Below are 144,179 nucleotides of genomic sequence, written 5' to 3' on the forward strand. Positions count from 1 at the left end.
ATAAATTGTCCCAACAAGTACAGAAATAGAACAAAGAGTGTGCACATATAGCATCTTGAAAAATGACTTCATACTACTTGTTGTTCTGTGTCTAAAGCATTATACAAAATTGATTGAAGAGATAACTGGAATATCATCTACCACAGCTCAGCTCTTCATCTCCCTCATGACTTACTTTTAAAAGGCTGTTTTTAAGACATGAGGCTCAATTCATTTTTTTGGAAGGCACACTGATAGGTATTTATTTGCTCAGCTACTGTTGCAGAAACTTTTTTTCTTTGAAGGATTCTCAGTCACTGTGAACATGAAATCTTAAAAATACTTTATTAACCTCATTTATTCAAAATGAGCATTGATCATAAATTCCTAAAGTAATTCATTCAGCTGAATTACAGTTAAACGTTCAATGTACAGAGTGGGGCAAAAGTAGGTTTACAGTTGTTTGTATGGAAAAATAATACAATTACTACTAATAATACAAGAACTCTGATTTGCATACTCACAACTGTAAATCTACTTTTGCCCCACCCTGTATACATGTTTAGTTAAGTCAAAATTTAGCTTTAGAATCCATAATAACTGGAGAAAATAGTAACATCATGGAGGAAAGCAATAGAGCATGCTACCTGTGGGCTGACTTATTTAATACTTATTAAAATTTCAATATAATCCTATCCTTCTGAAATTCTGAAGATTCTTACAGGATGATTTTCAGGTCTGGACTTCTCTTAACATTGATAACGGAAAACTACTTATTCTCTATATAAGTTTTTAAACTCATTATGATGGAAAGTAAAATGTTTTAAATAAAAAAATTAGTTTTTTTTCTGGTTCTTGTGGATCATTTTCTATAGATATTAAACAATTTTTAAAGTATAGAATCAAGCAATAATCTTGATAAAAATTTCTCTATTTTTAAGTAATAACAAAATATCTCCAATATATGCTTAAACCCCCTTACTGTTTAGTTATTAGGTTAACTAGGCTACCGGGAAAACATGTTTTGGTGATTTTAAAAATATGCCTAAAATAACATTTAAAATTGAGCTACTTAACGAGTTATATAATAAAGAGGCAGCAACTGCTAGTAATGGTTACAAAACAAAAATTAATACAAAGGCAACGAATATAAGAAATATAAATAAAATAAAGTGGAGGGTTTAGAATATTAAGGTCCTGATGCCTTCAAATAGTTGGAAAGAACCAAAATAAGGTTACCAGTGTATTTCTTTAATAAGAAAAATCATATAAAAAGTGGTCTCTGAAGCCTGACAACTCTTTCCACCTCCCATTAACTACCACTGTACTCCCTGCTGTCTGCTGTGTTAATCTATGACATTACATGGCCAGAGGCCCACATAATTCATGGCCTAGCTATTCAGCTGTCCTTTAAATCCACTCCGCACTGTGGAATGGAATTGTTTTCTCCAGATGGCCTCCATTTCATCTTAACAAGCATCCAACAGTGTTTTGACTTGCTACAATAATGAAACATTTCTTCCCATTAAACTAAGCATTTCTGTTCCTATTTCCTTACAACCATGGTGACAACATTCTTCTAATTTCAAAGCTTTCTTATCTCCTGTCTTTGTAGGACACATGCTCTTACATCCCTGTGTTCTTCTATTTCAAATACAGCGTCTTCATTCTCAAGGAGCCAATGCCTAGAAACGTAATGGAAATAATAATAACCCAAAGCCTCACTAGCTAATGGCCATTGACATTTATCATAGACCAGGCACTCTTCTTAGAGCTTCAAGTGTAGTAACTCAATCTTCTCAATGAGGTGAATACTATTTTCATTACCTTTATACAGATAGAAAACTGAGGCACAGAGAAGTGATCTGTTTAACCTACGTCATAGAACTAGAAATTAAAAGAGCTGGGAGTCTGAACCATGAATCAAAAAAAAATCTGAATCAAGTGGACTCCTCGGATGTGGATGAACAAAGAAACAGGTATTTATAGACACAGGAATAGATAGAGCAATGTATTTTACATTTGGGCAGTGTGCCCCCACACTGTTTAATAAATGCATTTTGATACTTATTTGGATTTAAAAAACCAGAAACAAAAGGGATAAATAAGGCCCTGTGAAATGGAAATCTCTAGTTGTCTTTAGCAAACTTGAGAGGTTTTGAGCTTATCCTTTTTTAAAATTTAATTTAATTTTGTCCATCAGAGCTTATCTTCGTTTCCCATCTAAATGTCAGTAAGGTAGGACAGCTGGAAAAAGGCTCTAAAATAGACTTCCAAAGAATTTCAGAGGCAGTAGAGTGCAATCTAACATATCTCTGCTGTTATACTCCTTATAATACAGGTTACAGAATAGGCCTGGGGCATGTAGGTCATGCTGCTGCCCCACAAAGAGGTCAACCTTAACCTTACCCTCTTTATGGAAGGAAGCCCAATCAATAAAATACTGCCAGATATCCATTATATTCTCAAACAGCTACTTTCTAACACTATACCATCACATGATACTTATAAAATACTATTTGGTTATGTAATATGTTAATTTAAAACGTATATAGAACCCGTTGTTTTTATGAGTTTGGCCCACAAATAAAATTATTTGTCTACCCATCAAAAAAGAGTAAATATGGAAAATCAGTAATATTTTCTACTTACCAGCCATATACTGTTAATAATAAAAAATTATTTGGACACTAATTCTAATGGAACAATTGAGAATAAGTAAATTTATTAGATTATCTATAATCATCTCTATACCACGGTAGTTCAGTTTCTTAATTATCTGTGGACTTTTGAACGTTTCCTATAACCTGCATATATCACCTACCTAAAATATTTCCCAGGATATATTATACTTTCTTAAAAAAAGTGTAGCTGGTCAGTATGACCTGAATTATTCAGGCCTGTGACTGAAGCCCAGAGCCATCTATTAATATCAATGTAAACAAATCAAGGAGCCTTAAAGGGCACAATACTCTGTCCTATATCAGTGTTTCTAACTCATCCTCAAATAGTACAGCATTTACTGAATTGTCACAGTGTATTGGCTAAAGTACAGAGTGTAAAGGAGATACACCAATTTAATTTGGGCTTTATAAGTCCTGAATGGAACTTGTCCCACTCACAACTAATATAAAATGAAGCCAAATGTTACCAGGTTACTCTTTGCCTGAAAAAGGCACAATTCTAGGCCATTTATTGAAAGTCACCTAGCTTAAGACTAGATTGGATAGTTTAAGACTAGATTGGATAGCTTAAAGTAAGGAACTAGGACTCAGAAATCCTGACATTTGTAGTCAAGACGGGTTTAAATCACGTTTCTCCATCTTGTCCAAGTAAAGCAACAATATGCAGTAATGATGATGATAAACTGGGATGTTGGGACAACCCACTTCAGTGTCATGTAAGGATTCAATGATACGGTGTATGTGCAAAGAGCTTGTAAAACTTAAAATACTACAAAGATGTTAACATTGCGTGCACAATTTTCAGCTTCTCAGACCAGGGATTATGCTTTGTCCATTTTCTTAGCCCTATACCATACCTGTCATAACTGTAGGTCTTAAAAAAAGTGTGTTGCTTTGTAAAATGAGTCATGATAAACTCGGGCGCTTCCCTCTTTTCTTTCGGTCCTTGCGATAAAAAGATGTGAAATGTGTATTTTATAGAAGGCAGTGCCTGTGCTTTATATTTGACTTTTTTCTCAGTCCTGTTCCTGTACATAGACCCAGTATCTAAACATAGTAGGACTTGAACATCCTGAGAAATATGTAGGAAAAGTAAAATAGGTGGAAAGTCAGATATACTCAAGGAAAACTGAAAGCTAATTTTTTTTTTATGTTTCAAGGTCCATGATCCTTGTAATAAATGCTTAATTTAATGAACCTATGAAGAAATATTTCTAACAGGCTTGCTATGCACCCCCCTGCTGTGCTATACAGGATCTCCAGGGTGTTCAAGAGTATTCTGAAGGATTTTACAGTATAATTGTGGAGTGAAGACTTTGGTATTAGAAAAAGTTCAAGTACAGGGTGATTCCAAAAGAACTAAGTCCCTTTGGAAGTGCATTAATCAGTAACTGGGATTTATAGGAACATGTAGTAAAGATCATTTTGTAAATCAGGGTATGAACACTTACTCTGTAAAGGGTAAGATAGTAAATATTTCAGGTTTTGCAGGCCAGACAGTCTCTGTCACAATATTCAACTCTGTTGTAGTTCAAAAGCAGCCATAGATGATGAATAAGTGAATGGGTGTAGCTGTGTTCCAATAAAAATTTTATTTACAAAAATAGCAGGCATGATGAAACTGGAGCATGGGCCATAATTTGACAATTCCCACTATAAAAAACTTCTCCCAGCTCTCTCTATAACTTAATAAATGTTCCATATACATCTTTCACGTCACTAGGGCATACCCTTGCCTGTTTGTAACACATCACCGTTGACAATGGAAATGGCAGACATGACAAGAGTCTTCATTTCTTAAGGCTCAAAATGAAGGCGCAGTACAAATGTGTACAAATGTGAGGTTCTGGAGGTATTCTCTCTGGAAGAAGTTACAGAGTGAGACACCTGGGGATCTGGATGCCAAGGTGCAGTTCTTGAATCACCCTGTATAATGCAAATCAGTGATTAATTAAATGTGGAATTAGGAATGTTACAAAGGAGTTCCAAATTTAAGTGTAACTTGAACCTTACATGTAGAACACAACCATTTATCTGGCTTTCTGTAGAGCTCTGACTTCTTCAGATTTTCAAAAGCCAAATAGGACAGGACCAGAGAAGAAAATGAGTGAGTGATGTATGAGAGAAATGATTATCTGCACACATATACACATGCATATACATGTGGTGTGTGTGTATATGTATGAAAAAGAGATGGATTGATTTGGTTAGGGTGGAAGGAGGAGGAATAGTACATGTATATTGATTCAATAGTATATGTATATTGGTTCACTACCAGTGCTTTAAAACACCACACAGATGGCTGGCCAGAGTGGCACAGCAGTTAAGCATAGACCTATGATCCAGGAGATTGTGGTTCGATTCCTGGTCAGAGCACATGCCTGGGTTGCAGGCTCGATCCCCACTAGGGGACGTGCAGGAGGCAGCCAATCAATGACTCATCATTGATGTTTCTATCTCTCTCTCCCTTTCTCTCTTTGAAATCAATGAAGATATATTTAAAAAAATAAAATTAAAATAAAATGCCACACAGACAACACACTAACACCCTTATAGGGCTAATTTGAGGCTGGAATGGTTTCTATTCTTACCTTCCGAGTACCTACACCTTTTGTCAGTCAGCTCATGCTAATATATCTGGCCGAGGCTCAATACGGTTTGGGGGCACAGATGAAATAGCCTCATACGTGGCTCCTTGATTGCTAAGAAACACTGAACATTCATATTACATATTTTCTTATTCAATGAGAATATAAGCCAAAGAGGACCCTGGATGGTTGGTTGGCATTTCCATGAGAAACATCAGCCATTGTTAATTTGAAAGGTTGTTGATAGTAATTTGAAAATCTAGAATCAGTCTTAATAAAATATTAGCCAAAATTTTTTTTAGGTAATTAGATATCATAATTAAATAAAAATCATTCTTCCTAGCAAACTTCTATGCTGTCATTTTTTTAACTTTTAACAAAGAATGCTAAGATATACTAATCAACCTGTTTTAGATGAATTTATTCAGTATGTAATAAATGATCAAGAAATATTGATCGAGCACATATTATTTGTATGACCTATGCTAGGCCTAGGGCTACGTGATGAAGATGAAACTGTCCCTTCCCAAGCTTAGACTCAAGGGACAAATTCCAACAAGCAAGCAGGTCTGCCCATGGGAGTAGGTTAGGGATATGCAAGGAACAAGACATATAGAGGAACAGGTTAGATTTGTACTCAAGTAATATTACTGCAAGGTAATATTAGCTATGTGGTCCATAATAGCTAACAGATGCCATCAGAATTTAAAAGGGAGGATGCTCTTTTATAAGAGAAGGGTGTGATCAAGGATAACTTCATGGAAGAGACAGAATTTAGAAAAAAGAAGACTTAGGTGGGGGCCAGAGAAAGGTCAAGACATAGAATAGCATCAGTTAACATTCAGAAATGGGAAATGGTGACATGCAAATTGATGTCTCAGGTAAGATAAGTAATCCTGTTTTGACCAGATTGCTTAAACAAAGGAAGCTGACTGGCCACCAGTATACACGTTTCTGTGTCTGAACATTGCTGACCCGTCACGAGATAACTCATGTCCACACTCACATTAATTTAAGTAATTTTAAACACCTTGTTGACCACAGTAGCCAGCCACACGGGCAAGTTCTGGTTTGAAATAGCCAGTCAGCAATTAAGAGTAGATAAGTGAGAGATATGGCTAAAGAGGTATAGTTAGCACCATGTTGGGGAGGGTACTAGAAGCTAAGCTGAATCTATTTTGGGATTTTAAAAATTCCTGCCAAAAATCGTAATTCATTGTGAGATATATACATGTATATATATATATGTATACACACACACACACACACACACATATATAAATAAAATATATCTTTATTGATTTCAGAGAAAGGAAGGGAGAGGAAGAGAGAGAGAGAAACATCAATGATGAGTCATTGATCGGCTGCCTCCTGCACGCCTGCTGCTGGGGATCGAGCCCGAAACCCTGGGCATGTGCCCCGACTGGGAATCGAATCAAAATCTCCTGGATCCTAGGCCAATGCTCAGTGGCCAAGCCACACCTGACCAGGCCACTGTGATATATTTTAATGCAGTAGAAAGAAAACCTGTACTTAAAGGCATCACACAGCTGTAACTCGTCATCCGCTCCCGTAAACCAACCCCCACACCCCTCCCCAATATACTTCATCATTATAACATACCTATTTATACCATAATTTCCTGGAATCAAGATAAAGAGTAGATATTCAGACTTGAACTCTCAGCCTTACCTTTGGCGCCTTCTTTTCTCATGTTGCTGACATCTAGATGACTCTGTTGGGAAACACCAATGTCATGTGCAGATGATTGCTGCCGCCTGGGAGGCAATATTGCAAACTCTAATAGGAATATTTCTTGTCTCATCTCTTAAGTGATATTGTTATGATGGTATGAGTATTGCTACCTGGGAGGTAATATTGTAAACTGTAATAGGAGTATTTCTTGTCTCATCTCTTAAGTAATACTGTTATGATGGTAATTGGTTGTTTTGCCTGATCCCAGGGATCAGGAACCCTTCTAATTCCCAAATAGAAAGATATTTAGCCAATGTAAAAAATAGAATGTGTGATCACAATTCTTTTCCTCTCTTTAAATCATTGGTGGTTTTAATCAGACATGTGAGCTGTGCCTAGAGCTCTGGAATGTTAAAACTGGAAGGGGCCTTAGTCTGACCCCCATTTTAGTGGCACAAAAAGAGGTCCGGAAAGGTGAAGGAACCTGCCTCAGGAGACACAGCTAACTTTTTCTACACCCAGGACTAGGACACACATCTAGATTTCAGTGTTTTCCTCACTCACATCAAAAGTTACATCTTGTCAAATCTCATTAGCTTTAAATTAACTTAAAAAATAGAGCATCGGTAGCTTCTCATGGTATCATTATGCAGTAGGGTGTCTGAAGCACAGCACTATTGACATTGGACAAGACAATTCTTTGTTGTGGGGGCTGCCTGTGCATTGTAGCATGATTGCCGGCATCGCTGACCTCTACCCATTAGATGTCAGCATCACCACCCCCACTCCCTTGGTTGTGACAACCAAAAATGTCTCTAGACATTGTTGAATGAACCATGGGTGGGGAGGAGGGGGGAAGGAGAGGGGAGATGTTATCACTGGTTGTGACACCCTACACCCACCACCTTCCCCACCCCACATATACCTCTAGAATAATTCTTTCATAGCCTAAATCTGACCTAACCTAAGGGCCTCTTTCCAAGAATCTAATACCTGTAACCTGACAGCACAGGGCCTTCCCCAGGTGTTCTAGTTTCTTTGGCAGTAGGAATCTAGTTCACTCCCATCATTGGAATCTAGTTTTTCTGGGTTAGCCGTGGTCATAGGTCCTGTTCTCATCTACCCCATTCATTATTTCAGCATGCATCTGAGTGCCTACTACGTGCTAGATACTGGGCACTGGGCACACAGTCTCTGATCTTCAGTAGTCCAGTCTTTTGGGGGAGACAAATATGTAAATGAACACTTGTCAGCCTTATAATGAGTGTTAAGAGAGAGGTGTATGCAGGGTGCTGCACAATTGGGGAATATAATTCATTCACACTGAAGGTGGTCATAGGGTGGTGTGTCGGAGAAGGTGGCTGAAGGTGCCCGCTAAGCCATATCTTCAAGGACAAATCAGAATGAGCTAGGTAGAGAAAGGAAAAGGCTTGCAGATAGAGGGAGTAGTGCATCACAAAGCCAGGAGGGAGAAAACCCAGCTTCTGGCTATGGTATTAGCATAGGGTGAGAAATGAAGCTGGAGAGTAAGGCAGGGGCCAGGTCTTGAGGAGCCAATTATATCACATGCCAAGAAGTCTAGAATTGGTTTTTTAAAATTTATTTTTAAAATATATCTTTGTTGATCAAAGGGAGAGGGGGAGAGAGAGAGAGATAGAAGCATCAATGATGAGAGGGTCGTCATCAATTGGCTGCCTCCTGCACGACCCCAACTGGGGATCGAGCCCACAACCTGGGCATGTGCCCTGACCAGGAATTGAACCCAGATCTCCTGGATCCTAAGTCGATGCTCAACCGCTGAGCCAAGCCCGGCCACGCTAGAATTGGCCTTGAAGGTAACTAGAAGCCAGGGGAGAGTGCATCAAACTTGCAATTTAGAAAGATATGAAGTACAGAAAATGACAAATGTGGGAGATTCCAAGTAGGAGCACAGGACACCTCAAGAAAAACATCTGATGTACTGTCTAGTGAAAGAAAGAACAGTCGTGTGATTTCACTCTTGCAAATCCCAAAGTGGGAGGGATTCCTGTCCTAGAAGCATTGCCACAAACTGTACAGAGGGACAGCCCCCTCCTCCACCCAGGAATGTGGGCAGAGGAAACCTTTCACTGCCAAGGCAGGAAGAAAATCTTTCTCCTCTGGAACCTAAGACTTCACGGAGAGGCTGATTTCCCGATGGAAGTTCAAAATACTACATTTTTTCCCAGAAAGAAAAATGATAAATCTTGCTATTTTTAAAGATATCATTCAGCAAATTTATGGGTCAAAGGTGTCTTGCATGTGTGTGTATTTGCACACTGGCTGTTGAACATATCACTGTGTCTATGGGAATATGAATTTCAGATCGACTTTCAGAACACAATCCATGTGCAGCCGTGAACTGTGCATCCTATGCAGGGAATGTACAAGCACAAATGACAGCAGTAAAATGCACCAGACAAGTCGTGATTAGAACTCTTCCATCAAGAAGGGAATCTGGGGCAATTTAAGAGCCGTGCTGCTGATCACAGAAAATGCAAATTGCAGGGAGCTCTAGGTTGTTGTTTAGGCCCTGCCTGGGCTAAGGGAGTCTACATGCTGTCCTAGGGCCTGCCACCTAGCAGGAGCTCCACCAATGTTTGGAAAAGTCAAGTAGGTGCACTGCAGTGGATCTCCATACCCACATGCCTCCTGGTTAAATGAAACTTAGAAAAAAAAAAATGCTGGTTCATTGAGGCACTGAGATAGGGCGAGCAAGAAAGCAAGAAGAGACAGGCAGCATGGATTTGCCCTGGACAGTGAAGTGAGCTAGTGAGTTGCTGTATCTGTGCTCATGGGACAGAAACCCCTTCCTTTTGGGAGCAGAAGCTGATAGGCACATGAGGCGACTTTGATTAATTCACAATCATGTCAATAGAGGGGATCAATTTAAGTAAGTTAATGTGAGTTTCACGGACCTGTTACGTATTTGCTTTAAGAGCTGATTTGTAGCTAAAACATGGCGGCCTTCTTTACTCTGACTCACTCATTACCCAGAAGGCCCTAGCTTCCTAGAATTCTTCATAAAATCTCAATTGTTTTCATTAGCTGTCATCAAATCTAACTGAATCTTCTCTCAAAGGACCTCATTTTGTGTTTCACTATGGACCTGACCTATCTCTTTCTTGCCTCTCCCAGTTTCAACACACCTTGATAGCAGAGGGCAAATGTACCTTCTTAAAACAATGCTTTGGTTAAGCTCCTCCTCTTTTCAAAAACCCTCTCACTTCTCAGGTACCTGCAGAATAAAGTCCAAGCCTCTGGCCTGCCTTTAAGGCCCTGCAGAGTCCTCACCTATAAATTCCAACCGCCCCACACCACTTTTGTACACCAAGCAATATGATATCCTTAGTGTTTCCTGAATAGATTGTCTTCATTCCTCCACTGTGCTTGGCTCATTCCTCAGAAACCTGAAATCCTCAGTTCTTCCGTCTCTACCTTAAAAGCACATTTCTGAGTCTGGTCCCCACTCACTGAAGTAGAAGTCTGAGATCATTTCAACTCACACCCCCTCACTCCTCTCCATTCCTTGCATGGAATTATTCTATGCCCCTCTGTCCTCCATCAGCAATAGGGATGAATGGATGAATGACCCAAGGCCCTAGAAAGGTGCCTGGCACATCTTAGAAGCACAACAAATATCTGTTAATTTTGTTGAAGAAATTCAACAGACCGAATATTTGAAATTGTTAATTTAAGATTACCACCCACTTTCCCCCTTAGGCCAGGCACTTTCTTCCCCCTATGTGAGAAAAAGCATATAAATATTTTAAATTTGATAAAGTTAGGTTTGATATATAAAAAGCAGAACTTCCTCTTTAACCAAAGAAATAAGAACTCCCCCCCCCCCAACACTGAATTTCAGGTTACTTTAAAATAACCGACCTGGATTATTTCTTACTAAATAAAATGTTGCACCTTCTCTGCAGTTGCAAAGGTAGCCTTACCTCTAGCCAGCCAAGTCACCAACAGATTCTTCATGTGAGAAAAATGTTTTAAAAAATGGAGGTGTGAGCGTTAAACACCCACAGGCAGGAACAGAACAACAGGTGCTCTGTGCAAACACTAAACTCCCAAACCGACCTTCTGAGCGAGCCAAAAGCTTTTATCCAACATAATGTTCTTCAGCTGTTGTTTCAGGGGCTTTTCGATAACAAAATCCCCCCTCCCTTTGGCCTTTACGTTTTTCACCAACCACTTACTACCGAGTGCGTACCTGACTTATCTGGGCGCAATCTTTGTCGCACCCAGTCAGCTCGCTCAGCGACCAGCGCAACCACGTTTCCTTAAATCAGAGCCGGGTGGACTCTGCTCCTGAACTACATTACCCAGCGGAACCCGCGCCCTTCGCAGGAAGGACGTCTGCGCACAAGATACTCAGTTCCAAGTTTGGAGGTTTTAGCTGCCAGCCCTGGCCCATCATGTAGCTGCAGCACAGCCTTCCCTAACGTTGCAACTGGGGGAAAAATCACTTTCCAGTCTGTTTTGCAAGGTGTGCATTTCCATCTTGATTCCCTGAAAGTCCATCTGCTGCATCGGTCAAGAGAAACTCCACTTGCATGAAGATTGCACGCCTGCAGCTTGCATCTTTGTTGCAAAACTAGCTACAGAAGAGAAGCAAGGCAAAGTCTTTTGTGCTCCCCTCCCCCATCAAAGGAAAGGGGAAAATGTCTCAGTCGAAAGGTAAGAGGCTATTTGCATTAATTGCAAAAATGCAAAGGGTTGTGCATGCATTTATGAATGCATGGATGCAATTTTCGCCTAGCGATTGCATGTTTAAGTTTGAGGTTTTCCACAGCTCAGTTGCATTTCCTGTTTAGTATGTGTCTTTTTTTGCAGACACAGAGAGTTCCTGTAAGGCAGGGCTTGCAGTTCAGCTGTGCATTGACGTTATTTGCATTCTTCTGCTAGGATTACTGAGCTCTTTTTGCCTTTTGCACAGTCAGGAGAGATAGAGCAGGTTGGTAGCGTCTAAACGTGCAAGGCTTTATATAATTATAAAATTCTTTGGTATGCACGCATATTATAAGTAATTTTCTGTGCAACAGAAATACAAACTTTTAAAAAGTCTGTGGTTGAAGATGAAAGGTAAAACTTGAGTTAAACTAGTAGGAAATTAATGTAATCTTATATTCCTTTGGGAATGAGCCGTTGCTGTGCCAGTATTTAGCTAAATTTCCATTGATACGCTTTGAACATTAAGCAACTTTTGATTTTTAAAGGAAGTAAAGGTGAAGTGTGCATAATAGCATATTACAAAAAAAAAAAAAACAAAAACAGACAAGAAGTCTTTCTCTTCCGAGATTTTGCACTTTACACTAATTGCTTATTGGCTCACAGTATTTAGAAACAGCGATGATGTTTTATGCCTTCCCATTTGGGAGATGCGTTGCATCTCGGTGGGGAAAATACTGGGCGAAAGCTGTACTTTGAAGCATTACACCAGCGTGGAGGGACTGTCCTGTTTCATTAACAACCATAATGAAATCTTTTAAGTGTAATTGCATAAATTTAGTCAGCTATAATAAGTCAGACGTTCAGGGTTATGGGTTTTTTTAAATGTTTTTTTCTTTTTCTAATTTTTTTTTTTTTTTTTTACACAGTTGTATTTTGGAGGCTTAATGTCATGCTGGGGAGGGGATTAAAAAAATAAAATTCCTGACATCAGAGAGCTGAGGGGTTGCTGTCAGGTGCACTAGGACCCTAAGTCACTTGTTTCGGAAGAAATCCTTTACCATAGAGAAAGCATATGCCATGTGAGAATGTATGCATTGAAGAAGTGAGTTAAGCACCAGGTGAGTTAGGCTACTTGGGACACTATGTAAGTAAGTATGCAGTGTAAATAATGCAGGGTAAGATCTGGTGAAATTAAAGTGTCTCATAAGCTTTCTGCCACGTTTTTTGGGAGTAGTTGCACCACTTTTTAATTCTGCTGGATAGAAATCATACATGTTAGCCCAAGAAGAAAGTGATATGTATTCTCAAAAGTTTGAGGTAGGGCTCTGCTTTTCTTTGAGTATTAGGGGAGGGTGAAAATACAAAAAGCTGAGAGCTGAAGAACCTAAGAATTGGCATTATGAGGTGCAGAGGTTCCTTAATATAGGGGAAATTTACAATCTCTTAATCAAGCAGAGAAGTAACAGATTAGAGGGGGCATTCCATGCTTTGATGTACTAAAGAGATGGCATCTAGTTAGTTTGTATTTGATATATATTCACTCATTCAGTTCAGTTTAATATCTGTATAAATATATTATGACATATATGTGTATGTCTCTGTGTGAATAATTATAATTATTATAATATAATATAATATAATATAATATAATATAATAATATAATATAATATAATATAATAAATATAATATATAATATAAATCCCCTCAACTGAGCAGGATTTGGGTGCAAACAAAAACATTTAAAATGTAGTCATTTGCATCAAGGAACTTACCAGTGGTTCATAAAAGAAAGCAGGTATTGCTGAAAGAAAGCAAGTCATTATAATACAAGATAATTGCATAGATAGCAAAGAGAAAATGGACAAAGTTGGAGTTTAAAGATAAAAGTGATGTCTCTGGGAGATAGTCAAGAAGGTTTCAAACGAGGGAGGTGGTGTTAGTCACAATCTTATCTTAGGATCTTAGGGTCTAAACTAAATCAGGTTCCTATTTGCATTTTTTGGGCCCACTCCTAAGGTATAGTTCCCTCCTTAGTAGAGCAGGTTTTTGAGTTGGGAAGCTAAACGAGATATTAGCATGGTATGCTTCCATTATGGGTATGCCCATAATAAATCAGGTAGTTTTCTTAATTGGGTCCCCTTTGGAAGGTGCATCTGGTGTGAATATGGGGTTCCTGCCCAAAAGGATGAAATGATTGATAGAAAGGAATATCTGATCATTTCAGAAATGGCAAAGGAGCCTTGGCATGGACTTGAAACGTGAAACTGGCCTAATTCAGCTACAGTATTCTCAAATGGCCAAGACATTTATTTATTTTTTTTGCAGTACCAAACTTCTTTGTAATACTAGAACCAAATGAAATGGGAGGAAAAGTGAAAGGTGGATACAACCTCTTAGCCCTGAAGAATTTAACAACATGTTGAATTCAAGGACCTTTCCGAACCTTCTAGATCACTATAATTCGGTTTTACAGACCTCTAATTTAAGGCACAGCACAGGCAAAAGAATTACAGACTCCCTGGGTTGCTTCTCTTCAGCCTTACCAACAGTGAGATTCCGAGAAAGAATTTCTTAAAAAGAAATTTTGTTTTCCACTGTTGTAACTTTAGGTGGTATGCTTTTCAGCTTGTTTATATTAGCTGTCTGGGGTTGAGCTGGCATTTGTCAGATATTAAAGTGGTAGAATGCCTTTTGAGGAAATCTGAAATGTAAGTTAACAGGAAGGGCACCCAGAAAGTGCAGGAATTCCTGCACTTTACAGGAAGACAGGCTACAGGAAAAATGTGTCATCTACATTACCCGGGAGAGAAAAACTGTTGTTATCAGCTCTAATGATCAGAGGGAGGGTGGGAGGAGGGGAGGGTGGTGTGGTGGTCAGGCATCTCCTGGTTCACCTGAAAATAGACAAAAAGTTTGCCCCTGTTCAAATGCACTCTCCCTCACTCCTCCCTCCATCTGCCTTTTAAAATTATTAGTTTATCTTAGTTTATGATAGTAAATATTAGATATTCACCTTTTAAAATAATTTTAAAATAAATAAAGTTCACCTTTTAAAAAATATAGTAATAGGTCAGTCGTGACCTGAGAAACGCGTGTAAGGCATAATCCAGAAGCACGTGGGAGAGTAATAGGCGTGGATTTAACCCTAAGTGGGTTCTTTGCTTTTGTAATTCCTTTCGCCCTGGGAAATGAGATGTGTGAATTTCTCATTCCGTGTAAATGCCTTTGTTAGGTTGTACCCGCGGACTTGTCATGCTTCGCCTGTAATCTGAGCCGGTATGTTTTATAACCTCATCTATCTCAGGACACACAATCAGAATAGGTGCCTGGGGTTTCCTGAGCTTGTTTTGTATTGGTGTGGTGCTCAGCCCTTTCCAGCAAGCTGCAGGTCAGCTGCAGGAGCTCGCAGGGGGTCTCTGGTGCTCAGTGTAATGCTGGGGGAAATGGTTAAGATTCTCATCCTTTGTTTTTCTCAGATTAGTTTTATTGTTACCACTTTTCGGTGTTTTAAAATCTGGAAGATCTATAAGGAATATTTTTAAAACTTAAAAAATGCACAAATAATACTTGTTCATTATAGAAATATTCGAAAATATAGGAAAGGAAAATAAGAATCACCAGTTATGGCAGTGTACATTTTGGCCTATATCCTGGACTTTTTTTCTATATGTATATGAATGAATCCAAAGTATGTATAAAATTAATGTATATTTAGTTACCTTTGTTTTAGTTTACTTCTCAATATACTGTGAAGTATTTCCAAGTTAATCTGTTTCAACATTCATAATATCCAATTCTATTGTATTTATTTAAATAGAACTTTAGTGTTTATGAACTTATTAAAAATAGAGGTATAATTAACATACAGAATTATATTAGATTCAAGGTTTACAACATGATTCGATATTTATATATATTGTGAAATGACCACAAGTCTAGTTAACGTCTAGCGCCATATATTAGTTACAGATTTTTTTGTGTGTAATGAGAACTTTTAAGATTTACTTTCTTAGCAACTTTCTTATATGCAATACAGTATTATTAACTATAGTCACTATGCTGTACATTCCACCCCCATGACTTATTTATGTCATAACTGCAAGTGTGTATCTTTTGACCACTTTCACCCAATTTGCCCTCCCCGACCTATGGCAACCACCAATCTGTTCTGTGCATCTATGAGCTTGATTTTTTTTGCTTTTTAGATTTCACATGTGAGTGAGATCATATTTGTCTTTCTCTGTCTAACTTATTTCACTTAGCCTAGTACCCTCAAGTTCTATCCATGTTCTTGCAAATGGCAAGATTTTATTCTTTTTTATGGCTGAATAATATTCCATTGTGTATATATATCACATATTTTTATCCATTCATCTGTCGAAGGGCACTTTGATTGTTTGCATATCTTGGCTTTTGTAAATAATGCTGCAATGAACATGGAGATGCTATTAACTTTCAGCATTATGAGTATTACCGTGATGATGTTATTGTGCATAGTATGCCTTTAGGCTAAATTGCTGTGGTTATCCAATTCTTCCCCCTCTCCATTTTCTTCTCCATCTTAAATAGCTTTTGAAGTTATTGTAAAATGATATATTCTTGCTTAAAATAAATTCAAACCAAAGAGAAATTCATAATAAGACAATAAGAATCACTCAGTCACATCACCCAGAGCTAATTACTGTTAACATTTTGGTGACTGTCTCTTGCATTTGCACATACGTACAAATATACATACATACGTATGGAAGCTCTTTTACACACTATATATGACATTTTGCAACTTGCTTTATACTCTACCATGTATCCTGGACATCTTTACATATTTGTACACATATAGTTACCTCATTCTTTTTAACAGTTGCTTATTTTAACTTGTAAAAATGTAGTCATTGAATCAATCTCCATTTGGATTTTCACATAGTTTCAATTTTTTTTTTTTTTTTTTTACAGCTGTAAACAAAATTGCAAAGAGTGCCTTGAACAAGTATCTTTGCACATTTGCCCTATTATCTCTTTAAGATGCTTTCCTAGAAGTGGAAGTGGTAGGTCAAAGGGCGTGCATGGGTATATTGCCAAATTGCCCTCCAGGGAGCTAATAACACATTCTATTCCCACCAGTAATGTTTGGAAGCGTCCATTCTGTTCCTTTAAATCATGGTAAATATTGCCCAATAAATTGCTCTCTAGAAAGGTTATACCTACTTTTCTTTATCCTAGTAGAATAATTAAAAAAAACCTCTACCACCCTGGCCAGGTGGCTCAGTTGGAGCATTGTCCTTCACACCAAAAGGCTGTGGGTTCAATTCCTGGTCAGGGCACATACCTAGGTTTTGGGTTTGATCCCTGGTTGGGGCACATACCGAAGACAACCAATCATTGTTCTTTCTCACATTGATGTTTCTGTCTCCCTCCCTCTCTCTCTCTTTCTCTCTACCCTCCTCCCCCCTTCCTACCTCCTTTCCACTCTCTCTAAAAATCAATGGAAAAATATCCTCTGGTGAGGATTAACACACACACACAACCCAATTCATTTAAAGGTGTTAATACTTTACTTTCATTCACATTTCTTAGTATTTAAGAAGTTTAATTTCCCCCTTTTTTGACATAGTTTCATAGATTTGAAACTTTTTTCTCATGAAATGTGTCTTTAAAATTTTAAATTGGGGAATCAAATCATTTTCCAAGTTAAGCCAGAACATTCCAAAATTGCAAAGCTTAAGTAATCATGGGTTGAAAGATGGGTTCTATGCATTTAAACAATTTAATTCCCTGGCAAGTTCTAATTTTAATTTTAACCAACATGTCTTATGTCAACATCACGTATTTTATAAGCTCATTTTGTTATACTGTCTACAGCTATCGAGACCTGTAAGAAAAGAATAAGGGAAAATGTAATGATCTGATTAAAATCCCAGCCTGAGAAATAACTTACTTCTGAACATTTCTGCATTTTTTGTAAATAATTCTTACACAGCATGTGATTGTGTTATGTGCATTGTTGCAGAATAATTTATTTTATTTTTTTAGCTTCATGTGCAATGTCTCATCATAAAGGGTGGTTTCCTTTAGTATACTAGGTTTGTTAGAAGACTAGGATCAACTTTGATGACTTCACCAGTTAAAGAAGTCAGGCACACTTAACATGTTCTTAACCTAGCTTTCCTTAGTAGATGTGCCCACTTATGCATCATGCTGTAAGTGATAGAATCTAGAGCTATGAACGAAGTTATCTTAGTCCAACCATATCTTTTAACAAATGAGCAGACAGATGCCTTGGAAGTAAGTGCTTTGCCAGAGGTAGAACTTGTGTCTCTTGATCTTCTGTCCCAAAATTCCTTTCAGTAAACCACACACAAACACTAGTCATCCACATTTGCAAAACATTTTTTTCCCTTTATCTTCTTTCGTATACTTCACGTTTTTTGTTTTGTTTGCTTTTGTGGGGAGCAGATTGGCAAGGGGGTTGATGGTACAATCAGTGGGGGTTCTTTTTCTGTGCCCAAGAAATGGTGATATATGGATGAATCATAGGGGTGGGGTTTCTTACCAGTTCTCTGCCAAAGGATATTTTGCAAACGCTCTCATTGTAATTCTCATGCCTACACTATACAATTGCAAGTTTTAACCACTGAGATCCATGTTTGCCTCTTGGGGACAATCTCTGAAAGCCCCTGCCCGGTAGGTAGCTAACATTTATTCTAATACATCTTTGCCTCTCCATGTTTTAGTACTGTGCTTATAAATAGTAGGTGCTCAATAAGTGTCTGACAATGAAAGTATTTTTTCATTAGTGGGGACCGCTATCATTTCCCCCCACCTTTCATAAAAGGTTTAGGGTAACTAAATTACAATGTAATTTTCTTCCTGTGCTTGTTTGCCTTAATATTCCCACTATATCTTTGCTCCATTATTTGGAAACTGCAAGAATAGTGTAAAAGGCAACTTGCAATGGCTGAAGAAGTGTCATTTCTCCTACCGAGGCCCCCTCCTTTTTAAAAAACATGTCTTTATTTATTGATTTCAGAGAGAGAAAGGGAGAGTGATAGAGAAACATCACTGATGAGAGGGAGTCATTGATCAGCTGCTTCCTGCACGCCCCCTACTGGGGATCGAGCCCACAGCCTGGGCAAGGGCCCTGACCCGGAATCGAACTGAGATTCCCTTGATCATAGGTCCACACTCAGCCGCTGAGCTATGTTGACAATTGCTACCGATGCCCTTTAAACAGATTTAAAGGTTGCAGGATCCTTGGCTAACTAACATTCCCTTTTAAAAATATGTGGAACTCAGATGAATTGTCCAAAGAATCTATCTAATGGGATAGGGTTGAAGTGAATCCCTGCACCCTGTGCCAGTTGGTCTCCAGAGCTGGTTTGCAAGTTACCTTCGAACTTGAGCCTCTGAAGGGTTGTCAGATAATCTGAAAGTTTGTTACAGCTGGCTACACTGTGACAAAACAGGGAACTTTGCATGGATAACCCCCAAGTAAAACAAAGCCCCACTTCCTCCTCGACCACGCGTCTGTCACTGCTGCCCCCTCCTCCCTTGGTTTTGTTTCCTACTCTGTCTCCTTAGATGGTCTTCTTTCCTCCAGCTGCTCCATACAGTGTGGTATGCAGTCCCTGAAACCCCCTCTTTGTACAGTAACGGGATGTTCAGGTTGTAACCTATGCACAGCAAGTCTATCACATATCATTGAAATTTAGTCAGCTCTGTTCTGAATTGAAGCATCAAATAGGCGCTTGATGGAATTCTTGTAATCTATCTGTCTCATTTTCTATTCCATGCATCCCTCCTTAAGTTGGGTTAGGATCAGCCTTTTTTAAAAGACTGCTATCTGCGGATCTAGATGCTGATCACAAGCCCCGCCCCTACACCCAATGCTATCATCATCATCATCATCATCATCATCATCATCATCATCATCATCACTAGCATCACTTATTTTTCCATGTATTAAGCTTCTGAATTTCACATAAATCCTATGGGGACAGATACAGTTAACATTAATTTACAGATGAGGAAACTGAAGCTCAGGTGAGCCAACTCACTTGCCCATGGCTGGGTAGCCAGCAGCAGAGGCAGGGTGCAAAGCCAGGCCTGTCTGACCACAGGGCCCATGCTCATCACCAGGGCTCTGCAAACTACAGCCCTTGGGCCAAATCCAGCTCCACCTGTTAGGGGGGGAAAAAATCAAAAGAATAACATTTCATGACACATGGCAATTCTATAAAATTCAAAGTCGGTGTCTACATATAAAGTTTTATTGGAACATGGCTATGCTCATTCATTTATTTATATGTTGTTCATGGCTGCTTTTGACCCCACAGTGGTCGAGTTGAATAGTAGTGATGGAGACTGTTTGTCCCAAGAAGCCAAAATATTTACTGTCTGGCCCTTTTAAACACACACACACACACACACACACACACACACACACACACACACACACAAACGTTTGATGGCCTTGCCCTTTATGACTTGACTTGGCCACCCCCTGGAGTCTTTTCATGATGGGGGCACCCATAGTCCATTCCTCTTTGGCTTTAATTGGAAGTCGTTAACCTGAGTAACTACTCACTCGATACTCAGCCAGCGACCTCTGGGGCCCACCCACAGGAAATGTCTGAGAGATGTTTCTCCTGGTTAGGAGATTTGTAGGCCATTGCTCATTTCCGCTGAACGGAGCTCCGGTCTCCTTTAGCCCATCCTGGGGTCCTTGCCTCTCGGCGGCACTCTCCCTGTTTGCTTTGTATATATATTTTCTCCCCTCCCATTGAGAAGCTGCCTGGTAGTTCTTTTCTTTGTCCGTTCATTCTCCCTTCTCTATCCCACATTTTGGGATAAGCAAATAGACTTAAAACAACTCTCAAACTACCACTGCTGCCTGACTTTGTTGATTACTATTATGACCCAGACCAGGGGTCCCATCCTTTTTCTTGTGTGGCGTAAAGATGGAAACCTCCCTCCATGGTCAGCCAGCCTCCAGCCTAACCCAGAGAGGTTTCTGGTCATCGTCTCCTGCAAAGGCTAGAGCCATGTTCTCACATTAACACCCCTCCCCCTGACCCAGCCCTGGTGTGAACAGTGTTTTGGGGGGTATGAGTATTCTTTTGTTCACAGAATCACTTAATGTGTGGGTATTGTGTGCATTTAGGAGGGAAGGTCATGGTGAAGGTTCTGAAAATGAAGGGAGGAAGGGCTGGGAGCTACATGAAGACAGAGTAGCTTTGGTGGGGTGAGCCTAGTTTTGTTCACTGTATCCAGAATGAGCTACATTGAAGTCACACACAAGGAAGGGCTCATTCATACTATCCCAAGCGGTAACACTGCTACAGATTCTTCCTATATATTCCAGATCCTGTGCTTAGTGATGCACAGGAAGGACCTCCTCCCCTCACTGGGGCCTGGCGAGATGATGCCGCCTTTTGTAGATGAGCAACCTGAGGCCAGCAAGGTTAAGGAACTGGCCTTTGATGTCAAGGCTGATAGTGGCAGGGCAGGGGCTTTAATCAAGGTCTGCCTGCCCCACCCCAGAACCTGAGCTCCCGGCTGCTCCACTGGATTTGTCACTCCATAATAAACTGATGCAACCTATTCCCGAAAAGACAAGGTTGGAAATAGAACACATGGGTTTTCCATGGGAGTTTGGGCATGCCAGGGACAGAGGTGGTAAGTAAGAGGGGCTGACCTGCGGGTCTGTGTTCCCTTTTGACATGCTCCTTTAAGTCTCTGTTGATCGTGGAATACTGAGTCTGATTCACTCTGACTGTTAAGGTTGGTTTCTAAGTATAAATTTCGTACTGGATGAAGGAAGCTGGTTACAATTGGTTTACTGATAGATACTGGTCTGTACAGACTAGATGTTTATGTTAAATATTGGCAGTGAATACCGATTCCATTAGCTGTTTTACAGGCTGTAACTAAGGAGACCCAAACTTTGTGTTTCCCTGCACATCTAAATTAAATTGTTTCAAAGCAGTAGTAAGAATGTGGCCAGTTTGGCGCCATACCTAAATACTGCAGCCCTTTTCCTCTTAGAGATTTTTTCTTCCTGGTTATTTCTATGTAAATGTAACAAGTGCCGTTTCCTTGAAGTTGTGAATGAAACTATGTCTCCAGTGTTTTCCTCATGTACTGGATGGAGTGGAAGGAGCTAGAATGACCTCTTTTTGTCATAGAGGGGGTTTGGGAATGAATTTTCTTTTAAACTAATGGATTCTCAGTGTTCTCTCTAGCCAAATCAGAATAGTCATACCTATGCTTCAGTTGTTTCCCATGATCCACGCCGAAGCCATGGGAATAGACGGTCTGGATGTTAAATGACAAGTTATTTCTTCCCTTTCTCTCTTCTCCAGCCTCAAGTCCCACATGGGAAGGATGAGTTAGAGAGAAGCGTAAGGCTAGAATCTGAAGATCTGGTGGGAACGCAAAGGCAGGGAGTGTAGGAATTATTTTACAGCCAACATTCAGAGACAGCCTTTCTGTGGTATTTGAAAACTTTATCAACATATTTCCCCTGCTTTATTTACTCCTTCCTGCATCCTAAACGCCTTTGCTATTTGAAAAAAATAATAATCCCGAAGACTCTGAATATACCTAAAGTGAGAACTTGGATAAGGGATTTGTTCAGACCTATGCAACGAATAAATTTCAGGTATATTGTTAAGACATTTAAGGCATTGTGCAAGGTGGACCAGAACAGAAATGCATTCCACTCTGCTCTGCCACTTAACTCTCTGTGAGCCTTGAAACATCTACTTAACCTCCAGCTCCAGCTTCCTCGCCCAGTAAATGGAGAGACTGACCCTTATATACTGAATTGTTATGAAACGTAAGTGAGGTCATGTATGTAATGTGCTTGGCCAGTGCTTGGTATTCATTTACTCAGTAATTATTTATTGAGTGCACTCTTGGGTTTGAGGCATTGTGCTCTAGCAAACTCATCAAAAACATAGATTTTCTTCATTCTTCTTTTTCTCTAGTCCTTGGGGAGTTTATAGTCTAGTAGGAGGTAAGAAAAGCACAGAAATGTGCATAATACAAGCTAGAACTCCTAGATAGGCTTAGAAGAGGTACTGTGAGTTGGGAGGTCCCATGGAGGAGGGCGGGAGATCAGGAGAGTTTTTACAAGGAGCGTGGAAGTGTGAACGTGACTTTCAGAGTTGACGAGGAGATTGTGTCCTAGGTCCAAAGTAGGCGTTGGAGAAGGAATCTTGACTTCTAGTATCTAAGGGCACCAATAGAATGTTAATATAGGCAGAGCAGTTCTTTAGGAAATCAACAAGAGAAGATGCCCTAGCAAATGTCTGGAGCTTAAAAGACCTCACTTGTTTTCTGACAGCTTCCTTTTTCTTACCAAGCTCTATACTGTAGTTATTGCTTATAATCAAAATAGGTTCAATAAATGGAATGTAGCGTGTCGCGTGCTTTTAGGTGTTTTCGGACTGTGGAAACTCCAGGAAATCTAGCGGTTAATAGTTAAACAAGCATATCGTCATATCAGCCGGATTTATGGGTGCACTGTAATTATATAAGAAAGCTGTTGCTTCAGTAATCAATGTTGGGCTAGGTCAGGGAATATTTTCCAGAGCATAGCCACAGCTGTAATTTTCATTTCTCATAACCTGCCAACCTGCCTTTTCCATTTCTCAGTGCTTCTCCCTTTTCTAGAATCATCTGAAGTCCCTTAGGGAGGATTCTGGGTTCTCTTTTTACTGCTGGGGCTCCACATGGCTCTTGGCTTTACCAAACTTACTTTCTCAAGCTTGATACTGGATACCGGCAAGGGAGTTCATATACTTTTTTGTGTGTGTATTTTTAATTTCAGAAAAAATGTCCTTGCAAAGGTAAATATATTTAACGCAATGGATAGGTTGAATTAATTTTTCTTTCACTATCTTAGTTTCAGGTCCACAGTGACCTAAGCTCTCTGGAGCTTACAATAGGTTGTTTCTTGGTGTAACTATTGGCCACCTTCTTTCTCCTTGGTGACTTTATTCAACTCGGGGTCAGCAGAGTGGCTAAGGAAGATGGGCTAAACTCCCAGCCGGAGTCTGGCAAGTCACAAGGGCAGTTTCTGCCTCACCTTGCTGTCCAGTTAGAGAGAGCGTATGACGCAGCCAGGTGGAGAGGACCTGCCAGCTGTATCATTTCATTCAAGTCGCTTGCCAGGTCTTCCCACTTGGGACTTTGTTCCTGAATGAGCTTCTATTTTTATAGGTAAAGTGGGGGTGGGGTGGGAAATGCAGATTTAATACTGGAATTGATTTAAAAGTGAGATTGAGAAATTTTGATACATTAGGGTTAGAGTGACTTTTTCCAAATTTTAATTTTAATTCCCCCCCCCCCCCCCCCCCGATGTGACCTATCTGAGAACAAGAGATTCAGTGCTAGCCAGATGGAGTGGATGGGTGGGTAGGTGGGTAGAGGATGGGTGGGTGTTGCAGAGGGAAATATATTTCTTGGTTGAATTTAACAAACATTATTAACAAAACTAAATAAATAATCTGCAATGAACACTGCTAGGTGGATGCCGGATGAATAGAATTCTGTCTCCGCCCTCAAGAAGCTCACAGTCTGGTAGGAGGTATCCGTTTGCTAGGGCTGCCATTATAAGCTACTGCAAAGTGGGCGGCTTACACACAGAGATGTATTGTCTCACAGTTCTGGAGACCAGACATCTGAGATCCATATGGCGACAGGGCTGGTTCCTCCTGAGGGCTGGAGGGAAAATCTGTTCCATGGTTCTGGTGGTTTGCTGACAGTCTTCGGCATGCCTTACTGTGTAGAACCGCCGCCGAGAACTCTGCCTTCATGTTCACGTGGTGTTCTCCCCGTGTGTGTTCCTGTGTCAAATTTCCCCTTTCTTCGAGGACGCCAGTTGCATTGCATTAAAGGCTGACCCCCATCCAGTATGATCTCATCTTAACTAGTTATGTATGCAACAACCCTGTTTCCAAGTAAGGTCCCATTCAAAGGTGCTAGGGGTTAAGACCTCAACATAGGATCGGAGGGCGGGGGGACACTTTGCAAAGTATGTGATTGTCTAATGCTATACATTAAAAACTAATGCAAACTACAGTCAAGATTACTCTACCCAGCAAAGCTATCATTTAGAATTGAAGGTCAGATAAAGAGCTTCTCAGACAAGGAAAAGCTAAAGGAGTTCATCACCACCAGACCAGCACTACAGGAAAAGTTGAAGGGTCTTCTTTAACAAGAAGCTAATGAACAAAAGAATCTGATGAACTAAATAGATCCAGAGACATTGACGCATGTAACAGTCATATTTCAGAGGGAAGAGGGAAGGGGGGTGGAAGGTGGAAAGAGATTAACCAAAGAAGTTATATGCATATATGCATAACCCATGGACACAGTCAATGACAGGGTGAAGGCCTGGGGAGGGGGTGGGAGCGAAGTGGAGGGGGTCAATTGGGGGGGAAAAATGGGACACCTGTAATACTTTCAACAATAAAGATACATTAAAAAAAAACACACACAAAAAACTAATGCAAAATAGCCCCGGCTGGTGCGGCTTAGTGGTTAGGCCTGCGCACTGAAGGGTCGGGTTTGATTCCCAGTCAAGGGCACACAAGTTGGTTGCAGGATTGATCCCTGGCCCCAGTTGGGGCAGGTGCAGAAGGCAACCAATCTATCTCTCTCTCTCCCCCCCTCAACCTCTCCTCTCCACTCTCTCTAAAAATCAGTGAAAAAAATATCCTCGGTGAGGATTAACAAAAAAATAAAAATAAAACTAACGCAAAATAACATTGAATATAAGCTCTAATTGAAAAATAAAATTTAAATTAAAAATAAAACCTTCAGCATTGGAATTTGGCTTCAGGGGAGATACAGTTCACCCCATACCACGGGAAGGCAAACATGTCAGCAGACTAATGCTACTTGGTGTGATGTGCATGCAAGTTCTGGTACAAGACACAGGTGGGATGCCAAGGAAGGTGACGGGTATAACTTAACCTGGGAAGATCAGGAAAGCCTGTCGGCAGAGGGAGGACATTAACTTGGTAGAATGGAACTTCAGTGTGGTTTTTCTCATAAGAATAAATACTTAAGAGATTTGCCATCTGGTCCTTGAACAGACTACCTGCTCTGTCTCCTGATTTTCTGTGGTAATGACAGACTGGATGCTTCTCAGTGGGTGGGTGTTAAACTGGTGCGTGCACAAGCACACACACACATGCACGTGCTGTTGCTGCATTGATTCCCAAAACTTGTTAGTGTTTAGTGGTAATGAGACATGCAAATCACTCTGTTGTCACAAGCAGCTTTCACTTCTACAGGTGTGGCACCTGGAGTTTGGGGGAAGGGGACATCCTTCCCTTTGTAACAAATGGCTCTAGTCCCAATGGAACAAAGCTTAAGAGGGATCAGAACAGGCACCGAGGGTCTGCAGCCAGGGACAGCTTATTTTTAGAAAAGGCCCCTGCAAGGCTTAAAAAAAATAGTACTTGAGCGTTACCAAGCTTTGATCATATTATTAACAAAAGGTCTTTTCAACTATGTCTGCTTAATAGAGTTAATAGGCTGCTCTATGTTCTTAATGTGGTCTGAGCATGTGTAGCATAAAATTATGTATAAACAGACCAGGATCAGCTTCTGTAAGAGGGAACAGTCAGGGGTGAAATTATCAGGACATGTGTGGGGTGGTTGGGGGTAAGGTCAGTGAGAAGGAACTTTCCCAGCTTAGAACGGATGTCCATCACCTGTCAGATGGTCCTGCCAGGGTGTTGACGGTGGCATGCTTCAAGTGCAGGAGCACGGGGCCGGGGCCGGGGTGGGGGGGCGCACCCAGAGCAAACTGTAGGAAGGTAAGGAATCCTTCAGAGCTCAGCAGATGGTCCTGGGAGAGGTGATCCAAACAGCCAGAGAAACGGTGGGCAGCAGACATGAGGCAGAAAGTCAGCTCTTAGATGAGTCAACATGGAGGGGAGAGAAAGAAGCTGTAATCAATGAAGTCAGTGGGAAAGCAGGGACGAGAGAGTGAAAGGGTTCGAGATACAAGCATGCAGGATCCAGGAGTGAATATATGGTTTTTATTTTTTAATTCCGCCTGAGCCCCACGTATAAGAAAAGAGTACCCACCTCACCTGCGCCTTTAGGCTGCAGATGCAATCTTTGTTCCTCTGGCTACTGTGTGGTGATGCATCACAGGAAGCCTGGGGAGGTTGGGTGTAGAAGGATACCCAGAAAAGAAGCAACAGAAACTAGTTTGGGGCTTGTTTACAACAAGCCCAGACCTATCTCCAAAGCGAGAACCTGCACACAGCTCTCTGAGTGAGACCTACAGTGTTGGAGGAAAACAGGAAACTGCTCCAGCTGGAGTGTCAGCCACTCGCTGTAAGACTGAAACCAGCTACTTGGTTTTTCTCTCTCAGGTTAGGGGGTGAGAAGCAGCCCTGGCTCCTAGACATCCAATTCCAGGTCAAAGCTGGGAAGGGGAAATTGTTCTTTTCTTTTTTCCCCAAAATATGATTTTATTGATTTCAGAGAGGAAGGGGGAGGGAGCGAGAGAGATAGAGAGTCATTGATGGGCTGCCTCCTGCATGGCCCCTACTGGGGATGGAGCCCACAACCCGGGCATGTGCCCTGACTGGGAATCGAACTGTGATCTCCTGGATCCTAGGTCAATGCTCAACCACTGAGCCACGCTGGCCAGACAGGAGGAAGTTCTTCTTAAAGCATATCAGGGAATGTAGACTCAGTCTTTGCAATAGCAACTGGGCAGTATCAAGACCCTGTACGATTTTCCTTCCCTTCGATACAGCATTTCCATTCCTGAGAATCTATCCTATGATAGCGAGCGATTTTTTTGAGTGCCTACCATGTGCAAGGTTTTGCGAAAAGCACTTATTAGCTCTCACCTTCATAAAAACCTGCGAGGTAGGTAAAACCATGCCTGTTTTACAAAGGAGGAAGTTGGAACTCAGGTTAGTAACTTCCCAAGAACATACAGGTAGGGGTTGCAGAGCTGGGGTTTGAGTCTAGTTCACTTAAATTCCACAGTTCATGTTTTTTGCTATGTAACTGCCATGTCAAACTAGTGACAAGTAGAAACACCCAGTTGCATCATAATAAGGGAATTGCTTAAATGGCAGATACCTACCTCCCTGATGCAATTGGTTGTGTAAAGAGGGTGATAGCGTGCATGGAAAGGCGCCTACAGCCCAGGATGAATGGATGACTGTACACCTATGTAAAAATGTATGTGTACGTGTTTGTGTGTACTTTGTTCTACCTCAGTTCAGGGTCTTTATTAGAGAGAATTTCTTTGGATCCAGTTGCAGGTGAGTCTGCATTTTCTGACTCCCTTTTTTCTCCTCTCTCCCTTCACAGGGGCCCTCATTCTGTGTTTCTGAGTCTTTTCTACTTTCCCCTGCAGATCAGGCTTTTGCTAACTGATCAGTAGGCACATGGTTTAAAAGACGTACTAGTCCTGCATCTATATGACTTTGTAGATTTAGTACCCACCATTCTCTGACTAGTTCCTTTCTCTGGTCTGAGATGAGATTCTTTCTCTCACAAATTCTCTGAATGGCCAGGGTCAGGTGTTCAGCCCTGTGCCCACTGAGAGGTGCTGTAGAAACAGGTTATCTGAGTTGGAGGCACAATCGCAACAGACACATAGGATGGCATAATAAAGCAGGTGGGAAGGAAATATATGAAAATAAAGAAAACAAATGTGGCTGCTTAGACTTAAACTGGAATGAAGCTTTGACAGTCTCGTGTCCTGTGGTGTTTTGCATCATTTTTAAATTTGTATACTGTTAATAATAAAGAACCTCGCTATTACAGAAGGCAATGCATCTCTTCAGATTCACTCATCTCGACTCTGTTAGGGAGAAGAGGTCCAGACTCTATACGTTATTGTTTGTTCTGTTCTTCATTGCCTTTATAAGGAGGCCACTTGAGCAGTAGATGAAGCAGTAAGAGAAGAATGCGGAAAAGGCCCACCGGTGCTCTCTAATGGCTAAGTGATAAGTGCAAGATCAGTTTTTCGATGCTGTGACAGTCGCCCAAGTGTGTGTGGTACAAAGAGCCTGGGCTGTAGATACCTGGCAAGATGTAAAGAGTTTAGAACCATGAAATGTTACAGCTAGCAGGGACCTCTGGAATCATCTATGCTGAACACCTCATTTTATATATAAAGCAATTATAATCAAGAGAGATTAAGTGACAAAACCAAGGTGATGGGGAGCTAAGTATGGGAGGCAGATCTCTTGACACTCACACCTGGACTGTTGTTAACATCCCAGGGGCATCTTGCTTCCAAGTCAACCTTTGATTCTCTGGCGAGCCCTTATATGCTTCCTATCAAGACGGAAACTAACTCCTGAGGCATAAAGATAAAAAAAATAAACCAGGGCACCAGGCACAGTGGAAACCAGGACCTCTGTTTACTCCACCTGTCATCAGATGATCGAATGGGTCTGTTCAATCATGCAGGCAGCCATTCATCCATTTACTCACTCCAAGTACATTGATTAGATTTTTTTTTTCTGTGTGGTTCATGGGGCGGCACCAGGGAGTGTGCAGAGAGACAATTTCAACTTGCAAGAAACTCACATCTAATGGGGACAGATGTGTGTGTTAACATTTATGATTTAGTGCTAGCTTGAAGGAAAAATGATTAATTGCTTGGATCTTGGAAAATGAATGGGAAAGTCAGAGGTTGGAGGTAGGATATCAAAGCAGAGTCAGGCCTGGTCTGTGGAGCACTGTGAAATGGTGCGAGCATACAGAAAATCCCAAAACTGGTTGGAATGTCTGTCGGGGTCATCTAGTAGAGCAGTGAGAGATAAAGTAGGAAAAACAGGCCAAGGTATGGAAGGTCTTGCCCTTATGGAGGCATTTGTTGTCTGACTCAGATACACAGTATGAAGCGCTACTGAGAGAGGGTTTCTTCCAGCTGCTATAGTTAATATAATTTTGCATTTTATTTATTTATTTATTTTTTAAAATATATCTTTATTGATTTCAGAGAGAGGAAAGGAGAGGGAGAGAGAGAGAGAGAAACATCAATGATGAGAGAGTCATTGATCGAGCCCGCAACCCGGGCATGTGCCCTGACTGGGAATCGAACCCCGATCTCCTGGATCCTAGGTCGACGCTCAACCGCTGAGCCACGCCTGGCCGGGCAATTTTGCATTTTAGACTCAACCATGCATCGATGTCCCTTAGCGTCAGGTTTTGTTAATATTCTGAGCTTGGTATGAAACGGAGAGCCAAATTGGCATTAAAGAGCTTTCCTTTGGCAAGTCAATGACTACCTTTCTTTATCAGTTAGGGGGTGGGGGAAGCTATCAACCTTTATAGGGAAGAGAGTTTGCACTTGTTGATTAGTATTAGACGTGGTTTTCTTTAACTTACCTTTTGATGACTCAACTCATAATGACATTTCCTTGGCGGATCACCAGCTCACCTCACTTGCCTCTCTCTGTTCTATAGGGCACGCCTTGAGGTCTGATTATACGGTTTTCATTCATATGGGCCTGTCTCCCACCCTGCTTTTTTTTTTTTTTTAAGCTAACTTGACATTCCTGCCTGCCAAGACCCAGGGAGCTTGCCTGCTCACCCCGTTTGCTTCCTGCATGAGGTCACACTTGAGTGCCTGCCATTCTGGAGGTTTAACAGAACAGAAACTCTGGCCTGTATGTTGTAGGGCCAGGGATTCTCACTGTCTGGATCTCTAGACGAGGAGACGGCTCTGTGGTTCTAGAGTCTTACAGAAATGTGGGAGGGAGCACCTATGTGATAATGAAGTGCTGAACCAAACCTGTGGCTTCTTCCGAATTATAAAGCTGTTAATACTATTTCTCAACTTTCCTTTTTTTTTTAAATGAATAATTTCCAAATGTATATCCACAGCGTTGCATAGATATAGTTCCTACTAGCAAGCTTAGCAACAAATCAGAGGAAAAAGATGAACATGTTCTCTGTATTTTAAAATAGAGTCGTGACTCAGTTTCCTCTTCTTGTTACTGGATGGTCACTATATTCTCTGGTTTTAATTTGATTGGGAAGAGACATTAAGGCTAAAACATGTGGAGCATACAGAGATACAGGTGATGCAAATAAAGAAACAACATTAAGAAGGGTGAGTGCCAGCAGAGGCAGTATTTCAAACATTTCACCTTCCCTCAACTCCCTTTGGGCTCAAGAACATCTCCCATGCTTTCATTGTTTTTGGTAGATGTTTGGGAGAAATCAACTACTTCAACCGTATCCTGAATTTGCATTTAACTGGACTCTTGTTTATTTTCCAAAATGCACTTATCCATTTTCACTCTGCTAAGAATAAAACGACAGTAAGGGAGCTTGAGGAAGAACTGTGTTCTTTGTAGAAGAGTTGAAAATGCAAGGACACATGACTAAGAAGGGTCAACAAGAACCTTCTACAAGAACCTTCTACAAATCTACAAGAAAAGGGCAGAGATCAGCTTTATGGGTGGCTTTAGATCTGATGGCCCTAAAAGTTAAAAGAAAAAAATCTAAAATATATTTCAGTCATCCCTGGCCACTGTGGCATTCGTTGCCCCATGCACTGAAAGGATGCTGATTTGATTCCCAGCCAAGGCACATGCCCTGGTTGCAGGCTCCATCCTCTGTGGAGGACGTGTAGAAGGCAGCCCATTGATATTTCTCTCTCTCTCCCTCGCTAAAAATCAATAAGAAATCTTTTAAAAAATAATAATAAAATAAAATATATTCCAATCACCTGGAATCGACTTAAAAGGAAAAATGAAAATGCCCTGCCAGCCGTGCTAGATTGTTAGGCTGCAAACACCACTTTCGGAAGTGAACAGCTGTGACAGTTCTCTGACTTCTGGAGACAGGTGGCTTAGGCAAGATAACAGATTTGCTGAGCAACGGCAGGTCTCACCTAAAGTCCATCCTTTGCCCCTGGAGTGTTTGCCACCCCAGCTCCACTCCCTTCTGGGAGCACAGTCCTTTGGCTCTCTTGATCCAGACAGCATATGCTTCCCTTTCTCCCTGTTGGGTACGCCAGTCACCAGGCAGTCTTAACGTGAGAGTTCATGAAGAAATGCTGTTACTTGTTACTTGCTTTTACTTGTTTTAGAATAATGATTCTGCAGTAAATATTCTGCATGTATTTTTATAAAAATGGCTAGATGGGGCCTTTTGCTCTGGTTAATTCTAGATTGGAAAGAACTTTAAGAAATACTTTGCTATCTTGTTTACTCTTTCATCCATCCTCAGAGCCAGGCTCAGTGCCTGGCACGCGGCAGGTGCTCAGCAAGTACTGTTTGAAGAAATGATTTATTAATAGTACACAGGGCTAGCCTCATGCAGACTTACAACCTGGATGGAATAAGGTGGCCTTTGGCGAATTCGGTTTCCTTTCTTTAAGCCTTTCTCATTTCTCAGATGAGAACTTCTTATCACACCTGCAGAATCCTCATGCATCTTCTATATTTTCCATTGGGGTGAATACACGATTTAAATAATTTTAAAGCGTGCAATTCTGTGGTTTCTAGTACATTCACAAGGTTGTGCAACTATCACCACACTCTAGCTCCAGAACATTTTTATCACACCAGATGGAAAGCAGTCACTCCCCATCCCCCATCCTCCCAGCCCCTGGCGACCACGCATCTGCTTTCTGTCTATGGTTTTGCCTGTTCTAGATGTTCCCTATGAATGGAAGCGTGCAGCCTGTGGCCATTTGCGTCTGCCTTCTTTCACTGAGCATAACGTTTTCAAGGCTCATCCGTGTTGTAGCAGGTGTCAGTGCTTAGTTCCTATTTTATGGCTGAGTGGCATTCCGTCGTATGGATAGATCACATTTTTTCCCTCTTTGTCGTTTCTATCAAAATCTGGCCTCTTAAGAACAGATTTAAAAATAGGTAATAAATTACATATACATGTAGCTAATAGAACTTAAATTAAAAATTCAACCAGGGGAATTTGCACCGTTAAGTAGGAAATAGCTTAAAAATAAAGTAATATATTTCTCATGGTGAAATCTCAGGGACCGGGAAACATTTCCAAGGGAATAGGGGACTTTCTTAGTGCCACTGAATTAACATATTCACGAATATCTGACTTCTTGTAAAGCCAGGCCTCCCAATGGCTGTGGGACCGGAAAAGGTACTGAAGTGAGTCTGTGGGCACAAGGCTTAGTGTTTAGTTAACTGCGTCGCCTGCATTTTCCTGGGGCTGGTGTTTTGTCTGTTGTTTAGGTTTGATATTTGAACCACACCCTCTGCTGAGATCTCTTACATGCATTATCTCATTTAATCCTCACAAAATTCTATGGAATAGTTTTAATTTTTACCCACATTTTATAAATGAGGAGTCCATAAATGAGATGTTGAAAGACCCAATACTATGACTAAAGTTTGATACCAGTAAATTGTTGGGACAAAACTCAAAATCATGCTTCCCCATCCTTAGCCTGAGCTCATAACCACTGTGCGGCAGCAGTTGGCAAACTAGGGCCCAATGAGTGTTTTTGTACAGCCTGTGAGCTAAAATGGCTTATATATTTTTAAGTGTTTAAAAAAATCAAAAGAAGACTATTTCATGACACGTGAAAATTATATGAAGTTCAAGTTTGTGTGTCTGTGAATAAAGTTTTATTGGAATACAGCCACTCCCATTGTTTACATATTATCTCTGCTCTCATGCTACAATGGCAGTTATTGGGACAGAAACTATGGGCCACAAACCCTAAAATATTTCCTATCTGGCCCTTTATGGGACAAATTTGCCTCTTTCTTCATCTGTACAATGGAGGCAGGAAGAGAATTCAATTAAATGGTTCTTCAGGTCCCTTTCAGCTTTAATGTTCTGAGAATTGTAGAGAAAGTAGCTTAATCTTCTGCTTTGTGAGGTCTTCACTTTCTCTGCCTTTCAACAGCTGAGTTTGCCTCTTGGAGAAAAAAGATGGAATCTACCTAAAATCTACACCCCCATGCCCCAGCCCTACATCGGTGGCCTGACCTTTCCCTGCTCTCATTGATTGATCTATTCCGAGTAATAACAAAGTTACCATTTATTAGATGCCTGTGATACTTAAGCACCCAGTGGGATTGTGAGGAAAGTTCAGAGTTGATACATGTAAAGTCAGGCTTATTATTGCTATTTTAGGGATGTGAGAGCTGAAGCTTGGGGAGGTCAGATTACTTCTCCAGGACACGTGGGTTAAGAAGCCGAGATGCCAGAGCTTGAGCTCCAGTCTTTCGGATCCCAGGGCCATTCCCTCTCTTGAGTGATGTTATCTTAGCTTTCTGAGTACCTAACGTGATCTCCCCTCCCCTACTCCCCACTTCATTCCTCTACTATGCCCTCTTCACTTGCCCTCTTTTTGCTGATGTTTTTTTTCTCTTTTGTGTTAAGCTTGCACCCTGAGAGCAACATTCCCTTGGGTCAGTTCTTCTGACCATACTGCCAGCCCTACCACAGTCCCCACCCTGTATGAGATTCCTCTCCTTTTGGATGTATTTAGGGAAAAGAGTCATGAATTAAATCTGGTTCTCCCACTTGCAGCTGTGTGACCTTGAATAGTTAACGTCACTGAACCTGAATGCCCACATCTGTAAAATGGGACGATGCTGCTGATAGCAAACTCAGAGGCTTGATTTGAGAATTAAATGAGATCACTTACATCTCGTACCTAAACGTGCCTGCCACCTGACAGACGCTAAGAATTGTGGCTCTTGGTCGTCTGTTATTATAAAGCAGTATTTTCTATCCTGTTGTTCAGTCCCAAGCCCCAGAACTACTCTGCTCGGTTTTCTAGGATGTTTTGTTGTGTCTTTCCACCCAAACCACCCAATTTATATTCAGCTTATTTCTACCCCCTAACGTGCATTCTCTCCTCTAGTCAGCCCCTTATCTTTCTTTCCCTTGCACACGCCTTACGCCTCCCATGCTTGGTGCCTGTTCTTAAACTGACCATTCTCCCCCCTTCCCCTAAGTCCTGCTTATTTGTCAGGCCTCAGCTAGAGTGCTGGTGTCTCCTGTGACCGGTTCCTCCTGTCCTGATCTCTTCCTCTGTGAACTTCCTTTGAATTTGGAGTCTCAGAGCCATTGGCTGGCAATGAAGGGCACCACGTCCTTCCCACTTGGCCAGGTTAAGTGTCTCCAGTAAGATTATTCGGCTTGTTTGTCCGACACTGCTTTCTCTAGATCATGCAGATACTCTCCAAATCGTGTACACTTTTCTTGTGTTGTTTATCATTCAGTGGACAAGAGTCTGAGTGCTTATTCTACGATGGTAGGCTCTGAATTAAGAAATAGAGGTCGTAAGGACCAGTTGGATGCATTTATACTTGGGAGTGAGTGCCCCTTTAAGGACCTTCCTTGCTTCAACCTAATCCCAGTCCTGGTAAGGACCTTCACTTGTCCTGTGTGCTTACTGGGGGGTGGGGGTAGGGGGGGAGAAATGACTAACACTCTAAAAAAAGGGCAGGATAATGGCTGCAGTAGAGGTTCCAAGGACACAGAGGCAGTCATGATTAATGTACGGGCCTAAGGAAAACTTCACAGTGGAAATGACGTTTGAGCTGGGTATTGAAGGATGAATAAAAGTTCACCATCAAGGGGAACACATTTTAATAAATTCGAAGAGTGTAGGAACAGCAAAGGAGGCATGGACATACATGTCCGGTGTGGTATGTGACCTTTTGGAATGACCGAGATGTGTCTGGGGTGCGTTGTCCATAGGGCATTGGAGGAGAGGAGGTGTGATAGAGAAACCCAAATTCAACTTTTCTTTTTGACTAAAAGGTCCATGCTCCTCTTTTAGTACCTCAGTCTATTCCATATGAAAGATCTGAATAGACTTGGCTCTAAAACATTGTAAAATTATCTAACCTTAAACTAGATTATTTAAGTCTAATTTGTCTCTCTATGCCATTGAACTACAGTTTGGTTACTTTCAGGTTATTTTCCTTGTTTATCCCTGGACTTGCTGTGTGATGTATGTTGTGAGTGGAAAGGTTGAATGGGGTCATGAGGTTCAGTGACTCCTCATTTGGAAGTTTTTAGGTGGAGCAGGGTGCCCTGCTAGTCTTGGTTGTTTTCCTAGCCTTGAGGATGATTTCTAAGTCAATGAGAATTTGATGTCAAAAGGTGTAGAAATTGATTCATGCTGATCTTTTCAGGGAAGGAGTCCATTGAAAGAATTTTGGGGTAGCTCATCAAAGCTGCCAGATGGCCAGAGAACTAGAATCAGAGACAACAGAGCTGGAAAAAGCTCCAAAATACACCAAAAAAGGGGGACTCCAGCAGACGCAGCTGCTACCACCAGTGGGCACAGGTGGGCAGCCTGCAGCTTGTACCAGTGCTGTCGGACATGAGGTGTTGTGTCATAGGAACTGCCGCCAGTAAAGCTATTCCCAATTGGACTGCCACTGCCATTGTCAGGTGCTGAAATCGCTCCTGCACTGTCCCTGACTGTTTACATCACTAGGGACTGATCCCAAGTCTCCAGTGGTTGTCCTGGGCCCATTCCTCAAATGCAAAGGATGCTGGGAGAGTGTCTCTCCAGCTCTCTTAGCTTCTATAATAGGTGGCTGACACTGCCTCATGAGGTGGAGGATTCTCCAAACACAGAAAAGGGACTCGGAGGCCAAATGCATGACAGATGTCCACTGCCACCTCTAAGCTGGCCATCGCATGCATACCACCAACTCTCTTCAGCTGGAGACTTATGGGAAATCCGAAGTGCATTTGCATCAAGAAAAGATTTGACTGACTCTCTGAGAGAGGGGAAGGAAACTCGACTCGGGGAAGTTAAGCAGTGGAGAGAAAACTCTCGAGTCTTAGATTACTTACTGACCTCAAAAGCAAAAGGGCTGGCTCAGCCTTAGCTAGGTCTGTCATGAGCTAATTCTAGTTCACTTAACAAAAGTGAAATTTTAAATGGGGATGCACTGGCTGGGTTTGTGAGCACTTTCAGAAATCATAGGTCACATCATAGGTAAAAGTTTATTTTATCTAATTAAGAACTCGAGGTCGTGGAACAGTTATTTTTCATGTTTTGCAGAAGGGAAAATTGTTGCATGTTGAAATGAAGTAGCTTGTTTGGAGGTTCTATAACTACCTAGGCTAGGGCCTGGGTTTTCCATTTCTCTTTCAGTATCCTCACTCACACCATGGGTATTTCCCTATAAGAATCCCCTTTTCTTTGGGTAACAAATGAATTGCCTGTAAATTCCCGAATACCATAAGGAATATTAAAATTACTCTCGATTGGATACATGATTGCGTTGGTGGGTCATGCACAGCAGCTTTATTATTCATGGGTGCTTATTTGGATGGGGGATGTGTTGCATTTCTATACTCTGGCTTGAAAAATTAAACCTTGTGAATGAAGGCCTCGCTTCCTTGTTTCGAGATATTTATACTATCAAGTTCATTTTCAAATGTATCCATCTCAACTTTAGTTCAGATTTAGTCCAGTTCATTAAAATATGTATGTTACATTGCACAAGAAATCAAATAAGTACACACACCTCCAAGGAGTTAAGAGTTTAAGCAACAAAAAAATGTTTCTTGCAGCAGAGGTATTTTGGGTATACAGCATGTTGTCTTAGCAGCTGCTGCCTCCTTTAGTGTTATGCTAGCTTTCATTGCTGTAGTCTCTTCTGACGATTCATGGAAACTGGGCTGTTTCCATTAATATCAAGTTTATATAACGGAGCCAGCAATTGACAGTTTACTGTTCAGCGGCAGAACTCTGCCTTCTCCCAGCGAAGGAGGACTGAGAACAAGGGTCCAGGTTGACTTCCATTAGCGGACAAGCCTGTTGAGTGCCGCTCGCACGGGAAGCCTAAACTGTGCTAAATGCTTGGAGATTGAATTGCTGGATTAAGACTTGTGTTACGGGGGCTAAATCAGTAGAAGCAGGACAGGCTGAGCCAGGTTCCTGTCTGTACCTCAGTTTCTCCACCAGTGTTTAACCTGCTCTGTGCCAGGTCTCCATGTGTGTGTTGGCGCCTCGCTTCACCACTGACCTGCTAGGGAGGTGTTGTTTTCTGCCTTTTGCAGGTGAGGAAACCAAAGCCTGGGGAGGTTGAGTAATTTTCTCTGAGGTCATGGAACTTGTTAATAGCAGGGTGGGGAATGCAAACTTAGATCAGGGGCTCTCCAGAGCCACTCAGCCTAATTGCCTCTTACCCTCTGCCTTTAGGGCACTTTCGCTTCTCCCCAGGACTCAAACGCAAGTGTTTAATGCCTCCTCCACCACCGTTTTTCACAATGGCTGTTTTCAGTTTATTGGGGAATGGGTGCTTGACAACACAATGGCTAGACTTCATAATGATTTTTTAAAAAAAGATGTTGAATTAGGCAATTCTGTGAAGTAGTCATTGAATCCGAGGCTTTTAGCAGGTTCGAGGATGTGCGTGATTTATATAACTTCATCTTTTATTGTAATCTTTGTTTCCTACAGACAAAGGAGACTAGGTAAAGGTAGGTTTGGGAAATGGGATTTGGTGATTGCCAGAAGGCAGTTTAGCAAACAAGTGAGAAGGGCGAGGAGTTGAAGAGGGGAAGAATTAGGGCAGCGATTTCACTTGGGGATTTCACTTGGGGCTGTCGGGGGCATTCTGAAGGGTGGGCACCGGCCGACCAGAGAGTGGTCAGTTAAGAAAGGCATCATGGGTGAGCGGCAGGCAAGGGACACAGGTCCCTAGCCAGCAGTCAGGCTGGGAGGCTGGCTGAAGAAGAGCTGGGGCTGTGTGCAGGGGAGTGCAGACCTGCCAGACTATTGAGGTCAGTTGGCAGACAGGGCCCTTTCAACCCGAAATTGAGAGACTGCATCTGGAACAGGGCAGAGAGAGGACCACGTGACTCTCAGAGTGAGGACGAGGGAAGTCAGTCAGTCAGCCAGCCTAGGACGGAACAGGGAGACAGGCTCACCTAAGTGTTGTTGCCGTGCACCTCTAACGTGTCTTGCTGTTTCTAACTTATTTGCCCAGGACTGCTTACCCCACCACAGAATCAAGCAAAGGCTCAGTGTTACTTAGCTCTGTGGGGAAATATTCTCAGGGCATTTTTTTATTTTATTAAATCTTCACCTGAGGATATTTTTTCCGTTGCATTTCAGAGAGAGTGGAAGGGGGAGAGAGAGAGAGAGAAACATCAATGTGAGAGAGACACATCAATTGGCTGCCTCCCCCATGGGCCCTGACAGGGCTGGGGATCGAGCCTACGACTGAGGTACGTGCCCTTGGCCAGAATCGAACCCAGGACCTTTCAGTCCCCAGGCTGACACTCTAATCACTGACCCACACCAGTCAGGGCTCAGGCATTTATTTATTTATTTTTTAAACTAAAGTTTAGTCCTCTAAGCACTGAGGCCTAATTAAACCCTATTTTTCTTGAGACTCTCAAAGGCATACTTTTTTTCTTGTCACTTAAGGGTAATCTCTTTTATTTAAGAAACATGGCCACCTTAATGGTCTGCTGTGCACAGGGAGCTCATGAGAGGTTGCTGAGGTGTGGGGCCGTCCTGCTCCAGCCGGGCTGGGCACCTCTTGGGCCTCCCCTTGCTGTCCCTCTGCTTTGCAGCGCTCAGTGTCATTGTCCTGGCCCCACTCCCAGTTGCAGCCACCACCAGCCAAAGCTCTTCCCATTCTCCATTGCTTTTTTCTTTGGCTTTTCTCCCCAGCCACATCTCCACTCTTGGTCCCTGTGGCTATCTTTATCAGCCATCTCCAGGTAACCAGAGGCTCCTTCCTTCTGGTCAGTGACCCGACTGTTTGCAGGGCCGGATATCCTGTTGGTGCGCTGCCTCATCTTGGCTCTTTCCAGCGTTGCTCAGAGCGTTTGTTTTCATCGCTGGCTGTGGAGGTGCTTTCTCTTCCCTTTTTTTGCCTCTCGTTTCTTCTGTCCTGGGTGTTTGTGGCTTTTCCACATGGTGACTTTGCTAAAAGAAAGGCTCCCTTGGCAACTGAGGTTCATGTAGCTGTTGCAGGTGATCAGCCGTGCGTGCCAAGGCCCTGGGCAGAGGTCTGCACTCCCAGGTTGCAGGCTTTGACAGGGACATCACCAATCCTTTGATGACAGTGGCAAAAGTTACAGAGGAGCCGGTTTTTCTCCTTCTCTTAGTTTGATTAAGAGCATGGAGTTTGGAGCCAGGCTACCTGGGTTCAGATCCTGGCTCTTCCCCTAATTAGCCTTAGGTAAATTACTTAATGTCTTTGTTTCTTAATCTGTAAAATAGGGACAGTACTAGTATCCAGGACATAGGGCTGATGTGAAGACTCTGGAATATAATGTAGTTTATTTATATATATATATAAAACATGTCCCAACTGGCATGGTTCAGCGGTTGAGCATCGACCTAGGATCCAGAAGATCTCGGTTCGATTCCTGTCAAAGCATATGCCCAGGTTTTGGGCACGACCCCCAGTAGGGGATGTGCAGGAGGCTGCCAATCAATGACTCTCATCATTGATGTTTCTATCTCTCTCTCCCTCTCCCTTCCTCTCTGAAATCAATAAAGACATTAAAAAAAAGATTATATGTAAAACAACATTATATTATATGTATTTATATTATGTTGCATTATATTTATATTATTATATTATATATTATAATACATATCATATATGCAATTATATAAATAACATTATATATAAAATATAGTATATAAACTCTACATATTTAGTTAATATGTATAAAGTCTTTAGGGCAGAGCTGGTATATGGCAAGCAAATGATATATAAGGGTTTACTATTATTATTTTTTGGTTTCATGGAGGCATTTTTTTTTTTTTTTTAGACCGGGAGTACATTTTTGTTTTTGACTTATAATCAAGGCTGATTATTATTCCTCAGACCTCCCTGAGTGGTTGGTTGTCATTTCTGTCCTTATTTTAAAGCTATAGTGGTTTGCAAATAGTAGGCACTGAGTGAGTATGTGTGGCTTGATTTAAATCTGAAGTACGGTAAGCACCTTGACTGTGAGTCTGAGGCAGTAGAAGCATTTGGAAAGGTTGGTCTCCAGATTGCCTGGCCAGAAGGTAACCAGTCCGTCCACCTGCCCTTCTACTTGGGTCTGCAGAGGGTGCTCTTGCTTCCAGTGCTTTCCTGTTCTGGCTCTGTTTCAAGATTTGGGTTTGGGACAAAGATTTAGAGGCCAGGCTCTGGCCCAGGCTCCGTCCATGCTTTGCCTCTCTGCAACATTCTGGACTAGGGAAGCGGGGGATCAAACCCTGTGATCAAATTTAGGGTAGTAGAAATTTTTTTCCCCGTGAGACAGTTTTCATTTTAAGAGCCACATTTCATGGTAAAGTTGAGCTAGGAAGTACGTCCAGTTGTTGTTGTTTTTTTAAATTCAGAAAACATTTTGTGAGCATCTCCCATGTGTGTGTATGTGTGAAATAGAACAGGCAGGGGTGAATCTTGAAAATGTTTATGGAAGAGATTTTATTTGAGCTGAATCCAGAATGTCGAGTAGGTTTGCATGAGTCAGACAGGGAAAGGAAGCATATTCAAGACAGAAAACAACATGAATAAAGGGCACAGAACCTCTGAGCATCCTGGTGGTCAGAGAATTACAAGAATCTGCCCCGGCTGGCATGAAGCTCACGTGAAGGGAAACAGTGGGAATGAACAGTAGTGAAGGGTCAAGGGTTATCAGGGGCATGTTGGAACTGGCTTGTGTCTGGCTCAGGAGGGAGCCATTTATTAACTAGCCAGGAGTTTTGCAAGCTGGCTTTTTAACTGTTGGTTGCTTGAAATTGACACCATGGGATCAGCAAATGCTGCATATCTGGGCTTTTTTTTTCCCTTCCCAAGAGTTGCTTTACCAGCACTCTCCTGATTGTCATGCCCTCGTATGCCACTCCGATCATTCCTCTGTACGGCCCCTCCGCGTAGGCTGGGTGGAGCTCGTGCAGGCTGGCTGGCTGGCAGGGGAGCAGTATGATGAGATTTGTAATTTAGAAAGGCATCTCTGGGTCTTTGCTCCTGTCCCCAAGGAAACAGACCCAGAAAGGGAGACACTGGGGAGCGTTCTTGGGACTGGCATTCGAGGGGAAGCAAATGAAATAGGATTGGGCAGAAGGAAGAGCTGAATGATGAAGCCACTGTGAGGTTGGTCCCACAGGGATGCTTTGATGCTGAAATGGTCCATTAGAGTGGTTCCCCCAGCCCCAGAGGCACAGGGGATACACCTGTGGCCAGTGACTCAGTGACCCGGCCTAGTAGAGGCTTGGCCTTTGTGTAGTTGCACCATGAGGAACACGTGGCCTTCTCATTCTCAGTCTGTGTGACAAAGGAAAGAGGGAGATTGGAGAACAGCCCTTGAGCTCCTTGCTGCCTCAGGCTGCGAGTGACATATTTCACTGGCCTGAATGGATCTCATGGGTTAATCCAACTGCAAGGAGGGCTGGGAAATAGAGGGAACAAATGGAACATTTAGTGTTCCTATTCCTTCCACAATCCCACTGCTTCTTGATTCCCTTAACTCTTGCTTAGGAAAGAAAGCAGTACATTTTCCCAATTCAGCCTTGAGTGTGAAATGTTTGAGCAATCCCAGTGCCACAGGGTTAGGGTCTTTCATTTATAAGATGACAAAAAAGTTGTTGGTGAACAAAATGCTGTTGGGTCCCTTAAAAAAATGCCCCTGTTCACAAAACATTAGTATCCCTGTATCTATAGTTTCAAAATATTTCAACATTATCTTTATAAAAGTTTCTGGAATTTATCTTGTGAATTGCCCTCCGTCTCCCTACGTGAAACAACAACAGAAATTGCCTTTAGCTTGGTCAATTAGGTGCTCTTTAAGGGATATCATCAAATATGTATATACCCGTGATGATGCTTGAAGGTTATCCCCTCTGGACAGAGGCAGAACATCTGTCCTGATCATTTACTCTGGTCAGACTGGCTTCTGTGGATAATGACTTAATCACTGGCACCCGGAAACTGTAGCCCTTCTGGCTAGAAATACAGACATCAGCCGAGTCACAATAGCTCCCTGATATTTCTTTTATTGCCTCTATCAAACCACAACAAAGAGTTTCTACTGTGTCACTGGGAAATAAATTTGTCTGAATACAGCCTTTAAAATCCAAAGAATCTTATTTTCATAGTTATAACCTGTGGGCCATAAACAGCTACCTGCACAGGTTAAATTCTCCTCTTTATTTCAGCATCTAAAGCTAGCATTGAGGAGATGTGTGTGTGTGTGTGTGTGTGTGTGTATACATATATATACATATACATATATATATATGTATATTTTGTCCTTTAAATTCAAGGTAGTGGTTCTTAACCTTGGCTGCACATCAGAGTCTCCAGGGAGCTTTAAAATATAACGATGCCCAGTCCTATCCTTAGAGTTCTGATTAATTGCTCCAAATGCAGCCTGGGCATTGAGGCGTCTAAAATTTCCCCCAGGTAATTCTAATTGACACTCAGGGCTGAGAACCACTGACCCAAGGGCAATGGCAAATAGAAGAAAATGTAATTAAAGAGCTACACCCAAGAGAAAAGTCACCAATTTGCATTTACAAAGGTCTCTAAGAGAAAGACTAGAAAAGGTTCCTCCCACTATGTATTTAACACAAGTATTCTAGTTCTTTATCTTCTACCTTAACTTAAACTTTTGTGTTTTCCATTTTCTTTTACTACCTTTAACACTTTCACCCTGAAATACAAAGGATTCTTCTAAAAATGTTACAACTACCTTCCTTCCTTCCCTCCCTTTTTCAAAATGCACGTGCATAGGACCTGCCCTAGACCTGCTGAATCAGAATCCCAGGGGGTAGGGCCACAGCCTGTTAAAGGAATACCCCAGGACATTTATATGACCTTGAAATCTGAGAACCACATCCCAGGGCAAATCTTAACTCTACAGTTGTCTCTGATTTCCTCCAAAACTTTGGACTTAGGAGGCCTGTCCTCACAAGTGGTGTCAACTCTCTTGAGTTTTGTTGTTGTTAATAGCCCTGTCATTCTCCTGCTGCCCCCAGATTTCCACCTGGCTTCCACCCCGTTATTGGGATGCTTTTTGACCTTGCATTAAAAAACACACAGTGTCACTGAGATTCAGAAAAATAAAAGAAGTTTTTGTTTACATCTGTTGCCTTTCTAGAATGGTCCCTCTCCTGTGCGTGGTGTACATTACTCCTTTCAAGTTCCCGGTGTATTGCCGCTGTGTGCTGGTCCTGTGTTTTCTCGGTGCTCGCTCATCTCTTGGTGTCTGCAGTCTGGTTTCTCTCCCCATGCTGCCACCAAGTTTCTTTTTGCAGAAGTCACCGGAGACTTCTTTATTTTCATTTTCACCTACCTTTTAGAGAGCTTTAAAGCAAACCTCTTAGAGGCTGGCAGCCTTCTAAAAAATCATGTCTTAAATGGTTCTAACTCCTTTGCTGGTGTGCACAGTTGAGCATGACAGTCAGCCTCCAAGCCAGGGAGAAATTGGACCTTACCCTCCCTTCGCCTGCCAACCCCCAGGGTAGGAAAGTAGTCATCACTGAAGGTTTTTATACTTAAAAACATGTTTTACAAATTCAGGTTTACTGCAATTTTTTTTTTTTTTTTTTTTTTAGCATTAAGCTAGTTATTTAATTCCTAATTCATTTAATGACCTAATTTCTTCAGGTAAATAATTGCCCATATGATCCTTGTGATGTGTATTGTTTTGTGGTTGATTCTGACTAGACTCTCCCTTGCTTTATAGAGGGCACCCATATTCAGAGTAGCTAAGTAAGGTGGTATCTTCCCTTTGAGAGCCTGTAAATGAAATCTTTAAAATCCAGTGGAAGGGAAAATACTCAAACGGAAAGGAAATAGAATAAGAATGCATTGAATTCAGGGCATCCTTCTCCCAAAATCTCTTTCTCTCCCTCCTTCCCTCCCTCCCATCCATCTTTCATTCCTTCTGCCTTTCTCTCCCGTCCTTCTTTCTTTCTCTTTTTTACATACTCAGCAAACACATTCCAGACAGTACATTGGGCTGTGGGGATAGAGCAATGAAACAAACTTGTCCCCTTGCTTTTAAGATGCTGAGGGTTTAGCCTGGCACAGTATTGTCATCAAATAAAACAGTTTGCTGAACATGCAGGGAAGATGAGGGTCCAGTGGGCCTGGGGGGAGAGACAAAGATGGGGTGAGAGGAAGGCAGGTAGAGAGACTCAATCTTGAGAGGTGAGCAGGTGTCCTGTTGCTGCGGTATATTTCAGGCACTGCGGTGGCACGAGCACATCCAGGACCAAGAGGTGTGAGATTTCTTGGTGCAGCTGCGGTGTCCTGAGGAGGTATTGACTGAGGAGGCTGGGGGAGGAGGGGGACACCAGTCTGGATTTTAATGTGGAAAGTAGCATGACCTTGCTTTGGTGACAGCTCAGAGGACTGTGGCTTGGAGAAGTGTGCAGCCCTGAAAGATGGGAGGTCAGTAGGAAGCCCAGTGCAAAGTCTAGCTGAGACTTGATAGACTGCGGTTTGGTACTGAGAAGTTGCCTGGGGTCCTAGAGACCTGAATGACAGCACAGGGGAGAGGCACAGGGAGAGAAGAGGCTGAAGACAGAATCTTAGGTCAGGTGGACTTTTGATGGGGGAGGGTAAAGGAAGAGTTGCTTAGAGAAGTAGGAGGAAAAGCTGTGTGGTGCAGATTTAAAATGCTCACTACCCTTTCCAACCAGCTCTAAGAAAGTCCTTCTTAAGGGGAAACAACTCATGTCCCCTTGTTCCTTCACCTCCGGGAATGACTCAGAACAAATCTGCTTTCCTTTCAACACGACAGCTCTTGAAACGATTGAAAGAAAGCTCTCCGGTTTCCCTTGATCTTTTCCTCTCTTGGCCACACACTCCCTGTTGTCACGGGTGTGACATGCCCCCTGGTCTGTCTGGAACATGGTTTCTAACCCACTTACCTGCACTGCTGGCCTGGCCAGAAGTACGTGGTTGCTATGAAATGGAAAGAATGAGGGAAATGCCCTCCCGTCGTCTTCATTCCTCCCTCCTCCCGCAGACAGGTCTTTCTCCCAAGTTTTATAGCCTACTCTGCCTGAGCTGTCGGGTCAGTGAGCCCAAGGGTGGAAGAGACAGCTTGGGGACCGCTGAACAGCCTGGCTTTGTCCAGAGGCATGTTTTCCTGACTGTTGACGGTGCCGACAGGGTCGTTTTTGTTCTAGGGAGAGCTGGTTTGAGAAAGCAGGCTGCTGAGAAAGCTGTGGGCTCCGCTTCCCTCTGGGGCTACCTCCAAGGCCCTCCCAGAGAATGCCTCCTGGCCTCCCGGAGGCGCCCTTTGCCCAGTGGAGGTCATCTGAGGCCTTCGTGTCCTCGGCCCAAGTCTAACACTGATAGTGACTGGAAGAGAAACTGTCACCAACTTCACCAGCTTCAGAGTAGCCAGGAAGGAGCCCCGGACAGCATGATCCCATTTTAATCATCGATCACACGACCAAAAAATAAAAAATAAAAAAATCCCACAACAGCTGTGTACCACTTTTCCTCACTTTTCCTCACTTTTCCTCCACACTTGGCAGTCAGATTGCTTTCTTTTGCAGAAAACACGATGTCAGTTTTAGTCAGGATTTATGTGTAAAAACTTGAAAGGAGGCAGTTTGGAAAGGAAAGTGAAATTAGTGAGGTTTTCAGTTTGCATTTGGAATGAATCACACACACTTGGGATTGTAATGTGCAAACATAATGCTGGACTTTCCTTCTCGGGCCTTCCTGCCTTCTTTCCCACCCCTGGGCACTGGAATCCTTTTCCGGCAGGCTCCAGCTATAGCAAGGGGAACCCCTGCAAGAGAGAACATGAGAGCCTCCGTCCACCAGCCCCAGTCAGCAGGGAGCAGGTTAGCATCTCCTATAACCCGGGGATGGACTCTGGTCAGCTGATTGGTGTGGCAAGGACATTCCAGCAGAGGAAAAATGCTTGGCTGGTCTCTATGGCTTCCAGAACATGCCGTCCTCCCATAAAACGACCCGAGAACACACTGTGCTATTGAGGGCTGCTGGGTTTATATTGAGCCCTCTGCTTTTTGCCCCCAGGGTCAGGATGAAGGTGGCTCCTCCAGGTGAATTCCAGACCAGCAGCCTAAAGAACTTTAGATTCAGGTCCCAATTCTACCCATGATTAGTTTGAGGGCCTTGGGTAAAGCTTTGGCTATATAAAGTTCGTAACCACCCTGAACTAGAGCATCACCTTCTTTCTGTCTGTTGCCATGGATGTTTTTGCCCTGCCTTTGCTCATAGAAGCAGGTTATACTTGGTGCTTGGATTCAAAGTATTATTCACAGGACTTATCTGACCTGCAACAGTCTCAGTTTCCTCATCCGTAAAGGGCAAGATGAGTTCCACTTACTGAAGGGCTTGTTCCAACTTCGAAGATGTGTGATTCGCTTATGTTATCAGTCAAATGGGCATTTGGTGGGCAGGTATAGGAAGCTCCCTATTGGGATATGGTCTATCTATAAAAAATATATTCAGAGTTTTAAATAATCAAATGAACAAGTGAACGTTTGATACACCATTTGTCTGTGGAGGTTGATTTTGCCATGGAAGCTGTTAAAGGTAATACTAACAAAGCAGAAAAGTGCATCCCAGTATTTCCGAGGATCACCGTAAGACTCAGTGATGACTGGTCATCTGGCTAGATCCCATCCTGTCCTGGTCAGTGCTGTACTTGAAGCCGGGTGTCCCTCAGCCGGTTATTTCTTGCTACCTGAATGCCAGGCAGAGTTAAAGAGGCCTCGATAAGGCAAAGAGTATGGGATTAAGTAAAAGAAGAGTTACCATACATGATGAACATATAGAGGAAGAGAGTAGAAAAGGTTGGAATCTGTGTTTTAATACTTCTCAGGGAGAAATTCTGAGCTGGCGTTGTTTCTGATACTTAGGAATATCTGATTGGTCTGCTCTGCAGGTAACATAGCCATTTGGTGCTCAGGGGCTGATGTGTGTTAGAAAGTGGGCCATCTGCAGCTAGGAAGGTTCAGGGTGATCAAGGGGGAGAGGTGGGAGGAAGTGGGGTTTTACTGAGCTCTGAACTGCCATTGTGGTGAGTTTCCTTTCATTGTGTATTGATCGATTCTTCTAGAGGAAGGCTCTGGACTGAGTCCCTTTCCATTTTCATGATTGCTAGGTTGATCTGTTGAAAAGTGGTTTTAGACTTGGGTGATTTTTGATGAGACAACTGGGAACATCCTGGGAATACTGTACTATAAAAATGTTAATATGCACAAATTTGTAGATAACCACGGCTCTCAAATCTTGATTGCCTGTCTGTTTCTTTTACCTGGATAATCCCTCAGCTTCACTCCAGTCAACCCAGATTCATCCCTTCCCATCTCCCCTATCTGCTTCTCTTCTGTCTTTGTTCTCAGTTGGAACCTGCCATTCCTCCTAAGATATAACTCCATTTCCTTCTTTCCATCTTTTCTATTACTGATCAAGTCCAGGCGCCTCTCTTCTCTCATTTGAAACTCTGCAGTGCTCTCTCAGTCAGTTGTCCTGCCTCCAGCCTTGTTCCATCTCGGTCCATTCTCTCTGCCATCAGAATGACTAAAGAAGTAAATAATTCAGCAACCATTTATGGGTCAATCACTCTCTTTTCAGCAAACGAATCACTGTTTCTGCTCTCACTTATTTTCTAGTGCTGAAGACCAACAAGGCCAGGTACACAGGCAAGTGACTAACATGCTTATAAACAGCATCAAGAGGAAAGAAATGAGGATTTGAGATGTAGGGTAAAGGGTGGGCATCTTTGCATAGTGTAGATGAGCAAGGCTCTCCTCGAGGATGACCTTTAAGCTGAGATCCAAAAGATGAGAAGGACCTAGAATGGAAAGAGGTGGGAACATAAATGTTCCAGGCAGAAAACACAGTCTGTGCAGACTGAGATGCGTAAGAGCTTGGTGGTCTCAAAGAACGGGAAACTAGGAGAGAATCATTAATGTACAGAGCCGTGACAGAAATGGGCAGGATCATATCTCACCCAGGGCCTTGTAGGCTGTAGTGTGGAGTGTATGTTACTCCAAGTTCAATGGGAAGTAATTATAAGCACAGGAGCAGTTTCACCTAACTTACATTTCACTGTCACTCTTGCTTTGTGGAGTGTGGTGCAGAGGAGAATGAAAGAGAAACTGTGGAGACCAGGTAGGAGGTTGATGTGAAAGCCCAGGTAAGAGATGATGATGGATGGTGTAGACTGAGGTGTCAGCAGGAGAGAGAGAAAGTTGGGCAGATTTAGAATAAATTTTGGAGATAAAAATCAATGGGATCTCCTATGGGATTAGACATGGGGACAAAAGACCTGGAGGAAATTAAGGATGGCTGTTTGGAATAACTGGATGGAGGGAGTCATCTGTTGAGATAAAGAAGATTTTGACCCTCTTTCTTCCTCTTCCACTTTTAAGGACTCAGGTGCCTCAGTTGGGCCCACCCAAAGAACCCAAGCAATCTCCGCATTGCCAGGTCTTTAACCTTAAACACATCTGCCAAACTCCTTTTGCCGTATAAGGCAGTATAGTCACAGGTTCTGTAGATTAGGGCGTGGATGTCTTTGGAGGGTGGGCATTCTTCTGCCTACTACAGGGTCAGAGGAGAAAAGGTGGTTGGTGACCTTGACAGAGCTGTCTTGGGAGGGCTATCTCATGATGGGTTGGGCAATGAGGAGAAGTTAGAACATCGATACAACATCATGTGTAGACAGCTCTTTAAAGAAGTTGAATTATGGCTGGAGGGGCATGTGGAGTAAAGTGAAGTATGTTTTATGGCAGATAGAAGAGCATAGTAGTTTACTGATAGGAACAAATAACGCCAGAGTAGCATGATGGTGACACTGGGGAGTATCAGCAAGGAGGGGATACCTGAAGCCTTGGAATCCTGACTAGGACAAGAGTGGCTGGATCCAGAGCCCAGTGGAGGATTTGGCCTTTGATGGGAGGGACATGCCTGCCTTTGCATAGAAGGGAAAAAGGAGAAGAGGGATGCTTTGTGACCTGTGACGGGGGACGAGTGCAGTTTCTCTCTCATGTCTTCCCTCCATTTCTTCAATGACATATGAAGTAGGGTCATCGTCTAAAGCAGAACTGTGACTGTACCAGCTTGTTGCTTCAAGCTCTTCAGAGGCTCACCTGCTTACCTCTGTTTTCCTTTTCTGGCACCATCTGCCTAAGATTTTTGCACTGTAGTCTCGCATGTTCCTCTTAGCCCTCTGGACATACCACATCTCTCTGTTTTTGAGTTTGTGTTTGCCCATTTCCTTTACTGGAATGCCTTTCCTCTTCCAACTTTCTCTCTTACCCCCACCTGCAGTGTACACTTCTCCTGGAACCAGCCTTGAGACACAGCCTCACCCAGGTTGGTTAGCTGATCAAGTTCTCTCAGAACTCCCCGTTTGCCCTTTTGTTAGTTCTGATATAATTATTATTTTTTATATCTGAAATATCTCTACTAAAATGTGACTTCGTTGAGGGTAGAGGCATGTCTCTTTCATCTTTGTATCCACAGCCCCTAGCAGAGAGTCTGCACACAATAAAAGCTCAATAAGTGTTTGTTGAATTTGATAGAATCATAGCAGGTAAATTGATTGAACATATATATCAAGCAATATCAAAGTAAGATAGAAAAAAACCTATTTAGTGTACACGAACTGTGATTATACTATTCACTGACTTGTTACAGCTTCACTTTGCCCACTCTCCACAGCTGGATCTCAGTAGGCTCAAGCACCCAAGTGTTAGCTCTGAATCTGTGTCACCCTGTAGGCTGTGAAGTCCTTCAGAGAAAAGATTATGCCTTAGTCATCTTTGTGTCACCATTACTTAGCACAGTGCAAAGCCTGTAGAAAGCATAAAAATGTTTAAATTGTTTCATAGGAGCTCTAGAAGCTGTAGCACCTAGCACATCTTGCCTTCAGAGCATGCCCTTCTGTTCTCTGATCTGTCTTTGGTCTGGGACAACCCTGCTTTTAGCTCTTTATCCATTTCAGAGGTCTCGGGTTGTTCTCGGTGGATTGATTCCAAGTTCTGTAAAGCTGAGTGACTTGGCATATTGTTTTTCTACTTGTTCTTTTTAAGGAGGCAGACATTTCACGCATGCCATGAAAAAGCATGCTAGCTATGCAAGTGGTCACTTAACAATTACGAACAAATATGCATCTTCACAGCCAGTATTTGTAGTGCTGTGAATGGAACATTGTGCACCTGAAAAGGAAGTTTACAAAAGTATGATTGGTGCCTGCAGAATATATTCACGATAAAGGGCTAAGGGATAAAGCATTTTAAAAATTGTACATACAGGCCCTGGCCAGTGTGGCTAAGTTGGTTGGGCATCATCCTGTGCACCAAAAGGTGGCTGGTTTGATTCCCAGTGGGGCACATGTCCGGATTGTGAGCTCGATCCCTGGCCCGGGGCATGTAGAAGGCAGCTGATCCATGTTCCGCTCTCACACCTATGTTTCTCTCTCTCTTTCCCTCTCCCTTTCTCTCTCTCTAAAAATCAGTAAAAATATTTTTAAAAATCTAAAACAAAATTTGTACCTACAGAATGGTCTTAGTTTTATGAGAATTTTCTGTATCTATGTAAACATATATATTTATAGATGTATGTACAAAAATGAGGGCAAAGTAGTGCACAAAATATTAACAAATGGTGTTGCCCGGTGGTGGGAATTTGGGTAATTTCAATTTTCTTTTTTATGCCTTTTTCTGTTTTCTAAATTTTATAATAAATATTTCTACTCTTTTTTTTTTTTTTAATATATCTTTATTGATTTCAGAGAGAGGAAAGGAGAGGGAGAGAGAGACAGACAGAAACATCAATGATGAGAGAGTCATTGATCTAGCCCACAACCTGGGCATGTGCCCTGACCGGGAATCAAACCCCGATCACCTGGATCCTAGGTCGATGCTCAACCGCTGAGCCACGCCCGGCCGGGCTATTTCTACTCTTGAATTCAGGATATCTGTAGTATTTGTTTTGAAGAGTAATTTATTATTACTGGTAAAAATTATTATTAATATTGGCAAAAATGTAAGTGCCACACCCAAAGGCACATGCTTTTTAGCGCCCCTCCCCCTCTCACCCCAGCATACTGGCTGCAGTAGATACCTTTGCATTCCTAAAGCATCAGTGGTCAGATAGTCTTTAAATTTAATTTTAAGTTTTCATTTTGGCCAGTGATGAAGACAGCAAGAAACCAGGGGTCCTTGATTTGTAATGGGGCCTCTTGATTTTTAACCAAGAGGACTAGAGAATGGAGGTTAATGTACATAAATGATTTTTGACCTAGGAGAGGATTTGGAGAGGATTTGGAGAGGACTTAAAATGTGAAAATATCATCAGAGTTCAAGAGATTTTCAAGGTGCACCCTATCAGATCTGCTTGACTCCCCAGTCTCAGGCTGATGTTCTAGAGGTTTCTGAGGAAGGCTTCTAGAGTTTACCCTGGTACGTGAGATTGCAGCGGTATGAATGCAGCTTAATTCCGAAGACCAAAGTAGTCCAGTGAGTCACTTGGATATATTTTGAATCAAAGGTTTAAAAACCAAACCATGCAGAACGTCCTAATGCCTTAGCTCAGAGTAGACGTCAGCTCATTTTGATTTCAAGGCTACCGAAAGGGCTGTTGCTGCAGGCAGCCAGGGTAATGTTAGAGTAGAGAGAAATGGCTCCTTATGGGCCAGGAATACATGGTATAGTATTCTATGGTATTTTAATTATTTTTTTTCATGTTCTCTGTGATGCTTAACACAATGTAAGGCACATGCAAAGCGTTGGATGGATGACAGAGCCCAGAGCCAAGGAGAGGATTATGAAGTACTGACGGAGGAAGGTGCCAGCCATCTGGTTTGCTGGGACTGCCCCTCCTCACAGCCCTTGTCTTGGTTTTAATCACTCTCAGAAGTGCCCCATTTGGGATGATTGCTTTATGGAGTCATCCTGTGACCGACCTAGGTATCTCAGAACAATCTAGATTCCGTGATTTCATCTCCGTTTGCATAGCAGTTGTCTGCCTGGCAAAAATTTAAGAGCCACGCCCAAGGGCACATGCTTTTTAATGTCCTGTCCCCTCTCCCTCCCCGGCATAATGCCTGCAGTAGCTGCCTTTGTACTCAGCCTTTTCAGATAGATAAATAGCACTGCTGAAGGAGCCCCAGCAGATGAAAGCCCTGGACATGTTGATCTCTTTCTCTTACCACAGCTGTCATACTTCTGGGACTCTGAACCCTGCATTTGGGGCCAACAGGATAAAAATCCTGAGAACACATTGAAACTGACAGGCTGCCTTGACATTTGCTCTTTGGCTCCTAAGTCATGGGTTTTCTTCTTTTTATGACAGTTTGCACTTCTGTTTCCTTTATCCCTCGGGGACTCCCGCTCTGTCCCCTTTCCCCTTAGAAGAGTAGCTGTTGAAAGACAGCGTATCTAACTCGCAGAGGATTTAGTGCCCCTTAATCGCCCCAGCAGCCTGAAGAGTTGGTCTCTAGGAACAAGCTGAGGAGGGACTCAAACTGAGACAGATGTTTGTATCTTGACAAAGACCGTGCAGTTTTCCGACTCCTTCCCTGGGAGCAGACGTGTAATAAAGGAGACTGAGCAAATGCTTGCATTTTCTGAATCGGGGTTTAAGTTCCTAGAAACCTCTCTTGCTCTGTAAACTAAGATCAAGGACTATGCTAGTTTAAAATGAAGAAAATAGTTTCTAAGCTTTTCCTAGTCCCCGAGCCCTCTGAGAAATGATGAAGACGACTGCGAGTCCTCCTCCCAGAAAATTATGCATGTTGCCCACACAAAGAAAACCTTACGTGGAATTTCAGAGGGGTTATGCTCCCCAGTCTACCCTGTGGATGGTAGATTCACGAAGCAGACACAGCTGGTAGACTCCCTGATGTGTACACTCCGTGCTCCCCTTCCTTCCCTCTTAGAACCCCTATTTTCAGCCCTGGCCGGTTACCTCAGTTGGTTAGAGCATCGTCCGGATACGCCAAGGTTGTGGGTTTGATACCCAGTCAGGACACATACAAGAATCAACCAATGAATGCATGAATAAGTGGAGCGGCAAATCAGTGTTTCTCTCACTCTTCTTCTCTCAAATCAATAAATACAAATTGAAGTATATATGTTATTTTTTGAAAAAAGAGAAACCCTACTCCTTTCATGTGTCTCACTCTTCTCCATGTGACGGCGTACTTGAGGGGAGGCCCTGACCCCAGCCCGGGGATGGAGGTGGTGGGAGGATGACTGGTCTCAGCCAATTGTGATGGTCCCTTGCCAGAGATGGGTTCTGGCGTAGGTATGTGATACTTTGTTGGCCAATAAGACAGGAGTGCAGTTCTGCGGAGGGGAGCTTTGAGGCAAAATGTTACTCTCTCAAAATGAGAAACATGCAGTAGTATGGAGCAAGCAATCTTGTATTATAGGATTGAGCAAATGAGAGAAGACAAAAAGAACCCTGTGGGGATGGGTCGGCATTGGCCATATGTGGATGTGTGTATGTATGTTTATGTGCAGATGTGTACATATATGTGTTTTTATATATGAGTGTATGTATATTTATGTGTATGCACATTCATATATTTCCTACCTCTGATTGGTGAAAGGGCCAAGAAAAAGTGGTACCTCAGTCACAATGAGCACACCTAGTACTCAGATCTTGACACCATTGACCACTGAGAGGAAACAAGTTTTCTTGCAGAAAGGTCAGGAGTGGGGCATGAATCAAGGTGATACTGGAAGAGAAGGTTGTTCTCACGCTAGTGCCCTCACTGATCCTTTCACAGTTTAACTGGTGTTTTTTTAAGCAATTAAGTTTGTGATCAAACTAGTGCATTCCTTGGTCATACACTCATTGTTGCACCTCCTCTGATATTAATCAGCCACTTGGTCTCCAACAGTGTTCTGTGGGTTACCTGCCTGTAGGTTAGGCATGGCATTCTTATATCCTTACGTAGTGTTTGTAGAGGCCTTACGTGTAGAGAAGGCAAATGCATATTTGGAGTAGGTAAGCATGAATTGCTGTGAGAATGAATTGCAGTCTCCACCTCCTCTCCAGGGTGGAAGTGGTCTGCTATAATCAGCCTTCCACCAAGGGACTGGTGGAAGCTCTTGAGGGTGCTATAAGGATTGGCATCTATCTCTGCTACTGATTGGTTGGACATTCAGCGGTCGCAGTGGCTCGGTCATTGGTAAGAGTGGTAAGAGGAAGCCCATCCTGTTGGGCCAATGCACAGCCTCCATTCCTGCCACTGGAGCCATTCCATTCATGGGTCCATGGTGCCAGCACTGGAGTGGCTGAGAAGAGGAGGCTGGCTGCATCCACAGGTGGGTCATGCATTCTTCCAAGAACACCTCAAGCACTATTAGATCTGCTGATTCATATGGCTTGAGGGGCGAGGCAGATTGCACCACAGCCTGCATTGCCCTCATCTCTTTGGCCTGAATTCCTGCTACTTACCGACTGAAAATAGAGGATTATGTGCAAGAGTCTTATCTGTCAGTGTGATCTTAATAAGTAGCAGGGACAAGATGGACGACATAGGGAAGGAGGGAAAGCCAGTACAGCGGTCACTGCTGGGGATAACTGATGATTAATACCATTGGATCTTCTACGAACCTCCTGAACTGTTTGCCCAGGAGACTCCTGTCTATTCATCGCCTCCTGTCTATCATTGTTCACTGATCACAGGTGGCCTCATAGGCTTTAACCCCCAGGTTCTGCAGGTCAGCATCAGGCCCAGCAGGTTCTATCCAGTGTCAGAGAAGTCTTAGAGTAGAAATCCAGAGATAGAAGAGGGCGTGTGGTGCAAAGATGAGGCACTGCCATGTTGTGTCTGTTTGGAAACTGGTCAAAACCTGTGCTGAACTGGAAAGCCACATCAGAGTGTGAAGCGGGAGGCAGGTGGAGAGAAATTGGGAGTGCTGCACAAGAGCTGCCACATGCACACGCTATGCTCCAAACAGTCGAGTGAGGTTGGGAATTTAGGATTCGAGCAAGATGCATCTGGAGCCACTCTTATCTACCGTGATAGCTTGATGTGTTTACCTGTGGCTGTTCTTAAAGTTCAGTTTCTCACCTGCATCATGAAGATAATAACTCATGCAATTGGGAGGTTTAGCAGAGGTGATATCTGTTGAGTTCCTTGCTTTGTGCCTGGAATAAATATTAGTGACCCACTCACCACCTGGCCATGCAGAGCAGTAGCTGCACAGTCGACTTTCTAGTCTTATAGGTGGAGAGGAAGGGCAGGAGATGGGAGGTGAGGGATAAGTTCATAGGAAAGAGCCACTGGACCAAACTGCAGGAAGAGGAGCTCTTGGGCAGAGGACTGTGTGTGATTGCACAGGGTGGGGACAGGTACAGTATCCAGGTACCAGGAGCAGCATGACTAGAGGCATGGATTCTAAACCAAGGTTGGGTGAGTTCAAGGAACTGGAAAGGACTTGCGCTTGACTGTCTCTTAGTTACTTCTCAGAGGAGGAAATAGAAGATAGTACAGCTGTGGTAGGCTCTCGAACGCCAGTTTAAGTAGTTTAAATGCTACTTGGCTGACAGGAAGGAGGCCTAGACAAACTTCTTCAAAGATTGAGGATTCAACTAAAGGGGCCACCTGCTTTCTCCACCCCCAGTTCATTTAAGCCATGTGGGAAGTAGCCATCGCCCTTGACCCTCCTGGAGCCTCTGGGAGTGTCCTAGTGCAACTTATTCATTCCAGAATTGACATTCTAGGGGTTCAGGGGGCTGGGGAACAAGGAGGGATGGGGACCGGTTCGAATTCATTTCTTAATTTCAGGGCATAACTGAGTGCTGATGTGTAGTAGGAACTGAGTGAATATTTGAAGGCAGGATGAATGAAAGCACTGGATCTTTCTCTGGTCTCTTTCTTGGTGGCACTATTAGCTTATGTGCCCACTTGGGTAAGACATGCACCCTTCTTCTGCCAGCACTGGCGGGGAGGGATCAGTCAGTCTGCTTCTTAGCTACCACAGAGGCCAGTTCTCCTAAGCCCCAAGGATAAAGCCTCTCTGAGGGGTTTTGAGCTTAGACACACCTTGAATGTATGTGTCTCCATTTTCTCCCCTAGGTCAGGGTTTCCGCTTGTGCTTGCACAAGTATTCCGTTCACTGAAAAATAATGCGGTCACGTAAATACTCAGAAGGAAGCGTGGTGTCACCAGGGATATAGCCTCTGCCAGAAGAATATCTAGAGCAGCTTGCTTTCTGCAAAAGTAAGAGATGCTACAATAGCTGCAGCCATTTATTTTACATAAAGAAAAGCCTGAGCCCTAGTTCATGGCCTACTTACTCAAAGCCATATTAAATATAACAGAATCTCACTCCCACCATCGAATTTAAACAATTTCCCAGATACTTATGTAACATATTTTTTGGCTTACTGTGGGACTATTTGGGGAGCTAAGCCCAGGAGATGTTCTTTTATTTTCTATAATATCTCTCTGGCTGCATGATTCGTTTGGCTGTTTGCTTTTCTCCAATACGGAAGAATTTGGGGAGTTAACCTGATATTCCCGGGTTGAATGTTTTCTTGTTTATACAATTTAAGGAAAAAATGGTCTTTAAAAAATAGTTTTTAAAAAAACATAGTTTGCAGCCATGTACAAGGGCTTACATTCCTGAGAGCAGAGCATTCTGCAGAACTCAGCATTGTTTCCTAGAATTCTGCACCTCTCCCCTCAGCCCACTCGTGTTCTTTCACTTTTGTTCCACAGCACGTGAAACACGTGGCAGCTCCTCTTGCTGCTTGTGGCTACTCTGGGTCCCTCCTCCCTCCTCACAGGACATCCTGTTCCTCCCACCAGCCCCAACCTGTTTGCAACTTGGCACACAGGGCCAACAGGACTCTGCACACTCTTACCCCCTGGGACAATACGAGTTTCAGCTTTTCAGAGACCAGAGCTCCTGGCCCAACAGCTTTCGAGTACTGAGACAATTGGGAGAGGTAGTAATATACTGAGCTTCAGAGAACATAGTCTTGGCATAGAAGGAGGGAGATATCTTGGCATCCGTCACTATAGTGCCTGGGTATTTTGGAAAAATTCCACTTCGTTCCTCCTTTTTTTGTTTTTTGGATCCTGAAATAGGAGGCCATAGTACAAGTCAGGAATATGGAGGCTAGTAGGCTAGACTAGGTAAGGAAACAGCTCAAGTAGCCTTCTGAAGAAAACTTACACCTTTCCAAAGTGGTGCAGCAGGCAAAGCGCTTGTTGGGAAAGCAAGCTCATCTGAAAACAATCTGAGTTTGGAAGTAACAGGAAAAAAAAGAATAAAATCTAGTGTTTTTTCTTGATTTAAAATAAAAACCCAGATGGGAATACTGACTGTAGGAACTTGAGATAACATGTTAGCTTCTGCACCTGCAAAGTGAGAATAATATTTCATTTTTTACTTAAATTTTTTAAATTTTTAATTGTGGTAAAATATATAGAACATAGCCTTTACCATCGTAACCATTTTCACATGTACCACTCAGTGCCATTCAGTACATTCACAGTGTTGTGCTACCGTCGCCACCATCTATCTCCAGAACATCTTGCAAAACTGAACCTCTATAGAACCGGGCTTCGGATCCCTGCGTCCCCAACTCTCTGGCGAAAGCTGTTATAATACTAAAAATTGGAGGGCAAAGGTAATATTATGGATCTATGGTAGACCATGGGGTTTGCAACTCTGGAGATGAGGAATTCAAGTTCTTTAGGAGCAGACTTTCTAATAGTTCTCAAAGAGTGAAATATATCATGTGCTCACAGGTGATCTTTGAGACTCACGGGTAGGTTCTCCAGCTGGCAACCACTTCTGACTCTCGTTTCCACGTTTGATGATGAGCGGTTTGGAACAGAGGAGATTCTTAGAAGAAATGAGCAAGTTCTAGATCCCACCTACTTTCCAGCCTTGCATGGTTGAGTTGCCTATTTGGAATTTTCTCTTACATTTCTCAGAGGACATCAGCTACTTCCTCAGGAGCTTGTACAAAGCGGGAGCACTTGGTACAATTTCATTTGAAACTACAGGAACTCCTTTGCTGGCCAATTCTGGCTGTTTCTAATGTGTCTTGGCTTCATGTTTCCTCCAACCCCATGGGAAATCTTGGCAGAACACCCTGTTATATGTCAATATGAGTGCCTCTCTCAACTTTTCTTCACATTGAGTTTTCTCTTGGTTGTCACCCTTTAAACCCTTCTTTTTTCTTCTTGTCTTAAAGAGAGACCCTTCTCCTGTTTCTCTGAGTCTCACCTCTCTCCCCTGTCTGTAGGGACTTTGCCCGGCATTTCAGGTCTCTTTGCCCCTTTCTCTCAATTGCTTCTTTTCTCTGCTAGATTGTTGCTCAAATCCCCCATCATTTTTAAAGAAAGCATTAACAAATATACAAAAAAATCCCAAACACCCCAAATTTCCTTAAATCTTTAATTTCTTCCTCAAGATGCTATGTTCTTTATGTTTTTTTCACAGTTACCTTTTGGGAAAAAAGTCTGTGCATTTTCCTGTTTTCATCGATGTGTACTTTTGATGGAGAGGCCAAGGTTAGGAAGTTAAGAGCCCTGTGCTAAAATTAAGTCCAGAACACACCATACCTAGACAAACTCGATGTGGAAGTGAAATGAGGTTGCAGCAGGAAGCGAGCGACGTTTCGAAAAATGTTCTCCCTGGCATCGTGCTAGAAGCCCAAGAGCCATGAGCAGACTAGTGTTCTGGTTACACGGCCTGACACAGCGAGAGTGGTATTTGCTGTAGAGCTTGGTTTTATTTATTCTTCAGGCATTGGAGGGTGGAGCAGTTTCCTGGAGAGAAAATGTTGTCCTTAGTAAGAAACAGGGGTTCCTTCCTTCACAGAAAGTGCCCCCAAGGTGGTTGTTGAGATGCAGTTGGTTTTGTGCATTTGTTTTATTTTGAGTGTCATGGTTTCTGGTATGTAGCCAGATTTAAGAGTCTCGGTGACCTTGAGTGTTTAGTCTGGTCTGGGCCTGGCTAATCCTCTAGGAGGAAGGGAGAAGCCTCAGGTAGAGATTACCATCAGGATGAGGTGATCAAGGGATCCATTAGTGGGCTGAGAGTCCCTTTCTTTGTTATGGAGAGGAGCGCCATCCCCACACACCAGCCATGTGGCCCTAAGACACAGGACCCACAGTCACCACTTTCAGTCCCTTGACCATTAACCTCCTGCTGAAGTACTTTATGTCAGGGGGGACACAGGCTAATCATTTTCATCAGAACCCCCCTTAGGGCAGGGGTGATAGATAATAAACACATAGCAGAGACCTCTCACAGTACAAAGCTTTGTGACATCTGTAAAGCTGGCGTAATGCTCCTCTCAAACGCCAGAGCACCATTTAATGACAAAATTAGCTGCTTTATTGACAGAATGTTTTCCATTTCAGCATCAGGGAAGCTAATGTCCAGAGATGTTAAAACGTCTTGGGCAAAGTTCATGGCAATATAGCTTTATGATTGAGTCTGGAGCTCCTGACAGACCCAGCTCATGTCTCAACAGCTTTCTAACCTGCATTTGCTGTCTGGAGAAGTCTGGACATAGGAGTAGGAAGCCTGCACAGGGGACTTAATCCAGGACTTTTTTTTTTGGCTTTCAGATTTTATAGAGCTCTGACACAGGTCAGCAGCGGTACTTCCACGAGCCAATGCAAATAGACTTGGCACGAGGAGTGATTGCAGTTGTTGGACTAAGTGTAATTGTATTAGATGGGAGAGCCGCCTGCTCACCTCTGTGGCAGCTCTGGTATCTGGACAAGGCCCTCAAAGTGGAGGAAGAAATAGTCACCCCATGCAGTTGTAGTGACTGTGACATTAAGGATTTATGTGAAATGTTTAGTGCTGTGCCTTGCATGTAATAAATCATCCATAAATATTAGTTGCTTTTATTATTCTCATGAGCAGCTACTTGTTAATAAGAAAGCAGCTGCCAAAAATAGCAGTGTAGCTGACTTGGCAACTTTCATTTATGCAGCACATTTATCCAGTGGCCTGCCTGATTGCTTAGTTCCCTGGATTCCACCAGGTCCTTAGTACTATTCCCATTTCAGGGATGTGCCTTAGATGAATAACTTCCCAAGGTTTTACAGCTAGCGGGTGCTATGGTTTGGCTCCCTTCCCACTAGGCCTCTTTTTTGTTTTCCAACTTAACTGTAATATAACTTTGATGGATACTTTTAAATCATCTGATTGTATACACAGATGAGTGGGCGCCTCCCTCAGTCCTTTGTGCTATGTTCCAACAAGAAAGACGTGAGAATTGCCATCAGTAATATTCAATTAAAATCCATCTAATAAAAACTTGCAACTTAAAATCTTATTCAATCAGGGCATCAGGGATCATTATATATATTAACTCCTCGTATTTGTGGTTTGCCATTAACACTAGTTTGGGGAAATTATAGGTTGCTGTGTGTGACACATCACAGAGCATATTGGAATTCACACCTTACACTCACATTTCCAATCAGATAGGTAGGCAAGACATTCTCCTGGTGCAGTAGGGAATTTGTGTACTTTTTTGTGTGTATACTTTGTCTTGGAGAGCAACTGATTGACATGTTTCAAGGTGACTGCCCTGAACAAATTCGAGGCTTATTACCTAAGACTGGATAATTCCACTTCCCGTGAGGCCCTGAGTTATGGCACCACCTGAAGCAATGTTTTTTAATCAAGGTGACATCAGGAGTAAAAACCAAGGGCCTACATCTTTCAATTTCCCCTTGAGGGTTCCATGAGGACCTGAAATCATATTGAAATATGAGTCAACTTGCATAAAGAAAACTGTTCCGAACACAAGTTGTTTGCTTTTGTAAATTAGTGTTGTCTCTTTGGAAAATCTCACACTTATATTGGGTGGTTTTCTCGAAGCTATTCCTTCATCTTGTTTTTTTTTAATTGACCCTCATGGACCTCTAACTGGCAGTATCACCCCTGGGAGATGCACTCAACCAGGAGCGCTTGTGGCAGAACAAAAGGCAGAGGCCACTATGTCTTCTGCCAGGCTGTGGTTTGCAAAACATGACTCTTAATAATGTCCAGCCTCTGTGGAGAGAAAGGTGATGAGATCCTGCAGAAACAACTATGGTGCAGAGGATTATACTCTGTTTTTCAGGCTGAGGGTTTGGGTTTCAAGGTGTAGAACCCTGCCCTATTTTTTAAATTAAATTTATTGGGCTGGTAATGGTTAATATGAAGATACATGTTTCAGGCATATTTTTCTATGTTATAGGATCTGTATATTGCTCTGTGTGCCCACCACCCAAAGTCATATCTTCTCCCATCACCATATATTAAGATCCCCTTTACCCCCCCTTCCTTCTGGCAGCCACCACACTGCTGTTTGTGTCCACGAGTTTCAGTTTTATATCCCACATATGACTGAAATCATATGGCTTTTAGCTCTTCTGAGTTATTTCACTTGGCATAGTATCTCAAGGTCCATCCATGTTGTTATGAATGGCAGTATTTCATCTTTTCTTGTGGCTGAGTAGAATCTCATTGTGTGCATGTCCCACACCTTCTCTATCCAATCCTCTATCGCAGGACACTTTGTTGTCTCCATGTCTTGGCCACCGTGAATAATGCTGCAGTGATCATAGGGTGCATATATGTAATTTTTCATATTGCTTTGGCCATGGTTATTTTACCTTTTTGTTTCTTGCTGGCAGAGTACATGAAGAATATCAGACTATGCCACAGGCCTGGGGAAAGGGCTACATTTCTTCCTTGTGATTTTCCCTCTGAGATGGCATCAAGTTAGAAAGAATTGGAAGGAGGTGTGCATCTCCTTCTTCTTTGTTTCAGTGAAGGGCAGCCACTGAGGAGCAGGATGGACCCATCTACCAATATCCATTCCTCCTGGTTTGCAGTTAGTTTCTCAGCCTTACTTGTTTTGCCCCTTTATGGTCAAGTTTAAGACTTTCTAGATGTTTTCTGAATCGGAAGATTAGCAAACTCCTTAAGTGTTGGTCATCAGTGGTGGTGCAGGGTCACAGGATGCTCTGGGAGGCCAGCCGCAGAAGCAGTTGAGACAGACAGAGAGGGAAAATGATGGTGAGGGAAAGGAAATAGAAAGGGAAAGGTAGGAAATACGTTTGTGAGAGGGTGTGGCAGCTTGGGTATGGTAAGAAGGAGACTGGATTATTTCAATAAGTATTCAAAGGAAATATGGTAAAATTCAGCATCCATTTTTAATAGCTCAGTGTATTAGGTTCTTGTAGCTGCTGTAACAAGTAACCACAAACTTGGTGGCTTAAAACAAAACATAGATTTATTCTGTCACATTTTTGGAGGGGAGAAGTCTGAAGTCAAGGTGTCCCAGGTAAGTCTCCCTTCATAGACTCTGGGAGAGAACCCATTCCTTGCTTCTCCTAGCTTCTGGGAGCTGCTGGCATTCCTTGGTACGTCTCAGGTTGTGACTACATCACTCTAGTCTCTACATCCATCCCCATGTGGTCTTCTCTGTGTGAGTTTGATCTCCCTCTGCTTCTGTTGTAAGGACACTTGTGATGACATTCAGGGCCCAACTGGAGAATCCAGGATCATCTCCTCATCTCCAGATCCTTTATTTAATCATATCTGCAAAAACTTTACCATATTACCATGTCACAAGTTCCAAGGGTTAGGATGTGGGCATATATTTGAGAGCCACTGTCAGCCTGCTTACTAAAGTATGAATAGCTATTTGTTTTACCAGACTGAATACAAAACCAGCATAATTTCTTAAGGTGAAAAGCTAGAAAGAGTTCTCTCAAAGTCAGGATCAGGCGAAGGTGACCATGAATATTTAATAATTTTGGACATGGCAGCCAGAGAACTCACACCAGAGCACTATATAAGAGGAATAAATATTTAAAAGGGGTGTAAAATTAATGCAGAAACAAGTGGACAAATTAACAGTTGGTATTGGGACCACATTTGGGGAAGAGGAAAGAATGTTCCTGCCTGATAAAAATGCAGTGGCTATAAAGGAATGTAAAAAAATTTAAGTTTGTATAATCAAAAAGGGGGAGAAAAGTCCAAGGGTGTGAACATGCTCATGCATGTGTGTGTGTGTGTGTGTGTTGCAACACAAACTACATAAAGGGCAATGTCTTCTCTTAAGAATAAAATAACAACAATAATAATAGTAATCACCTACTCTTTTTGCTCCAAAGTGGCTTTTAAAAAAATCAGGTGCCTCTGCTTGTATATAAGGATTTCTGGTACCAAGAATTAACCAATCAGACACAACCTTATTATGAGACTTGACTAATAAGGTGCAACTCTGTTATATGACCTATATATTTATGGTTCAAGACAGGGCATTCACACCAGATGGCTGTTGTTGTGTTGGCTGTTGTCATTTTTTAAATTTTATTTGACAATCTAAGGGAAAAGAGGTCAGCGCCCCTGACTAAATAGTCAGGTATCTCATGTTTTAAAAATTCTTGCGGCACACTGGGTGAAAATCGCTCTCCTAGAAAGTGGGTGGGGTATAGATGAAGCAAAATTGGCCATGAGTCGGTATTTGTTGAAGCTGGGGAATGGGTATGTAGGAGTTGATTATAACTGTTTTGTTTACTTTCTCATATATTTAATAAAATGTTATTGAAAGGGTAGGTAAAAAGAAACAAACAAATACTGGCTCAGACATTTGGTCCTAAGCTTGTTAGCCAATCACCCAAGGAAGGAAACATGAAACATTCGTGTCATCCATTGTCAGAGATTGATCAAATTATACAGGAGAAGCCAACTCTTCTCCCTATTGATAGCATACTACTTTTTCCTTATAAAAGGTAAGGAGAGGTGTTATGGAAGGTAATGAAAAGCATCCTTTCAGAGATGAGTTTCAGAGCCTGTTTTTAAGGTGCACCTCAACCTGGGTCAGCAGCATTAGGGTAAAATGCAGCACAATGAAAGAAACGAGAAATTGGATGAAGCTGGGAGAGGCACAGTAGAGGGTCTACTGGTAACCCTCTAAGAAGGGATGTAAACAAACAACATTACTCTGTATTTTCTTGCAGTCTTTTACTCTTCAATCAGCTGGTGGAATCAGAGTTATGACCCTGTAGTTTTCCTTGGTTAGAAGGGAGGTGATCACTGTAAAAGTAAAATTAGGGCCTAAAACCAAAGAGAAAAAAAGAGTCCACTTTTCCTAAGAAAAAAGTTCAATGACTTACTCACTGAGTTCCTCTTTTGTAACTTTTAAGAGGGTTTTTTGTGATTCAGTAGCTATTTAAGAAAATCTTTATATTTTGGAAAATTTCAAACATGTTCGAAGGTAGACAATATAATGAACTGCCATGTATCCATGGCTTAGTGTTGACAGTTGTCAACTCACGGTGAATCTTATTTTATATCTCCATTTTCCCCACCCCTACCATATTATTTTGAAGCAAATTGTAGAATCATGTTATTTCATTTGGAGATGTTTCAGTATTTATCTCTAAAATACAAATGTTTTTAAACCTACCCCAAACTCAGTGTGCATTTTGAAACAAACACATCACTCAAAATTTTTTTGCAACCTATTGCCATGTTTTTATTTTAAAGTGGTATTTTTTTTAACACTCTCATGACTCCATTTCCTTTTGATAAAGACTCATGAATGAAGCTGTACATAAATGAGGAAGGAGCTGAGCACAGACAGCGGGGATTTCCCAGCTAACCACTGCCTGCCTCCTACCTTCACTCTGGGCTCAGACCACAACTCAAGGGCATTGGCTGTGATTTGCTTTTAGGCTCTTTCAAGAGCACGGAGCCCCAAATTGTTCACATGACACAACAAACTTCAGCTCTACCCCATCTAAAAAAAGAGCTTCAGTCACATGGAGCTGCAGGAGATCCCTTTGAGTGCAGGAAACCCTTACGAGTGCTTTCAGTCTTTGCAGAGGACCTTAAGGAATGAACCCTTGGTGCTCTCCACAGGCTGGCTCACCCTCCTCGGACACAGCCAGTGTGTGTCCCTCATGGATTCTTCATTTGCATCTCATTGTCTCCAAGTGTTCTGACATTGGCTGTTCCTGTTCTCCTGCTCTTCTTGTTTCCCGGCCAGTCTCATTAATTTTCTACTTCTCTGTTTGTCACTCCCAGATCTACCCACCCTGCCCCCCCACCTCTCTGAGGCTTCATTTGCCTGCTTGAAATCTTCCATGTTCCTCTAGCATCTTATACTTAACACATTTGAATTGCAGTTCCTTATCTGCTTTCTCAACTAGCCTGACTTTCCCTTTTCACTTAATTCTACCTAGGTGTGGAAAAGCCAGATTACTACTACTATTAACTACTACTAACTACTAATACTACTACCACCACCACCTACTACTACTAACTACAACATCTACTGTGACTACTAGTAACTACTACTACTACTACTACTGCTACGCATCTGATCTTCTTTACCTCTTATCCAGTAAATTATCAGAGCCTATAGATTTTGCCTCTGAGAAGTTTAAGCAGCTCATTTATGAGCCGGAATGCTGTGGTCTCTGCCTTTTATTTCTTGGATTTAATGCTTACTCTGTGCATGGGCAAAACATGGTATATGGCTTTGAAGAGCTTGCATTCTGGTGGAAGAGATGGGTGACAAGATAGGTTCAATCAGTCTAGGAAGGAGACATTAAAGGTATGGCAAGTGAAATGTGACCACACAGATGAGGGGCATTTGTTGCATGTTTTTGTGTGGAAGATAATATGTTTTTTTTGTTTCCTGAGGAGAATATGCTTGAGCTGAGTATTGAAGTTGACCAGTGGAGACAGGTGATGAGAACATTCCAGGGATATATTCTAAGAATCCCAAAACGCCAATCAGAAAGAATGTAAGAACCCCTGTGTCCACTGCAGTGTTATTTACAATAGCCAAGATATGGAAGCAACCCAAGTGCCCATCAGTAGATGAGTGGATAAAAAGCTGTGGGACATTTACACCATGGAATACTATGCAGCTATAAAAAAGATGGATCTCTTACTCTTTGTGATAGCATGGATAGACCTGGAGATTATTTGCTAAGCGAAATAAGCCAGTCAGAGAAAGACAAGTATCACATGATCTTACTCATATGTGGAATCTAATAAACAAAATAAACTTACGAACAAAAATAGATCCAGAGGCATGGATGCATGGAACAGACTGACATGTCAGAGGGGGAGGGGTGTGGGGAGGACAGGAAGAGACTAACCGAAGCACTTATATGCATATATGCATAGCCAATGGACACAGACAATAGTGTGGGGAAAACCTGGGGTGAGGCGGGCACTGGGTAGAGGGGGCAACAGGGGGGAATATGGGCGACATGTGTAATACTGTCAACAATAAAAAAAGAACATTCCAGGGAATATATGGACAAAGATCTGGAAGCCTTAAACACCAAGTGTGTATATGTGGGATTGTGTGTGTGTGTGTGTGTGTGTGTGTATGAGTGTGTACCACAGTTTCAAAACATCCTGCAGATATTAGATGAATCTCTTTACCTTATTTTTTTTGAATCATGGAGGACACGGCATGACCCCCTCCTCTACTGAAAAACATAGATGACGTCTCCTCTTAAATCTGAAATTTAAAAATGATCAGTTACAACTTTGCAGTCTCTGGGCAAAAATCACGGTTACAATGGAATTTACATGGGGAAGTGAGATAATAAACCAATGAGTAATAAATAAATGCAAAAAGAAAGTAAGTTGAGACTGTGAGGAAAGGTATGAGGAATATAAATGGAAGACAGTCATGGAGATGTATTTTATTTTATTTATTTATTTTTTAAAAACATATCTTTTTTGATTTTAGAGAGAGGAAGGGAGAGAAAGAGTTGAAATATCAATGATGAGAGAGTCATTGATCGGCTGCCTCCTGCACGCCCCTAGTTAGGGATCAAGCCCGCAACCCGGGCATGTGCCCTGACCCGGAATTGAACCGCCATCTCCTGGATCCTAGGTCAATGCTCAACCGCTGAGCCATGCTGGCCGGGCGAAATGTATTTTAGACATAGTGGACATCTTAAACTAAAATGTTGGAGATCTAGTAAAGTTTCACTGAGTTCATATTCTGTGCTAGATGCGAGAGTGTGAAAGCTGGCCTGTGTGGAAACTGACTTTCAGAAGGTATGAGAAGGTTCTGTGGGGCAGGCAGTGAGTGAGGTGAATTCGGAAGTTAGAGTTCCTATCCACAAGAGGACTCAGCCCTTTTAGGCACAGGGAACACGAAGGTAAAGTCAAGACTCACCTGCTTCCTTGAAATCAAAAGGACTGCCCATTTCAAAGCGAGCCTTGCAGCTTCCCTTCTCTAAGGTTTATGTAATCCCCAAGACATCTGGCATACTGGTTGGAACCTCAGAGGTGGGTGAGATCCAGCCTTTGGGGGACGGGAGCGTGTGTGCACACTTTCCTATCACCGTTGTAGAGCCAGCGTTCTCCCTGCACCCCCTTCCCTCTGCCCTGCTTCATCCGTTGCTTTGCACCCGATCATTGCAATTTAATAACACAGAGTGACACTTCTCTGCCGATTTTCGTGCCAGCTACCCTTGGAACTTAAGCCTAGATGCAAGGATTAAGGAGAGGGCAGCCAAGGCCTCCAGGTTGCCAGTTACTTGGCCAGCAACCCCACTCACATTGGGAAACAGATTTTTTAAAATAAATTTGGCACTGGGAGCAATGCCATCCTTTTGTAAAGCTGTGTCAATAATCATAAACCCTCATAATTATGCCCCCCCGAACAGTCAGCCAAGATGACAAATATTTGGGTGTCAGCATATCCTCAGGATGCCACCTTCTGTTGACCCTGTGGGATTCTCTTGCTGTTTGGTTTGGCACCGGATCGCAATCTTCTGTTTTATGTAATAAGGCACATGAGAGAAGCCCTTTGTGCTCTGCCTCTCTGAGTGGGTGCTGAGCAAGAGGGCTTGTGTACCCCATCATTTTCAGTATGGGCAAAGCAAGCGAGCGAGTGAACATTTCTGTGGCCTGGTAAATGTTTTCTAACCATGGGCAAGGCTTGGTGTGTTTTTTCCAGTGCCATTTTGTTCCAGGCCAAGATCACAGTGACCCAGCTCTGGTCTAAGATGAATTTTGCAAATAGATGGGTGTGTGGTGGGGGGCGGGAGGGGCTACAATGTTTTTAGAGAAAACAGGCATGGGTGTGACACGGGCTGATGTCATGCAGTCCTGCATATGCTTGGTCAGGCTGAGGAGGCTTATCCTTTGCAGATTGCACCAATAAAGGGCAAAGCTTGTTGAGACCTCCAGAAATTCACAGAACCTTCTCTGAGAAGGCTTGTTGCAAGCATCTGACATAATATAGAGCCTACGTTCCGGTATATTTTTTTCCTTTTTGCTTTAGAATATTAAGGGAAAAGGCCGTTTAACATCATCGGCCACTTAGCTTTATTATTCGTATGGCTCCCTCATTAATTTTTTATAGCACAGCATTAAATGTTAGCGTCAGGGTTGGCAGCCTCGCCAGGGGGAACAGATTGCTTTGAAATCAACACAGCTGGAAACTGACCACATATTGTTTTTCTTCCTTTTAAGAAATGAAAGAGGCGTTTATAGAAAGGCCGTAGAATGCTCTCCTGTGCAGAATTACTCTATAGATTTTTTCCTCTCAGTCTGGTTAATGGTTAATGTCACACCTTTGCTGTCCAAATGGGCCCACTTCCCTGCCCTCTTCCTGAAGTTGCAGTTTCCCCGGAACAATAAACTCCGGGAGGTCCGCTGCGATCCTCACTGGAGGAGGGGGTGGAGCCTCGCCTGCTCAGTGCTGTTTCCCTCTGCTGAGCTGTGGTCCCTGGAGCTAAGTAAAGCGTGTCTTCGTGCCTTCGGTGGGGTCTCCTGCCGCTAGCCCTCCCTGCAGCCCAGAAAACTTCATCAGAGTCACTCTTGCTGGCTTCTCACAAGCTGCGTTTGCAGTGGTGGGCACGTGAGTTATGGAATGTTGGTGTGTGTGTGTGTATGTGTGATTTTTGTGTCACTTGATCCACTTTTAAAAATGATGGCACGGTGTTTTTTAATCTTGTAATCCAACTAGGGTTTGTGTCTCCTGGAACTACTTTTCTCCTTGCTGTCAGAGGGGAATTAGGGGCCTCCTCTTCTTACACCTCGAAGACTTTATTGCTGTTTGGTCATTTATTCTGTTAGTCTCCATGCCACAAGGTGTCTCTCTCTTTTGCTCATTTACTGTTTCTTTGTGCAGATGTGCGGGTGGTTTGTTGAATGGTAGTGTAACAATCGATTGCTATTAATGAATGGCTAATAATTTATTGCTATGGTGTAATAATTCATTGCTCTGTTAAAGTTTGGCAGAAGAGATTTTCTCTGTAAATAGCTATTTCTTTTGTTCTTGTAATCTTGTAAGAGCTGAGTTAGAAACGAAGGAGAGAGGGATGCAGGAATTGGAGTACCTTCTGCTTTGGGTTTGCTGAAATGGCACCTGGAGAGTCTTTATCACAGGTAAAATGGTTTTTGCTTTTGTTTAGTTTAGCTTCATCTTCAGAATTTCAAGGAAACTGTAGGGTTGTATCTGTTGGGATTGCCTGAATTTCCTGTCACCTGTATTGGCATATGTACCTGGCAATGTGGGCCACCTGAATTTGTTATTCATTGTGTACTAGGACATCTCATTTTAAAGAGCATCTCCCATCTATTCGACTGAGGCCCATAGGTGAGAATTAGGCCATATATCTAGTATTTGGATTCTTGCAGTCAGATCCCACACTTAGTATTGTTCTTGGTACACAATACAGCTTAGTATATTGTCAACGACCGGCTAATTTAGTAATGTTTTAAATGGCCACTTGAACTTCAGGAGTAGGAAAGTAAATAGTTTTGAATCCAATAAAATATGTAGATAAACTCAGATGAGGGGGGAATTGAGGACACCTATTATAATGAAGGTGGTCCTAAAAGGCTTTTTTCCCCTGGCTTTATATAACTTGGCAGAATTGAACTAGATTTTGGATTTTGAATGCACAAGAAGAATAAAAAGACTCAACTACACATTATATTGGGCTTTGGTAATATGGCCAATTTTGTTCATAAATTACTTAAATGACTTACTCGTTAATGTGACTACAGATTCTTTCTCTGGATAATTATAATTAACAGTTGCTTAAGGTTTCTCAGTGCCCTTTCATCTGTCATCTCATTTGATTCTCATTATCAGTCTCATGAGGTAGGCATCATGTTACTTCCTTATTTTACAATTGAGGATATGGAGAGTTAGATGAAAAGTGACCCTGAGGTCACTGGGTGAGTGGAAGGAAGAACCCAACTTTCCTTTTTTTTTTAAACTCAAAATCCCATACTCCCTCCACTCTTCTCTCTCTGGTCATCTCTATAAACTTTTTTCATTGTGAAATGGTGGAAAGAGCTTGAACTGGGGGTCTGGAGACCTGGGGACCAGCAGGTTATAATGTTTGATTTCTTAAGTTCCTTTGCAGCTTCAGAACCTCTCCCCAGGACCTTGTCCAGGGCCTGAGTCAGCTCTGCATGCTCACCTGCAGCATCCAGGGGAGGTGGGGGAAAAAGTGGAATCCTGGGTATTCTATCTAGCTCTGCTTTGGCACAAACAAACACACAGGATCTCCTTAGATGAGGAAAATCCTGGGCCCTTACCCGATGATTTTCTCTGATCTGCTTCCTGAGCTGGCATTTCTCAGTTCGTTCTTTTTTACTCATCAACAAAAGTATTTGAGCCAAGCTGTCTTGTGGTTTCAGCCCAGGGATGAACACGTCAGTTACGTGCCCATCTGGCTCCCAGAGAAGCGTGATAACCTCCTTGCATGAACACATCTGTTATCTTAATCCTTTTTGGAACAGGGCAAATGTAAATAAATATTATTCTATTTCTCTCTCAGATGTTTCAGCTCCTGGCAGGTGGTTGAGAATGGGCAGGGCAGATGGTGGGAAAGTATTTTTTTATTTTACCTCCATGGTTAACTCTGTCTGTTGTTCACAGATCAATGTAGAAAATTGTGGGTTACTGGGATAAGGGCGATTACATTTGACTGACATTAAAAAGGAAAAAAAGTACTGCCTGACTGGCATGGCTCAGTGGTTGAACGTTGACCTTTGAACCAGGAGGTCATGGTTCGATTCCCAGACAGGGCACATGCCCGGGTTGTGGGCTTGATCCCTGGTGGGGGCGTACAGGAGGCAGCCGATCAATGACTCTTATCATTGATGTTTCTCTCTCTCCCTCTCCCTTCCTCTCTCTAAGATAAAAACATCTTAAAAAAAAATATAACCAACACTGTCTACCATTACCATCGTTGAGCACAAGAGAGAAGTTGTAATGACAAGGTCCCACCCGTGAGACAGGCCAGGTCTTCTAGGTAGATAGAGTTGCATTCTTGTGCTGACTTTTTCGCCTGTGACTGGTGAAAGCCTCACCCACGACCCCAGTCTGCATTTGGGAAGCTCTGCTCAGCCTGGTGCATGGGTGCTTATCACTCACAGACTTCCTGGGCAGGGAGTAGAGCTCTGAATGGAGAAATGAGATCTATGTTCCCAGGCCAGCCCTTTCGTTCTGCTGCCATCTCCACCCCTGTGCTAGTGCTGTGATAGAAACCTTAACTTTATCCTTTCATCTTTCCCCATAGGCAAGAAGCGAAACCCTGGCCTTAAAATCCCAAAAGAAGCATTTGAGCAACCTCAGACCAGTTCCACGTAAGTTGGCAAGATCATCCTTTTCACCCAAACACTTGCACTTTACAGATTTCTGGGCAATGGGGGTTCGTTTTTGGGACCGGTGAGCAGTACCTCGACTGTGGGGATAGTTGTTAGAAGGAAGCACCCTCTAAAGGGGAAGCTCTGTGCTCAGTGTTCTGAGACTGAAATAACCACACTAGGTCAGTTGATCTATTTTGAATTGGTAGCTTTGAACTCAGTGTCTCCCTCACATTGGCTGAAAATTGAATGTCAAAGATGCATGTGGCAGATAGAGTCCTATGTAAGTCTCTGGGTGTGGACTTTTTGCCTTTTCCATATAGATTTGAGCAAACAAGTGAATCCTTGTGAGAGCCACTGTTGTAAAGCTTGGGTTGAGATGGAAAATGGTATTTGATGAGAACTCAGCATCCTGACACCCAGATCCTATCCCACATAAACAGAAGGCAAAATGAGGTAAAGGAACACTTTTTTATTAGCTGAAGCTTTGGCCCAAATCCCCAAGTGAGCTCAAGTCCCGGTGAAGCAGGACACCCTCTCCCTGAGGTGTAGGTTGAGCTTTATTTTTTGGCCAACGGATTTTCAGTTGCTCTGGCACTATTTGTTGAAAAGGCTCTCCCTCCTCCATTTACTTGCTTTTGCACTTTTGTCAAATATTAATTGAGGATACTGTAGGGATCTAATTCTGGGTTCTCTGTTCTGTTCCATTGATCTGTGTGTCTATCCCTCTTCGAATATCACAGTCTTGATGACTGCAGCTATGTAGCATGCCTTAACATTGGGGAAAGTGATTCCTTCCATTAGGTTTATCTTTTTCAAAATCATTTTTGACTATTTAGGGCTTTTTTCTTTTCATATAAGTTTTAGAATAAGCTTGTCTATCTCTTCAAATATACTTGCTAAGATTTTGATTGGAATTGCATTTAACCTATAGATCCATTTAAGGAGAATTGACATCTTTTCCTACATTGAGCCTCCCAATCCATGAACATGGTAGATTTCTCCAAGTATTTAGATTATCTTTGATCTTCTTCATTAGTATTTTATAGTTTTCATGATAAAGATTCTCTTCATTAGGTTTTATCCTGAGTATTTTATTTTGGGGGAGGGGAGCAATTATAAATGGTATTCTGTTTTTGATTTAGGTTTCCACTTGTTCATTGTCAGTATATAGAAATGCAACTGATGGTTGTGCTGATCTTGTCCTGTGACCTTTCTAAATTCACTTTATAGTTCGAAGCTTTTTATAGATTTCTTGGAGTTTTATGTGCAGATAGCCATGCCTTCTACAAAAAGAGATCATTTTATTTCTTCCTTTTCAAACTGTATATTCTAAACCTTTATTTTCTTACCTGATTTCAGTGGCAAGGATGTCCTGAGCTGTGTTGAATGAGATTAGTGAAAGCAGGCAGCCTTGCTTTGTTCCTTATCTTAGAGGAATAACATTTACCATTAAGCATGATATTAAGTTTTTGTAGATGCTATTTATGAGGTTGAAGTACTGAGAGATTTTATCATGAATGTGTGTTGAATTTTTTGTGTGTGTGCATCAGTTGATACTGTCATAGCTTCTTCTTTGTCCTGGCATATGGATTAAATTGATTGATGTTTAAAATGTTGAACTAGCCTTGCATACCCCAAATAATTCCCACTCGGTTGTGGTATGTTACTTTTTATATATTGTTGGATTTGATCTGCTAAAATTTTGTTGATTTTTTTCTAAGCTCATGAGAGGTATTGGTCTGTAGTGGGGTGTTGTGTGTGTGTGTGTTGATATTAAGGTAATTAATACTGGCCTCATAAAATGAGTTGGTGAGAGTTCCTTCTTTTTCCTGGAAGACACTGTGTAAAATAGGTGTTAATTCCTTTAAAAATATTTTGGAGATAAAATTGACACATAACATTATCTTAGTTTTAGGTATACAACATAATATTTCTATATATACATTCCATTTTTTTCTTTAATGTTTTCTAAAATTCTCCAGTGAAACAAAATGGACTTGTGTGTTTTTTATTCTGGAGCTTTTTAACTACAAATTCAACTTCTTTAGTAGTTATAGGACTAGTCAGCTGATCTTTTTCATCGTGGATAAGTTTTGTTAGTTTGTGGTTTCAAGGAATTGGTCCATTTCTTGTAAGTTGTTGAATTTATGAGAATAAAGCTACTTACAGTATTTCCTGAATATCCTTTAATGGCTCAAGATATGTTGTGATATCCCCTGGTTTTCCCCTTGATATTAATAATTCGTTTCTTCTCTCTTTTCTGTGTCAATCTTGCTAGAGCTTTATTAATTTTATTGTTTTTTTAAAGAACCAACTTTATTTTTCTGTTTTCATTTTTATTGATTTCTGCTCTTATTTTTTTCCCTTTGGGATATATTCTATCCACCTCCCAACTGTCTTACATTACCTTCCTTTAAAATTTTTATTTCACCTTCTAATTTATATTCATTTTCTGTATTTTACAAACTTTTGAAAACCACCGTAAATCCTTCCTTCCTATAAATGAATGAATAAAAAACCTATGCGAGGATAAACATAGTTTCTATGTTGTCTTTCCCTCGTGGGGTAGAGTAAACTTTGAATATACTTTCCTATTTCCCTGTGTAGGGCCAAGAGCATTATTGTGGACTATGCCACTTTAGCCCATGGAAAGCCTTATTATTATAATTGTTATTTTAATACTGAGGCTTAAATGTTTACTCCTAAAGAAGTAGCTTCCACATTTTGCATTTTTCTTGGCAGTTTTTCGAGGTTGGCTTGGTGACTCTTAGCAGTTATATGCTGCCTCCTTCTGCTGTACTGCACAAAAATAAATAGCCTGGGACAGAGCTCCATTCTCTCTAGTTCCACGTGTGTGGTCCCTCTGCTGGAGCCTTTCTTTGAGTAACTGATGCCAGTGTGTCTTTGACTCAGGTTTCTGAGCTGTCCCCTCACTTGACTGGCAGCAACTCATTCTAAATCGATTCTGTGCCAGTCAGCGTTCTTTCATTTAAGCCCTCACAAGAAACTCAGGAGGCAGTTGCTATTGCTCTCACTTTATAAGTTGTAAAACAGACCTGTAAATGGGTCCGGTGCCTTGCTCAAAAGCAGCCGAGCATAGCCTTGTGGGCAAGACTTCAGGCTTTGGCGCTAGAGTGCCAAGGTTTGTATTTGGGATCCGAACTTCACTAGCTGAATACCTTAGATGAGTTACCTAACCTTTCTGAGACTTAGTTTCCCCTCCTGAAAAACAGGAATAAATGACGATGCAGTCGCTATGAAGATTAGGTGTCGTAGTCCATACTAAGTGACCTAGCGCCTGTTCCATGGTAACTTCTTAGTGAAGGTAGCTCAGCGTGGTACTGTTATTACTATCGCTTCACTATTTTTAAGTGGGAGAGCTGGCATATAGATTCAGGGCCCTCTGACTCTCAGGTATGTCCTTTTAGCCACATATTAGACTGGTAGAGACTGTGGCCAAACAGTCCCTGGCTATGACATGAGAGCAGGATCTTTTACTTCTGCAGTTGAGAAGGTCATATGGCATAGCTCTGGGTTCTAATATCACCATCTCTTTGAATGACCTTAAATTATTTCATCTGTTTCTATGTCAATTCTTCGCATTACAAGAGAAATAATAATACTTCTAAGAGTTGTGAAAATTAAAGAAGATATTTTATGTAAAGGTCTAGCCCAGTCTTTGGCCCAGGTAGATGCTTCATCAATATTGTTGAGTAGAAGAATAGTTATAACAATAACCAGTGAACTGATTACTCAAATTAGAATACACCAAAGCTTGTTGTTCATATAAAACACTAACTCTATGCCTGGCTGGCGTGGCTCAGCAGTTGAGCATCAACCTAGGATCCAGGAGATTCCAGATCAAGGCACATGCCCAGGTTGCAGGCTCGACCCTCAGTAGGGGATGTGCAGGAGGCAGCCAATCAATGACTCCAATCATGTTTTTCTCTTTCCCTCCATTCCTCTCTCCAAAATCAGTAAAGACATGTTTAAAAAAAAAAACAAAAAAACCCCACTAACTCTAGGTGCCCTTTGGAATACCTTTCAGGGAAGGACTTTGTTAATAAGCTTGGTTCTTTCCTCAGTGGATGAAAATATTGAAAAAGTGATAGAAAATATCCACCCACAGTATAAACCTCCTACCCAGAAACTCCGTGCCCCAGGCAAACTTACGTGCCCAGCCTTGGACAGGACACAGTGTCAGCTAACCCAATACGACCTGTCAGTCTTGGCCCCATCGCTTGATGCTTTTGGCGGACCTGATGAGCCCCACGGCCTGAGGCAGGTGTGGGTGGATTGATCATTTTCATTAGAGGAAGCCTGAGTGGTGAGAGCAGGTTCCTTGGATTCAGTCAGACTTGGATTGTAATTACGGGTCCACCACTTAGGAGCAGGTTAGCTAAAGTCATTTGGAACATGGGAGTAATGGTACCCATAGGAAGAGGTGTGTGTGTGTGTGTGTTAAATAATTCATGAGCTGCAGGTAAAGCACCTAACCCAGTTTTCAGCATATATCCTTTCCTCCTTAGGTCACTGAGAGTCAGGTGATGTGAGTTTTATTTTCAGCTCTGTTGAGGACTGTGGCTTCAGCAGTTTTTCTGTTTCATTTTTCTCAGCCTGGAAAATGGCACAGAACCCTCCTATTTGGTAGAGGTATGGTGTGAAGTTAGTATAAAGCTGCAGTCAGCAAACTCTTCTTGCAAAAGGCCGGATAGCAAATATTTTAGGCTACCTGGGCGACAGTGGCCTCTGTCGGATATTCTTTGTTGTTTGTATTTTTATAACCCTATAACTTGTAAAAATGAATGCTGAACCATCGCAAAGGGTTTTTTATTGTTTATATTAGTCACATGTTTCAAGCAATATCTGTCTTTATTTCAAAGTTCCACTGCAGTTAGTACGAACAAATAGTGAGGACTAGAGGAAAAGAGCTTTGGGAATTTGGAGAATGCGAAATCAGATTTTTACTAACTTAATCCTTCTGGAGAAGTGTTTCTGAAGAAACACTCCCTGCTCCGAAACACAAGATATAGAAAAACATCGCTGCTCGCGCGTGTGCGTGTGTGCTTTCCACTCTCTCCCTCCCTCCCAGGCCCTGGTTTTCAGTTTGTATAGGAAAGTTTATTTTAGGTATTCGGTGCATTTCAAAGGGATTTCAAAGAGGCAAGAGAAGGCTTGCTGTGAAAGCCCGGACACGTGTTTACATCTGTGTTTATATTTCTACGTTTCCCTTATTGGTTTCTTTCTTCATTTAGTTTCAGCAGAAGGGGTGGAGTTATACTACATCAGGGCTGGGAAAAGTTGTCCTTGGCAAAGGGTTCTCTTCTCTCCTCCCTCATCTTCCCTCCCTCCCACTTCCCCTTGTGTTTTTCTAGAGACGGTCTGGCACGCACCACCCCTCCGCAGCTTTATTATTTGGCCATATTAACAGTCTGTTTCCTGGCTCACACTCCTGGTGTCGTGATGCTTTCGGTGCATTTATTTTAGGAAAAAAGCTTTTCTGGGCTCCTCGTTAGGGGCACAGCCAAAGCCAAACGTCCATCTCCTAAGTGGCTTGATATCAATCCAGGCAGCTTTGAAATAGAAATAAATACACAGGAGGCGACTGTGCACTCTCTTATGGAGACACAAACTCAGCAGACCTCTGGCTGCTGGGATGAACCTTGGATAGTATGTACACTATGTTGAGAAGAAATATTGCGTCTGAATTAGATAGCCTGACAGAATAGAGAGGATTCTCACCTGAAAATCAGGGGACCTGCAGTACTTGTGACCTTGCACAAGTCATTTCACCTCTCTAGCCTTTTTTTTTTTTCCATCCAAAGGCAGGGACTAGATAGATTTCAAATTTAAAAAAATAGATATATATTTTTTCAAAATATATATATTTCAAAATTAAAAAAAATATATATATTGATTTCAGAGAGGAAGGGAAAGGGAGAGAGAAATAGAAATATCAATGATGAGAGTCATTGGTCGGCTGCCTCCTGCATACCTACTACTGGGGATCGAGCCCGAAACACTGACATGTGCCTTGACAAGGAATTGAACCCTGACCTCCTGATTCATGGGGCCATGCTCAACCACTGAGCAACACCAGCCAGGCTCGAATTCTTATGGTCTGTGAATTTTGTGAGTTAAGATAACCATTTGCCAATTATTGTTTGTTTTTTTTTTAACAGTTGTGGGAGCCCGGCTGGGCGTGGCTCAGTGGTTAAGCATCGACCTAGGATCCAGGCGATCAGGGTTCGATTCCCGGTCAGGGCACATGCCAGGGTTGCGGGCTCGATCAATGACTCTCTCATCATCGATGTTTCTGTGTCTCTCTCTCCCTCGCCTTTCCTCTCTGAAATCAATAAAGATATATTTAAAAAAACAAAAAAAACCCAAACAAATAAAAACCAGTTGTGGGAAAAGTGGGGAGTTCATTGGATACTTGGTGTTCTTGGATGAAAAAGAGTTTGAGGCTTATTGGAATAATATAATTATCTATATGACTATATACATATGGCTCATATTTATCGGATATTTACTGTATGTGAGACATTTTGTTAAATACTTTACTTGGAATATTTTATTTAATACTCCTACTCTGTGAGGTAGTTATACTAACATTCTCATGTTATAGAAGAAACGGAAGCTCAAAGGGATTAAGTAATCTAAACTAAAATGTATTTTATTCCAAATCCTACACTGTTAACACTTGTATGCTGCTTTATTTTATTCATAAACTTCCTCCTTATTTCTAAAGAAAAATCTCTTCAATCACATATGATTTGGGAAGGACATTTTTGATTAAAATCTCACTTTTTTTTCCTTTCTCTCCCTTTATTTCCTCAGGCCTCCTCGAGATTTAGACTCTAAAGCTTGCATTTCTATTGGAAATCAGGTGAGGAAAGTCTTGTCTCATTGAAAAAGTTATTTTCTGTAGTATGCTGTCTGTTTGAATTTAAACAGACGTAGTGTGTGGAACTCTTGATATTTTTGAATGTCGAATCGAAATCAGACTGTTGCGGTCCTGATAGAAGGCATTTGAGAAGAATAGATGGTTCTCTTTTGGGGGGGGTTGTTTCTCAAAGTGCAAGCACATCTAGTTGCCATCATCAGTAGGCACATGGGTTGCACATGTATTTAAGGAGGAACAGCTGACGAGCCCCAGTGTAGACAGCTTAAACTGAGCAGTCTGGAGGCTGAGTTGGAGTTGGATCTCTGTATCGCCTGTGACAGGCAGGTGGCATGTTTTGGGAGTCTGAACATCTCCCAATGCTTCTTGCTTTCAGTGGCTGCTTGAAAAAGCTTCTAGATCAGTAGCTTCTGGACCAGAAATAACCCTTAGAACGCTGGGAGGCACCAGAGAGAGGACAGTATAGTCTATGTCGAGCTCATCTTTGTCTTTCCTGTTGCATGGTTTTCCTCTCTCGCAGAACTTTGAGGTGAAGGCAGATGACCTGGAGCCTATAGTGGAACTGGGACGAGGTGCGTACGGGGTGGTGGAGAAGATGCGGCATGTGCCCAGCGGGCAGATCATGGCGGTGAAGGTAGAGTTGACGTTCCCCAAACCTTTTCTGTCTGTGGTGTTTACCTTTGTCCATCCCCCTTTGCAAATTAGCCCTCTTCCTAGAAGCAAAACAATCTTTAAAGGGATAAAACAGAAAAGATTATTTGCAGGGAGCAGGTTGCCCTCCAAATGTGTGGAAAATATGTCCTTAACGTCACCTGATACCAGGGCCAAATTAAAATTACCTTGATTGTCTCAAAGTTTTTTTGTCTCCCTCCCCATTCCTGCCATATTGGTTCCTCAAAATAGAATCCAAACAAATGTTCACATTTTGCATTTGGTTGTTATGTCTCAAAAGTCTTTTTTATTCTATATTCTATTTCTTTTAAAGAATTGTCCCTGAAAATCAGAAAAGCAGAATTGAGGGGGAAAATTGTCTTTGTTTGAAAAAAGAAAAAAAAGAGGGTAAAATACATCTTGAGTGAATTTGCACAGTTTCTGCACTATAAAAAGAAATGTATAACCAGTGCATATTTCTCGAGTAGATGCTGGGAGGAACCTGGAGAATCGCCATCTCCAGATGAGTTAATAGATTTGGGCCATCCTTAGGAATGTGGGTGGTCAGATGACTCGGATCCCTGTGTTTTTGGAGAATGGAGAGATATCTTTACCTTAGCTTGTAGATTTCAGTCTGTGCTCCTGCAGACTCTTTGCTAAGTAGGCAAAAAATATGTGAAAGCCTCGTGATATATTGTCTCCGTGATTTAATGAAATAATTGTATTTCTGTAAGGCTGCTGATGTGAGGGCTTTCTCTTCTCTCGGAAGCACCGGGATAGGAACGCAGGATTTCTCCATTTCTGTTTCATTCCTCCTATTTCCCACGTCAGTTCTCTTATAGTTGCTGTTTAGCCCAAATATTCTTAATCGTTTCCAAAGAGGGGCTTTTGGCTTATATTGTGGGACTTGACATGGGCCACAGAGTTACTCATACTGTGGCCTCTTTGCACTGAACAGATATAATACAACAAACCAGACTGTTTTTGCAACTTGGAAATACACTTCTAAACATTTGCACATTTTCCAAAATACGTTATCAGTTTTGTTTTTCAACCAGGAATGATTCGGAAAATCAAATGAATAACAGCCTTCCTTATGTTTCTTTTGTTACAAATAGCCAATCACTTAGGTTGGCTGTTCAAAAGTTTGTTGCTATAAGTTGTACTGTGGATTTTGTACTATTTTCTGGATGGGACTCTAATTTTAAGGTCCCTGCGTTATGAACTGCTTCACCCTCGGAGCAGTAACCATACACTTTCCTGTGTATTCCCATTCAGCGGATCCGGGCCACAGTAAACAGCCAGGAGCAGAAAAGGCTACTGATGGACTTGGATGTTTCCATGAGGACCGTGGACTGCCCTTTTACGGTCACCTTTTATGGCGCACTCTTCCGGGAGGTAGGCGATCCTTCAATTCAGAGTTGAGAACAGTCACTTAAAAAGAAGTGTCTCCGATCACATGCTTGCTGTGCACGGTCTTGGTGCTCTTTCTTGTTGCACAGGCCTCCTAGAGGAGCCTTTGGCTTTGCATTGATAGCATGGTGCCCTGGTGCAAAGTTGCCTGGAAATGATGGTATTTTCAGATGCTTGGAGCCCTGTTCAAGACGCTGCCGCTCTTTCTCCTTTCTGTTTTGCTTTGTCTCTTTTGGCAGAACTGTCTATGTCAATTGTCTATAGACTGATTTGGATAGTGTCCTTAACATATGAAATACTTTGCTCTGGCCAGGTAGCTCAGTTGGTTAGGGCATTGTCCAGTTAGCCCAAGGTTGTGGCTTCAGTCCCTGGTCAGGGCACATACGAGAATGAACCAATGAATGCATCAATAAATGGGACAACAAATCAGTGTTTCTCTCTCTTTCTTTTTTTCTCTCTCCCCCCATCCACTCTCAGATCAATACAATTTTTAAAAAAATCTCAATTTTTTTTTTTTTTAAGTCTGAAATATCCCGAACTTTTGGCAACTCGCTGCGCTTTATGTAGCCTGCTTTTGTACCATATAGGCTTATGTTTCTCTCTTTGCTCTACCTCTGCTTTTCACTGTACTATGCTATGGATTACGATGTTTCACCTCAGTGTTAAAACCAGCGTTTGATTTACTGTGGCCAGTGCTCCATGCAGGAAGTTAGACATGGAGCAGGCTTCCAGACTTAACTCCTGGGGGCAGTCACAGTAAAGGCTGGGATTTCAGGGATTCTATCGCTTGTCTCTATTAGTATTTTGATGCTAGTGTTCATTAAGGAGCAGGTGATCCCATGCCAGTTCTGCTGGGCTGTCTGCTAGTTTGCTCTTTGGAGATAATCTTTCTTGTTTTATGGATTCCTTTGAGATCTTAAAGAGACACTGTGCATTTCCTCCAAAAACTCAAACAGGAAGTAGTTCTTCCTGACAGGTGCTCACTGTTTTCTCGTTTCCCCTTTCCCATCCCCTCTAAAAATCTCTGAACTCATTGGTCTCCAGGGTGATGTCTGGATCTGCATGGAGCTCATGGATACATCGCTAGATAAATTCTACAAACAAGTGATCGATAAAGGCCAAACAATTCCAGAGGACATCTTAGGGAAAATAGCAGTTTCTGTGAGTACCTCATGGACCCCACAAGGAGAATGTGGGACGTGTAGGCCTCCTGTGTCTTTGTATCCCCAATATGAGGACACACCACCATAGAACCACACAGCATACATTGAATGCTGGAGTGCTCCTGAGGATGGGGAGATGAATGCTCCTCTCTCTGAGCAGTGCAGATTCTGTCCCTGGCTCAGTGTGGTTACCTGCCAGTTCAAGTGCCTCCCAGCAGTGCATTCTTTGGCTATGACTACAATCCTAATGTCTGTATCCTGATATTCCTTTAATTTTCATTTGTAGATTATTACATGTTTTCTTAAGACTCCTAGGCATAGAAGGAAGCAGAAAAAATTAAATGGAATGAAGTGTTTCCCCTTTAAAGCTATTGAGGTTCAGGAGGGTGGAGAGAAAAAAAAATCCCGGAGGCCAAATGAAAACCAAGATATATGAATGAGACATAGTCTCTGCTATAAGATGGAGTCCTCTCTGGTGGGTGGGGTCCAATTTGTGTAACTTCCTGTATATTTTTTGGGAAAGGACCACCACTATTTGAGAAAATCCTTCACCTGTTACCTTAAGTCAGGGATAATAAACCTGGATATACTTATCATCCAATTTCTTGCCAGGGATGGGGGACGTAAATCTGTCCTGTGTTTCTCTTGCAGATTGTAAAAGCGTTAGAACACTTACACAGTAAGCTGTCGGTCATCCATCGAGGTAAGTGTCCACGGAGCTTCCCTGCTGCTCCTCTCCTAACGTTTGGTTCTTTGACTTGAGTTCCACCCCACAGTGGATGGAGGTGGAATGGAGTCAGGCAAGAGGGGGTTTTCCCTTGGGACTGGATAGCAAATCATATACGCAGCTGTTCTTTATCTTGTCTGAGGGCATCATATTACACCTAAGTTGAATATGAAATACCCGTTACCAAGCAGAGCTGTGGGATCACCCCATGGACTGTTCTAGAGAGTAGAACAAAATTCATCCAGCATTGGCCATCACCTGGGAGCTTGTTAGAAAAGCAGAACCATGGGTCACAAGACTGACTGATTGCATTTTAACCAGATGGTAATTCTTGTGCACTTTCAGGTGTGAAAAGGTCTGGTATAAAGCACAGCCGGCAGGAGGCAGGATAAAACGAAAACCTTGGTAGATCTGTCTCTTTTTTATTTCTCTCCTTCCCCTTTCCCTTCCTGTTGACCTGTTACCTCTCCATCTCTCCATTCACCTTTCTTTTATCCATTCTTCTATCCCATTGCTTTCACCAACCCATGTGTCCGCCCATTTCTCTCTGATAATCATTTTCCCGGCATCCTCCAGCATTATATTTTCACAGCACTGTAATTGATGCCCTGAGAGGTATCTGAGAAGAAAACATATTCTTATTAAAGTTCTGCACCAGAACTCTTGATAGGGAAATAAGCAAATATACAACAGCCCATGAAAACACATTAGAAATAGGAAAGTACCAAGTAGGGAGTAGCATAGGTAGAATATGAGGAGGGAAGGGATGTGCTTAACCAGGTTTTTGGAAAAATTAATGGAAAGTATTGATAGCTAATAGGGCATGGTAATCTGGTAATTTTTATATTCTCTGAGCCAGAAAATAATGCGAAATGCCTCCAAAGTATGCCTGTTGCTACTGTTACTCTTAAAAATTGGAAAAATAGGGAGGAAGAAGTGGGGTGGAATCCAGATGGGAAGAAAAATGTGGATTCCCAATAAGTGTGAGCACGATTGTTAAGGGTTTATTTCAAAATTATGAAATATTTCATTCCCATCCTTGAGAGAATGTGTATAAAATTAAAAAATAATGAGATGAAATACATCATTCCATTTAAGGGGAAAATGATAAAGCGTAATTTTTAAAGTTTTAGAATAACTTTTTTCCCCCCGATTACATGTACTTTGTGAAAAGTGTCCCAGGGAAACAGTGAACTATAATTTGTAATTCCATCATCCAGAGAGAACAACGGTTCACCTACTTGAGAGTGGGTAGGTGCCATACCTTTCCTGGCTGCAGGATTCCACAATACGCCTCCACCCACATGTATATTCTGTGACCTGCCTTGTGGTCTGGAAATATCTGAGTTCATGACGAGTCCTACTCTGTGACCTCTTGAAGGGGCTTCAGTCAAAACTGGTTGATTTGATTGTATTTGGTATATCGTGATGTCACAGGATTCCTTTTCATTCCATGATCTATTATTATTCCTACACTACATGTACAGTAGGTCATTAGAAACCGGGCTTTTAAATATTATGTTATTGCCCTAAGAACAATTAACATGAGCTCTACCATGATAACGGAGTTTTAAGTGTACTGTGAAGTATTCTTTACAGGACAAGGGTGTACAGGGGATCTCTAGAACTTACCCATCTCCCGTAATTCAGACTCTGCCCGAGGAATTGGACATGTGATTCAGTAATAATTTGTCAAGTTATTACATGATGGGGGGCAGGGCACGAAGATGATAAAATTGAGGAAACAGTTCTTATCCACTGGTGGATTCACACAATTCCACAAGAAAGACACACCGTGAAATAGAAAATCAAGTTGAAAGTAAGAAGTATGTCACTGAGTTGGGTGGCGTTTGCTCCTGTGTGGGGCCTGGGGAAAGTAGGCTGAAGGAGAAATGGAGATTTCAGGCCCTCTGGTGGTAGAGCAGTGAATCTTCTGAGAAGGTTGGGGTGACCGGCTCGGGTTGTCCTTGCTTTCAGACGTCAAGCCCTCCAACGTGCTCATCAACACCCTGGGCCAAGTGAAGATGTGCGATTTCGGCATCAGTGGCCACCTTGTCGACTCAGTTGCTAAAACGATCGATGCAGGATGCAAACCATACATGGCTGTGAGTACAGGGCTGGGGATGGCAGCTGAGAACTCAGACCCTGCCAGGAGATAGGAATGGGATGGCTATGGGGAAGGGGGGAACGGAAATGTCATTAAAATGCAAGAAGTATTCCGCATCCCCCCCTTTTTCTTAAATATGTTCTGTCTGAAATCCTCAGTAACCTGCTTCATCTGTATTATTTTTTTAAAAAATCAAGCAAGAAGGTATATTGTTTGAAAAAACATGTAAATAATGCATACAGCCCACACAGATTCCCACGCTGAGTTGCAGGGACGTGTTACCTTGTTTGTTGAGGACAGAACAATCAATAGAATTTAAATCACCCAAATGCGTCAGTCAGGTTAGTCCTGGGAGAAGTTCATAGCTGTGAGGATTCATTCCCATCAGCAGACACCTCGGGACCACCTTTCACTCAAAGGACTTCTGCTGTATTCTATGTTGAAATGGACTTGTGCTTGGAATTAAAAAGTATCTTGTCCCAGTTTTACTAAAAGTATGTCAGCCTGTTAACACCAGAAGGTAACCCAGTGACTCTTGTTTTTTTTTTTTTTTTACTGAGCTCTGGACTGTTGATGTTTTCCATTCTAGACTGGCAAAGTAGCTTTATACCCTGTTTCTTCTGCAAGAGAATGGCAATTGGTCTTGAATTGTGAGGGGACTTTGATTTATCATTGTCTGCAAGAAAAAAACTAATGTAGAATGAAGACAAAACAGTGGTGACGTTGATATTTACTGTAGTTGGTGAGTCTCCCTGGCCCAGGAGACAACGTTTACAGCTTCAGACCACTCATTTGGCAGCTGGTGCCACCCTCACCCCAGGAGACGTTACTGAGCTAAGAATGTCATCTCTGTTGTCTTTTTCTGTCTCCTCTCCAGCCTGAAAGAATAAACCCCGAGCTCAACCAGAAGGGATACAGTGTGAAGTCTGACATTTGGAGTCTGGGCATCACAATGGTAGTGTATGATAACCACCGTGGGCGACAAGGTTCTGGGCATGAGAGCAGTGCCCTGCATGCTGGTCGTGGGCATCCTTCCTGCGTGAGACAGCAGGAGGTTCTGAGCAGCGGTGGTTGGCAGTATGATGCAGAAGGAACACTGAACTGGCATTGGGCAGACCCAGGTTTTCTCTTGATCCCGTCTCTGAGGAGTTGTATGTCCTTGGGTAGAGGATGGGCCCCCGTGGACTGTCTCACCGTCCTCATCTGGAAAATGAGAGGGCCTCACTAGAGGTCCTGACCGTTTTCTTGAAATTGAATTATTCTAATCAAGGCACAAGGAAGCTTGAGCCACTCAAAGAGTGCTGGTGTGTGGACATATGCTTCTCAGAACATGGTTATGACAGACGTCTTGGCCACTGAAGTCAGGTGGCTAAAAGACATGATAAAATAGTGTAATTTCCTTAGGCCCAGCCCTAAAGTTACAGGATTAGTGCCTTGTTACTGACTTTGATTGTTGATTCTCAGTGTGTCGCCAAGGTCTGGGTTCTCCACTGTGGTCCTGGCTCCTTCCCAGGCCCAGCAGCTGATTAAATCCGCAAGTTACTTCACGTCCCTGCCCAGAACACATGTGATCTTGTGACAGCAAAGTGGCCTTTACTTGAGTCCAAAAAAAGATCAGGCATTTGGGCCTCAGTTGTTTTTATTTCATTCCCTTGAGGGACCTGCAGGTGGCAGCAGATGAACACAGCTCCTTAAAAGTCTTAGGTCCAGAATCACTTTTGAGACTGAACCCTTGAAAACACGGTTGCTTTACATCCTGCTGGCTTGTAATTTTAAAGTGCCGCCGTGGGTTTGGGTGAGGACCTCGTTTTAAACAGGCTCAGTAAAATCATATTGACAATCCCTGGCACTAGGAAATTGGGGGGTGAGGGGGAGGAGGAATTTGCTAGAGAACAGATTATCAGTTTGCTTTCCCTGAAATTTTACGTGAACTTCCCCACGGTTTCATCCTGCTGGTTGTCCTTGGAGGACACAGGGGAATCTGTGAAGGCCCCCATTTCAGCCGTGGTCTCCTCTCCCATGCAGATCGAGTTGGCCATCCTTCGGTTTCCCTACGACTCATGGGGGACTCCTTTTCAGCAGCTCAAACAGGTGGTCGAGGAGCCATCGCCACAGCTCCCAGCAGACAAATTCTCCGAAGAGTTCGTGGACTTTACCTCACAGTGGTAAGAGTGCCTTGCCCCCCAGGTGCCTGCACAAAGAAAGAGGAGCTAGCCTGAATCTCCTCCGTGAGCTTAATCTATTATGCACACAGTTATTCCTGTGCATGGATGGAGGGCACCCTCCCTGCTGGAGCAGCAAAGAGGCCTCCGTCCAGTCCCTGCCCTCACTGAGCTGGAGTTAAGTGTGGAGTCTCGCCAGTCAATCATTATAGTACAACGTGGCAGGTCCAGGGATGGAGGTATTCACAGGGTCTTTGGGGGACTCAGAGAAAGATAGAGTTTCTGGAGGAGATAAATCCTGAGTTGACACCATGTGAGGTGTTTTCCAAGTGAAAGGCAAGGAGGGGAGGGAAGGGTGTTCCAAGCAGAAGAAACATCAGGCATCACGTCATAAACTCGAGGAAACTCTGTTATGAGAGGTTGAAGCAGTCGGATGTTGATTAGAGCATAAAGAGAAAGATGGTGGGGCCCATCGGAGGGTCAGGGGTGGGAGGTAGGTAAAATGCAAAGAATCACCTTGGATGAGAAGACAGTGGCTAATTTCAGAGTGTTACTCAGGTACCTAGACGTCTTGCAAAGTAATGCTAGTGTTCTGTAGGCTGTCTCCTGCAGAGTGCTTGCTAACTGTGGATATACGTGCCCAGGGTGGTGTGACGGGCAGCACTGGGGGTCTGAGAAGGGAATCTGAAGATGATGGTAGGAGTGGAAAGATAAAAGGAGCCATACTAATGCTGTAAACTTCGTATCAAAATTGCCAGTGGAATCGAGGAAAGTAGTAGAAGGGGTAGTTTTTTCCAGAAAATCTAGTGATTTCTGTCTGCAGAGGGACCATGGTGCCCAACGTAACTTGCTGCTAATGATCATTGCAAGAGATGCTGGGAAGGGATGCCAAAAGGAAACACAGAATGGAGCCACATTAGTTGATCTGAGTGTCCTGCCGAAGCAGGCGAGCATTGGGAAGGAAGGGAATCAGAGGCGGTGACCGGCCCCACTGGGACTCTTGGAGAGGAGCAGTGCTGGCCTCTTGCTGCTGGGGAAGGGGCTGGGGTTCTGAAGGCTGTTTGAGGGTACAGCTTCCTCAGGGTTATCATTCCTGAGCCTCCATGCTCATTGGAAGAAGCGTTCTAAATACAGCTTTTATTGGGTAACATGATGAGACAAAGTAACTGCCTATGGCTGGTGAAACTGAGGCCTCTTGGACTTGTTGTTAGCTCTAGCCCTGTGTCACCCCTGGTATTGTCCCCTAATGATGTATGATGGTGGCCTACCATTGTCTTTTTTTTCTTTGGCTGGATGATTTTATGAATGGCTTAGATCTTTGTGGAAGCATTTTAATTTTTCGTATGTATTAGCATACAGATGCACGCCTCCCCCCAGTGGCGGTCTAGTTGTTTCACCTCTGATGGTTTTAAGTTTGATCTGGAGCTGGGTGGAAAGAATGGAAAACTGATTATAACCTAAGAGCACCCTTTCTATTTCATGATGAAGAGGAGATAGGTTCTGAGCATAACTCCCTTTTGTAGCTGTTTCTCTATTTTCCTACGTAGAAAACGGTATATTTGAGACACATCTTCATGAAGGACCCTGTTTTGTATTTTTATGACATAGTTAGGCTATGATCCCTCAAGACATCTCAAAAAGCCCCAACTCTTTGTCGTAAGTGAGGGAAAGAGACTCCAGATTTGGAAAGTGAGAGATTGAATCTCAGATTTCGAGATTAACCTTTAAAAGACGGCATTTAAATTCCCGTAGTGGGGTCTCCCTGCTGAAGCTTTTTTGGGCATTTAAATTCAGCTCTGCAGGCATTTACTTTTTTGCCTCTATCTTATCTATTTTTTGAGTTATTTATGAAAAGTAAAAACATTTATAAAGAAAATGTATTGTTTATTATTAAAGTTATCTTTATTCGGCCAGCGGGACCCACTCCTTGCCAGAAACTAAAGTTCCCTTTCTTCCGATAAAGGTTAATTACATCTATGCTTTTAGCTCCTACATCTGTCTCTGGGCTAAATATAGAACTGGAACTAGGTAACCATCAGAGTATCTGTGACCCTTCATGGGATGCATCCTTCCCAAGTGTTTGATGACAGCACAGTGATGCTAAATGCTCTACACCTTCATTCAGGGAATCAGCTTTTAGCCACTCTCCCCTGATCTCCGTTGGTTGGTTTGACAGTATATTGTGGTGTGTGGGGTGGAGTAGGAAGCCCTCTCAGGCTACCCCTCTCATGTCCTGAGTTAGCTCTAGACCGCAGATATCCAGCTGATGTATTTCTTTTGCAATAACCTCAGAGAAACATTATCTTGAGGGGAGGGGTGGAGAAAAGAAAAAGTTAAGCCATTTATTCCTTATGAACTTGAAGGGAAAAAAAATATCTTACAGTTCCTTCCTTGGTGTACTTACTTTGAAATAGGGACCACTGAAAGGTATTTTCTACCCCCCATGTGGCTTTCTTATCATAAGGGTTTTAAATAGTTCCTGGGGGGAATCGTGCCCCATCTAAGCCTCATGTGGGGTTTCATCACAAAGAAGTCTGATAGAAAAGCCATGCGAGCTAGTCCTGCAGAAGGCTTAGCAAATGACTTTCTCAAGACAGTAGGAGTTCAGCAGGCTTACATTTGTCATTGCAGTCTTTTCCTATAGCTTCCCAGGCTTGGGGACCAAAGGAAGTCACTGGAAGCCAGCTCCCAAAGGCCAGGACGGCTTGACTTCATTTATGCTTGCCCTTCCAGCGGGTGGAGAAGGCTCAGCGCCCAGCTGAGCAGCCCGGTGGCGTGCTGGTGTGTCGGAGGCCCACCCAGACATGGATACTGTCTGACTCAGAGGAACTAGTATAAGACAGAGACAATCAAATATAGTTCCCAACTTGTTCAGGAAGGACAGTAAAAAGAGGCACTGGCTATGTATTTAGCTTATGACATCTGTACGGCTCGAGAGGCGGAGTGTGTGTTTATTTTGTGGATGTACCACATCGCCTTCTTGGAAACGATGGGGGTGAGGGCCTGGGGAGGGCGGTGGATTCAAATAGGCAGAAATCCTCGGGTCAGCACAAACTTCAGGCCAGCAGTTCTCAAGAGAGCGTGAAGCTATTTTTTAGTGTTGGCCAGGGTCGGGAGCGTGTGTTGTGGCATTTGGAAGAGGAATTAGGGCTGTTAGCTAATTGCAAGCTTGAAAATGACAAGCCACTTGAAAATGCAAAGATCTGACTCAAATCCAAAAAGAAATCATGTAGCTTTGAACTCTGCCGTTGTTATTTCATACTGAATTTCAAGCACGTCCTATTAAACGTGGAACATTTGCCTTTTCCCCTAACCTTCCACTGAGTGTCTTGCTATCCTCAGGCTGTGCTTTGAGGTGTTCTCCATTTAAACCAGGGGTGGGGCACGTCCAGTCCGAAGGCAGTATGTGGCCCACGAAATCCTTTGGTCTGGCCCTGCCAAGGCCACCACAGTTCCAGCCAACACATTAGGGGTGAGTTAATTAAATGTTTGACCAAATATTGCAGGCTACTTTTTAAGTTGATAATTTTGTATGGCCCTCAATGATGTTATAAATATCCAAGTGGCCCTTGGCGGTAAAAAGGTTCCCACCCCTGATTTAAAAGATAGAGAGAATGGGTCCTATCAGTTATGTTAATTCAATAAATAGCCCTGGTTTGCTGTGTATTTTCCATCAACGCTGCAGTGGTGCTTGAGGTAAATTTTGAGTTTTCTAATCAGGGATCTTAAGTCGAGAATCCGCCTACTGGTCAGCAGTCTCTGAGATTTCAGGAATCCTTAACGTTTGATGATGGATCAATGTGGGGGACTTTCCCCACATTTTCTTTTTACAGATTTAAAGAAAATACTAGGAGAAGTTTTCTTAAACTCTTCCTGAGTTAAAGTGACCTGTCCTTAAAAAACAGAAGTTTTAAGTTCTTTCAACCTGAGGAGAAAAGAGATTGTAAGTTCATTGATCTACCCAGTAGAAGGTCAGAATTCAGCAGCATCCCCAAGATCTCTGATTGACAAAGGAGGCTGTTGTTTTAATCTTTGAGACAGGCTTTTCTTCCTGACTCTCGTCGCCCTGGGCCTGGGTCCTCAGGAGAGCATTTCAGAGCTGGGGTCTGAGGACTGACTCAGGTTCCATCTGACCAATCGCTTCAGTATCGAGTGTGGGTTTAATGTTGACTTGAACCTGTGCTTTTCATGGTCTATTTTAGCAAGTTAAATTGTTTAGATCATAGAAAAGATGGTCTGGATTTTTATTTGCTTTTGCACAATGGCTGGGAATTCAGGGCTTTGTGCATTAGCCTATTTGGTTTTTCTTTTCTTTTTTTTTTTTAACAAGGGTCTCTGCAGGTCTGCAGCACTCCTGGGATTGCATTTCCGCATCTGTTTCTTGAAGTAGCTCTTGAATTTATAAGGAAGAACTTTTGCTTCTTGGGGTGGGGGATAGGGAGAGGTGATAGTGATGAGCATGTACCCATGTGACAGATGGACCAGCTGGAGTTGCTTCTAAGTTAGTGATTTTCAAGCAGGGTGCTGAGGCACCCTAGTGTGCTGCCAGATTTTTTAAAACATGCACTACCTGATTCAGTTAGGGGCACTCACCACTTTTCTCTGAGACTATCAAATAAAAAAATGACAACAGCCAACACAACAATAGCCGTCCAGTGTGAATGAATCAAAACTATACCTTTTTTTTGTTAGATGGGCAAAAAATATATTTTTTGGTGTGTGTAGAATTTTAGTATAGCTTATGTTTGCCATGAGATGGAAAAGGTTGAAAATTGCTGTTGTAAGTGAATTTTATTTCGGAGAAGGGGATAGAAGGTAGCAATGAGGATGTACCCCTAGTATACGTAGCCCAGGGCTCTCAACCTCGGCTCTAATGACATTTGGGGCTGGATCATTCTCTGTTGTGGGGATGTCCTGTGCATTATAGGATGTTTTGCAGCATCCCTGGCTTCTGCCTATAGAGATGCCAGTACCCCCAAACCCCCCACCAGCTCTGCCAACCAAACATGCTTTTAGACATTGCTAAATACTTGCTGGAGGGCCAAGTCCCCTGCAGTTGGGAACCCCTAGGAGAGCCCTGTAGAATCTCAAGAGATAGGGACACAGAGTTGCACATGGGAGTGACAAGGTCCCATTCATTTCACTCAGGCACACCTTCCCAGGTCAGTTCACCTCGACAGTTGATAATTCCTCTTTCTAACTCCCTCTTATTTTTACCCTCCGTTGAGATGAAACTTTCTCTCATAGGTGGTCTGGTCCCTGAGGTCCCTAGGTCCTAGATCAGCCCTCAGTTCCAGGTTGAAACTCCTCTCCTCACATCCACCTGTACCCTGTCTCAGGTTCCCTGGCTACCCACAGAATTGCCTGGAATAATCTGGTAGGCTGCTTTCCGTTGTTTTGGTTCCAAAGTTTCCTCTTTCCTTCATTTCTTTTTGTTTTAAACCACGGTTTCTCACAGCGTCTCGACGATTCCACTCTCCCCTGGTTCTGTGTGGTTGGAGCAGAGCTCACGCCACACGTACTAGGTCTCATTTGCTCAGAGTGATCCATGCACACAGACCCCCAGCAACCTCCAACACCAGGCCAAGTTCCTTGCCATTCGTTTGTGATTTTGTGACCCAGCGGGCAGGGGAGTCTGTAGGTTGCCTTGCAAATCACCATTTTCAAAACCATCCTTTTCTCCATTCTGTAACCTGGGATTCCAACTCCAAATAAACCACGTCTTTTGTTTTTTTCCATTTTATGGCTGGGGATGGATATAGGGGTGGGTGGAGGGGTGGGACTCTTCTGATTGAAATCTTACTGCTGTTGTCTTCGATATCAAATGTTATTAAAATGTCTGTGTCTGTGGACAGCTGAATGAATGGTAGCCACTTGACAGGAGTGCATGGCCTCAAAATATTTGTGAAAAGAAAAATTGCTAAGTCACTGGCTGAGTGTGCATTTTCTTTCAGAGAACGCAGAGGTCGGAAACAAGCAGTGTTGCCTTAGACAATTTGTTGGGTGTACTGCATCTATCTCAGGAAGGGTTGGTTAGTAATATATAAAAGCAAATTATATGTTCAGGGGATGCAAGGACAGCAAGGTATTGAAGAGAGTGAAGAGATATCAAGGGTAACATAAGAAACACCTGCCAATTTCTTTTCCCTTGGGGGTGGAGTAAACATTGTTTTGAAGGAAAGTAGATATGTATGTTGACACAGAATGGCTGTAGATCAGAAAGGCTAGTTTATATGTCATTGGTTATTATCAAAGGAAAGTAAACACACACATGCACTCACACACCTGTTCTTTCCCTTAAGATACACCCTGGGTGATTTAAAACATAGTTTGTAAATATAAAAGTCAAGATAGGAGGTCTATGTTTTCAGTACGTTTTTAATGCTGGTTATGTTTAGTTTTCTGCAAGTTCTGAAATCATAGTCTAGTGAAACTACAGATGGTTTCTAGATTTTAATGTGATTAATTTTTTTTTTCTCTTTAAGCTTGAAGAAGAATTCCAAAGAACGGCCAACGTATCCAGAACTTATGGTGAGTATCCTTAGCGTCATAAACGTGTCCAAACTAACAGTTAGCAGCAATACAAGTGCCTAAGACCTAGAACACAGTGGAGCAACCATATTGGAAGAGCTGACTCACTGAGACGCTGGGAACCGGAACTGAACTGAAGGAAAAAACGCTTGATCCCTTCATGTGTCCTAAATCCCCTTTTATTACATCACCGTCTTAGCAGTATTTCCATGCTGATAAACAACATCATATAGATCAAATTATTCTATAAAACTTATATTTTCAAACTTTAAAGATACAAAGAGTCACAAATTACTGACATAAACTGAAAGAAAGCACATTTAACAGATTTTAATAATGAGAGAAACTTAAGTGCTATGTGACTGATGAATTTTTGATAAAATATTTAGGATTAATTGAAGAAACTTCTTTTTGTTGGGAGTTTAGGGAGGAAAGAATCCCTTTGTTTTTTCCTTCTGGTTTTTACTTTAGTGGGGAAAAGACAAAGCCGTAATAATTTGAATTACACGACTTCAGCACTCACAGTTTACCATTTGCACTACCTATGAAAAAGGGAGTAAATTTCACATAAAGTGCAACAGACATGAGTGACCCCTGTGGGGTCCTATGGAGCCTGGGGTCCTATGGAGCCTGGACTCCCATTTGAAACTTGCCTTGTTTGTCAGTATTTTCAGAGAGAAGAACATTTCCTACATATTTCTGATTATTGAAAGTGCAAAACTTTCTCTTTCCTTCCAAGTGACCTCTTATCAGAGGTTTCAGTAGAACACACTCGAGAAAAAATGCTGAGTCCTAGCTTAATGTACATTGGCCGCCGATGTCAAATTCTACCTTTCCAGTGCATTCTAACGCTGTGGTCTTTTGTGGCCTGCATATTAATGTTGTTAGGTCGTGTGGGCAGCCCTTTCCCTTTGTGGCATTAGTGTCTGTGGTACTGGATCTGGACTTGCCTTTTAAGGCCATAACTGCTCCATGCTTCTCTGTGGAATTGAGGTTTTTAAGTGGAAAATCTGAGTCCAAGCTCTTTGACTTCAGTGTTGGGAAAACACTTGCTGAGAGGCCATTGTTTAGATTGTAGGAGTTGGTGAGGAGGTTGAAAAGAAAACAGAACTCCTTTTTTCAGGTGAAGAACACTATAATTAAGGCCCTAGCCCAGACGTGGACCTCTTATAGAAATCTCAAATGTTTTTCTTTCTAACTTGGATCGAGTGGGTGTATTTGCCTTCAGATCATCTCATTTGCATATTCTCTCAAGCTCCCATGGGGAGCCAAGGCTCAGTAGGATTTGTTCTAGAGGAGGGGCCAGCCAGCTTTTTCTGTAAAGGATTCAATAGTGAGTGTTTCAGGCTTTGTGGGACTGCTCACTTCTGTTGTTTGAGTGTGAGAAAAGCCACATTGAGTTGTAAGCAAATGGGTGTGGCCCGTGTGCCAATAAAACTTTATTTGGAAAACAAGGCATTGGGCTAGATTTGGCCCCTGGACCACCGATTGTTGACCACTGTCCCAGATGATTACCACCAGAAATGATAACCAGGCAACACCAGTGATTGCCCAGTGAGGTGACAATGTTCTCTAAATATCCTGGGACGTTCTAGATTGAATTGTAGTGTTAAGGATGACTGAACCCATAGGAAACTACCCTCTCAATGGATGAGGTGTTGACATAGGCTATGGAGACCACTGTTGATTGTAGATTGCCCCAATGCTCCTGGCAGCATGTTCCTGGATCTCCATGTTTTCTCTAGGCACAACCACTGGTAAAGTCCTTCTTTCCTCTACCTGACTCTTTTTTTGAGAAACCCAGCCTGGAAATGATTTCATGGTGCTCAATTTGCTCATCTCCAGATTGCTGTCCTTGCTATTCTTGGTGCACTGCTTATAGAAGGGACTGGGTTCCCCCCTAACCTTTCTCGGCCTCCAAACCCACACAAGAGGGCGAGTCACACTTTCCACTTTGCCTGCCTGCCTGCCTCCCTTCTCCCTGCCCTCTGGCTGTCACAGTGTTTTCCCAGCCTGAGAATAAATGGGAAGATGTCTGAGAATTTTTTTTAAAGATGTCAGGTCAGGTTATTGAATTCATTCACAGACTTGGGCTCCATCCATGGAGCTAAAAGCCACCAGCAGAACCAGAGGCATGGTAGGGAGGGAGGGCAGGCCTGGGAAGCAGTCACTGAGATAATCTGAGGTTTCACATGTCCTGTTTTGATAGTAAACGGCTTTGAAGTACATTCAAAGATCGCCAAATGTCAAGAGGATGTGGGGAAGCTAATAAGCAGGGTGGTGAAGCACGTGGTCAGCGTGCTGTGTGCGTGGTTAGGAATCAGAAGTCATGCTAGATTTTATTTACCCAGAGAGCTCAGGACGGAGGGCCCAACATCAAGAGTTTCGGTGGATATCGTGGATGTGAGGCTCTGAGCCAACACCAAGCCTCTGTCTTCCAATGGGCCAAAGCCAAAAGTCTTCTCCATTTTTTGTGTCCTGATACTGAACAGGAACCACCTACCTTCTTTGGGCTTTTATTTATTTTATGTTCCTTTCCCATTTGCATTGTTCCTAAAACTTTCATGGGTGGGCATCCAGCTCCCCACAGGGCTGACTCACCCAGCCCTCTGCTGTCAGGTTTACAACAAATATAATTAGAAACCCTACAGCTGGGCTACATGAAGGTTATAAACTAAAATCCAAAGTCAGGGGAAACAGAGTGAGTCATGTACATGGAGAAGTGCTCACATTTAGCTGCTCTTCTGGTCCTCAGAAATAATGCCAGCAGACACCAGGAAGGTGGCCTTGTCTGGTGGCGGGGGCAGTGGGGAGCGAGACCGGGCCCTGGCTCTCTCTGAAAGAACTGTCCTTTCTGATCCGGTTGGTTGGTTCTATATCCCCTGTGAGAACTGTGGATCATGAGCTGATATATCTCCTGATTAGATGTGGAATCTTCCAGGTGACAGCCGGACACTTACCTTGAAAAAATCAAGTTACTCAAGAAGGATGGTTCTGGTGCAGAGAAAATGGCTCTATTTCCTTCAAAACTGTTTTGAGGTGCATGGCCTCTCATGTCAGACCATGTCTGTTCCCCCAGCACAGTGCTGGACTGGATGTTCTTGTAAAGTTGGTTTAATCTGAACTGCGTGAATAGACCACTTCTTTTGCTTTTCAATCTTTGACCTCTGAGTTGCATTTTCTCCACACAGACCCAGACTCTGGCATCTACAGAAGCACCAGTTCTTCCTCAAAGAGACATGAATATAACCTGTGGCTGTGACTTTGGCTTTAACTCTTTCATTCCAAATGAGCTTTCCAATGTCAAAGGCCTGGTTTTTTATTCTACCACCACCCATTTCCCAAGAAATGACTATGCATAAACCTATGAAATTTCTAATTATTTTACTACAGTATCAGTCTAACTTTTCTTTGTAGGGAAAGGTTAAGTGTAAATCAGAATTTGGACTGTCTTTGCTGGTCCTTGTATTTTACCAGAGATGGGATCTTATGTAGCCTAATTAAATATTTACGGTGCCCCTAAGAATGTGTACACACACTTCGAATAATTGTAAAGGCAGTGTTTATTAAAATACATTTCATTTTTAAAAATTGAAGGTATCAGCTGTTAAAGTACGTGTATGATTTTTTGGGACACCCCGTATATTTTTAAGCAAGGGGGAGCATATCAAAATGGGAGAGAGGCAACTAAGAGGAGCTATCTTTAAAAATGTTTGCATCACTGGACAGGAACTTGATTTGGGATGGGGTAGGAAGAGTCCAGTTTAGCCCTTGATGAGGCACTTGTGTTTACCAACCAGATCTGTTAACTAGCTAATTTCATACCTGGTCTGTGACAAACACTAATACCATGTATTTTCCTTTATTTCCCCAGCAACATCCATTTTTCACCCTACACGAATCCAAAGCAACAGACGTGGCATCTTTTGTAAAACTGATTGTTGGAGACTAGAAACAATGGACTCGATCGGTTGACCCTCCTGTGGATCGGTGGGTTTACGGGGTGAAGCAAGTTCACTAAAACACCAACGGAAACTCTCCTTGAGATAATTTAACCCTGCCTCTCAGAAGGCTTTTTTCTCCCCATTTTCTCCCCCCTTCCAAAAGGGGCCTTGGAATCTATAGTATAGAATGAACTGTCTAGATGGATGAAATATGATAAAGGCTTAGGACTTACAAAGGTGATTAAATATTTAATGATGTGTCCCATGAGTCCTTAAGCTTCTCAGACTTCTCTTGTTCTTTATGAAAATGAATGCATTGGCCCTGGTCAAAAGGTGCTACAGTAGTGATGAAATTGTAAGTAGACCTGTAGTCTGTCCCACATATTATTTTAATATTTATGTTTAAGCGCTTGGTTGCAAAGATTCCATTTTAATGCAAGGAGGGAGGTAGAGAAGACACGGTTGGATTGTCAATATTTATAGGGCTTTTATTTTTTAAGTTCAACTGTGTCTGTGGTCCAGAAGAAATTATTTAATATGCATCTTTAAGAGTATTATAAAAGTATCAACAAGCAGCTCTTCTTGTGAAATATCTGTCTCCGCTGTTGTGGCTGCCGCATGTTCTCACATTTCTGCTCAGTCCTTGGTAACAACCAAATAATCTAGATGAAGTGGTGAGGTGTCCTGGTCAGACTCTTTCCCCAACTGTGGAAACCATAAAGTCACTTCTCTCACAGCTCCAAGAGTCACAGATTTGGTTCTCTTGACATTTGTGGTGTAGTATTAATGGAATGTGGTTTGTGAAGTGATTTTTCTACCACCTACTTTTCTGTGTGTGTGTGTGTGTGTGTGTGTGTCTATTTGGTAAGTCCCACGTCCCGCCAAGTGGCTTCTTTGAACATCTGTGTTTAGTAAGGAGGACATTTGTCAGCCTCGAGGGGGAATATCACATCAAACCACACGGAGATTGGTTCCTGCTGCTCTTGCCCCTCCTACGACAGACAGACCCCAAGGATTGCCTCGTAGTTCACGTCCTCTTTTGCTTTTTTGTTTTGTTCAGTGAAGAAGCCTTCCTGCTCATGGCAGGGCTGCTGTAGAAGGGAAAGAAAGGCAGTTACTTGTTCTTGGGTCTGATGAGGAGATAATGCGGGGAGGTGAATTAATCCTGGGAATGGACTGGCAGATCCCATGCATTGACTCGAGGGCACAGCTTTCTTCGGCAGCATGCAGGAGCTTGCTCCATGGAGCAGGGCTGCCTCCACAGCATGTTCCTAGCAGGCTGAGTAAGCAGCGATCAAGAACTATTCCTCTTGGCCAGATATGTCAATGGGCTCTCTGATTTGGGGCTTCAGGTTTCTTGAAGATCAAGGAGTGAAGTGATCCACAGGGAAAACACTACCAATGATAACCAGGAAGCATCACTTTGGGACTGTGTTCCAGTAAAAGTTTATTTAGATAATCAGGCAACGGGCTAGGTTTGGCCCCCAGGCCATGGTTTGCCAACACCTGTCCTAGACCGTCAAATCAAACCTCTAATTGATTAACTCTGTGTATAGAGTTCTTCCATTTAGTGAGTATTTAACTCTGCTGCTGTTGAGGCAGATTGGGAAGGTGGACATAGGAAGATGAGTTTGGAAAAGATGGAGACTGTTGAGTCCCATGAACATTGCTTCTTGATTTCCGCAGGTAAGTATTCCATCTGGAAGCCAATGGAACAATTTTCTTCAAACTAAATTGAGTACCTGCTTTTTATTTTTTGCAATAATCAAAATAACTTACTCCCACTTGGAAATGAAAGGCACACTTCTCTTAGACATTAACAGCACTCTTGCCTCTTAGCTTTGCTTTTTGTTTCTCTCTGCGGTGTGATTCATGTGCAAGGAGAGTCATGAACCTTGACGCTGATCCTTTGGTTTCCCTTTTCCCTGCACTGTATCAGGATTTGAGACTTTGACAGGCAATATTTAACCTCAGAAGCAGGTAAAATTCTTAAAATCTTCCAACTCATCCACCTCATCTATTTGACCATCTTTTAAGAAAGTAAGAAAGAATGGTTTGGGGTCAAAATACTTATTCTCAGTGTACTTGGAGCTCCAAGCTCTCACTGCGGCCAGGGACCTCTGCCTACCCCGTGAGTACCATCTCTGGACTTGAAGAGATGGAGCTGCTTTACCTTAATCCTTTTCTTAATCAGTAAATTTCTATTTTGAGGGGGTCTATGCAAAAGCCTTTTTTCCTGATGTGATTTTTTTGAGTTGCCAGCCCTGGTTGAATTTCTGGGCCCTACAGCATCTAGTGAAAGCTCTGTCTTCCCTATGGGACAACAGCTGTATAATTGGCTTCCCCTTCTGTCCATATAATTCTGTCTGTACAATACCTGTATCTTCCTTCCTGTACAGATACAGATTATTTGTCTGCCAGTCACCCAAGCGGTCTTCGTTTTCTTACAAACCATTACAACACATCCTACTTAAAGCTATCATCTCTTTATTATTCAGAAACATTTTTGCCATATCATCAAACAAACATAAATCGCACTTAGAATGACACTCAGAAACACCTCAAGAAAGCACGTTTAAATATTGGATTTGGCCATTTACCTACAAGAATATTTTCTCTTCACCTGGGGAAACAAAACCTGAATTCCAGAGCCTTCAGAATGAAACTATCCTCTGGGAGAAGCACATTGCCACCAGATACATCACTCCCTACCTGCTCCTGGTGTCTGCGGAGAGGATGGGTCGTTTTTCTGAGGTTTAGAGTCACTGTTTACAGCTCTGCAAACACCATTTACCGTTCTAGGTTTTCTGATGGAGTCATTGGAATCAAGACTTAAGTTGGGGTTTAGTTTTTCAGTTTCCGACCCAAACTCCTTTTACAAGCAAAATTTCTCTAAGAGCCTTTTTTCTATCTGAGGTAAAGAGGACTTGGGTCTAAGTAGAAACACAAAGCAAGGTCGATGACTTTGGGTTAGAGATATCTTTTTAAAAGAAACCAGTATCTCATTGTAACACAAACATATGTTAATAGAATTTCAAAACATCCAGCCTACTTCCTTTGGACTGTCAGGTCAACTTCACTTTTGTCACTTGAACTAGGACATTGAACCCTTTATTCTTGGGAGATTGCAGTTAGATTTTGGAAGATTTGCACTGTGTTTCTTTCTTACAGTTGTCAGTGTGGACAGTTACGGACAGTGGACAGTTCGTCGTGGCATGCTCGGGTTTTCCCTGGCTTACACTTTTGGATTTCTGGGATTCAGGGTCTCTTTCAAGGAATGAGGCTAACGCTCTTATGACTTGGAGACTGAGTTTGGGGAAAGCATGGAACATTTGGGCCCTTACCTGTGTCTTAAGGTGGGAAACAGAACTTCCTAAGTTATCCCCAGAGTCTGGCTTCAGCCAGGCCTCCCCGCCTTCTCTGCTTTCCTCGACTGCATTTTCTTGCTGCTCCCCCACCCATCCCAGATGACCTGGGCTGACTTAGCGTGTGTGGGCAGGAACTGACCCAGCTGTTTCCATACGTCAAAGCTCAGAAGCAGTGCTTCTACGTGGTCTGCCTACATGGATGCTGCTGTCCCCAGATCTTGAAAATGTAAGGGATCTCTAAGGGAACTTTTCGCCAAACCCTCATTCAAAATATTAGACCTTATAATAAAATGTCCCTTTGGCCTTTGAAGAAGAGCAGCTGGGTTGGGTATTTTCCCTCTTAAGTCATGTTCTATTATGGCCAGAAATGAGCAGTTAACATCATTTTGGGCACTACCAATGTTTGTATTGGAATCTGCAAGCTATTTCAACAAACAAGTCAGGCCACTGCCTCAGGGATTGTCATTGGACTTTGGGTTTAAAGAGGAACCGTGAAGTGAAATCACGTTTTGGGTCTGGGAAAAGAGATAAATGCAGAGAACAGTGTGAAACTGAGAAACCCATGAATGAGCAAGCTGATACAAGGAGTTGGAAGACAGGTATATATTCCTTAACTTAGTTTCAGTATTACTACAGAGATGATCTCCTCTGGGAAAAAACCCACCAGGAAGCCAGACCTTTATTTATTATTTCCTCTAAAAAGAGTGAACTTTAAGAAGATTCAGAGAGTGGCATTGACTTGGGTATTAGAAAATTTTCTCGTGTTTTCCTGGTGTTATTGATTCTACAGAGTCACCGTTTTAAAATATGGCACCCTGAATATCGGTAAATGATTAGAGGGGTGAGACCGCACTTGGAGAGTATGCAACCCATCCATCAGCTACCTTCTGGCTGAAGGTAAACAAGCTGAGCTGCTCGGTCTTTAGTTCTGGTGGCTTTAAGAAGGGGATACACCAAAGGTGATCTGATGAGCATACTTTTCCTACAGTGCAGAGAACTGTGAATGTTCATAGAGATACACGACAGGTCTTTGCTAGAAGAGCTCAAAGGTATAACTCAAAACAACACTCAAAGCTAGTTTGAATTTCCAGAAGCAGTGAATTGTGTGGAAAAGGCATAGTTTTATTTTCTTCCAATCTCAAGCTTTCCGTCCCAGTGCTTGTTCAATACTTGGGGAGTTAAGAGTCAAGAGCACAGAACTGGTTTAGTGGTGCCCCTGGGGTCTCTTGTGGTGAAGGGAAGGAGAAGAGAGTGTGATGAGGGTCAGCCTTGGACATCTGAAACCCCCATCAACCTCCATCCAGAATATTTGGCTACCAGTATTTTCCCCTTCAACTGGAAGTCTCTGTGGCTACTCAAGGCTTGGGAACTTTGGATGAAGTGACAACTTGAATACCCTAAACAGCCCAAGAATCTAGGGAATTTTGTAGCCAAAGATGTCTGTGAGTCCTTGGCTTTTGCCGTATTGAGTATGGTCAGAGAGGTTGGAGGTGGAAGGGCAAGAAAAGAGGGCCATTTGTTTTCATTTTTAACCCTGCATCATTTGAAAGAAAATGCATATAGATCCTTAAGTTGGTTATTTTTCTAAAGGGATTGAGAACAACCTGATTTCCGTGACAAGGGTGGCACGACTATTGGGCTCTGAATGGCAGTGGTGGAATTCCTAAATTTCTGTGTTTACAGAGGCAGGAGCTGTCATTTTTGTTCATTGATGTGTAGGAGAAAGTAAAGCTCTTTGGACAGTCTTGGCACACAGAAGGGGATGATCTGGGACTCAAGCGAACAGAATTACTGTTGCTGGGTTTTCCAAAGATTGCAGGTCGTGGGACGCGGTATAGCCTCCGGGAGCTGAAAACTATGATGGCATGTCTGTCGTGACCCAAGCAGGAGGGAATGCTTGGACCCCAACAGAATTGTATCAGGTGCCTTCTACACACAGAGTCTCTGGTGAATTCTGGTTGTGGTACGTTTGCCACTAAAGCAAATTTAACAGCTGGGGTTGACAGCAGCCATCTCAGAACACTGTATGTGTCAAAGAGTCACACTGGGCAATAATTTGTAGAGTTCTCGGCCTATCTCTGCAAAAGCCACCGAAGGAGGTTTCGATGAAGAAAATTCAGACAATTCATCTGTCAGATTACTCTTGTGTGACTTACTTTTTAGTCCCGAATTTGTTTTTTGAGTGAAGTGATTTTCTACATGAACTGAAATGATGAAATGATGTTTTACAGAACTAACAGGTATTTTTAGAGGGGGAAAAAATGTTTTCTTTATGTAATTAACTTCCAAATTGGAACATATTTTCCAATGTACAGAATCAGCCCATTGGGTCATATAAAGGTGAAAGAGGTATTAGGGATGTAGTTCAAATTTTTAATTTAAGCACATGGACATTTTTCTATATATTTTGTGAAAATCTCGATGAGATGCTAGATCTAATTTCTATATGGAATTGAACTTTACAAGAATTTTAGGAAAATAGTTTGGTTTCCCTAGCTTCATTAGTGTTTCAATGTTCTCTCTGAGAATGTTGCTTCCATTTATTGATCGGGTCTCTGTAAGGAAAAAAAACCCCATTTTTTTCCTTACATCGTGCGAATTTTATGATAGACGATTCTTGTATTTGTATAGGTGACTAACTGTTTCCCTATGTTGTACTCCAGATTTGTGTTGACATCATCTTTATTGTAAAGATAGCTGTTGGGCGAGAGGAAACATGCCTGGTTTTTAAATTCCCTGACGCTAGAATGAAAGTAATTCCATATGCTAATTAGGAGGCTCTGCTACCCTTTCCTGGTACCCAAAATACTCTGGAAGGGGACTGGAGAGCTTTGCACCCCTACCCTTCAAAACCCACCTCCAACACTGCATCTCTGGAGAGACTGAGATGGAAGAGTGGCTACCACGTTGTGGATTCCGTCATCAGCTGGCATCCCTCGTCTTTCCTGCCACGTGTAGCAGCTACTAGTTTCCCCTGGTGGGTGGAAATCCTCTCTTGTTCATGGATTGCTATGTCTCTTTCTTATAAACGAGGAGGGCTGAACTGTAGAGGATGGATTTCATAAGAAGTTCAAGTAAAGACCTCTGAAGGACATGGGTGGAATGTGTCCATGCCTTTGGGGGGAATGTTGCATTTCTGTTCTGGCCCCAGGGACTTTTTGCTTGTGAGCTGCAGAGGCAAAGAAGGAGTTGGGGGGATATACTTAACTCTGCGTTTCCCCATGTGGGAATGTGTGGGGGAACTTGCTCGAGGTGAAACATGCCTCGTCATGTATGGGGAAAGGGGAATTATGAATACCAGTTGGTAACTTCAGTGAGGCTGCAGGGTTGTGTTGAAAAATACCTTCTTGTGGGCAAGCGTGCCTTTGCTTTATCGGCTTTGGTGGCTCCCATGCATTTTAATTTTAGCCCAGCTTTCCCGTTATCCAGGTTATGTGCATTTTTTTTTCTTTTGAACTACTGTTTGTTTTAATTGTTGATGTGACCTCAAAATCCTGAAACCAACCAAATAGCTGATACGTGAGACTTGGGGTAGATGCAAGTATTCATATTGATGCAGGTTACGTTTTTATAGAGTTACCTGAAGTATACTGAATTGAGGGGTAACGTGGATTTAAAGAAATCATGTTTGTTTTTAACATTTGGAGAGGCCACCTGTCCTGGGTCCTTATTCTTGAAAAAGTCATCTGTTGGTAACAAGGAATTAACAGTCAATCAACAAGGAATGATAATCGTTGCCAAAGGTGGGGGTGATTTTGCCTCATCGGTCATTCTAGGGTGAAATTTCCAATCGAGTGTCTTGTAAGAAGCATAACCTTATGACTTCCCTCCTCTTTCCTGATCTAAGAGCAGAGTAAAGCAGAGAAGCTTCTGATGTGCTGCAAAGTAGTTCTTTGAATCGTATTTTTGACCAAGGAAATGGCCGAAGTGTTGAGCTAAGTGGTTATGTGGCCTCCATGGCAACTGCTCTGGCTCCCCTCTCACCACCTCCAAAGGAAAAGGAAACTGAGAGATTGAGCCCAATTTCTTCTCTGTTGACGCGGAGCTCACACTTTGATTGCCCATCTCAGGATGGCCTTCGGTTTCACACCGCTGCGAAGAGGAAGGGACTGGGCTCCAGATGTGTGTGCTTGTGTATGTACAGCGTCCGTCACACACATGCGTGTTGTGTCCAGTATTGTGTCGATCTAGGAACGGACTCAAACAACAATTTGAAGATGGAGGAGCCAGTGATGGTGGCAAAAGACATCCAACCCCTTCTCTTCGTCCAAGTGCTAGCTGTGGCCTTCACGGCTAGGACAGACAACATAGGTATTCAGGAACAAGGTGTCCTTGAAGGAAATGCTGTGCTGACCTCATGAGAAAATGTACGATCAATAAAAGACGTCTTACAAAGTGCAGTGAGTCTGGGTATTAATGGAGCTGTTTGTTCATGGAAACCTTTTGTTCCAGAAAGGCTGCTTTTAGGGATAAAGCCCCACAGGTCAAAGCTGTGCTAAACTCTTTGTTGTTTTCTCCCCGTCTCTGTCACCACACTTGCAAAACGTAGTGGAACAAAATACAACACAACAGCATCACAGTCTGGAAGACTCACTAGAAAGTCGTTTCATCCGCAGTGAGTTCCAGACGAATATTCTTACGGTCAGTATTCCTCGGTTAGCGGTGAAGGCCAATATTTCATGATCAGAGTCAGATGGCTTGTGGTGGGGACAGTCCAGGTGGCTCAAATGAAAAGATTAAGACCAAGACCTTTTGGCCTTTGCGTGTTCCTGACAATGAACTATTGGGCCAGCTAGTCATTCCATTTTTTTTCTGATCCTGTGCGTCATACACGCAATATTAGGACATTTGCTTTATGTCTTCAGGCAGTGGTGCGGGGCGGATGTTCTGGGGAAGAAAGCCTTAGTTCAGGCAAATATGGTTGGGTCCTCCAAGTTCTTTGATGTTGCCTATAAACCAAGTGACTAGAACTATTTGACATGTATCCACGCTGGTCCAGTTTGGAGAATTACTAGACTTATGCTGACCGTTTGAGTGGATCACCAGTTACACCCAGAGCTACACATTCCTGGCATCTTGCTTTTGGCTCACCCAGCTTGATGCTACTGAGTCAGAAGTGACCCCTATTAAACTCCCTAGGATTTCACCTCAGACAGATGTCACGGCAGGGGTTGGAATACGAAGTGGAGGGTGCCCCTACTTCTGTACACATCACTCAAGGAACTTTCCAAGGATAATGGTTTATATTATGTTGATTTTGAAGTCCTCTCCTGCACTGTATTAGTCTGCTGCAGGCCTTTATCTTTCTCAACTGCTAGGCCTTCCTTGCCATTAGGAATTTTGCTTTAAGTTCCTATCAGGGTGAGGCGTGTGGAAGGCAGGAGGCATAATTAAACAAGGTCCTCAGACATCATGTGTGAAGGTTGTTATCCACCTCTCACAGCCATTCCTTTCTTTCCTATTTAACACATCAGGCCCTTGAAATGTTTCTCTTTTGATGGGTATAAATGCCTTCTTTCTTTGTAAGCCATCAGAACGATTCCCGGCTTACTCAAGATTTTTGTAGGAAACTGTGAAAGTGGAAAATGGAGAGACAGTTGGGCTAATAAAAGCTTCCTGTGGTGGTTTCGTGGTGTTTTGGTCATCTCCCATAGTGTAGCAAACCCCAATCCTAAGAGCCTTTAAAACAACAGCGTGTGACTATTTCCCTCAGTGCTGCGAGCTGACTGGGCTCGGCTGGGGGATCCTCGCTTGTCATCGGTCATGCAGTTGTGGTCAGCTCATCGGAGCAAGAGTCGCTGAGAGCTTCCTCACTCCCATGTCTGGTGCCCGAGCTGCGGTGGCTGGGCTGGGGTGGGTCTGGGGACTAATGAGGCATTTCTTTCTTCATGTGGCCTCTCTGTGTAGTTAGCTTGGGCTCCTCACTGCCTGACCATCTCAGAGTAGTTGGAATTCCTCCATGGCAGTTGGATTTTCCCAGAATTAGTGACCCAAACGTCCCAGGCAGAAGCTGCAAGGAAATGACATGGTGTAATTTTTGCTGTGAGTGCTCGGACATGTGTTTCATGATGAGGGGAGGGGGCATCTCTGAAGACTTGCTGCCATGCTTGGTCAGTCCAGTCCAGTTAAAAAATACTTGTCATTTTAAAAATGGATCTTGTTTTTTCTTTCCTAAATTGCTGGTCAAGAGGTGGTGGAGAAAATGTATAAAGATGAATGATGAGATTCATTTCCGTTTATCATGCACAGGGTTGTCAAGGAAAGCACTCTGGTCAAAATGGTGTAGAGGGTGAGTTAGCCGCCTCTGCTTGGACATCTTAAGCCGGAGTTGGAATTAAAAGGACAAAGGAGAGAATTAAACACTAATTAACACTAATGACACACAAAACTCCCATTATCACTTCCCCACCACCCCATGGTACATATATACTTGCCTAGGTGTTTTGCCCTCAAGTGGAAATAGCTTTTATTATTATTATTTTAAAAATATTACATTTTGAGAAAACTTAGAGAATACCACTCAGGAAAATAAACATTATACACAACTCTGAGTTAACTGTTCATGTGTTCTTTAAAATATATTATTCTATACTTTTTTACACACACACACACACACACACACACACACACACACACACAACCTTAATGAGATTATGCTATTGTTACCTGCCTTGCTTTCCAGATTATATCATGAGCATCTTATCATGTCAATTAATGTAGGTGACATCATTTTTCATGGCTGCCTAATATTCCAACATGTATACTTATGTATGTTGAACTGCCTGTCCCATCAGTAGGAATTTTGATTATTTGCTTTTTATCGCTTTGATAAAAACCCGAATTCCTACATCATTATGCATAAGTCTTATTGTCTTGGAGAAATTTTAAAGAGCTGAGCATCCTCAAACATCTTCCCCAGGCCTGAACATCAGCGACGGTTTTGCTTATTGAACCCAGTTCTCTCCTTTCACTGTCGTGGTTCCCACCCCTCTCCAGGCCAGCCTTAAGAGATTAGACTTGTCTGGCAATGAACCCAAACGAGGAGTTTGCAGTACTGGGACCTGCCCACACAACGGGGCAGTAAAGGTAGATTTCTTAGGTAAATTGAAGCCTCAGGCATGTCCTTCAGGAATATCCACGGAAGACGACACTGTCAGGAGGAAGCACATGAAGGAAAATACAGAGCACAGGAACAAGGAAACAGAATCAGCCTCTGAGAAGCAAAAGGTTGCTTTCAGTCCTTTTAACTTCTTGCAGTGGGTACAGTGATTATGCAGTGTCGATAGTAGGCAAGAGCAGAATTTCCGGTTGGTCTGGTAGGCACTCGACCCATGTAAGACCAGGTAAGTCTTCATGAAGCTAGAGCTGGAACTCTGCAAACAAGACTAATCATCACTCACCCGATGGGCATTAGCCCTGGAAACCGTTTTCTGACGTGACGTAGCCACACCGGTTGGGAGATGCCCTGCACTGCCCTGGAATTCACCTTCTGCACCCTTGCCCTTCAGACCCAGAGCATCAGTACCATCAGTTGGGAGCTTGTTAGCAACGCAGTAAAGAACCAGCAGTGCAAAGTCATCCCCAGGCGATCCATCGTCACTTTATTGTTTGAGAAGCAGTGACTGGTCCATCCGTCCCATCCAAGGTTCACGTTTCAACTGTCCAACTGCCAATGTTGCTGCAATTCTGTTGACATTTACCCCGAGCTACAGACGGACGATGCTCTGCAAGTGATAAGCAGATGTATGCAGTAGAATATCCACACTGGGTGGAGGAATATATGTGTTGGAGCTTATTTCAATATATCGGCACTGATGTTGGGCTAAATGCAGTGCCCCCCCTTTTTTTATTACATGATTATCGAAAAGAAGTATCCTGAAGGAACAAAACCTGACCCTTATGCTTGGCCACGTTTATACCAGTTATAGATAAAAGTGTTTTCCAGGTTCCCAATGGAATGCTGCTTAGGGAATGCAGGGGTCTGTGTAAGCTTCATGGTTAAAGAGGTCTGGGAGATGGTGACCAGGGAGCGTAGAGAATGATCTAGAAGAATGCTGCCTGCACTGTTTGCACATCCAGGGACTTCCTGTTATTATCTGGGCCTTCACACACCTCCCCCTGGGGTTCCCTGCACTGCCAGTGCAGTCAGGAGTTGCCTTGGCAAACGGTGGTTCTCTGTCCCCGAGGAAGGAGGAGAGGCAGACAGAGCTTCATGCAACTTGCCTACGAACGGTGAGCTCAGCCGGGAGCCTCAGCTTTCCTCCCACCCCCGTGCCCCCTGGGTTGGGGGGCGCAGAGCAGTTCCTAGGCGAGGGCTGGCTAAGCCACTTGGCCTTTCCAGCAGCTCAGGACTGTTTACGGAGAGCGCGCCTCGGTTCCTGCAGTTTGGCAGCCGGGAGAGTCAAGCCTGTGACATCTCGTGCTTTCGAAAACTCCCAAGCAATTCACAACTTCCACCTCGAATGGACTCGGTGGATCTCACGCGTCCCATAGTGGCTGCTGGGCGGGCCTTCGGGACGCGTGCGCTGGAATCAAATGAGTCGCTGCTGCAGATAAACAAACGCAGACTTGCCAGGGCCTCCGGTTCCCTAAACTATAGCTCCTAACGGAGAACAGACTTCGTCTGTTTTATGCCACAAACCTAAGGCAAGTGGCAATGGCTCTTGGCCAAGGGCAAAGAACATGAATTCTGTTAATTTTTTTTTTTTGAGAAATTAAGGAGCCAGTGAGTTTTCATTTAGTGTACATGAAAATGTTTGTGTGCAGAAATATCCATGATTCGTGACACCCTTTGCAGCAGACTGTGAGTTGAAATGTGACTCGGTAATGCTAATGGAATGAATGAAGAATTATTTTAAAATAGTGAGAATGATTGTAAAGTGAGCAAGAGGCAGAGCCTTGAGCTGGTATTGAAACCAGGAGGCCGCCGCCGTCCAGGGCCACATAGGCTGCTTAAGATCTTGGCTCTACCACTGACTGGCCGTGTGACCTCGGGCATGTCTTCAACTCCCTGTCGCTCAATTTACTCCTTAAGATGGAAATGGGAATAGGGCCCACTTCAGAGAGCGCTTGTAAGAATTAAATGCAACGTTGCCTGTAGTGCACTTAGCCCAGTGACCGTCGCATCATCATCATCTGATATTCGTAATAGGGTCCTTGGTCAAGTCTGTTCTCAACATCATTAAACAAAAATGCGTATAGATGAGAGATGAGCAGGCAGGTTCAAGTATGAAGGTACCTGAGCCCACAGTCCAGTGCATCACTGTAATACTTGGCTTTTGTCGGCTGAACAGGCAGGAATATGTACACTGGAGCCAAATCTGAACACCAATGAACGTTCCTATTTTTCAGTTGGCTTATCAGATTAAAGCCGTTGCTCACCTACTCACGTAAGTGATAAAACCAACATTTTTCATCCTGCAAACCCTGCTTTATGAGATTAAAACAGTGACGTCACCACCCACCGTTGAAGTGACAGGCAAATCCAACGTGTATTGAAACAAATTCTACCCCCATTCAGAAATGCAATCTCGCTTCACGCCGAAACAAATGCCCCTTCCGCTCCTTCAAAGTGCTAGAGCTATCTCCCTGACATGGTGATGCTAACATCAGACTGGAAGATGGAGACGGGAGAGGGTGGCTGGGGCTCAGCCTCCCCCAGCACACAAGCCTGTCCCTATGAACATGGGAAAACTCCTTCGTGTCGTGTGGAGTCTGACATCCAGTGAATGAATGGCTCTGGTGGTCAGAGTAAGTTAGGGAAAATGTAAAGTTAATATCTTTTGCACGTGAATGGAGAACTCGTTTGAGATAAATGATACCACACATTTAACTAGGTGTGCGTTTGGGGGGTTGGGGGGCAGGCAGGGAGAGGTGGGAAGATGTAGTTGGGAAAAGCTCCATTGAAACTCGTTTCCCCTCCTGTTCGTCTGTAAAAGACTTCTTGGCATCGTCTTATGGAAACTTCAGGAGCATATGGAAATATTTTGAGATGTAGAATACACATGGGCCGGTAACATGAGTTTCCATTTTCCGTACAGGAGTGAACACGGGGGAGCTCTGCATCAGCCTTTGGATGGTAGCACAGTTTCGAAGGGGAAATGGTATCTTCTGCTACAGCTTCAAGGCAGTTTAGAAACAACTGTCTGATTTGTAAACAATGAACAGCACAGAAGCAGGGTCTCAATTCTTCCCAGTTTATTATAAAGGTCAGTGGTCAGCTCTATGTCAGGTAGCTGACAATCCTATCCTTTGACAACAATTCAGCACATTTAGCAAATTTCTTTTTTTTCCTCCAAAGAATTAGGTCTTTTAAGGCAAGAAATTCTTAAGCTCATAGGAAATGGAATAGGAATGTCAATATTTTGTTTGTTGGTGTTTTTTTTAAATCAGAGAACTGCATCCGTTTCAAATTATAAAGTTATCTTTGGAAAGATCCTGATTTCAATAATTTACTGTGTCATGTGTTCTTTAAAAAATGAGTTTGTATTGTGCACCAGCAGCATTTCCACCAATAATATCTACATCGTAAAATCTGTATGCAGTCTTTTCATGGACCTGTGGCTAGGGAAATAGGATGGTCTATCACTGAAAAATTGTGAGTGAAGTGTAAATATACCACGCAACACGTTGCATTTCTCAGCTCTGCATATATGTCCCTATCATTACATAACAGTAACTGAAATCTCTGCTTCCTCAGCCTGGGTGGGCTTGTGTTTTTCCCATCAGCGTGAGGGGTTTCATTGGTGCTGAATGGACAGCTCTGGATACGGTCAGATCAAGCTGTCATGGGTGCTTTGGGATCCATGGGTGGTTTCAAAGGGGCTGTGAGCTTCACAAAATTGCACGTGTATGAATGTGTGCACATGTTTCTGAGAGAGGAGCCACAGCAGTGAAACTCTGCAACCAAAAAAAAAACACACACACAAAAACAAAGGGACACAATGTGTTGCTTTACTCCTATCAAAAGAAGTGCTGTTTTCATAGAGAGTACAATATTTATTGTAAATTTTAGTAATGGGACCAGTCTCAGATCCAGACCAGGTAACTTAATGATTTTTAACTCTTTAACAGCCCAAATATCCACAACTTTTTCACAGAGTAAAACAAGGCCTCTCTGTGCGCTATATATATACACGGTTTATATTAAACGTACTTTATTTTTGCAGATCCAAAGGCAATTTATTCCAAATCTTAAAGAGTTTACCAACTTTTAACATAAGTGGAAGAGAGTGAATTTTGCCAAAAGAGAGGTCAACCAAAGAGCAAAAAATTCATTCTCAATGTTTGATGACTGACATTTCACAGTACAGCAGGTCCTTGGATCACCTAGTTCCATTACAATGTTGAGATGCCATAGGAGCTTAACTTTTGTTTATATCAATTAGCCTGTGGTGAAATTGGTTTCATTATACATTGTTTTGATGAAAGTTGTAGGACCTAACTGCTGACATTAAGTGAGCACTTGATGCCCGCAACTGTAGTTCTTAAAATACTTGTTTTTAATGTGTCTGGTGTTTCTGGAAAAGACTATCAATGTTAGGGTATGTTTTGGCGATGGTGTGAATATGAATGAGTATTAAAAAGTTGTAGAGGAGAGGTCGGCACATGTTTAAATTAACTTGACTTTAAACTAGTCAATAAAAATTTTCTTTTAAAACTTCCAGGCATATTTTGCTCAGTTAACATATTGAGTAGTATTTTATTGTTCCTTTTTTTTTCTTTCTCTTTCACTCTCTCAGCTATGCTAGAGTTCTACAGGATTGACGAACAAACTATTAAAATCACTCATATTTCTGGTGCTATCTCATGTCTTTCAATTTAAAACATTGAAATAGTTTAACATTTTTATAAAAAACAGATGATGCAACGATAAATCTGTATTTCTCCTCCTGTCCCTTTCAGTATGAGGTTCTATTTATGTCGATAGCATGGTGAGTGATCATGCTCCAATACTAAATTCTGAACAAGAAGAAATAACTTTACGTGATCAAAGTTTCAATCCAAACATCCCTTCCAAATGCAGTTGAGAATTTGGTCCTCACGGTATCCCTCGGAGCCCATTTAAAATTCAGTGTACACATTTTTTTGCATCGAACATATTGTACAAAGAATACATACTTAGTCCTCTGAAGCGAGGAGTTTTAATTGGAAAATTTTAATCCAGGTTGTGTCTCACTCAAAAGCAAGAAATTTGAGACGGCCACAAAGGGGCAGCAAAAGACACTGGATTTCCTGAAGCAGGGCAGCAATGGCATTCTGCTCTGGGGCTCCAGCGGTGTAATGAGGGCAAACACTCAGGGAAGTTCCTGGGATTTGAGCCTTCCTCAAGCACAGGCATTTCTAGTACCATAGGCGAGACTGTCCTTCCTAGGATCACTGACTAGATGAGACACCAGCTTTCTAAGTATTTCTTATGATGGGTTCTTGGGGATTGGCACACGGAGGGCTAACGCCTGGCAGCTGGTCACTGTACATCCCAGAGGAGCAGGGTGTGAATTCCCCTTCCCCACTTTCCCTATTAAGATTTTCCCGGATTTAAGGGAAGAAGAACAATGGAGTAAAAAGTCAGTAAGACTTCATTTTTTTATACAGGGAAACAGGCTCTCTTAGGAATCACTAATTATCAGGCACTGTTAATGCAGCAGGGAGCCTTCCAGAATGCAGTCGAGTTCAGGGGACCAGGAAAGCCTGGATCCTGTGGTCAGAATTCCTGAGTGTTAACCTCGGACGGCTTTCTTAACCTCTGGCGTCTTAATTTATCCACTTGTAAAGTGAGGATAATACAAGAGCTTGTTTCAAAGATCCACTAAAAAAACAACAAAATGCATGCCACCCCCTTAGCTCAGTCCCTGGCATACGGTAAGAATTCAGTGAAGCTAGCTGTTTAAAATTACTATTATAGACGAGCGGCGCGCGGGGGTGCTCAGTAATTTTTCCTTGGTAACCAACAAGAAGATACATTGTATCATTTCATTCTCCCCCCTAGCGTGAGAGCTGGGTTTTCTTTTCCTTCGTTTCTATAGATGAGCAAGTTGAGGTTCAAGCGCCCGTTAAACAGAAGCGCTGGAGCTTGAGCCCCCGACTCTCTGATTCCAAGCCCGTGCACTTTCCAGCGCCCTTGGGCCACGCGGAGGCCACGTCCTGTGGGAAATCACAGCCACGCAGACGACGGGCCAACCCGCCCGGCAAAGAGCCTCAGGCGGAAGCAGCTCAGCCGCGCACCGGAAGCGTCTGCCCACGAGGTGAACAGCGCGAGGCTACAAGCAGGAAGGCCCCTCCTAACTCATAAACACACTTCTTTTTTTTTGGAGAAAATTATGGACACGATACAAGGTATTTCCGTTAGAATCTATTTATGTTAAAAAAAAAATAAATGATTTGATAAAAACTGTGTTTCCCTCAAAGGAATAAACCCAGTCCTGAAACCCTGAGTGCAGGTGGTCACGGGAGAGCCTTATGGCGAGATCTCGCGAGGCCAAGATCCCGCCGCAGGTTGACCTGGGAGCGAAATCCGGGCCATTGGAGGCTCCACCCCCCTTCCCGGGCCTGTAAATATACCTTCGGGCCACCGTACCCGTGACGGTCTGCGCGCCTTGAGAGCGACCCGTGAGGCGGCTGAGCCCAGTTAGGCTTTCTGTATGAACTTTTATGAGCCCGGCGGGCAGGTGCTGGTGTCTCCTCGCCACGTAAGTTCCTTCTCGTCGTCTTTTTTGTTGTTATCATTATTATTATGATGTCGTTGTTTGTTAACCTTCAGAGGATTTGAACCCACAGCGCCGCCCATGCGAGCGCCCGGATGGCGTGTGGCCCCCACGACGTCAGTGTGAAAAGCCGGGCCCCGTGCGCCTGCCCGCCGGTTTCCCTTCCCCGTGGCTCCTTACTGGCGCGCGAGAACGGGCTGAGGCCTGCCCGCGCGGTGTGCGTCCTGCTGCGCCGCGTTCACCCCTCGGCCCGGGTGGTGTCTGGGCGGACTCCTCAGGGCCCTCCCTCCGCAGGCTCCCGCGTCTGCACAGCCGGGCGGTGTTACCGCCCTGCTTCCCGTCAGCTCTTGATACCCTGTCCCGTGCTGCTTCTCACATTGGGCCTTTCATGATAAACATGCGGCGACAGCGATTTCTACGTTTTTACGAAGGGGAGTTTCGGGTCAGCCCGCCATGCGGGCCCCTGTCCCTGCTTCGGGAATTCATCCCAGTGGACAACGTTAATGTATTGACGCCCAAATGTGTCCCTACAGCAGTTCCCCCCCAAACTTCCGGAATTGCCCAGTGCTCTTCCCACGCCGGGGCGGGGTCTTCCCACGTGGCACGTCTGTGGAAAAGGGTCCAGAAAGAGCATCGCCGAGGTTCTGTGTCTTTTTCTCTCCTCTCCTCCTCCCCTCCTTCCCATCCGGTCCGGTCCCGTCCCCCTCCTCCTCCTCCCTTCCTCTTTAAGAAATGACATAATTGAAGATGCCACTCCAGGTGATTTAAAAACATATACTTACCTTCCTGTTTTGGAAATGACCTAAGAGGAAAAAATGATGTAAAAGGAAGAAAACGACAGGCTAGAATAGTCCACCCCTTCTCTTCGCGAGAATGAAGTTTTTTTGAGTAGAAAGATGGGTCTTTGGTAGCCTGACAGGGTGGTCGCCGGAGACTGGCCGTTGTCAGGGCGATGCTTGCAGAATGAACCGATTGAGTCAGTTGTGCGTGTGCGCTGGGGTGTGTGGTGTGAACAGGGTTGGCCCGTGACCCCGGGGAGCAGGCGGAGTGGGGCCTCCTCCCAACGCCGTGAGGAAGAACAGCGGTGGAACCTGAGGCGGGTGGTGACCGCCAGGCCGTCCGGATCTCCAGTGGAGTCCCTGGGGTCCCCTCCACACCCCTCATCCATGCCCGGCTTGTAGACCTCCGCTGTGCAATTTTGACTCTCCAGCCTGACAGTTTCCTCCCCTAATTCAGGGGAGAACTGCTTCATCAGGTCAGCCGGAGACCACGCAGAACAGAATAATCTGGAAACCTGGTTGTGAGAAATCCCTTTTGCCCATGAAGTTACACACGTCTTCATAGACTGGCCTGTAAAACAACCAGCAAGGAAAAAATAAACAAGAACCAGAAACAAAGAAAAAATAATGTCAGTAACCACACCAGACCAAGGCAAAAACTGTCCTCTGCTTCTCTGGGTTGCTAATTTTTAATGTAACTGCAAAAATGTCTTATAAAAATAAGACATTTCCCCTTAGAAAATGCAGATAAGCAAGAAGAAGGAAGTGAAATTCCTCTACGATCCCAGCACTCAGGGAGAACATATGTTGTTAACATTTTGGGGTATAGACTTTCGATTTGTTTGTCTGTGGGTCTTTCTCTCCTGTACACATTCAATACACACGGTTTATAAATCTACATTGTATGTAAAATTTACCAAATATATAAATTGTACACATGTACTATAGTTAATGTAACAGGCCATTATTATTGGATCTGTAAGGTATTGTTTTCAATTTTTTCTTCTTCTTTTATAAAAGTTGTTCATGTAGCCAAATCTTTGTGACATAACAAGTGCTGACTTAGGATAAATTCCTGGAACTAGGATTCTGTGCTGAAGGGTAAGAATATTTTAAATAGCATTTAAATATTTAGCATTTTTTGTTAACTAGTGCCAAGCTACATTTTAGAAAGGTCTCGCCAGCATGTTTTCTCATCAGCAGCGTCTGAGACTGCCCAGGTTCTCACAGTTCCTGAGTGTGATCATTAAAAAGTATTTAGAAGTGATTTTCTAAAGGGAGGATGATTAGACAGTTTAATGCCATTGTTTTGCATATTCAGACTTCATTGCCGAACCCAGGTCTGTTTCAGGAATTCACACGTTACCAAAGGACTCAGTCACAGTCAAGGCAAAAGCCTACAGCGCTCAGGCCAATGGTATTGTACATTCACTTATAAGAAGGGTCACGTCTTTCTTGCTTAATTCAAAGGAGCGGAAGCCGGCTGGCTTCCAGGCGGGATATCCTGATTGGAAGTCGCCTCTGACACTCAGCTTTGCCTCTTCCTTACCATGTTTTCAGTGCAGGTTCCTTGAAGAAGAGCGTGATGTCTACACATGCTGGTTTGCACACAAACACAGTGTGACGGACACATGACCTACTTAGTCATCCTGTTTCGCTTTGGGGCCCACAGGGAAGGGGAGAGGAAACTGACTGAGAAAATCGGAGGCTCTTCCTGGGAAGTCCATATCCAACAGTAGTGTTTGGCCCCTGGACAGCTGTTAAATGAGTTATTTGTATTAATAACAATGAGTAATAATTAAAAAAAAATTGTGGGTGCTTGCCAACACTACATTTAGTGCTATACAGTATGCTTAGGTCAGAGTCCTTGTGAGACCTTTCATGATGGCCTTGAGAATAATGTCTTATGTTTGCAGAGCTCTTTAGACTTTATGGAGAGTTTTCACATTGATAAGCTCATGTATATGAGTTTTCAGATCTGGTGGTACTTCATGCTTTTTACCTGTCTTTGAATAGTCCTCAATTTCAGACTCTCTCTAGATTCCTTTTGTCCAGCTTATAATTTAAATCCTTACTTAAAAAATAATGATGAGCTCGCTGGCATCTTTTATCTTATTTCTTAACTGTGTGCAGTCAAATAGGAAGTGTGGTCAACTGTCACGACACATTGAAACAAATAAAAAGATACAAAATTCAGATTGTGACAAGATAGACTTTTTCACTCAGTGGTTTGTCCCCTGGAAGTCAACAGAAAAAAGTCCTGTGAGTCTCGGGTCAGAAAAATCCCCAACCATCTTTCATGCATGGCTGGCAGTGTAAAGCTTGGTGTCCTGGCTCTGGTCCAGCGCAAGGGGAATTTGAAGAGCTGGTTCACATACTTGTAATTTTCCAGTTTGAGGCACACACTTCCTATCCCTGCTGCCTGTGCTCTCTGGGAGCAGCCAGCAAATTGGTTGTGAAGAGGGCAGTCTTCTTGATTAGCTTAAAACCAAGTGCTGCGGGATGTTTTTGGATGAGGAGTTCAGGGAGATCGTTAATTTTGTAACCACTCTGTGGTCATTAGCACAGTCTAGACTTACAGTGTTTTATTAGTGTGGTTTACATTATTAGTTTATTTGGAGACTCATCATGAATTATTGATGGTGTCGTTCCACTAGGGGGAAGCCCAGTCAACAGGAGGAAATAAAAAGGCATCCCTGTTGTCGTTTCTAATCCTGGTTTATGAGCAGCTCTGCTCCAAGTGCTTGGGCAATCTTCAAAAACAGTTGTCAATTCCAGAAAGGAGACTCTGGTTCAGAGAGGACTGGCAGAGGGAGCGTCAGGGAGCAGGAAGGTCCCTGAGGGTCTTGGGGCAGCAAAATAGTTGCACCAACAACAGAATGATTGAAACGGACGGTTCTCATGAAACTTGGGAGCCAGTGGGTTAAAAGGATGAAAACCAAGAGTCATTTGACTGTGCAGGTTACCAGTAGCTTTTAAGAAGTCAGAGCTAAGTGCTAAGAGAAGATGGACACATGTGGTGTGTACCATCATGGGTGCTGGGTGAGTGTCATCGGGAGAGGTTGCCCTGTTACAATGAAAAGCGGCTACTGATGGCAGGGAGGGGAGCAGAGGGCATCTCCACGGACATCAGTGCTTTCTTATTGTAGAAACTTAGAAACAAACCCAAAGCCCCCGCCAATGGCGGCTGCCCTCAGTCCCAGCCTTCAGGCCTGGCCTGGGTATCCTTCCACAGGGTTTGCATGCTTTTGTGATTTCGGCTTTCTGGAAACGTTACCCTACCGCACAGGTGAACTGAGACTTGCTTGCAGCTTGTCAAGTGTCTTTTGAAGCTCTTCCCATGTCAGTATATATACAACCACTTTCTGTTGTAAACAGCCCAGTTGCACTTCATGATGTGCTCACTCTACACGGCAGGTTCTTGAATGATGTCATTTCACTTTAAGTCGTTTTGTTCTAATGTTGATGAGAAAGAAAATATCAATTCCTGGCCTTGGCCACTGTGTGGCATTTTCTCCAGGGAAATTGGTTTCCTCCCACATCCCAGAGTCATGCACATTAGGTGAACTTGCCTGTCTACACTGTCCCAGCCTGGGTGGGTGTGGGTGTGAGTGGCCCTTTGATGGAAGGGAGTCCTGTCCAGGGTGGGTCCGGCCTTGTCTCCGGAGCTGCTGGGAGAGGCTCAGGCCACTCATCACCCTGAACTGGATTAAGGGGGTTGGAAAGTAATGATCTTAACTTGTTTTCATTAATCTTTCTAAAATGTATATATAGCTCCCATTTATTTCAGTGTTTACTGTTATAAGTGTTTGGGGTCTTTGTTTAGAAGTTTGGTCATGTTTCTGTGACCAGAAATATGTCATAGGAAGTAAACTCTTGTTTCTATCAATTAGCTTATGGAAATTAGTTTCGTTATATGTCTTTTCGCTTAAATCCACAGTTTCCAGGAACCTCCTGACGATGTTAAGTGAAGACTAGTTGTACATGCATTCCTCCTGTAAACAAATAGGAAGGTTTTCTGAGGCTGCCTCCCTGGTAAGGACAGTGTTGTAGGTTCAGGTGTTTGTTGCGTTATTTCCTGCTCAGGTGGGGAGAAGGAGATATTCCAGGAGTGTCTGAGGCTGGTTGGCCGGCCAGTAGGGTTAGGACTGTCAGCCACATTTTTTTTGGATGTCAAATAGACCCATATTATCCTTTTACTTACCCTGAGGGGCCAATGTCTCCACTAGAGCATTGAAGGGTACCTGTGACCAATGGGGGCAGGTGTATTTATACCGATAGGATAGTTAGATTAAATTAACATTTTTCTTTTTTAACCTATAAGTATAGGTTAAAGATAATTTTAACCTATATTTTAGACCTTAGTGAGAACCTCCTCTTAAACCCATCCTTCTTTCATTATTTTAAGTTTTCAGTAGATTAATAGAAACCACTGTGCAAACTTGACATCTTGGTATTAGTTTACAGCAAAGCTCAGAACATTCTTTATAGCCACAGGTATTGGTATCAGTTTCCGATTTTAATGCCTGTGTTGCCTTCTTGTTCTGTTGCTGAGACTTGACTGATAGTCTGGTTATAACCCATGTGTATCATTAGAGCGGCCATAAAAGGGTTTATTTTACTCCTAAAAAGTCATTAAAAGAACAAGTCCTGTTATGGAGACTGATGATTTGACCACAACATCTGTGACAAATAGAGAACTGACTAATTAAAATTGACCTAGTTGAAAAATATTTATTTTCTTCATGAGGTTTTTAAATATGTTTTTATTGATTTCAGTGAGAGGAAGGGAGAGGGAGAGAGAGGGGTAGAAACATCAATGATGAGAGTCATTGATTGGCTGCCTCCTGCACGCCCCCTGCTGGGGATCGAGCCTGCAACTCGGTCATGTGCCCTGACCCTGAGAACCATGGGTCAACGCTCAACCACTGAGCCACGCCAGCCTGGTTGTTCATGAGTTTTAACTGTGGACATTATTGTTTAGCAAAAAGGGAATATTTGTCTAACACCGAGTGGAAAGTATTACAGGTTGTGCTGTTATAGAGTGACCCATGCAGGGGGAATGTTTCCTTTAAGGTTCTAAGTCTTCTCTATCATAAAATAAATATTGGGTGTTTTAAAAAATAATTAAAACTGAGCTTTCTCCTGGTGACTCTGGTTAGTGGCTGCCATTTGAAACAGAAGTGAGAGTTCAGTGGGGGCGGCTGAGAGCACAGGTACAGGGGAAGCCTGTACCTGAGATCTCCAAGGGCACAGCCTATCTTGTCTGATATGCTGCGTTTGGGAATTTCAGACTCTGTCTGACAGGGCCCTGATTGGAGTGAACAGTCAGCTTTGAATTTTGACAAAACAGAGATAACTTGGAGTTTTGGGGGGAATTTGCTGATGATACATGATGATTTTCTAATCTGGCAAAGAAGATGTGTTTTGGAAGCACCACTATGGAGTGGGGTGAGTCCTTCTGGGAGTATCTCATTTTGATTGCACTGCGCTAGCTTCCCGACTGTTGCTTGAAATCGTTACATCTTGGAGAATTCTTGTTTTGCTCCTAAAATAGGCAGGGACTTTGCCTACTCCCTGGCAGAGAGGTATAGCGTTTCCAGTTACCCAGCATAGGAAGCGGTGCTCTTCCTCCCTCGGGGACCAGCTCTGCACTAGGCAGAGCATAGGCCCCTTTTAGGGACGTTTTTGACTCGTTGTGTCAGTTTGAGCAACGGGCACATGACTAGGCTGATTTATTTCTGGTCTTAAGAGAAAAACAACCCTCTGTCATCTGTCGTATAACCAACAAATGCTTGTGGACAAGTATTTACCGTGTGCTCTCAATCGTGCCATGTGCTTTTTGGGAATATGAAATTAAATTAACAGAAGTTTGTGTACCACCTCCCCTCCCAGAGTCCTCCTCCCCAGGCAGGATCGTCCACTTACATCTCCACCTAAAAGTCCCAAGTCAGATAACATAGGGAATCGCATCCTGCCTTCTCAGAAACATCCAACATATGGAGGCAAAACAAAGGCTTGCGCAGCTGGAGCTCCGGCCTTGGGGTTGCTGGAACTAGACTCCTCTCCCGTTCTTGTCTGTGTCCTGGACCCCTTGTTGGCCAGATTTTTGTTTTGTTCCTGAGTCTGTTACCAGCCCCTCCAGACCTTGTACCTGTCCCTGTGTCTGCTTCTGCGTGTTCCAAGTCAGATTCCCAGCCTCGCTGTCTATAGGATTCAGCTCCTGTCCACTCGCGAGTCTGCCCTGTGTTAACTTCACTCTTGTGACTCCACTTCTAGTTTTGTGCTCTAGATTCTGCTTCCTTTCAGCCTGGAGCCTGATGCTGAGCAGGGTACATTTGTGAGTCTTTTCAGTGGTTGAAACACCGGTCGATGACAGGTGGAGGAATTGGAAACTCATTCGTTTCCGGGAGTCTGGGAAGAGAGTGATGTTGTTAACATGGAAAGAAAAGGAAGGAAGGGAGGAGAAGGAAAAATGATCAGTCCCATATTGTACCTGGAGGTGTGATGGGGGTACCAGCGGGCCAGCCTGGTGGAGGTGTCTAGTACACAGTTGTAAAAGTCTGGTAAGGGAGTGTTGCTCAGATCCCTCCCTGTGGGACCCAGCTGGTTACTGAATCCATGGAGGCTAGAATTTTTTCTCATACCTCTTGTATTCAGTATTATGCTCCTTACCATCTCCTACCAGCTTTCCCATTTGGAGGTCTGCCCAATGGTGCAGTTAGAGAAGAAATGAGCCTGGCTGGCCCCTGTGTGTGTGTGTGTTTATTATAATTCAGTCTGTCAGGACACATACAGTCCTTTAACTTATCTGACCTCCTAACCTGTAAAATATGGTTAATAATAACCAGCTCATCTATCTCCCAGGATGGCTGTACGTCCAAATGAGAATGTTGCTAAAGTCACAGAGTGCTACACAACTAAAATAAATCATCCTCTTACTCATCCTCAGAAGCCCATAACAGATGTCTTTAGTGTGGTTTTTATACCCTCTCCCCACTGCTTCCAATAAAATAGGAGATCACAGAATGAGAAGTCCTCTCTTTGCCATTAGTCTGTGATTCCTGGATTTGTTTCTTCTGAGGTGACAATTAAAAAACAAAGAGGAAGAGAGACCAACTGCACAAACACATCTATTTCTATTTTAAACTCAAAGTGCATCACCCAGACCACAAAACCCCAAATCAAATTTAGCTCCTTCCAAGTCCGGGCCCAGCCCTGGGCTCTCCCAGAGATGCACTGCTGGGAAAGGGTCTGGGCTCCACGCCCAGGCCTGTGTGAAGGGCTCCCCCCACCCCCCCAGCACACCTGTTTGCCGAGCCCCTTCCTTTCTGGTCCGGGCATTGAGATTCTGTCACGACCACCTGTTAAGGATGACGCAGGTTTAGCCCTACGCACATCCTCGCCTTGTTGCTGTCTTTAGGGTCCCAAACTGTGGATTCACCCCACAGGACCTTATTTTTAGTCTGTATCTCACTGGTTTTGTTTTCTTTCCGCCACCTTTTGACCCCAGAGCTGGAAATAAAGTCCGCCTTCCTTGAGGACGAGAAAGTTGTCAGCCATTTCCTTCCTGCTCACAGGAAAGGCCTGCCCAGCAGAGCGCCCCCCCCATGCTGAAAATGTCAAAGCCCCGGTCCCCAAACACCCCCTCAGGAGCACATCTCTCTCCTCCTTACACTCAGCAGAGATGCTGTCGGCTACAGACACCCCCTTTCCGAGGGCCTTGGAGATGCTCAAGGGGATTAAATAAAAGCAAACTGCGTTTCCCCTCCTTTAGATCCTGGTTGCTGAACTCGGGCCCCTGGTGGGTCTGAGTAGCCTGCCTGCTGCTTCACTTGAGGTCATGCAGAGAAATTCTCAGGCAGAGAGCAATGGCTGCTTTGGGAATGAACCCGCGCGAGCCTTTCGTTCCTTGGACTGGGGGCCTAGTTGTTTCCATAGATAAAAGATGGGAAGGTACTTTGTAAATTGTAAAGAGCGAGGTGTACTCTAGGGCTTGAAAGTTACAGTGTGTTAGCCCTGATTCTGAAGTGAACGTGTGTGTAGATAATTTAAATGGACAGAAAGATAAAACGGAAAATGGAAAATGTAGGAGCACCCAGCACCCTGTTGGATACTGGAACCCGTTACAGGACGATTATAATTCAGACCATTGCTTTTGATGAACTTTATTTGGGGGGGTTCTTCTTAGTATTACCGCAGCTAATTTCCTTGTACCTTTATTTCAGTGACCTTTTCTATCATTCGCCTTTAGACTAAATTCTAAACGTGAAATTACAGACTCAAAGGTATACACATTTAAAGTTGTGATACACATTTTCAGAACATCTCCTCCCCGGAAGACTGTACCCACTTACAATTTCCCAGAAACTGTGCAAAAATTCCCATTTCCTTAACTCATGTGAGTAGAGTTTTCTTTGCCTTTTTCATCTTTGTTATTCCGACCACCTTGGTTATTGTGTAGCTTGAATATCTTTATGTATATTGATTAGCTATATGTGTTTTGTCTTTAAAGAATGGATTTTTTTATCTTCTAGCTTTTCCCTGACGAGGTTGCCTTTTACTAACTGATTCATAAGAATCCTTTTTATTGGACATTCATTTTTTCTCTTGCATATGCAAACATCACCCCGGTTTGTCATTTCTTTTCCAACCTTGTGATTTTCCCCCATACACATTTTCTTCCTCGCTTGCAAAGCAGCTGCGCCTACTGGCCTGTTATGGTTTCTGCCTTTTGCTTTCCATCGGATGGTGTCTCCTGTCGCCGAAGGGAAAGCTCATCTGGGCAGGTTTGGAGCTGGACAGAGCAGGTTGAACCCTCCTGTCTGTCTCACGTTGGCTGAGACACACAGAGGTTAAGTGGCTTGCCCAAATTTGCGAATGGGATCATTGACACCTGTTCCAGCGTTATTCGTGAGAGAAAGTTGTCTGAGGAGCACAGGGCTCAGCAGTGCACCCGCCATGAAGGAGGGAAAGGGTGTCACTTCCTTCTCGCTTTGAACTGGACACTACGCTGCTTTAGTTCCTTGAAAGAGGGTGGACAGAGGTCTCTCTCCCAGGTCTTCTGATGAATAAGTGTCCCCTAGAGGAGTGGCTCTCAGGATGTAATATGGGTACCGAGGAATTGCCAATCTGTTCTCTGCTTTAAAATCTTTTTCCCCCCCTGAAACATAAATAAGGTCTTTCCATTCCTGTGTCTTCATCAAATTATAAACCTTTGAAAGGATAATCTTTTGACAAAACAAAACTCTCTTCATCAATTAAAAAGTAAAATAATTGACTATATTCTGGGAAGGTTTCAGGCTAAACAGAGAAACGAGGAATTGCTGAGAATCTATGAAGATTCTTGGGAAAAGTGACTTCATTGGAACTCCCTGTAGAAGAAGCGTCAGAGAATTTTCTACCAGTTTATCACTTCCAGGGTTACTTTAAGCTAACGAAAACTAGGCTCAGTCACTCTTAAAACAAGTAGACAAGACGGATGGTCTCTGAAACAGCAGCCGTACTCATTCACACGTCCAAAGGCTTAGTTGCATATTTACAGGTGGAATAAAACATGAAAAGATAGTCCATTAGCAGGCTTATTTCATTTCACCATCAGGTATCTACCTTCCTGTTTTCATCCCCCCCACCCATAAATAATAAAGTTAGAACATTCATTTCTTTACAAAGAAAGTGAGTTTCCAAAGAGGTTCATTTTCTCTGCCAAGTGTAAATTTTGAAACACTTCAGTTATATCTGAATGCACATGTTGGGAGGAATGGAGCCAATTAGCAGGGTAATCCAAGATGTAGGAGCCCACCTTTGCTTTGCTGATCAGAATATTCAAAGTCGACATGGCTACTCCAGCCTGAATGACACAGGGTTATTCAGTCATTTCTAACTCACTTTGTATGTGTAGTCTTCTTTAGGGCTCTAGTCTTTATATGCACAATTAGATAAGCTAATGTATAAAATATGAATCTTTGCAAGATGAACCTTGTTTCCAATTTTTTAATAATTACTTTTCTGCTCACAAATTATAATTTAAATTTCACAAGCTTACTTGAACATCACGGAGGCAGGATTAAAGATGAATTCAGTATGTATTGTTAAGAGGTAATTCAGAGGCAGTAGGACATGGTTTGAAAAGAGTAGAGAACAAATGGTCATAATAATAAAATGAACTAGTTATCAATAAAATAGTCAACTATTACTCGAGTGCCTAGCATTGGTGGTTGGTCGATTCATTCATTCAACCAGTGCTCAATATTTATTTAGGACCTACTGTGTATCAGACGTGATTCTAGATACTGAGGATAGAGAGCTAAGCAGACACAATCCCTGCATACACGGAGCCCCCAGGGCTGAGAGTGAAAACAGCGAACCCATAGGAGACTGCAGAGACAAAATGACTTTAGATAATGATACGTGGTTTTTTGTGGTTTTTTTTGAGTATGCCTCCATCATTTTTGCGTCTTTGAGTGCACAGTCTTAGGATTTCCCTCTTATGGTTTCCACTCTATATAGGGGGCAGTATGTGTGTTTAGAAATCACCCTATAATCCTAGTGTTAAATTGAATTAAACAGCCACCGCAGCACCTTGGAGTTTACCGAGGACTTTCAAACAAAGGAGAGGAAATGGTCAAGCCCTCTAGTCCTCGGTGGTGCTTTCCGATGCAGTACACCATTTAAATAGACCTTTCATTTCACTTGTGTTTGAGTCCTGATCATTTTCTGGGTGACCTCGGTGTGCATGAGCAGCTTGGGCCAAGAAACTGTTTTTTTCCGGCTTTCAGACGTCAGATTGCTTCCTTTCACACCTTGGAATGTCAGAAATTTATGAACTTCTTTCATGTTTTTCTCCTTCAGTGTTATTACGGTGACAGAGGTATTCTGTTTACTTGTTGCTGAGTAGTTTTCCAAACTCAGTTACAATGGAAATAAAAAGCCAACCCCCTTCCACCACCCGTCACATCAACAAGAACAGCAAAATCCACTCTTGCAATTATTTCTGTCACAGAGAAATTTTACACAAACTTTCTCAAGGCTAGAGGTTTATACCAAAGAGCATTGTGATGTTTGTAGGGTTTGCTTTGGGATTAGAACAGGGAGGTAAACTCCCTAAAAATGTGGTTTAGTCACTGTCTCATGGACTAAACTTACTATTTCTGTGATCTGTTATATATTTTATTCCATTATCTATTAAATTCCATTATCTGTTACATAGCAATCTTGTTAGAAGGTGATGGATTTTTACTAAACAGAGGCCATAGAAATTTGGTGGCAGAGGTATCTAGAGCTCAGGGAGTATCACTGCTCCCTGCCTCGGTTTCCCAGCCTCACTTGCATTTAAGTGGGAGCCACTGACCAGTGTTAGCAAAGGGATGTGAGCAGAAGCAACCTATGCTACTTTCATGACTGTTCAATTCCCTCCTACCATGGTGTAGGCCTGGGAGCTGAGATGGTGGCACCATCAGATGGAAGCTCGTCGCGAGAGGTTTCCTGGAGGGAGTCCTGCACTGGCTTCTGAGCAAGAAATGAACCTTTGCCATGTGCGTGTCCAGTCACCCACACTCTGGGCTTTCCTTTTTCCCTCACCATAGCATAAGTTAATCTATTAGACATTTATCCAATGTGTTTAACATCAAAACGATTATTCGGGTTTCTATCCTTGTTCCAAACATCGCCTTGGAAACTACCGTGTATTTCCACAACCTCATCACTCTTATCCCAGTAATTCAGATGTAAATGTATCTGGAGAAGCTTTGGTTGCAGTGTTTGGTTGCTCTTTGCCAAGTGTCCCTGTGACTTTGAGATGGTCAGACAACACCAGCAGTGTGAGAGCAGGGGAGAAAGTGCAGGGCCGTTTCCCTTCTCTGTATCTACGTTTTATCCATCCACCCATCCACCCTTCCATCCATTCATCAGTATGCTCTCTTGGATTCTTAATTTTATTTTGTGGTTTATAATCTGTTACTAGCATTGTTTATTTTGATGCTCAGAATGTTTCAGAACTTTTACTTTAAACAATGATTCATTAGGGAATAACTTAAAATACTAGCAGGCAAGCACTGTGTCTGCATAGCCATGGCTTAGCGTGGAGCCTGGACATATTTGGTACTGAATGAGCATTTGTTGAAGGTAGTTCCTAACTTAAAGGAACAAATCCCTAAGTGTGGAGTGTTAGACATTGTGTTAGGCTTGGGGGAGGCATAGTTCGGGGTAGTACTTCAATACCCTTCAAATGTTACAGTCGGCTTGAATAGAAAGCATGGTAATTTTCTTCTTTTTTAAGAATAATGAGGCTTAGTTGTTTTGTTTTTTTTTAATTTAATTTTCTCACTTACTTTGAGACTCATAATATCCTTATAAGAAACATGTTTTCCCAAGACACAATCTAGTTTTAACTCGGTGGGAAAAGTTCAGAATTCCCCCGTGGTCTGGAAACTACTTAGTTTTATCTGAGTTCTGGAAAGTGACTATCCCCAGGGGTTCAGGAAAAGTCTTTAGGAGAATCTAGAAAAACGAACTCCAAGTAAAAACAGTTCTATGTATTTTCAAATCTCTGTTTTGTGATTAGTTTTTACAGATTTCAGAAGAGTCATTCTAGGAAGCCGTATCCCCTGACACGACATCACCCCTTTTCTGCCTCATTTTCTTTCCTGGTTTGACAGCAAGGGGAACGTTACCCATCATGCTTTGGATTTTGCTGTTGTGGTTACCATTTGTGATTTGTCCTTGAAGACAGTTAGTGGGTTGGGTGCAGTGGGCCTGTGTGGAAACTATAGGACTGTCGTCTGAGACTGCCTATGCCTGGAAGGAAGCCATGAGTAGAGGGGAGGAAATAGCTGAGGCCAGCTTGGAGGAAGTATAGAGGGTGATATTTTCCTTCTTCCCAGCCCAGGTCTCAGCTTTTACCGTCAATAACTTGGTAACTCAGAGGATGCAACCTTAGTAATCCCTTTCCCTAAATAAGCGGTTTGTAGAGGCGTGATGCTTATTTCTTGGCAGTCATTGCCGAGTCTGACTGGGCTTTAAGTAGGACCTCCGGATGGTCAGTTTGTGTGCCTCTGTGGACCTCCGTCTACCAGCTCCCCTCCCCAGCCTGGGAGGTAGAGTGGGCAGGGGTCAGTCTTCCCTTTGGTTCTGAGGCCCAGCGGAGTGGGGCAGAGCCAGTAAGGTTAGGCACACAATTCAATGGCCTCGTCTTCTGATCAGCTCATGAATTGCCACTGGGAATAAAATTGGCCTGTTGTATCTCAGTTTTGGAGATTAATTATCTGAGGAGGTAACAACACTTCTTTCCTTAGAAGGAGAGCTCCATAAGTTGTTTACTCTGTTTGCATAGCCAAAGCCAGGCTATTCTGGGGAGCAACATGACCATCAGATAAGCAATCTGGAGGATACTGTGTAGAGTATCAGGTATTCATTGCTTGTCCCAGGAGGGTCAGGCATTGTACTTTACCTGCAACTATGCATCGGACCATTGAAGCCCCATTTAGTACCTCAACGACCCACCCCTGCCATCTTTTTGTTTTCCTCTTCCTGAGCTCTCCTTCAGCAAGGACTCTGTCTCCTGTGTGTGTCCTGCGGCACATCCCACACCGTGCAGAACCTTGAGCTGAAGCCCAGGTGGTCGATAACCTCTGACAGGCTCCCCCCTGTTCTCCAGCAGCCAGAGTCAAGCGGGGGCAGCAGGAAGTGCCTGCGGCAGGCCGAGCCCTGCGAAGAAGCACCTGGTGGCAGCGGCGCTCGGTCCAGGAAGAAAACAGGATCTGAAATATAAACAACATCCTCACAACACAAGCGAGCACAGCTCAGCCCCTATTCTGCTTGCCTCCATTCTGGAGGCTCTCGTGAGAATCTTAATTGAAACAGGAAGGTGGCCCTGAGATGGAGCAGAGTGGCGTGATTGCCGGTGGACATCATAAAAGGTTTTATTGTTGCTCTTATTTTTAAGCACGTGGGTATGAGCCCCTGTGGCTTATCTGCAATGTTGAACTTGATTTTAGCTGGATAAAAGTTTAAATACCTCAGGACTGACAGTGTTTTAAAGGAAATGATGTTAAGTGGAACAAAACAAAAACAAAGGGTTTTGATGATCTTACCTTCCCCAGTGTGTCTCCTCGAAGCAGCTGTTGTCACTCTTGAACACTATATAATACAGCACTGGATGACATGTATTAAGTTTTCACGTCTCAGGCACTGTGTCGGGGGTATCGAGTGTATTATCCGACCGGGTACACAGAGAAGCTTATGCACAGGGGCGAGGCAGCTCCCCCAGTGTTTCTCAGCTAGTGAGTGATGGATGCAGGACGGAACCCAGGCCACCTGGCTCAGTTAGCTCTTGTGCCTTCCACTCCTCCCCTATCCGCACTGTCCTAACTTTGCAGCAGGCATTGCATTACGTCCATGCTCTTCCGTAGAGACCTTGCAATAGGTAAATGAAAATCCACTACCACTATGTTAATTTTATTAATGTTATCAATACTCTTTAGTTGTACATTCAAAATACCCACAAAATGTCATCCCCAGAGCCATTTTCTTATTGCAGTGCTCTTACCTGGCTGTTGAAGGGTCACACCCAAGGTCTTTTTTATGTAAATGGTCAAGAAAAATAGCACCTCTACCTTGGACCTTCTGTGTACTCTCCTTGTTTATTGCAAGGGAAAGAAACCAGGAAGAAGAGGAGCTGAGGAGATAAGTGTGAAAATAAATGCATCCATCTTGGCTCTGAATAGGCCTGACTCTCCTCAGTTTTATAAGAACCTCCATAGTGGACACTCCTCCTAGGTCCTGGTCTTCAGAGCAGAGCCCTCACAGCTTCAGCTGTGACTTCACCTGGATGGCCACTGGAGTTTCTGAGAAGATAAGGAATATCAGATTAAGGCTTTCAGAAGTAGATCTATCCTGAGAATGCACCCACCAGCCTGGGCCAGTCAGAAAACCTGTAGTTTCAGCAAATAGCTCATTTCACAAAAAAGAAATGGGAGTAAATAGTTCAGGGTTTTTCAGGCTCATGGTAAGCCCTGTGTTGCCGTAGTTATCTTTACGTTATTAATGTATTCATTCAGGGAGCAAATAGTTATGGAGCACATAGCATGGAGCACAGGCATTGTGCCATGGCCAGATGGAACAATGCTGTAAGTACCAAATGGTAGATTGAAACAACAAATGATGCAAAATGGCAGTAATAAAAACATAATTGCTTTGTTAAATTTCAGCAGTGGGCCAGGGACTTTACATGCATTAACTTCTTCTTTCCAAAGAAACCCTGGGTAGGCTTTACTGTACAAAAATGATTAATTTTGTGACTCAACCAAGAGCAATTATTATTCCCATTTTGAAGATGAAGAACAAAGAGAAGCATAGAGAAATTGACAGGTTTCCTGGACATTACCCAGATAATAGTGTTGGAGCTGGGATTCAAACCTAGGGCCCCTGACTCCAAGGCCACACCTCAACTACAATGCTGTACTGAAAGGCACAACTTAAAAGTAAATGCGACCAGGAGATTGTTTTAAGAGGATTGGCAGCTGCTGATACAGTCTCTGTGGGTGGTAATACAACATGGCTTGCTCCCACTGGCTTCATTTTATTTTCATTGTCATCTTCAGGTGACAGTAGCACTTGGCCCTTATAATTATTTGCAGGTGCCAAGATAAGGCTTCGGGAAGAGCTTCCTCTCAGGGTCAGCCCCAGTGAATCACTTATCCTTCTTCCTAGGATCAGGATTATTTCAAGTACCCGCCTTCCAGGGAACCCCGTGGGGGTTGACATAGGTGGCCAGTCATATTTTGCAAGGTTTCATCAACTCACCAACTCTGACCTTCCTGGGGGCACATCATAAATTAAGTCTGTCTACCAGAGGGTCCTTGTGATGTTTTTACGTGGCTGGGGTATGACCCATCCTTGCAAAGAGTTAAGGAGCCTCAGCTTCCTGCAGGAAATCTGTGACTGACTCCAGGACTGAGAGCGGAAACATTACGTGTATTATGGGAGAAAAGGAAAGCAAAGCGCTAAAGTTGTTACTCTGAACAGAGGATATTGGCGCATCCTGCGGAAAACTTCCTGTTTAGCCAGAAGACTAGAAAACAAGATGAAAAACATTCCATTCAATGACCATTGTGTGCACAGCATATTCCTAAACTTTCATTACCTTGGGCAGAACTAACTTACAAGAGCCCTTGTTTCCCAAGAAGGAGGGTTAGTAATTGAATCACACCCATCCCCCCTTTCCTTGTTTTGGCAGCCACACCAGACCCTTGTGTCATTTGTGTAGGCTACTCAGGGGCCTGCACTATATCCTAGGCTGGACTTTCCCCTGAAATGAACTTCCCTTAGCTTGTATTAACACTCTGTAGATGGATTCAGAGAATGCTATTTAAGTATTTTCGTTCCAACTATCCTGCTTCCTCCAGGAATGGACTGTGGGGTCCACTGGTTGAGCAAAGAGCAAGAAACATTGATGGTGAAATGAAGCAGTTCAGTGTGAGTCTCACTTCTAAGCACTTTCAGATGGAGAAGTAGGCCAAATTCAAGAAGAAAAACTGGAGTTCTAAATTCCTCTAAAGTTTAAGCACTTAAGAGAATTGTAGATAGTTGGCCAAACACATCCCAAACGGTGTTATGTTGTGTTATGTGCTCTATGTTATCTTGTGACAGGTAATTATTATGAATAAAGACCCTCTTAGTTGTTTTTTTATAATTTATTCGATTAGATTCATTGTGTGAAATGAAGTGGAAATGGTTAAATGGGAGAGAATGGAAAGCTGATGTCTTAGTTTGTGTGAGCTATCTAGATTTGCAAACACATGTTTATGGCTAATGATCGTGCACGGGCTGTTTAGCTGTCTTCCCTTCTCTTTCCCCTCCATCCTCCAAATTAGGATGGCCTCATAATTATTCTCATTCTCTCTCTCGTTATATTTTCTGAAATTTTCTGATTACAAAACACTAGCAACAAATTGGTAGTTAAGGGTAGAGAAGCATTAGCCATTAAATCAGTAAAGGTGAAAAATGTATTTCATCAGTGGTATGTCTAACATCTTGTTCTCTGTTCTTTCAAGCAGCATAGATTGGAACATAACTCAGTTTTTGGAGATAGCACTCTGTTGGTACCACTTTTATAGGATAATATTTAGTTGCTTCCTAAGACCCTTCGACCTTTCTGTATATAGCTTAATATATTTCTTTTAGCTCTTAAGAACACTGTGATGATTTATAATAATAGTAATAGTAACAATAACATCCCCAGTTGTTGAGTTCTTATATGCTCTGCACAGTGTTAATTACTTAGAATAAATGTACTGTTATCGGGGCCAAGTTTAATGTTAACTTCACATAGCTGACCAGTCCATTGCTGATTGTTAATTTTGATGACTTCATCATGGTGACCCTCTCTACCCCAATCCCAGTGGCTGTACCTTGGGCCATGTTGTCATTCAGTGTTGTTTCATCTTAGAAAATACTTATAATAATGTATTACATTAAAATCTGAGAAACAGTGTCATCCTACATATGCTTGAAGTATGAATGCATTATATAGCTAATTAATATATTTATACACAGACACATACCTTTAAATACACACATATGCAGGACTGTCTACATAATTGTAGTGCTCCAAGCAAAATAAAAACTGAAACCCCTTGTACAAAAACTATTAAAGTCAAGATGGTGACAGCAAAGAATTAAACCAGAAATGGGGTCCCTCGGAATGTGGGGAGCTGTGTGACTGCACAGGTAGTTGACCCATGAAGCCAGTCTTGTATGCACATTTTGGTAACAAAATAACTACAAGGAAATATGTTCCGAGGTTTCTAGCAGTTACCTTCTGTGCTAGCATTATGGATGGTTATTTTCTGCCTCCTACTTCTCTGTGTTACCTAAATGTTCTCAGGGGTACATATTGTTTTAATAGACAGAAAAACCATTTTAAAAACTTACAAATTTTCATAAATCCTGCAAAGCTACAGGATATATAGCCTGAAGCTTAACTGTGAGGTTTCCTAGACATGAGCGCTTTCCTGTTTTCTCTTGTGTCCCCTGCATCGGAAGAGGAAAAGCGTTTATCATTTGTTACAAGGGTACTATGTGCAAAGAACCACACCAAGTAAATTACAGTATCTCCTTTGTTCTTTTTAACAGGCTTATCAAGTAGTCAGTGTTATCTGTGTTTCATGAAAGAGGATGTTGAATCATAGAGGTTATGTATCTGTGGTCAAGGTCATAATACGGGTAGAGACAAGAGCAAGAATAGAATTCAGGTGGAGTAAGTCATCCCCAGTTATGGCCCCAGCAGTTCCTCCCATCTGTGTCTCTGCTTGTGTTCCTCAGATCAAGAGGTGGCATCTGTGTCTCCACTCCTTCAGTCGGGGATGGCTTTATGACTTGCTTTGACCAGTAGAATGAAATAAAAATGGTGTTATGGGACTTCAGAGTCAACCTTGTGAGAACTTGCAAACCCCACAGAGGTCTCCTGGGTTTTACTTTGGACTTTTATCTTTGCGTCTTTTGTCAGTAAAGATCGACTGTCCTGGACCTTGATTGTTGCTAGACCCCAGGTTTCTCTTCTTAATCAGAGTCTATGGGTGGGAGTACTCACCAAGTCTGTAGAGTGGTAGAACTTTACCTGCCAAAGTAACATACAAGAATTTGGACAGGTTTACGTTGCTTTCTCATTGGAAGGGGAAGAGCTTTGGGGCTTTCAGGGACTCTGTCTTCTTCAGTTGCGACATTTACTGGGGACTGTAGTAAATTTAGGTGTTTCCTTGAAAGAATCTAAGTTTATGGGAGGCAGCAAGGAGTCTGTTGTAGTAAAGTCTTCCTGTGAGTTTTAAACTTTCCAAGTTCTTCATCATCATCATCATCACCTTCATCTTCATCATCATCATCATCACTATCTGGAAAAATCCCTAATTGAACTAATGGTTGGCAATCATATTATCCTGGCCTACAAAACAAAACAAAACAAAAAGAAAGGCCTTCCAGAAAATCCAAGTGGGCTTGCCTGCTCACTCTATTTCTTTCTATGTTGATTTCATTAATATTTTCAAAACACCTACAGACTCTAAAGCTTATCAGATCACGATCCTAAACAGTTGGTCTCAGCAGTGCAGACCCAACTAGTCCTGAGTTGTGTCCCTCCATTTGTGTCCCTCCGTTTCTCACATTGTAATAGTTCACTATTACTCAAGCAGAAGAGTATATGCCTTGGACGAGATCTTTATTAACTTTTAAGAAGGTAACAATCAAACTCCTTGCAAAGTTGACATCAGAGAAGGTAAGTTCACTCTGAGATAGGGCAGATTACCTTGTGCCGTTTTCTCTAGGCCTTCTAACTCTTCTCACATTTAATAATCGACTGTTCACTGACTCTAAGGAAGCAGACCCTGGATGAGCAGAACAAAGACTCCCTTCTTAGAAATCCCCCTTCCTTCAGGACATAGGAGCTAAAATTCAGGAGCCAGGTCTCTGTGCATATCACCTAACTACTGGGCTCTGCACAGTTAGTGCACTGAGAAGCCACAGGAATCCTTCTTACAGTTTCCCAGACTCGGAGAACATGTTTTCCATCTGACAATATTCACAGCAGTTTGGCTGCTCCGACTCCCTCCCTGCTCCCATCATTCAGAATCTGAGAGACTGATATCAAGTCTTCATTTAGCTCATTCAGTGAGGCTCTTCTTTAACAACCTGGGAAGTTGTTGATGGGAAAATGCAGAAGCTAGGTGGCGCTGGCTGCCACAGCTGCAGAAGATAAACTCTGCATGTCAGAACATGCCCAAAGAACACAACCCTGGAACCTTTCTTCAGGAGTCTGACAGTAGACACACTGAGACGATTCAAAACAGAAGAGAAATGTAGGAACTTCCCAGGACTGCCCGCAGACTGTGTCGCACGACTCACTCCCCAATGGCACACATTCCTTCATTCCTTGGGGCTTAGAAAGGAAAACACAGAAAGCAAAATTTGTGTTTATCTGTTTTCTAAACAGACTCCCCCTGGTCACTTGGATTTCTAATACTCGGTTCTGTCTTTTCGGTTTTGCAACCCCACCGACCAGGATTTCCCCAGAAAACCAGAGGTTCCAAACAGCAGTCGGAAGAGAACTTTGTTTCTATCCCTTTTCCATTAATGCCTGTTTTCCACTAACCACATAACCTGTGAATTTGGAATATTTTCCCAATAGAACTGGCTTTCATAAGTTATAGTGCCCGTCAGGAAATAAAACTGCTTTGGTGGAGAGACCACAATTATAGCTGAGAACACAGGAATGTAGAACCAGCCTTCGAAGTCCAGCAGAACAGATGAGAAGAAAAGTGGGGTGGGTCACTGAGGCGGCTCTAACAAAACTAGAATTTGTGTGAATTTCTAGTCATATCTTCTGGCCAAATCATCTACAGTCACTAAGCCCAAGCACAAGAGATTAGATTAAGAGATTAATACAGAGATATTCATCCTGTAACATGTAACATTTTCTGCTTAAATACCTATGGGAAATGTTTTATAGATAGAAATATCAAGTCATGTTTAGATATACATTTAGAAATTTCCATTTATTGAAAGTAACAACCTCACTGCAGTGAAAAAGTCTTTAAGAATATGTGTTTGTTAGTATTTCCAGTTTTCCTGGAAGGTACAGGGCATGGTGTGCATACAGTCATACCTGTGAGGTGTTCAGTGCACAAGAAAAAGCAGAGAATGCTGTTGGGGTTTGTTTTTTTTACATATTGCTAAATGTATTTTATATGGCTAGTTGATGTTGATACTAATTAACCAGTGGAAACAGGCTGCCAGGCAGGGAGAGGGGGTCATAAACTTCTTTCCCACTGGTCTCAGAGCTGCTGAAATCTTGGTTCCCGTGCAAGTAGCTCTGGCTCAGGTTAATATTCCTGCTCTTACTCCCTACATAAAAAGAGCCCATTGGAGAGAAAATTTCTTTTCCTGAAAAAGTGCACCATTCCCCTTCCCTCTCTTCCATCAGTTCCCCTCCCCCCAACCAGTGCACACATTCACACCCTCTTGTTCCAACCTGGTAGGCCTAGTAGTGATGGAGGACTTCATGGAAGAAAGGGGTGGAAAATTTCAACTTTACACCTGCAGTAGAAATGGTTTTCAGCCTCATCTTGGTAGAAAGGGCCTCATTACACCCACAGAGGAGAAAATAGGCTCAAAAACTCACTCATCTTGTTATCCATGTGTTTCTGGCACCTGGTGCAGTGCTGGCGTAGAGTAAGTACTCCTTAGCTAAGCTGCTTTTCTGTGTCTGTTTTCATGTTCCAGAGATGTGAGGGTCTCCGTTACTTTGGACAGAGTATGAGATAGTTCATCAAGTAGTAAACCAGTAGTATTGAGCACCAGCTACATGCAGAATTGTGTTAGGAACTATGGGGACTGCAAAGAGTGATAGGATTCCACATTCCCTGAGAGGTTACCTAGGTACATAACTATGTATTTGGAAGGAGATGTTATAGCACATTGTCTATCCACCGTCTGCCTTGGAATCTACAGTGCTTCCATTTCTAATCTGGCCAAGGCAGCCAAATGCCACACAAGAAACCACAAAGCCAATTTGGATTCTTGGATAACTGTGCACCAACACCCATTGGCTTTCTATGGGTAGGATTTGGCTGATAGAGGACATCCGATGCCAGTGTGCAAAGGAAATTAGGGATCAAATAAACCTAGTTCTGTGTTTCTAGGGTTGTGTCCATGAACCCATGAAGTCATCATCACAGCGGCACACTTGGCGAGTCCGGGGCACTCCTAGGCTTGTCTTCAGAATTAGTTTTAGTGACTTGGTTAAAATGCATCCGATATTTAAGCAAGGTCTTGTATTGTGTTGTGAGAGCTTTTTCCCTCCCCACTCCAACATTATGTTTTGTTCTATGACAAAGCTCATGTCTACGTTAGCTTCCTTTTAGATCTTTTTGATACAGTGTAGCCTTTTTTTCTTTTTTTTTCTGTTTGGCATAATTGTATTCATAGCAGCAGTACTGACATTTTGGGCAAGTTCGTTCTTTTTTGCAGGGGCTGTCTCACCTTGTAGGGTGTTTAGGAGCATCCCTGGCCTTTGCCACTAGGTGCCACTAGAACACCCCCTCCCTGCAAAAAACTGTCTCCAGATATTGCCAAGTGTCTTATACCAACATTATTTTTCTGCCTGAAACCATAATACCATTACTCAAGAGCCACAACTTGGCAAATGGATTTTTTCCTGCCATATTTAAGCAAAAACCCATGTGAGAAAAATGCCAATGGGGAGAAAAAACAATTGTTGATCCTCACAAAATATTTCTTGACCCCCAATGCCTCGGGCGACCTACCGCCTTCCCCACTCACTCCGTCTCCCTCTCATACATGGTTATTTTTAACAATCTGAGGCAGGTGCACGACAGAAACCAGCTGCAGAATTTCTGGAGAGTTCTCTGGGTGGGAAAGGTTACCTGAATGGCATGCCACAGGAGCATGTGGGTGACAGAGCTTTCAGGGGCATCTTCTTGAGTGGAATTCCACTCTGCTGCCTCTGCTTGCCCCTGAGGTTGCTTGCTGTTGAACTTCTAGGTGGGGAGAAACTGCCGCAAGTGATTTTTAAAGTCTGTCCTTTCTTGCTGTTCGGAGGGAGTGGTGCAGGCGGGAAGAAAGTAGCACTAGAGATGGGAAGGAGGGAGGCCAAGGCAGTGCCGAGGCTTAGCTAGGAAAGTGCAGTTGGCCAAGCAGGAGGAAAGCCATGCCAACTGCTCTCTTCAGGAATAAACATTCAGGAGTGTCATAGGCGAGTCCCCAGTTCTTTTCTGCCTTCCCAAAGGAGACCTGGACCCTTTTTAGGGGAACCACAGTATGTCCCTCTCTCTCTTTAAAAAGAAAACTTTAGCTCAGAAAGTAGAGGTCACTTTTGTTGCTGCTGTTGTTTTATTTTTGCTTTTTACACGCTTTTCTGGCCAAAGTGAATGGAGAGGACTTTGAGAGATTGGGGGTGGGTATGTGCCTTTTAGGTCTGTGCTGGCCCATTTCCTCGCAGTCTGTCACCATAAGCCTGAGACACTGAAGCACGTGGAGACGGACAAGGGAGGAAAACTCGAGGAGGGGGTGGGAGTTGGGGCAGGGCACTTATTGACCAGTGTCAGTGGGTATTCTCTCATTTCTTGTCACCAGCAGCCTCTTTATAGATGAGTAAACCGAGGCGGGAGAAGTTGAATGTGTTGACAGGGAGAAAACTAGGAAGTGGTGGATCTATGTGGGACTCTAAAGCCTATTCATTCCGTGGCATCCCGATGGCCCTGGGCAAGATGGGGTGTCTGTCACATCAGCCTCCTGTGACAAGAGCAATGGAGGTGGCCGTCCTCTTGGATGCGATAGGAAACGTCAAGCCCACACATCGTGATTTCACTCTGGGTAACTGCCGAGAAGTTTGTGTGTATTGATTACAGTCTGGCTACAGAGCAAAATATTCAACTGCCAAAGATTCATTAGAGGATGTGTCTGTGTTTGCAACTTAAACACATAATGACTAACAAAGAAATGGCTGATTGAAGTACATAGTTCCATAAAATCTCTCCAAATATGTTATTTTCTATTTAAAAAGACCATTTAAAGTTTTATTTGTGGTTCCAGAATTTTGTTTTAGAAACATATCTGAACCTCACAGTGGCTCTAGGATGTCCTATGGAGACTTTACTGAAGTGGACTGAAGTGATAAATTACCTAGGCACTGGTAAAATGGGGAACTTTCTCATTATGCTCCTTACTTATAGGGTGAAGTCACCTTCACTGAAGCTCGTTCTTGACACTGTGGATCCGACCCTAGGTCTTGTGTGAAGGTGCTAACGTAGTTGTCTCTGTAGCCCATCCGCCCCGTGGGTGTATGGAGCCCAGCGCTGTGACCGCCTCTCGCCACCCTGGGACCACCTCTGAACTTAGTGACACTGGTCTTCCTCACCCGTGCATTCCCAGTGGCCGTGGTGAAAGGTGCCTCTGGCCTGCCACCAAGCCTTAAGAGTGTCTGTTAAGTATTACAGAGAGGCATAAACTTCCTTGGGCATTAGAAGGAGGGACAGCACAGACATTTAGGACAAGGAAATGTTACGGGCATTTGTGATGGGCCTTGAAGGATGCCCCACACTCTACTGGACTGATATGGGCTGGGGGAGAGGGCCGCCTTGCGGAGCTCACGGCTGGGCAGTTTCGGAAGGAGGAAGACATATGGAGTGCCTGGGAACAGAGTGGTCCCATGTCCCGAAGGCATCCAGGGTCTGGAGGAAAACAGTGATGGATTCGGTGATTTATCAGGGCAATGGAGTGGAGGACAAGATAGGGAGGAGAGGATGGAGCTCACCAAGGTAGGGAAGGGGCGTGTCCCGGGAGGACCTGGCAGGCGGCAGGAAGAGGCACTTTACAGGAAGATGAGCTGTATTAGTGGACAGCAAAGGTGGGCTTGCCTTTAGATTTGGACAGTGTCTAGGAGCTGTGAGACCACGGCATTAAAGCGATTGTTTGTGTAGTAGCTGATTGTATGGGGGAGTGATGGTTGGGGAAGCGGAGAAGGAAAAACCAGAAGCCAAGCGCGCTTAGTGTCCTGTAGACCACAGCAGAGAGGGGAGAAGGGCTAATGACATCAGTGTGTGCTTTCCCGCAGGTGAGATGGCAGGATAATGAAATACAAGCACTTATGGCCAGCCGACAGCTGCAGTAAGTGTGTGACAAACACTATCTCCCCTGGCAGATGTTGTTAGTACCTTGAAGACTCATCCATCTTCACAGCACCAGGACGTGGTTCAAAAACAGTACTGTATGGATATTAAATGAGAAGCTATTGAGTACATGGATGAGGAATGGATGTGAGGAAGGGAAAACCAGTATTGGTTGGGTACGTACTGACTGATAAGCACCATCATGAACTTTGCCTGTTTCGTTTTACTGATTTCCCAGCAATCCTATGAGGAAGGTATTACTCCCGTTTAAGGAATGGAGAGGTTGAGGCTTTGAGGGGTTACATAAGTTGCCCAATTTCCCTTCGCTGGTAAATGGCAGACACAGCAGGATGCTGGGGTGGGGGCTGGGAGCAGAAGTTTCCTTTGCTGAGGAGGCCTTGATGTGGTGTGTGAAAAAAGTGCTTTGGGTTAACACTGGGATGTTCAGGGGTTTGTGAGTACAAAGGTACAATTCAGTGGGAAGACAGTGGCCTTTCAGATGAGGCCCTGAAATGAGATGGGAGTAGGGAGTAGGCAGAACGTCCAGGAACTGAGTCGGGTGAGAGGCTGGGAGAACACAGCTGCAAGAGTGGGCTTGAAAACCTGGGACTGAGGAGCCTTTTGTCTGACATTATTTTCAGTTTGTTGGTGAGCTGTAGCACAGTATGAAACAGTAGAAAGGCCAAGTTATGCTGTGTATTAGTTATCTATTGCTGTGTAACAAGTCACCCCAACACTCAGTGGCTTAAAAAAAGGACATAGGTTATCTCACAGTTTATGTGGAATCTGGGAATGGCTTAGCTGGGTCCTCCAGCCTGCAGATCCTCACAAGGCTTCAGTCAAGGTATCAGGCTGGCCGCAGTCATTCTAAGCTTTAGCAGAGGCAGGATGATGCACAGTACTGTGGGCACAATTCAGTTACTGGTAGGCTCGAGGACTAAGAGCCTCAGTTCCTTACCATGGAGCCTCTTCATAAGGCTCGCAACGTGGTAGCTGTCTTTATGGAAATGAGTAAGTGGGAAAGAGAAAGAATGCCAGCAAGATGGAAGTCACAGGCTCTTATAACCTAATTTCAGAAGTAACAGCCCATTATTTTAGTTAGTTAGAATCAAGTCACTGGGACGAGCCCACCACGATGTGGGGGCAGAGATTCCCAAGAGAGGGAGTACCAGGAAGCAGGGACCACTGGCGGTGATCTTAGGATCACCCTACTACAAAATGATTTGCTAGAGATAAGATGCTGTCTTCCAAAGGAAGAGGAGGTGAAGTTGCTGGTGTGGAGGCCGACATGAGATAAAAGAGTAGGCTGTGGATAACTTGGATATGTGAGGAAATGGAAGGATTTATTCAGACTCCAATTTATCTTCCTTACCCACCCTCCACAATGGGCTTTCTGGAAGGAAGTTACCCCCATCTCGTCGGACCCCTTTTCCACTGAAATATCGGTGTATCATCCTCTTCTGAACAATTGATCACAGATTTGGACTCTTGTGTTTTTCAACGACAGCTCCACTGTTCCCAAGTCATGTCAAGTGATTCAATAATAAAGGCATTTCTTGTGTTTCTGGAGCCTCAAGTTTTGAAACACACATTCTATGACTGGACTAGTTGTATATTTTTCCCCAGGGGCTTCAGTGGTCAAAGACTAGCAGCAACTGAGCTAAGGCCCTATGTACAGTGATGGTATGTTACAGGGATTCAGCAAAGAAGGATCTCTCCTTGTTAATGGAAAAAAGACCATTTCATCCTCTGAAACCCTGGACCTTTTTACTGTGATTGAAAGGTCTCCTACATCTTTCTGGGAGACTGATTCAGTCATGACAATTTTCATGGTAAAGGAGTAGTCTCTTCAACCAATGGTGCTGGGACAACTGGACATCCACATGCAGAGAAAGAAGTTGGATCTTGATCTTATATCATATATAAAAATTAACTCAAAGTGGATCGATACCTGAATAGAAGAGCTAAGACGGAGGAAAAAAGGGGAGTAAATTTTTGTGAGTAGGATTAAATAGATCATGGTCTCTTAGGTATGACCCCGAAAGCTCAAGTAACAAGATAACTTTGGAAAACTTTAGCGCCACAGAGGGCACCCTCAGTGAAAAGACAGCCCACAGATGGGGAGAAAATGTCTGAAGATCGTGTAACTGATAAGGGACTTGTGGAAAAAAAAATAAAGAACTTTTAAAACAACCCAATAAAAAAGATGAATAACCCAATTTAAATGTGGGCAAAGGATTTGAATAGATAATAAAGAAGAATTAGGAAAGGTCAATAAACTTGAAAAGATCCTTAATATGCAAATCAGAATCCCAATGAGATGTCTTTTCACACCCCCTAGGATATCTATACAGACACTAAGAAGTGCTGGTGAGTGTGTGGAGAAATTGAATGCTTAGTCCTTGATGGTGGAAATCTAAAATGGACATCTGCTTTGGTGAACAGTTTGACAGTTCCTAAAAAATTAAACATAGAGTTAACGTATGACTTGGCAATTGTACTCCTAGGTACCTGAGAGAATTGAAAACATATATCTACACAAAAACCTGTGTAGCATAATTCATAATAGCCAAAATGTGAAAACAATCCAAATATCTATTAACCGATGAGTAGGTAAACAAAATGTTTATAATGTATGTGAACACTGGAATATTATTTGGCCATAAAAAGGAATGAAGCATTGATACATTCCACAGCATCATGAACCTTGATAGTATTATGCTAAGTGAAAGGATTCAGACACAAAACACCACATACTGCATACTTCCATTTATATGCATTGTCCAGACTAGGTAAATCCACACAAAGAGAAGCACATTAGTGGTGGCTGGGCCTGAGGAGGAGGAGGAGAAGGGTGTGACTGCTAGTGGCTCTGGGGTTTCTTTTTGAGGTGAGGAAAATGCTCTACAAGTACATGGTGGTGACCAGTGCACAGCTTTGTAAATATACAAAAAAAAACCACCCCAAACACCCCACTGAATTATGTGCATTAAGAGAGTGAACTTTATGGTATGTGAATTATATTACAAAACTGTTATTAAAAAAACCACTCTTCTCTTATTTCACCTCTTTAGTCTTGAAATTTACTAAGAAAAACAATAGCCTGGACTATGTTGTAGGTGCCTGTGTACCAACTTTGACCAATTTAAACTTTCAGCCATTGGCATTCTATTATATATTTCTTAGTTATATTATTATATCCTGTTGAATGTATCTGCCTGCACTACAAAAACCTATCACAACAGCCTAATTGCACACCATTCAAAGAATTGTAGAGTTCCACTCAGTATTAATATAAAGGCCAGGAAAAAAATCCATTCTCTATTATTTCAGTGTTTGGAGTTTTCGTTAACACTTTATTACTAAAGGTGAGTAACCTAAAGAATGTGTTTAGATGAGATGCTAACAGTTGTTACATAAAATCTCCTAAGAAGCAGTTCAAGTTCTCGAATCCCATCCCCTTGAATTCTCAATTCCGCTTTTAAGAGTAGAAATAATTGTTTCTGAAACATAGAATCAGATGTGTTTAACATATTTTAAAATAATATCTAAGCACAAGATATATAATGATAAAAATGAAAAGTTTCCACAAAGAGGATATTACCACACGACAGCTTATTTTTTGATTCGGCAATTTTCTGCTAAGCTCAAAGCATCTGGGGAGAGTAGCAAGTAACAAATAAGACAGACTTATGGAGCCCACACATGGCAATATTTTTGTGTAAAATTAGTCAAAATCATTATACTTGTAAATGAAGAAATGGATTCCAACAAGTTCACATTTTTTAAAGAGCACTCATA

The 144,179-nt window shown here is 42.9% G+C and overlaps 1 protein-coding gene across 1 annotated transcript; it reads left to right on the forward strand.

The window, feature by feature from the left end:
- Positions 1-11,355: 11,355 nt before the first annotated feature.
- Positions 11,356-105,619, forward strand: MAP2K6 (mitogen-activated protein kinase kinase 6). Its single transcript, XM_016201472.2, has 12 exons — positions 11,356-11,647; positions 72,180-72,246; positions 79,090-79,138; positions 79,674-79,787; positions 81,083-81,202; positions 82,262-82,378; positions 83,032-83,083; positions 85,085-85,212; positions 86,092-86,169; positions 87,240-87,379; positions 93,862-93,907; positions 97,782-105,619. The coding sequence occupies exons 1-12, from the start codon at positions 11,632-11,634 to the stop codon at positions 97,857-97,859; spliced, it is 1,005 nt and encodes a 334-aa protein (XP_016056958.1). The 5' UTR covers positions 11,356-11,631; the 3' UTR covers positions 97,860-105,619.
- The last annotated feature ends 38,560 nt before the right edge of the window (positions 105,620-144,179 follow it).

The sequence above is a fragment of the Miniopterus natalensis genome, chromosome 17 (assembly GCF_054644295.1).
Source record: "Miniopterus natalensis isolate mMinNat1 chromosome 17, mMinNat1.hap1, whole genome shotgun sequence".
NCBI classification, from domain to species: Eukaryota; Metazoa; Chordata; class Mammalia; order Chiroptera; family Miniopteridae; genus Miniopterus; species Miniopterus natalensis.

Excerpts from the sequence above, each read along its gene's own strand:
- MAP2K6 (XM_016201472.2), top strand. Across the intron at positions 86,170-87,239 it reads GGAGTCTGGGCATCACAATG|ATCGAGTTGGCCATCCTTCG; the intron begins GTAGTGTATGAT and ends TCTCCCATGCAG. Across the intron at positions 87,380-93,861 it reads GTGGACTTTACCTCACAGTG|CTTGAAGAAGAATTCCAAAG; the intron begins GTAAGAGTGCCT and ends TTTCTCTTTAAG.